The 144,179-nt window shown below is 39.0% G+C and overlaps 5 protein-coding genes and 1 pseudogene across 5 annotated transcripts in view; 4 read left to right on the top strand and 2 right to left on the bottom strand.

Moving 5' to 3' along the window:
- The window catches only part of abca2 (ATP-binding cassette, sub-family A (ABC1), member 2), an 85,275-nt gene extending 34,414 nt beyond the window's left edge, over positions 1–50,861 (bottom strand). Inside the window, exons 1-4 of the mRNA XM_052096870.1 lie at positions 50,690–50,861; positions 6,461–6,554; positions 5,147–5,149; positions 1,783–1,894 (exon numbers count right to left, since the gene is read on the bottom strand). Coding sequence (XP_051952830.1) covers positions 1,783–1,894; positions 5,147–5,149; positions 6,461–6,554; positions 50,690–50,755 — 275 coding nt within the window. The 5' untranslated portion in view covers positions 50,756–50,861. The remainder of the gene's footprint in view (positions 1–1,782; positions 1,895–5,146; positions 5,150–6,460; positions 6,555–50,689) is intronic.
- A 9,091-nt stretch (positions 50,862–59,952) lies between these two features.
- Positions 59,953–61,215, top strand: LOC127627073 (alpha-(1,3)-fucosyltransferase 7-like). The gene has a single exon (XM_052103298.1). The coding sequence runs from the start codon at positions 59,953–59,955 to the stop codon at positions 61,003–61,005; it is 1,053 nt and encodes a 350-aa protein (XP_051959258.1). The 3' UTR covers positions 61,006–61,215.
- A 3,343-nt stretch (positions 61,216–64,558) lies between these two features.
- Positions 64,559–71,154, top strand: LOC127627049 (carnosine N-methyltransferase-like). Its single transcript, XM_052103262.1, has 8 exons — positions 64,559–64,719; positions 65,010–65,205; positions 65,387–65,553; positions 66,446–66,586; positions 68,510–68,688; positions 68,871–68,984; positions 70,192–70,295; positions 70,447–71,154. The coding sequence occupies exons 1-8, from the start codon at positions 64,571–64,573 to the stop codon at positions 70,663–70,665; spliced, it is 1,269 nt and encodes a 422-aa protein (XP_051959222.1). The 5' UTR covers positions 64,559–64,570; the 3' UTR covers positions 70,666–71,154.
- A 129-nt stretch (positions 71,155–71,283) lies between these two features.
- On the top strand, positions 71,284–72,986 carry wu:fa19b12 (uncharacterized protein LOC560551 homolog). Its single transcript, XM_052103396.1, has 2 exons — positions 71,284–71,829; positions 72,152–72,986. The coding sequence occupies exons 1-2, from the start codon at positions 71,449–71,451 to the stop codon at positions 72,305–72,307; spliced, it is 537 nt and encodes a 178-aa protein (XP_051959356.1). The 5' UTR covers positions 71,284–71,448; the 3' UTR covers positions 72,308–72,986.
- A 1,281-nt stretch (positions 72,987–74,267) lies between these two features.
- LOC127624889 (transient receptor potential cation channel subfamily M member 6-like) lies at positions 74,268–99,703 on the top strand (annotated as a pseudogene).
- A 154-nt stretch (positions 99,704–99,857) lies between these two features.
- On the bottom strand, positions 99,858–137,342 carry LOC127627010 (nuclear receptor ROR-beta-like). The gene is made up of 10 exons (XM_052103204.1): positions 137,156–137,342; positions 116,551–116,636; positions 115,032–115,173; positions 109,231–109,650; positions 108,035–108,156; positions 106,990–107,122; positions 106,713–106,820; positions 104,988–105,098; positions 104,478–104,590; positions 99,858–104,069 (listed from the first exon to the last, which is right to left on the bottom strand). The coding sequence occupies exons 1-10, from the start codon at positions 137,160–137,162 to the stop codon at positions 103,911–103,913; spliced, it is 1,401 nt and encodes a 466-aa protein (XP_051959164.1). The 5' UTR covers positions 137,163–137,342; the 3' UTR covers positions 99,858–103,910.
- Between the last annotated feature and the right edge of the window lie 6,837 nt (positions 137,343–144,179).

Below are 144,179 nucleotides of genomic sequence, written 5' to 3'. Positions count from 1 at the left end.
CCCTTAATGCTGATAAATGTACTGGCTTTCCTGCTGGTCTAGCTGGTGGTACAGCTATGCTTTTCACCTGAAAAACTTGCTAATGAACAGCAAAGCTAACTGGTGAAGTGAATTAACCAAGCTTACTGGTTAAGGCAGAATTCAAAACACAATATAATGTATATTAGTGACCAGTTTTGTTGGTCTTTTCAGCAGGGCAGGTCATGGTTAGGTGGAAGTGAAGATCTGTTACAATTATCATAAGAGCATGTCACAGCTAAGCAGAGATATAAGATCTATTTCACAGACTAAGTCCATCTAGTCAGCAGTCCAAATCCAATTTTTTGTGTATCCGATTGGAATTTGATCTTTAGGATTAACTATCCACACTTTGTATCTCAACTGATCAGATCCGATCTTAATTTTTTTTGGGATATATGAATTGGTTGCTATAGCAATGACATTGCGTCAGTAGGCAACATTTTTTGTTTATAACAAGGCAATGTGTTGCTGCTACACTGGACTATGCCTTATGATGCTGCGGCAGAGATAGAGGAGACTGGCATGCGTCGCTTTTTTTCGTGCTGCCATTTCCGCGAGAAGGATATAGCAGGAAGAGCTCCAAAAAGGAGTGGGAGCAAACTGCCAGCAAAGATATAAGTAGCCCCTGACCTAATCCTTTCCCTAACCGTGTGAGGAAGTGACGCCCCCTTTTGGAGTTGGTGCAACCCCCTTTTGGAGTAGCCACACCCCCTTCTGAAGTAACCCCACCCTCTTTTGGAAATTCCACCCCCATTTTGAGATCTCTGGTCTGCAGCTATACCTATATGATCTCTGCCAGAGTGCAAAGCAGCGTGTGGTCCAGACAGACTTGCGGTAACTGGTGGACTTGTGTGGTAGCCACCTTTGAAGGAACTATGTCTATGTCTGTGGCAGCGGGGAGTGGTTGAGCGTCTGCCCGAAGAGAGAGAAAGTGGTAAGAGCGCTTCCACCTGAGATAGATTATGTTTAACACCTGTCTCTAGTTCCAGTGAGCATGGGGAGAGTGGCATATAAGCGGCCATGCCACCAGCAGAGAAAGAGTTATGATTGAGACTTTGTGATGATTAAGAGACTGTGACTAGGAGCCTGTGACGCTAAAGAGTTTTGTGAAGCTGAACAAGTTACTGTGTGACCCCAAAGTTTGTGATTAAAAGCTCACCGGAGACATGAAATATCCTGTCCCAGTGTCCTCCTTCCCTCATTCTGTGTGTCTTCCCTTACACTGTCGAACTTCAGAATGCAGGTGGGAAGATTCCATTAATAATATTCACAGCTAGACCTACACTCCGTCACCACACAGCTTATTTCCCCACCACTGCCAGAATGTTTCATGTAATGCGTGACGTATAACGTGCCTTTACTTAACGTGAAAAAGTGACATACAGCAAAAAGCCACATGTGATCTGACCAAAGCGGTCAGACTGAAATGGATTTCCAGAAATATGATTTGAATAGGATTACATAAATGTAGCTTGAAAATTGTATTTCATGCGATTTATTTGGCATTCAGACTTGCCAAATATGATCAGATTACAATCGGATATGCACAAAAATCTAATTTGGATCCATCTGAACATAGCCTAAAAGTTCAGATATGATCATCATTGCCAGTGATAATGGTGACTGCTGTTCGCACCATTGAAGCAAGCTGACTGGGTGAGAAAAGAAACCAATATTGTTTGTTTTAGAGAGAGAGTTAGTTTAAGAAAAAGAGATAAAATCAGAACCAGAATGAGAGTGTAGGTGTAAGTTGTGACTCACGTGGAATTTTTATACTGCAGGAAGCCAAACTCATCCCGCTGACCATCCGGACACAGAGACTGCATGATGGGAATGATGCCCGCTGAGGTGAGAGGGGCCGCACTGTAGAAGGCTGGACAGAGCCAGGGAAAAACAGACCACCAGGGCAAAGGGAGGGAGGAACGAGGATGGAGATGACAGAAGAATGAAATGCAGATGTAATGAGGTTTAAATGTAAAAGAGCACATCCGTTTTGAGAAGGGTGCAGTTGTTTTTTTAGGGTTGGAGAAAAATATTAAAACAGAGCATGTATGCATGGAGATAAATATTTATGGCCGGGGATATGAATGAACAGATGAGAAGGATTGTGGGATGTGGGATAGTAAAATAAACAATGGTGGTGACATTTTTCGAGGTCCACGGGTCAAGGAAACACATTTGGGGAAAGATTAGAAAAGGGAGAGAAAAGAGGTAGCCGTCACATATCAGAGCAAACAAAGGGTCACAGAGGGTTTCAGATGTCAGATGGATTCGATAAACTCTATGTGGCCTTTACATTATTCACTTCATCACACACACAGTTCAGTGGACAAGCTGTCACTGTGTTGTACAGCTATTCTACACCCACATACTGACAGATCTGTCTTTACGAACACAGGAGTAGACACAGTATTCAGATGAGTCACTGCACTGCAACCTGCTCCTGTTCACAGTCAACCTGGAGTCAAACCTCTTTTTTTAAAGTGCCTGCCAATAGAAGCTTATAAAACGGAACTGTATTTAAGGGGGATTTTTGCCATTTTTTAATTGAACAAATCATTAGAAAGAGGACAAGTATTATTTGAGACAAATACAGTGTGGGATCAAGAAATGACACATGCTGCTTGCAAGAAGTTTTTACTTACGAGGGCTGGGTTCCTAGGCGCACATAAGTAGTACTTATTGTTTCCCAAAAGCATAATCATCTATGTAGTACACATTGTTTATAAATTAACATGAGATTTGGACCACTCGTAAATCCATTGCAGGCTACTTAAATGGATCTTTTCTTGATCTTTCACAGTTTACCAAAACTGAGTCAAAGTGACATTTCATAAATTATATTAATTCATTTATCAAAATGTATTTTTGATGTTTAATGTTTATGGATTGGAAAGCCACTGAAGGGCCTACACCGTTTATAAAAATAAGTCAATTTAAAACAAAAGGGTATACTCTGCAGTCTGCATGCGGCACAAAAGTTAAAAAAGGCCTAAAATTACTCAATTGTAAAATAATTTAAAACATTCGTTAAGATGATCTTGAAAGCGTTACATTGTCTGGAAAATTAGTCGAGTTTGGAAATGTGCGATCAAGTGGTTTTGGTCAGAATAAAATGGGACGCATTGACAATTTAGTTTCTTTTTCTCTATTTCTCTTTCCGACAAATACTTTTTTAGCAATAGTGCAACAAAATGAAAGCAAAATTTTACCATTTTCCACTTAATTATGGGAAATTAATTTTGGGCAACCAGGACATGTGCTGGTTAACAAATTAAATATTGCTATTCTTCATCAACAGAACACAAAATGCATAGAAACTAAATAGTAGAGCTAACATTTATAATTAGAACGCATTTATGGAGCAATACCAGTTTGCTTTATCCAAACTCGGAAAGTCAGGGCTCAAAAAAAAAATCCTGATTTTCCCCATGGGTAATTGAGGTGGAATTCATGTAAACGTATCGCCTTATCAATATTTATATATGTATCTGATGTGGCTTGAAGACAGCAACAGGCAGATTTAAACTTACATCTCCAGCACGAGCACGGTGTCTCAATGTAACAGGAGCATGGAATATGCATCTCAAAACCAAATTGCCTACAAAATACTATATCAAAATCAAATTGCCTACAAAATACCACTCTCTTTTACATGTTGTTTCTCTGATAAAACAATCCCTTTTTGGACTCTGCCCTACATTGATCTGGTAATGACAAAATTAGAACTATAACTGCTCAGATGATTTAACGAACCCTTAATTAATGTTTGGCTTTGAGAAATGTGATTTCTCCATTAGAGCATCAGTCAATTCAGATTCAGTTCCCTTCACTTTGGCAACCCTGCCTGAAATGCAAACACGATGCAATTGGCAAGAAGGTTACTTAATGGTCACTGCGGCATCCTTTTCCAATGTCTAAAGAACAGACCCCATGCAGCCATGCTACTTTATCTCAGAAGAGGAGACGTTAGCTAAATGGTGCTCACTATTATTAGCATTTGACAACTCTGCAAAATAATCACAATTGACATTTAATCCAGTGACAGGTTGACTTCTCAGAAGAGGTAGAGCCGTTTATTGCCTCAATTGCCGGATATAACTTTTATATCCGACATCTGCTCCCCCTCTGCAAACACAGCTGAGGATTAAAAAGAGCAAAGTTCAATCAGGGGAAATAACCTGATGGCTCAGTAAGTGGATGAATTTAGTCAGGGAGGGTTTGTCTGTGTGAGAGAGTCAAAGCTCATTGGTTGTGGTGAGCACAGATGTGTCTGAATCAGAAAATGTTGTTTGAATGAAGTGCTGTTGTAAGACAGATACATTGTTCATGCTGATTGTGAGTTATGTTAATGTTCACACAGAGACATTTGGGGAACCAACACCTACACATCAACACCCCCTTTACACCTGGCCTTAACATGTATTTTTGGTGATCAGATCACATTCGGATAGCACTTGACCACATTAAAAGCCAGGTGTAAAAGCACCCAAGAAGCATTGGCCGTTTTAACGGTTAGGGGTATTTGGTCACTTTATGCTTTTTACTGATCAGATTGCCATCCAATTGGGTATCTATATTCCATTTACACTCAAGGAACAAAACGTGTATACATCTTATTTACTATTCCTGTGCTATATGCAAATATAATGATGTTCACTTCCATGCTGATGCTAATGGCAGGCAACAACATTTTGCTGCCCTTAATGTGGCTCATAAAAACAGGCAACAGTTGTTATGTGCCGCTTTTTCTTCATCATCTTTGGCCTCCCAGACTTCTGTATGCTGACGTAATTTGGTTTGGGAGGAGTAAAGTTTATGCATGAGGCCTGAACAACCAGATGCATGTAATGCAACCAGATGGCCAACTAATATCTTGTATGCGTTGGGATTGCCATCCTTATCGAATATGTCGAATTTACCCAGCGTTTTTCATGATCTGATAGCTCTTCGGATATTGAATAGTGACCAAGTATAAATACACAACAATAACACAGTAAATATGTTAAGAGTCCACAGCAAACACAGACACATAATAAAAGGACTCACAGTGGAGTAATACCATGAACCTAAGAGTTAAGCATTTAGCCACACAACAAAAAAAATGTTTTTTTTTTTTACTTACACACTGTTCCATCATGCAGTGTACATGCACAGAGAAAATCAGACAATGAGATAAAGATAGAGGTAGAGAGAGATGTAGAGACAGAAAGAGAGGTAGAGCAAGATGTAGAGACAGCAGGGGAGAGAGAAGAGAGAGAGAGAGAGAGCGAGCGAGTGATAGTGAGTTGAGCAAAAGGACAGGTGACAGGGAGAAGCAAAAAATAAAAGAAAATATGATGTGATTTCAGCATTGGAAATAACACAGACATGATGACATACAAATGAGGGTGTTCTGTAAAATTAGAATACTACATGACTAAAGCACTTGTCTAACAGCCAAAAAATCAGTGGCAGATTAGCAAAGTTGTATGATGTGACTACATAGAAAAGTGGCTAAACAATTATCATCATCATCATCATCATCATATAAAACTAACAACAATTAAAGAAATAGTTCACCCAGAAATGAAAATTCTGACATAATTTACTCACTCACTCTCATGTTGTTCCAAACGCATACCATTTTCTAGCTTCCATGGAACACAAATGGAGATGTTTGGCAGAATGTTCACGTTGCTCTTTTACATAAAACAAAAAGCATACAGTGACCATGGGCTTTCAATCTACAAATAAGCACCATAAAAGTAGCCTATATGGCTCATGTAGTAAATTCCAAGTCTTCTGAAGTCATACCGAAATCAATAGTAAATTAATCTCTTGAATCTCATTCACTCATGCGCATATTCTAACTTTGCCTGTCAAGACGGCAATTGTCAAGCCAGGTTTGACGTTAATGACACCAAAGCTAACCGACCGTGATTGGCCAAGTTTGAATATCAAGAAGTGCGAATGACTGCAGCACTGTCTACTTTCATTGTATAGGAAAGAGCCGTGTGAACCAGTGTTTCCGTTAGCCGGTAATTATCGTTTTTGAATGTTAAAACATCCCAATGTCCGACAAATTGAAAAATGATCGTCTTCCGTTGCCATCTTCTGGAAGAGAAGATTCTATACATTTCTACTTCTGTGCTCCACAGATGACATAGCGGGATTGAAATGACATGATGTTTAATAAATGATGACAATTGTAATTTTTGGGTGCACTATCTCTTTACTGATAAAGGCTTAAGGACTATTACAGCAGAACTGTGCTTTGGACTTCACAAAAAGAACCCTATATGAACTACAGTGCTGCTTTCAAATTTAACAGAATGTTGTCCGACCACTAGGGGTTCAATAGTGAGCTGGTTGGGGTAAGAGCCACCCTACACTTTCTTTCTCTTCAAGTCTTCTTCATCTTCTACTCCTCATCTCCCTGTGCTGTCCTGGACCTTACCTTCTTTCACAGGAATGGCCGGCTTCTTCTGCCGCAAGCCCAGAAGTATGAAGAAGAGCACCAGGGGGATAAAGATCTCAAATGCAAGTACCCACTGCAGAAATAAAAAAACAAACATACAAAGAGACAGGTTTTGACAACCACACAGACCTCAATAAGCTGTCTACCACATTGGCAGGTGGTTGCATTCACAGTCTTGCATGGTTGATTCTTCGCTGGTCTGTATATCCTATCAAGTATTAACAAGGGGCCAGGGTTTGCCTGGCCGTAACCACAATATCTGGGGGCAAAAATAATCTTTCTCCATTGATGGCCATTCAAATGTAGCTATGAATAATGGAATAAGCAACATATAAATTGCAAATATTTCATTATATTTTAGTAGTGGAACACTCTTAAAACCTGAAAAAGTATTTTTTTCCCTGTCTGCTGCCTTTCTTGTGGTGCCATCAGCCAATCAGAGTTGTCAATATGTCTTTTCAGGCTCCACAGTGATTAGATGCATGGCATTTATGGCTCAGGTCATTGGCTCAAAAACTACAGTGTTCAAAACTGTGCCCATTAGTATAGATTATAGCAACCAGTATGCATCAGGCAAGCAGCTGCCATTGAAATAAATGGATATTCTTCTTATAGACCTCCTTGAGTATCGCACTGTACAGCTAATTGAGTTTAGTGTTAAGGATTGATTCTATAAATAACAGGCTGATCTATTGAAGACACTCCCATTTGCTTAACATACAGTATTTGTTGGCTAACACACCTGTGAGCGCTTCCAAAGTGGCCATTCCATCAATTACGAGATGTGGAGGAGAAATCAAAGACATTGCATATACACACACAAACAGAGGTGTGCCCACATATACACACTCCACAAGTGGTTGGAGAAAGATGTCAAAGTTTAAAGTTAGGGCTGGGTATCACCAGCAACAACATGATACGCACATTGCATTGGTACACATTGCGATACTTGTTCATTTTGAACTGAATTTCTCCTGAGCATAATTTATTATAACCGTTTAAAAAAAAAAAAATTATAGTAGACTGTATAGCAGTTTCGGACATGTTGCACCATTCAAAACACAATAAGGTCCATAAAGAGAAGAAGAGCAAAATAATTGTGTTAACAAAAAGCAAAATTACTTTTATTGGTCATTTCTTTTTTCTGCTATCAATGTGTTTTGTGCAATCCTTACCATAGTTTAAAATATTCTGGCTCAAAAGCAACCCCTGCTTTTAAATTTTGCCACAATTAAAGATTAAAAACTTGAGTCTTCACACAAGTCAAACACAACTTACATCTACACACTGTTCAAAGTGTGAGGGATAAAGGTGGCCGGGACGACGGTTCGAGAGAGAGAGGGAGAATTACAGGCAGCTGCTCTGTGTGTTTGTGTGTTTTTCGTTCAGTTTATTATTAAAACTATTATTCATATTGTCATGCCGATTCACGCCTCCTCCTTTACCATAACCCCACATTACATTGGTGCCAAAACCAGGAGAGGAGGCGGCAAGAACTGGCTTGACAATATAAATTCTATGTATAAATTGAAAATATAAATATTATTGCAAACATGATATCAATATAATATTGAATCACCAGGTCCCTGGCCGCTGACTCTCACCCATTCTGACTAGAAAGTCTGATCTCAGATTAGTGTCAAAAAGCAATCTGTATCTCTCACCTCAATGTGTCTTTCACAGTACCACAGAGTCACCACAAAAACACTGACTTCACACCCATTCTATGTTTGTCCCTCAACTGTGTTTACAAGTGCAAACCGAATGTGTAGAAGGTTTTCTTTCACTGTGAGACAGTCCCTAACTCTGAAGCTTCTTTTATATGCATCTCTCACAATACACAAAGCACAGGTAGCAAAAGAGTGCTTGCCTATTTATACACACACACACGCACGCACGCACGCACGCACGCACTATACTTTTTCTTATAAAGCTAATTATGCTATGTACTGTACATAAACATTTCAATAATGACTACAGACTAACATATAGAAATTTTTTATATACTGTGTATATACACACACACACACACACACACACACACACTATATATATCATGTCCTCAAAAGGGAGATTTGGTCAGGTTTTGGCTCATTTTGAACCCCAAACAATACAAACACAATCATTAGTGCAATAATATTTCTTGCCAAAAATACACACCAAATTCTTCACCATTCTACACTAGAACAGTCAGTGTCTTTCAGATGTTCGCTCTGATTACTTTATCTGCTGAGACACAAACTCCATTCACCAACATTACATCTCTTTGCCTCAGTCCACAGAGCACAACATCCATCAACAACCAACAGGCAAATAGTGGCAGCTAAAACACTTATACTCAAATAATAATGCATGCTGTGCGATGAGGTTTTCTGCCGAGTAAATTTGAGATAATAAAATTGCTTTTACTGTGCGAACGGTGGAGAATGCCTCTTATAAACCTTCCTCTCTTCGCCTCTGTATATTTTATCTTCTCTTTTCTCTGACTGTCTCCCCCCGACAGCTCTTATGAGTTGACATAAACAGATAAAGCTCACATGCAAGCGTCATTTTGTATTCACAATTACATTTGTAACCACTGAATGCAAACAGGCCTCAGTCACCAGGGATTGGGACACGAGGCATTGTTTGTGTTTGTGCGAGTGGTGCTTTTTAAACCAATATATCTTTGTGTGTGATCAGTTCGTTAAGATCCCTGTTAATCTCAAAGAAATTACTGACAAAAATACCCGTTGACCAAAGTTTTTATTTATTTATTTTGACAGCAATAGCATAGACACGACTAAAAAGGAAGCATAATGACCATAACTCAAAATTACTTTTATAATCCAGTGATGTAATCCAATAATCCAGCGGGGCATCTCAGAGAGGGGCATCTCACATTCCCCTCCCAGTCCGATAAAGAGAAACCACTTACCCACCCTAATGATGAAAAGTAGCTAATGGTACAGTATATTCATTTTTTCAGGAGCTCAGGTTTTTAAACATACACATATACATACATACATACATACATACATACACATATATATATATATATATATATATATATATATATATATATATATATATTTGATTCATGTTTGGTCTGTTACAGTATTTTGTGTTTGTCATTTTGCACATTATCATAAAATAAAATATTTTTATAATTTTAATGTTAATTTTTAACTTCGTTTTACAATGACTAAAATGGCATAATTTTAGTCAATGAAAATAAATGACATATTTGTCAAAAGACTAAAAACAATTATTGTGTAAAAATGTTACTGGTTCATATGTGTTCTTACAGGGTTGTACTGGGTAACAGTTGATAATACATGATATCATTGTAACATTATACATTAAACTTATTGAATTGCTTGCTTAAAATACATCAGTTATGGTCAGATTATCATTCTTACAGTGACTTTGTTAATATCATATTATTTTTATGATGTTAGTATTTTATTATGCAAGTGTTTTTGACCCTATTAATTTTATGAGATGCTGGATATGTTTGGCTTGTGTGTGCAAAAATCTATATTTATAAATAATAAAAAAATGTACTTTATAAAATGCAACTGTATAACGCATACATTTAGATGGCAATCGATTAATGTCAAATATTAACATGTTGATTAGTTCAGTTGCTGTTTTATGTCCTTAAAAGTTCAATTCTATTTAATGCGGGACATAATAGCCAACAGTTAAGATTGAGATGCATTAGATTAGAATGTTGATGTGATTATTTAAAATATTTAATATATGATATATGTATACTGACCTTTAGATCTTCTCTCACGGATTATCATCGTGTTTTTTGGACACGTCTTTTAGGATTTCACAGCAAACATTTGATCGTGGCAATCACCTCCCCACTCGTGTTCTCCTTCGCCATCCCATTATTCATTTTCACTACATGCCAGTTGACGTAAGAATAAAGAGACGAGACACAAACACAGTTAAGTCAAGCTTCACCGCAAGCTTAAGTCAATAATAGGGAGAGTGAAATCAGAAAGCGCAAGTAACCTCCGCGCTGGAGGTCGAACATTACAGAGTGCTGCAAGATTTAAAATTAGTAATTTTTATCACACTCTTTCTGGTTATATCAGAAATTCCATCTTTCCTTCATGCCAGTAGTGTTTAACACTGCTTAACACATGGTGAATTATTGCATTAAGGTTCGCTAACAGGAGTTTTGCCCGTGATAGAGCATTAGTGGAGCGCTCTTGGAGCGAGAGAAAACAGTAACGCTCCGATTTTTTTAAAATCCTGCTCCTCGCTCCAGGCTAAATCATGCCACTCCACTCCTCACTCCGCTCCACTCCATACTCTGATTCATGCTGGATTGATTACCCAACTGCCCCTCAGCTCCAGGCTACAGATTCAAATATTTCTCCTGAGACGTACAGGGAAACTTCTGTATTACTATCCCAAGCAGGACTGTATAGAAATGGTTCGACCCATGCAGCAAATGAGGACAAGGGAGTCCAAGAAAATATGCAAGTTTTAAAAAACTGAATAATTACTGGTAGATTTGCTCAACCTCAATACAGCAGAACAAAAAAACTCTTGGATGTGTAACTTGTATTTTTAAATCAATAACAATGAGCTCTGTACATTCCACCAGCCCTTTTTCAAACCCATCTTTCAAAATTAGACCGCTCACAGCGCTGAGTGTCCTCTGGGGCTTTTTCAATTCGGACAGAAAACAGAGCATTAGTACAAAAACACATTTCTCTTATGCTCTCATTATTACATCCATTCCCCACTGAGATGTTGAGGCTAATGTGTGTTTCAAAATCTCAGACCTACTGTACATTACATACAACATAGGCACATACACCAGAGTTCCCAGACCTTTAGACTAGGGTTGTTACCCTCAATGGACAGACTGATGTTATCACACAGCCTAGCGATTAAATTTTAAAATGTACAGAAGCACTCACAAAAGAGCACTAAGACAATATTTAGGGCAGAGGACACCTACAAAATGTTTTATTTATTTGTTTTTAAAATTTAATTACAGGGTTACCACACTTTTAGAACAATCAATTTCTATGACTTTACCCTTTCCAGGTCTGGAAAAACATTTCCAGATATATCCATGTTGTCAAAGACTGTGGGAACCCCGTTATTCAAAAACAAATGTCAGGCCTGGAGAGCACAACTTTAAATTGCCACAATATTTGCAGGATTTCCTTGGAAGTAGGAACCCTGATTAAAAACGGGACTGATAAGTATTGACTCCTTTCTCTTTCAAGGTCGATTCTTCTGATTCGGTTATCCTGCTCATCTCTCAGATAGCAGTACTAAAGGTATCACTCTCAAAAGACTCTGTTCTTCTACCGTATTGTTTAGCACCATTCAGAGATCCCATTACTGTTATAGTAATGCACAGAGGCGGCGGCAGCCGATTTTGCAGGGGCTTTAGCCCCGTATGTTTTGAGTGTAGCCCCGAATGTATTTTGAAAAGTTGATGTCAAGAGGTGCACTACCGACTGTCAATACATGTTGTAGCCTCTAGCCTCCTTGTTAGCGCATCCGCCTCTCACGCCGGAAACGTCGGTTCGAGTCCCGTTCGGAGTGTACTTTTCTTGTTTATCAGGTGTTGTTTTCTCCAAGGATAACCCAAAAGCATTAGCTTAAAATGTATGTGCAATTTGTTTTGTGATATTAGTTTGTAGGAAATATACACTTTGATTTGATTAAATGGTTTTGTAGAGTGTAGCAAAGATGAGCTACAGACTGAGGAGCAGCAGCAGCAGCTGTGCCAGAATCAGGCATGGAAACTGCTAACAATTAATCAGTCACTTTAATTTAGAGAAAGTTAAAAGTGAAACATTGTTTATCCCAATGATCCTAATGAAAGGATTTTGACAGATGAACATTGAGAATTATATACAGTTCGATGCCATGGTGTGTCAATGAACTTGGAATAAAGTCATTCATGTATTGCTTTAACTTAGTATCTTATACATCATTTTGACTATTTATGTCAAAAAATATAAATTATTTATATAAAAAAATTTTTTACTTCACTTTACTCACTATAATATAACTCTTTTGTGATGACTTTATGTTAATGTACATGAAAATTCAAGAATCATGATAGATCTTAGGGCAATCCCACTGATCTGCTCTTCCCAATACATTTTCTTCAAAGGTATTGGTCTACAATTTGACATATGTAGCACTTGATGAATTAGTTGTTTGAAGCTGATTTGCAATAAGTTATGTGCTGTATCTGTTCTTTTGCATCACAGATGATTCAGGGAGGAGAGAAGATGTCGAGGATAGTACTAGAGTGGAAGATTTAGGAACTGTAGAAACAGGCCCAGCCAGACCAAAACTCAAAGAATACCCTCTCACCAGCTTTGGACTACAGAGAAGTGGTTGCTAGTGTGAAAATAAAATTGTTTGGGCTAAGCCCCGGATGTCCTTCAATGCTGGAAACGCCTCTGGGGATGCACAAAAAAAGGGTGGTGCTTCCTCTGTTCATATTGCGCTGATAAAGAGTTTATAATCAGACTCGCTATGAGCAAATTAATCTAACCAAAGTGTACCATAATGAAGGTGTGATAAAGTTGAAGACCCAAGTGCATTTTATTGAGGATGTGAAAATAGCAAAAACCATAAACAAAACAAAAGCTTGACCATGTAGACAAGACATTATTAACTCTAAACATGAACTTGACTATGAAAATGACATGCAAAAGGGAATTTAAGCATATCTTGAATACACAACTAAGACCAAATGCAAACATGAGGGCTATTTACTGTATACACAGGAGTAAGCAATATAACAAGGGTAATTAAATGTTAATGTGTGCCGGGTTTATGGGAGTATGTTAGCGCAAGATTGTTAGAGCAATGAGATCATATGAAGTGGAAAACATGTGTTTTATTATATATGAGTCAAACCTGTTTCTGCACTGTTACGGTCTCTTTTTAGAATATAGATATATTTTTTAAATAGGTTATATTTTTGTGGCATATTTTAAGAGTTTATCAATTAATTATTTTATAGATTCAACCATGAAAAACAATAAAAACTAACAAATTAGCCAACCAGAATTAAATGTTTTTTTTTTAAAAAAGCAAGCAAGATAGAAACACACATCAAAGTGACGTGTGAAAATGCACTTGTATTTTCACTGGCTCTGTCTTGGGGCAAGTTATACTGATGGCAGCATTACAGAAAATGGCTCACCTAATTTAAAAGGTTAATTAACCTTTGTGTTCTTTCTGTGGCTAATTCATCTCAGTGTAATGACTGAAGAGAGAGTCATTATACAGATGAGCCCATTAAATGTAAACGGCTTCAAAAACGGAGTCAAAAAGGGTAAGAACATGCATGTGATCGTTCCTCACAGAGATAACAAGAGAGAAAACAGCTGAACCCTGAACAGACAGGTATCATTCTGTGCATGTATGCTGGAGGCAATTGTATTAGTGTCACGCCTATTCATATTTGTTATACAACTTCTCCATTTTTCACATTTTCACTTTTTACTTGCTGGGTTCAGGTGGACAAAACAAAACCCACATAAACAAAGAATTAAAAGTGCAACTTAAACAAGGAGAAAGAGGGATTCTGTCAAAAATGTAGTTATTAAATGTAGAATATTGTGGGTTACATATTGACAATGACAATTTTTACATACATTTTCAGTTTGCAAAAACATGTGAACACAGTTCAGTAATGCTTTTACAATGAAAGTCTATGTGGAAATCTAGCACAGCACCACGAATAATAAAATAAAATAAAAATGTCACAATGTTCTGACAGTAACTATGACAAACAATTACTTGTGTAACTACTGCATGATATGCAAGCATGCAAGTATACAAGAAGGGGACTGATGTAACTATCCGTGAAGCAGAAGTTTCTTAAATTGAGCAAACTCCAACCACAGGAATTATATTCATAATTTTACTACAGAAGTGCTTCCACCAAAAAGTTCCTCTGCTAAAAAGACAATTTAGACAACTTTCCAGCAAAATGCTTTGACCCATAGACTCCCATTGTGCATTAAAAGGCTAATTTACCCAAAAATGAAAATTCTCTCTTCATTTATTCACCATCATGCCATCCCAGATTTGTATGACTTTCTTCTACTGAACACAAACTAAGAATAGCTCAGCTCTGTAGGTACATACAATGCAAGTGAATGGTTACCAGATCTCCAAAAATTAGATAAAGGCAGTATAAAAGTAATACATAAAATTCCAGTGGGTTAATAAATGTCTAAGCGATCCAGTTGGTTTTGGGTGAGAATAGACCAAAATAGAACCCCTTTTTCACTGTACATCTTGCCAGCAGTCTGATTTCAAGCTTGATTACACTTCCTATAGCGCCATCTAGCACGTAATCTAAGCTGTAATCGAGCTTCAAATCTACGATCGTGTCTAGAGATGGCAATGAAATATATAATATACTGGCCTGTGGATGTCACAGAGGATAAACTGATGCCTGCTCCAACCATACGACATGGGATACTTCACTGACCACTGCCTGAAACTTGGCTTAAAATGGACTTCACCAGAAATTAACTGCTACAATTTCACAGTCGAACTGCTGTAAACCTCACTGACCACTGGCTGCATCACATTAGTCAAAGGATGGACAATACTCTTATCACGGTAAACAGACTTCTAAGACTTTAGTCATTAATCTCACAGCTCATACATTATCTTTTTGGCTACAAAAGGCTGCTACACACCGGATGAAAAGTGCCACGCCACGTCACGGCTAGGACACGGCACAGGTATCAAACACCGGTCACATCGATGGGGTTCAGGTGGCAGACAGTACACAAGTCACCAATGTTTTTGCCTTCAAGAATGAACAAGGTTAGAGTAAATAATATATGTCCATTGATAATGATTTGGGTAAAATTTTATGAAAAATATGTGAGTTGCGCTCCGCGGCATGGCAAAACTTTGAGCAGTCTCATGTAAGTACATTCATGGAAACAACCATTTCTAATTTTACAACGCGCCATGTTGTGCACCAGATGCATCCAGTGTGCGACCCCCTTAAAACTTAGTTTACTAATTTTAAACAATGACTAAACAAATAACTAATATTGCCATTATATTCATGCTGTTTAGCCAAAGGAGAACTGGTTCTCACAGCAAGTTTGGTTTCTCACAAGGTTATTTTTCTCCATCAACCAATATCTTATGGAGTTTTGTGTTCATTGCCACAATACTGTGGTCTAAATACAAATATTATTTAATTATTTATTTTAAGGGCCAATTTACAATCATGTTTTTTATTAAACTGCACTATTCTGACTCAAAGATATTACAGCCTATTTTTCTGTAAAGCTGCTTTGAAATTGTGTGTTGTGAAAAGTGCTATAAAATTAAAATGACTTGACATGATGTATAGTGAAAAGGGAGTTATATTTTGATCTGTTCTCACCCAAAACCAAATGGACTGCTTTAGAAGACTAAATCACTGAAGTTTTCTAGATTAATTTTATGCTGACTTGCATTGTATGCTGCATTGACCTACAGAGCTGAGATATAGTTCTAAAAATCTGAATTTGTGTTCAGCAGAACAGAGAAAGTCATATACATCTGGGATGGCATGAGGGTGAGTAAATAATGAGAGAATTTGAATTTTTGGGTGAACTATTACTTTACATGATGATAATTAGAGCTAAAGTGGTATCTCTCCCAGAATTTTCCATTAAAATCACATCTTACACACATCTCTACACAGTGTGAGAGAAGGAATAAGACAGAGACTGAATGATATACTTAAGAATTAGATTCATGAGTCCAATAGGAATTCAGTCTTTTGTACTAGTCCAAGTTTAAGGTTGAAAAACCAGCTGTGCCACTTCCTTTAAGGGAGAGTGTGATAAGGGGTGAACGACTGCATGTCAATCCCACCATAAATTATGCATGGCCAGGAGAAGGTGAATACATGGCAATGCTTACCTGAGCTCACAGCCTGGAGCCGGAGAATGACACAGCATCTCTACAGCAACCCTTATCAACCTGAACGAGAATCAACCTCATGACCTAAATACAGTACAGTCATTTACTGGAAAAGACATACACTCACCACTCTGTTTGCTTTGTTTATTCAGTAGCAGTAACCAAGAAAGAGGATGAGAGCAAACAAGTAGTATATAACCAAATACTGATTGTAAAGGTATAACTGGCAGAAATAAGATCACATAAAAGACAAGGAAGGCAGAGTAGGAAAAGTATAACTGGCAGAAATAAGGTCATATAAAATACAAGCAAGAGAGAGAGAGAGAGAGAGAGAGAGAGAGAGAGAGAGAGAGAGAGAGAGAAAGAGAGAAAGCTAGGGTGTTCCATCTGGTTGCTAGGGCGTGGCTAGTTACTTGGTATGGTGCTACAAAAAGGCTGTCGGCCTGAGTAAATAGTACCTACTTCCATGTATTTACAACATTCTGCTGCTGATAAATGATTGTTGCTCTACAGTTGCTAGGGTGATCCCTCTGGTTGCTAGGGCATGGCTAGGCAGTTGGTTGGGTGTTAAGAAATGGCTTACAGCATGGGTCAAAAGAACCCTCATCCACGTTTCTATGATATTCTGCTGCTTAGATATAATGGTTGCTACATGGTTGCTAGGGTGTGGCTAGGCGCTTGGTAGAGTGTTATGGAAAGGCTGCCGGCCCAAGTCAATAGAACCCACTTCCATGTCTCCATGACAATGTGCTGCCAACATATGAGTGTTGGTATAAGGTTTCTAGGGTGGTCCACCTGGTTGCTAGGCAGATACCAGTGTGATATTTTGTTCTGTCCAATGAACAAAACCCAAAGTTTCTATGATGTTCTGATGCAGAGATATGTGTTGTGTTACTTGATTGCTAGGGTAACCCCATATGGTTGCTAGTTAGTTACTATGGTAATACTCAAAAGGCTCCATGCTACCCTGAGTCAAATGAAAGAAACCTGACATCTCTATGATGTTCTGGTGCAGAAATATGTGATTTGTTACTTGGTTGCTAGGGTAACCCCATCTGGTTGCTAGGCAGTTACCAAGGTGGAACTCAAAAGGCTCCTTGCTACCCTAAGTAACTGAATGAAACCGGAAGTGTCTACGATGTTCTGGTGCAGAGAAATACGTTTTGTTACTTGGTTGCTAGGGTGAGCTCACTTTGTTGCTAGGCAGTTTCCAAAGTGATACTAACAAGGCTGCTTACTGGCCTGAGTCATATGAGCCAACAATGAAGTCTCTATGACATTCTGATCCAGAGATATCCATCTAAGCTCATTTTAATGGAAGTCAATGTGTTTTGGTTGCTAGGGTGCACTATATGGTTACCAGGGTGTGGCGTATTGTCGAGCATGATATATAAAAGGCACCTTGTTTGTCCAAGTCAAATAAGCCAAAGTTGAAGTCTCTACGATGTTGTGGTGCAGAAATATGCGTTTTGCTATACGGTTGCTAGGGTAAGTCCATCTGGTTGCTAGGAATTTGCCGGGGTGATCCTAAAAAGGCTGCTTTCTGGACAGAGTTAAATGAGACAAACCTGAAGACTCTTTGACATCAGGAGATATCCATCCAAGCCATTTTTAATGGGGCTTTGGTTGCTAGGATGCACTAAATGTTTGCTAGGTTGTATGCAGTTGCTAGGGTATTAAAGTGATAGAATAAAAAGAGTGATGTAAAAGATAGAAAAAGAAAGTGACTGGAGTGATAGTGATTATTGGATGTAGCTTATATCCTCTAAAGGAGTTATTACAGGAAAAAGTTTTCAAACCTTGAATGGAAGTGACATGAGGCCTTTTCGGAAGTCCGATACTGGAATACCATAATTCTGATAAGTTAGAAAAGATATAGCACACTAGTCGAGATAAGTCTGAAGGTCTGTGCCGTGTTTGGTGCATGTAGGTAGCTTAAAAGCTCTAGGAGGAGTTAAGGTGCGTACACACTGCCAGCGACATCGCGCGCGACAGCGACTCCATACCATTAATTTTCAATGAGAGCACAACGACTTCCAGCGACACGAGCTGTCGCAACCGTTGGCGACTAGATGTGGGCGTGTCCAGCAACGCGACAAAGTTGAGACAAGTTCAACTTTATTCAAATGAAGAGCGACTAACGGAAGCGAAAGCCAATAGGAGAGAAGACGGGAGAGCTCACGTGATCTCTCTCCCTCCCTCCCTCTCTCTCTCTCCCTCTCTCCAGTAACAGAAAGATGGATGAAAGGCTAATTCTTGCTGTTAGAAATTTTCCAGTGCTCTATGATATGTCTCTTCCCACGTACAAGGACATTTTTAAGAAAAAATACTGCGTGGAAAGGTGTATCTGAGATTGCGGGGATTTTATGGACACTGACCGGCACTTGCATTTTCGCCGCAGATAAACAGCCGCTATGGCAAACAGCATGCGTTGTTTCTCATTCATCTTTGATATAAAGCATTTTATGTACTGATTCCATTTATATTTAGTCTTTTCCCTCCAAAATAGGGCTGGGATAAACGATTATTTTTTAAACTATTAATCTAGCGATTTATTTTTTCGATGCATCGATTAATCTAACGATTAATTTTTTCAGTCCGATTCGATTTCGATTCGATTAATCGACTTGTGACAACACCGGTAATACCGGTTTCATCGGGGGTGGGGGTGTATAAAATGTTAAAAAAAAAAACATTTGCCGGGAGTTTGATTGACAGGCGATCTGATCGATCAATCAATCATAATACGACATTATTGTCCGACAAAGTAGTCAGGAGAGAGAAGATTAACGTCGGTGGATTTGAATTTGAATAATGGATTGTAGGCTACTGTACTGACATCTTTCCGCGGTTAAAACAACAGTCCTTCTGATGTAGGCTACATTCATGTTTAGCCTATTTGATGCTATAAATTAACCAAGGAAAAGATGATCGGTTCACGAGCAGCTTTAACTGAGGCAATCTGTCACGACACATTAAAGAGCCACAAAATATTAGGCCTATTTATGGTTTAATTTTCTTTGAATGACCAAATTTGAAAGTTGAGACTTTATTAAATGTTACCTGCTTGGTCCTGTCTGTCAGCGCGTTGTCAGTGTCCTCTATGTATTTTTCACGACATTCATAGCTATAAGCGCATTATTAATAGCAATAAGCGAAAACTTTAGGTGTCGACAACGTATTATAGCCTACTCCAACATCGAGTGCAAAGTGGGGAGTTGAAAAAAACTTACGGTGCTCTGTCATCTGCAGCTGCAACCGGGTGGCGCCTCTTCAGATGCTGGTGCATTGCCGTGGTGCTAGAATGGAAGGCCATCTCCATTTTGCAAAGACGAAATATCACGGAATTGTTTCCTTTTAAATTAAAGAATTCCCATACTTTAGAGGAACGAGCGCACTTCTGATAGTCTGAGGAGCCACTCGTGTTGCTACTACTCGCCGGCGCGGCCATCTTTGTTTTGGGTCCGACGAATCGGCGCGCATATTTTGCGTCGACGTATTTCGTTGTCCCAGCCCTACTCCAAAATGTTTGTTTTTAGTGGCAAGAAAAGAGATTTGCTGTCAACAGCAATGGAATGACATCCGTGAATGTCATTTATAAACGTTACTAGGCAACTAGTAGTGGGAACACCCACTAGCGACTTCACCGCCAGCCACTAGCGACCTGCAGCGACAAAGTCGCTGGCAGTGTGTATGCACCTTTAAGGTTTATAAATGACATTCACGGATATCATTCCATTGCTGCTGACAGCGAATCTCTTTTTCAAGTTCCCAGCATGCTTTGGATGGGACTGGATTGGGAGAGAACATTTTAAAACTAGATGGGGACATTTCCTGAAGAAAATGTGAGTGGTGCTTGCCGTGGCAAAACTCGTCAAACAGCATGTTATAACTTGAAGAGCAAAAATCATGGTCGTAAATAAATCAACCCAGAAGTCTGTACGATTTTCTGGTGCAGAAATATGTGATTTGTTACTCGGTTGCTAGGGTAAGCCCATGTGGTTGCTATGCAGTTACCAAGGTAATACAATACATGGCTCCTTTCCGTCCTGAGTGAAATAAGTCAACCCGGAAGTCTGTAGTGTTTTCTGGTGCAGAGATATGTGATTTGTTGCTCGGTTGCTAGGCTAACCCCATCTGGTTGCTAGGCAGTTACCATAGTGATACTAATGAAGTGTCCTTGCCATCCTTTTTGAAATAAATCAACCCAGAAGTCTGTACGATTTTCTGGTTCAGAAATATGTGATTTGTTACTCGGTTGCTAGGGTACTCTGTTTAGTTGCTAGGGAGTGGCTTGGCAGCTGCCAATTGTGAAACTGCAAAGGCTGCTTGTCAGTATGAATGATATAAACCAACTCCCATGCCTCTGTGACATTCAGAATGGAAGATATCCCTGTATGGATTTTGGTTGCTATGGTGCTCGACAATGGTTGCTAGGGAGGGGCTAGGAAGCGTTGAGGTGATTCATGATTGGCTGTTTGCTGCCCAGAGTCAAACGAGACCACCCTTGTGTTTCTATGACACTTCTATCCGTAGATATCCCTTTGATCTCTTTCATTAGAAGTCTATGGGACTTGTTGCTAAGGTGCTCTAAATCGTTGCTAGGGCATGGCTTGATAGATTCAAAATGATCCTGAGAGACAGATTGGTCGTCTGAGTAAAATGAGCCCACCCCCTTGTCTCTATGACACTGTGATCCAGAGCTATGTTCAATACAAAATCCCTATGCCATTTCATTTCATGGGCCGTCCTACACCATTGTAAGTCAATGGGGGCAACTTTGGGAGGCTCCTGCCCCCCAGGGGTGCAACATTTACCCCATATTGAGGTATGCTCTTACAGAGCCTGCCAGCCTCTTCAAATGTGGCGAATCACACGTTTCTGCGAAATCCTCGCTCGGAGCTGTGACGCGTCAAAGTTTGACGCAATGTTAAGTCTATGGGATTTTTCGGCCGCTTTTTTGCCCCTGGGGCAAATACCGTACCCCCGATCGCTTATAAAAGTCATAGCACACGTGTTCTCATTAGGCCGTTCGATTTGACACCTCATTCGTGGGTCTACGCCAAACGGTGCGGGACGAGTTAGGTGCCGAAGTTTTGTACGGAGATATAAAAATAAGTATGTGAGATTACAATAGTGATGCTTTGCAAGCACCACTAATTAAGTGTTATTTTAATGTATTTCTACACTAAATGAAACAAGTATGAGTCTTGTTAGTGTTTAAAATAAAATATAGGCTCTACTCAAATACTTTGTGTAGCAAAAACCTAAATAAATTGTTACCAGCTCACAACAAATACATTAAGCACACACACACACACACACACACACACACACACACACGTTTTTGCTACACAAAGTATTTGAGTAGTGCCTACATTTTATTTTCACATCAAAGAAACTCATTTTGATTGTGTGGAATCAATGTACACAATTGAATTAAGTTGAACTAACAAACTTTATATTTATTTATTCAAAGCATTCCCCGACACAGCATAAACTCTACTGTGTTACTGACATAAGAGATAAAGAAGTCACATGTTGCTTGCAAAAAATTTATTTAAACTAAAATGCATCCCTTGGGCCCACCACCCATTGGAGGAACCGCAGGAGTCGGGTGCGCTGCCATATGGGCGGCAGTGAAGGCCGTGGGCCTCGACGGACCAGACCCGGGCAGCAAAGGCTTGCTCTGGGGACGTGGAATGTCACCTCACTGGGGGGGAAGGAGCCGGAACTAGTGAGGGAGGTGGAGCGTTACCAGTTGGATCTGGTGGGGCTTACATCGACGCACAGTTTTGGCTCTGGATCCGTACTCCTGGATAGGGGATGGACTCTATTCTTCTCTGGAGTTTCCCAGGGTGTGAGGCGACGGGCGGTGTGGGGATACTCACGAGTCCCCGGCTGAGCGCCACTACGTTGGAGTTTACCCCGGTGGATGAGAGGGTCGCCTCCCTACGCCTCACGGGTTGTGGGGGAAAACTCTGACTGTTGTCTGTGCATATGCACCGAACAGCAGTTCAGAGTATTCGGCCTTCTTGGAGACCCTGAATGGAGTCCTGAATAGGGCCCCAGTAGGGGACTCCATAGTGATGCTGGGTGACTTCAACGCACACGTGGGAAATGACAGGGACACCTGGAAAGGCGTGATTGGGAGGAACGGCCTCCCCGATCTGAACTCAAGTGGATGTTTGTTATTAGATTTCTGTGCTAGTCATGGATTATCTATAACAAACACCATGTTCGAACATAAGGATGCTCATAAGTGTACGTGGTACCAGAGCACCCTAGGCCGAAGGTCGATGATCGATTTTGTAATCGTGTCGTCGGATCTGAGGCCATATGTTTTGGACACTCGGGTAAAGAGAGGGGCAGAGCTGTCAACCGATCACCATCTGGTGGTGAGTTGGGTCAGGGGGTGGGGAAAGACTCTGGACAGACCTGGGAAGCCCAAGAGAGTAGTGCGGGTGAACTGGGAACGTTTGGAGGAGGTCCCTGTCCGTGAGATCTTCAACTCACACCTCCGGCGGAGCTTTTCAGGCATCCCTGCGGAGGTTGGGGACATTGAACCGGAGTGGGCAATGTTCAAAGCTTCCATTGCCGAAGCCGCGGTGGAGAGCTGCAGCCTCAAGGTTTTAGGTGCCGCAAGGGGTGATAACCCTCGAACACCGTGGTGGACACTGGTGGTCAGGGAAGCCGTCCGACTGAAGAAAGAGGCCTTCCGGGATTTGTTGTCCCGGAGGTCTCCGGAGGCAGTTGCAAGGTACCGAAGGGCCCGAAGTGCTGCGGCCTCGGCCGTGAGGGAGGCAAAGCAGTGGGTGTGGGAAAAGTTCGGAGAAGCCATGGAGAAGGACTTTCGGTCCGCACCAAAGTGCTTCTGGAAAACCGTCCGCCACCTTAGGAGGGGAAACGGGGAACCATTCAAGCTGTATACAGCAAAGATGGGACGCTGTTGACCTCAACCGAGGAGGTTATTGGGCGGTGGAAGGAACACTTTGAAGAACTCCTAAATCCCAACACGCCCTCTATGGTAGAGGCAGAGCCGGAGGATGATGGGGGATCAGATTCTATTTCCCTGGGGAGGTCACTGAGGTAGTCAAACAACTCCGCAGTGGCAAAGCCCCGGAATTGATGAGATCCGACCAGAAATGCTGAAAGCTCTGGATGTGGAGGGGGTGTCATGGATGACACGCCTCTTCAACATTGCGTGGAAATCTGGGACAGTACCTAAGGAGTGGCAGAACGGGGTGGTGGTTCCCCTCTTCAAAAAGGGGGATCAGAGAGTGTGTGCCAACTACAGGGGTATCACACTTCTGTAAGGTATGGCGGAGGATCAGTGCCTTAACAGATTCCCGAACAAACAAGAACTTACTGTTAAAAACCCCCCTAATTACTGAAATAGCGCCAACCAGCCTCCACAAGCACAATAAATGTATTGACAAAGAGACAATGAACTATTGACAGAGAACCGCATGTGACATCCGCATGCTCACCACGTGCTTATCATGTGGACAGGAAGGGGGAAACTTTGAACGTAAAAATGTGTGTGTGTGTGTGTTTTTCAGTTAAACACAGAACTGCATATTGCTAATGAAATACGTGTAATCCCTGTATGTTGTGTATTTCTGAGGTATATCAAACTCGTTAGAACTGTTTCGTGTGTGTTTTAAACTCTGAGGCCTCATATTTAATAGCCTCAGTGTATATTCCCTTTCTAAGTGTACTAAATATACTTTTCTTGGTATCAAATTAAACCTTACGATTTGGCCTAGCTAAATTCGAATATAAGATCTTCAGTAGAATGATATTACGTTATGTTTTGCCATCTTTTGAGTCATTCAGCCCAAAATCTCTTACCGTCATAAACCCAGCCAGAAACATGCAAATGAGCCGTGACGGAACAAAGGAATCATTCTCCTGCCCAGAGTAATGGAGGCCTTTACGACCTCCAAAGGAATGTTCAGAGAAGTGCTGACCCTCCCTTCATTCTCTTACTGAGAAAGAGAAATGAACCCTGTTAATCCTATATATATATTCTATATATCCATGTGATAAATATTGACATTATCTAGTGTGCCATCTCACATTTTCCCTTAAATGTGCTTGATCTATGTTTTCTTGCAAACTAATGGGTTAATGTTTCAGACTTTGCATACTATGGTTAACCAAAATCATATGTGTGGCATATTTGGTCTCTATAACTTGGTATTTTGAAGATCGAAATGACTGTGTACATGATATGTCGATAACAACAACATATTAGTATTAAAAGTATATTTCCTATTTTCTTTCTTGCACATGCAATGGGCAATTTTACAACAAAGAGCAATAAACCAAATTCCCGCCTGGAACCCAAACCCTTCTCATTGGTCGAGCCAATGAGAGGTGGGACCTGTTTCCCGAGGGTATAAAATTGCTGCGCCCACTCTCTCTTATCTCTCTCTTATCTCTTCGCTCTGTTATGCTCCTCCGGCTTCCTGCCTTTCTGGTTCTCTGAGCCTCGTGCTCTCTCACTCTCTCGCTGAATGATGCCAAACTAAAGGCCCCAAGGACTCCCAAGCCCGTGCCAGGCTACGGCCTCGACTTTCCATTCACCAAAGAGTCTCTGACTCCCACTGGTTCTCTCTCATCAAGACAACATCATCAAAGATCAACTGGAGCCTCAACAAATTGCATCAGGACAGTTTAATTCAAATGGGACATGCAAGTATCAAACTTAGTCTCATTATTTGATACATTAAGTATCCTTAACCCCTTTCTAAAAAGGGCGTGTCAGAACTAATATGATGGTTTGCTCAGGCTGTTGATCTGCTGAACTTCAAACAATGCTATAACTTCCTGTATTCTGCTTCAGCCCTCTTTCCCTTGGTAAACTGTATGAATGTATGTATATGTATGTTAGAGTAGTTTAAATGTTTAGTCTAGTTAATAAAGTCTTGTTCATGTCACATGTAAAGTTGTCTGTGTCTCAAGCTCATATCTAAAGTCACTAATCATAGATTTTGACTACTTGTTCTTAATACTTAGTAAGAAAGACATTTCCCTTGCCCCGGAAATGTACATTTCTATTAATTAATTAATTAATAACCAAAATTGAGTGTTCACGGGATGAACCGAGTATTTGGTTGTAATGTTAATGTAGCTACATCAAGTTAACCCGATTAACTGATCCAAATATTCATAATTGATTATAACAAGTTATGATTGATTATTAATATTTCATAGAGCTGATTCGCTACCTAATGGTGGAAGAATATAGAGCTGATTCGCTACATAATGGTGGAGAATGCGGGCATGATTAAACAAAGGTTATGAGCTTGAACCACTGTCAACCTAAAAGTGTGCATTGAATAATTCCGGTCAGAATAGGACATGACATGCGAAACGGCATTTGCTTCACTAGTTGCTGGCTTGTTTGGATGCGGATAAAGTGATGGCTTGAATTGACATCTCTACTGTAATTGAAAGAGTCTTAACACATTTAAGCATATTTTCAAAAGGTATCAGTGTACGAGTAATATGATTTTAGCGGAGAAACCCTAATTTCAGTATTAAAGTGTAAGTCTGTTTTGATGAAGGAATCTCAGCTCAGCGGCATGTAAACTGTACCAGAATTGATTGCTTAACCTGTTTCTGATGAAGAAATCTCAGTACAGTGTTATATAAATGTAGATTTGGGCGATGCTCCCCTTTTCACAGTATAAAGGCCTTACAAATTATAGTCAGATTGATGTCCTTCATCTAAACTTTATCTGTGCATCTAAAAGGCTTAGCTCCCTGGTGATCAAAACTGCGTTTCACTCACTGAAACTCTGAAGTGCATTGGTTCCCATGACAACGACTTGTCACAGGAAGTGCTCACTCCAGATAGCACATGTGTTTCCTTCCGACGCCATTTTGTAAACAAACCAGCCTAGGTGGCTAAGCTAACCCAACTTAGCAGCCCCTTAGCTTAGGCTAAGCTAACTAATAGCTTCAACAGTTAGCTGCTAGCATAATTTACATGAAGCCTTTATCTACAGCTTGTGTGCATGCAGAGTGAAGTGATCTAAACCATTTTCCTTTAACCCCATTTCTGGTTTCTGAATTCTCACTTTCTCTTTCCTTAACTTTAATTCTTCTCATCTAACTTCACCTGCACCTTTCAGGTGCATCCCTTACTGAACGCTGTTCAGCTAAATTTGCAGTTACTTTGTTAATTAAATCTAAAAACTTAATTACATGTAAACTGTTTAGATAGAGAATAATTTTTATAGTTATTGGGAACATTCAATGGCACGTTGACTAAACTTTATAGAGGGACAAACACATTGTGTGGTCTTGAACACGCAACAGCTGTGACCAACTATAGAATGATGTCCAAAGCAAATCTAATTGTTAATCATAAGTGCTATTGATTATTGCCAATACAAGGTTATTCTGCTATTTTAATCACTTCTTCAAGCCTTTTTATTATTTTTACTAATAATAGAAGTCAGCTATTCATTTTCCCATTTAACCCTCTTGGTCTAGTGTGGTTTTATTTCCCCATAAAACTGCAAAAGTAACTAGACATACTTTTCTTCTCGATTTTGTGTTTATTTGCAACAAGTTGCTTAAATATTATGAGCCAGCTACACTAGTAATCTAGACGATTTCTATGGCATAATTTTGAGCAACACTAATAGACACAATCTAATAGGAAAGCTCTTCCTCTTTCTTTCTCTTCTTCATGTGTTCAAAGATCAAGCCTGTTGTATGCTATCAGTAAGTGCTGATAAATAATTTGACCCAAAGAAACATCTTAAGTCATTTATTAAATCTAGGCTTACGCTCTTTTAGCAAAGCCACTCAGATCCACACAAATCTGAGCATCCTGCTATTTGCAGCTAAGATAGTAATAATCAGGAACACATTTCAATTGTTAACCACACCTAGCAAAACCTAGCTGTACATTATACACCTTGCTGTCTCACTTTGCCTTTAGCTCCAAATTCTGTTTGATCTTGCATTAGTCTCTTGCCCTTACTCTCACCAGAAGTGTGCCAAAAATGTTGCAGATGCTCAGCCTAACTGCCCAGATGGCAGGCCAAAAGGACTGGCTAGGTGTTTTGAGGAACACCCTTTTATCCATGGCTGCTGACGACCTTCAGCAACAGAACAAAAAGCAACTGGAAAACGAGGGAAAAGAACTAATGACAGACGACTCAAACCAGAGGTACGAGCACAAATATCTGACTGAGTTTATCGTCCTGGCCCACAACCTCACAGGTTTGAAACAGGAGGTAAACAACCTCAAACGCCAGATCACTGAGTCCCAAACGGAGCTGACACATGCTAAAAACCGCATAGACCAGCTAGAGATGGAGGCTCAGGACAGACACAAGGACCCTGGCAGAAGGGAGTCACAGGAGGTAATCCACAGACTTCAAACGGCTCTGACAGCTGCTAAACAACAAGAGCAGTTGGAAAAGACAGGCAGAGAGCACCTGGAAAAGGTACTTTTTCACAAAGATTCACTGTTAAAAACAGCAAATTCTGAACTCTTGGACAAAGATGCCAGAACCATGGCCTGTGAAGGTCAACTGAATGTGTCCAGAGCTGAAGTTAAAGTGCTGACTCAGCAGCTGGACAACACTAAAGATGAACTTGACATGGTCCAACGAGAACTGAGACACTCTTACCTGCTGCAAAAGAAACCACAGCAGGAGAGACATCTCACTCCCCCACTTGCAATCAGCAGAGAAACCTCCCCCAGCCAAGCACAGATTTACAAAGGGGGGAGACAAACCCCTCTGCTTAACACGTCATCGGACAGTTTCCTGAAAGCTTCCGCAGCCGCGGAAGGAAAAGGATTGATTCAGACGAATCTTGAAACGACACGTGTAGCGACACTCAAAGACCTCAACCGAATGGCCAGACATATCCCTGCATTTACACCAGAGCTTGCAGGAGACCACGACGTCCACGCTTACCTGCGAGACATTGACTTTCACCTGCAGTCTTTGATGAGTGTGAACCATCAAGATAGACTCCATCTGATCTGGATCACGTCCAGCCCAGAGTTGCGACGCTTTCTGGCTCGACAGCCAGAAAACATCCAGTCTAACTACCAGCAGCTGAAACAAGCCATCATAAGGGAATTCTCAGAGTCTAACAATGGACTGATCGCTGCCCTAGACACCAAACAGGGTCGGCATGAAACTCCCTATGTTTACTACCACAGACTCAGACGAGCTTACTTCGGAGCTCAGCAACAAACCTGGGATGGAGGAGGACACCAGCTTCAAGAGCCTTTTCCTCCGAAACCTCCATCCTATGGTAAGTCACCATTTAGGCATTATGGCCTGCCCCCACACAATGCCTATCCAACAACTGCGTGACCTGACACAGAAGGCCTTTAACAAACACAAGGCCTCACCCAGCAAACATCACAGGACGTCCCACAGCAGTCTACAACAACATCCTCCTGTACACCTTTCAAACAGGTGCCAAACAGAGGCTGCACAAAGACAGCTAGAAACGCCTGTTACTGAGTTACAAGAGCTGCTAGCACTAGCAAAAGAGCTCCTGGAACAGAACTCCCCTGAGGAGTACTGGGAAGAACAAACCTCTGACTCTTGCCCAACACCACTCAGGCAAGCTCAAGTCAGCACTGCTGCCAGAGCAGAGTAACACTGCAGACTTCAGACACCTGGTGACTGGGTGCCGAACCAAGGGTGAACGGCCACCTGCTGCCCTTTTGCTACCAGTACTAGGTCAGTCTGGAACTCTCTCCACACTACACGATGCCCATAACCACTCCCTGCAGCCACGAACAAGCACCTGCCTCAAACGAACTGACTTCATAATGACAGGTGACACACTGTCAAGGCACCTGCTGCCTCTGCACCTGCTGCAGAGACCTGGATGTGGCTACTGTCTACATCACCCACCGTGGAACAACCACCTGCTACAAAACCCTCATGATTCACCTGCCATCCGCCATCGTGATGATTGTCGTCCGATGATGTCTCCAACAGGGACATCACCTGACGAAAAAGGGGGACTGTAAGGTATGGCGGAGGATCAGTGCCTTAACAGATTCCCGAACAAACAAGAACTTACTGTTAAAAACCCCCCTAATTACTGAAATAGCGCCAACCAGCCTCCACAAGCACAATAAATGTATTGACAAAGAGACAATGAACTATTGACAGAGAACCGCATGTGACATCCGCATGCTCACCACGTGCTTATCATGTGGACAGGAAGGGGAAACTTTGAACGTAAAAATGTGTGTGTGTGTGTGTTTTTCAGTTAAACACAGAACTGCATATTGCTAATGAAATACGTGTAATCCCTGTATGTTGTGTATTTCTGAGGTATATCAAACTCGTTAGAACTGTTTCAGTGTGTGTTTTAAACTCTGAGGCCTCATATTTAATAGCCTCAGTGTATATTCCCTTTCTAAGTGTACTAAATATACTTTTCTTGGTATCAAATTAAACCTTACGATTTGGCCTAGCTAAATTCGAATATAAGATCTTCGTAGAATGATATTACGTTATGTTTTGCCATCTTTTGAGTCATTCAGCCCAAAATCTCTTACCGTCATAAACCCAGCCAGAAACATGCAAATGAGCCGTGACGGAACAAAGGAATCATTCTCCTGCCCAGAGTAATGGAGGCCTTTACGACCTCCAAAGGAATGTTCAGAGAAGTGCTGACCCTCCCTTCATTCTCTTACTGAGAAAGAGAAATGAACCCTGTTAATCCTATATATATATATTCTATATATCCATGTGATAAATATTGACATTATCTAGTGTGCCATCTCACATTTTCCCTTAAATGTGCTTGATCTATGTTTTCTTGCAAACTAATGGGTTAATGTTTCAGACTTTGCATACTATGGTTAACCAAAATCATATGTGTGGCATATTTGGTCTCTATAACTTGGTATTTTGAAGATCGAAATGACTGTGTACATGATATGTCGATAACAACAACATATTAGTATTAAAAGTATATTTCCTATTTTCTTTCTTGCACATGCAATGGGCAATTTTACAACAAAGAGCAATAAACCAAATTCCCGCCTGGAACCCAAACCCTTCTCATTGGTCGAGCCAATGAGAGGTGGGACCTGTTTCCCGAGGGTATAAAATTGCTGCGCCCACTCTCTCTTATCTCTCTCTTATCTCTTCAGCTCTGTTATGCTCCTCCGGCTTCCTGCCTTTCTGGTTCTCTGAGCCTTGTGCTCTCTCACTCTCTTGCTGAATGATGCCAAACTAAAGGCCCCAAGGACTCCCAAGCCCGTGCCAGGCTACGGCCTCGACTTTCCATTCACCAAAGAGTCTCTGACTCCCACTGGTTCTCTCTCATCAAGACAACATCATCAAAGATCAACTGGAGCCTCAACAAATTGCATCAGGACAGTTTAATTCAAATGGGACATGCAAGTATCAAACTTAGTCTCATTATTTGATACATTAAGTATCCTTAACCCCTTTCTAAAAGGGCGTGTCAGAACTAATATGATGGTTTGCTCAGGCTGTTGATCTGCTGAACTTCAAACAATGCTATAACTTCCTGTATTCTGCTTCAGCCCTCTTTCCCTTGGTAAACTGTATGAATGTATGTATATGTATGTTAGAGTAGTTTAAATGTTTAGTCTAGTTAATAAAGTCTTGTTCATGTCACATGTAAAGTTGTCTGTGTCTCAAGCTCATATCTAAAGTCACTAATCATAGATTTTGACTACTTGCTCTTAATACTTAGTAAGAAAGACATTTCCCTTGCCCCGAAATGTACATTTCTATTAATTAATTAATAACCAAAATTGAGTGTTCACGGGATGAACCGAGTATTTGGTTGTAATGTTAATGTAGCTACATCAAGTTAACCCGATTAACTGATCCAAATATTCATAATTGATTATAACAAGTTATGATTGATTATTAATATTTCATAGAGCTGATTCGCTACCTAATGGTGGAAGAATATAGAGCTGATTCGCTACACTTCTCAGCCTCCCTGGTAAAGTTTACTCCAAGGTGCTGGAGAGGAGGGTTCGGCCGATTGTCGAACCTCAGATTGAAGAGGAACAATGCGGTTTTCGTCCTGGTCGTGGAACGACGGACCAGATCTTTACTCTCGCAAGGATCCTGGAGGGGGCCTGGGAGTATGCCCATCCGGTCTACATGTGTTTTGTGGATCTGGAGAAGGCGTATGACCGGGTCCCCCGGGAGAGACTGTGGGAGGTGCTGCTGGAGTACGGGGTGGGGGGTCCCTTCTTAGGGCGATCCAATCCCTGTACGTCCAAAGCGAGGGCTGTGTCCGGGTCCTCGGCACAAAGTCGAGTTCATTCCATGTGGGGTTGGTCTCCGCCAAGGCTGCGCTTTGTCACCAATCCTGTTTGTGATATTCATGGACAGGATATCGAGGCATAGTCGGGTGGGGAAGGTGTGCGGTTCGGTGGGCTGGGGATCTCATCGCTGCTTTTTGCAGATGATGTTGTCTTCATGTCATCATCGGTCCGTGACCTTCAGCTCTCACTGGATCAGCTTGGCAGTCGAGTGTGAAGCAGCTGGGATGAGGATTAGCACCTCTAAATCTGAGGCCATGGTTCTCAGCAGGAAACCGATGGAGTGCGTACTCCAGGTAGGGAATGAGGTTTTGCCCCAAGTGAAGGAGTTCAAGTACCTCGGGTCTTGTTCACGAGTGAGGGACAATGGAGCGGGAGGTTGGCCGGAGAATCGGGGCAGCAGGGGCGGTATTGCACTCGCTCTATCGCACCGTTGTCACGAAAAGAGAGCTGAGCCGAAAGGCAAAGCTCTCGATCTACCGGTCAATTTTCGTTCCTACCCTCACCTATGGTCATGAAGGTTGGGTCATGACCGAAAGAACTAGGTCAGCGAGTACAAGCGGCCGAAATGGGCTTCCTCAGAAGGGTGGCGGGCTTCTCCCTTAGAGATAGGGTGAGGAGCTCAGTCATCCGTGAGGAGCTCGGAGTAGAGCCGCTGCTCCTTTGCGTTGAAAGGAGTCAGTTGAGGTGGTTTGGGCATCTGGTAAGGCTGCCCCTGGCCGCCTCCCTAGGGAGGTGTTTCAGGCACGTCCAGCTGGGAGGAGGCCTCGGGAAGACCCAGGACTAGGTGGAGAGATTACATCTCCACACTGGCCTGGGAACGCCTCGGGTCGCCCAGTCAGAGCTGGTTAATGTGGCTCGGGATAGGGAAGTTTGGGGCCCCCTGCTGGAGCAGCTGCCCCCGCGACCCGACTTCGGATAAGCGGTTGAAGATGGATGGATGGATAAAATGCATGGCAGAGTTTGAGCAAATGTCAATGAAGAAACATGTTTTATGCCCTCATAATGTTCTTGCTATGGCATCTACCAGCAGGAGCTAACTGCAAAATCTAACCAGCGAAACAATGACCCTCTTGTTTTAAAACCTCAGAAAAACAGGCCTTTTGGCTCTACATAACAAATAATCATGGCTAATTTCTGTAGCCCTGAATAACACTGTTGTGTTTCACAAGTAATCACCCCACTGTAAACACCTACAAATGTATTGGAGTTACCCACTATAAGTAGCTATATTTATATTTATAACTTAACAATTTTTCAGTTGCATGACAATAGTTCAGCTTTAAAATAGTGTAGTTTCTTCACGAACAAACACATTTTTTTTTCAACATGTAGCGTTATAGCATAATCAAGTTACATTTCTGCTATTATGTTACAGTCTATTGTGCATTAATCTTAGGCAATAATCAAGCACAATCTCCCAGAATGTTCTCACTCTTGCTGTAAAAGTGTTGGAAAGACCCAGTCATTTTTGCATTTCTGTTTCTTCTAACGGTTGACTTTAATGGAAAAAAAGAATAACCAATTAATTTGAGAAGTGCCCAAAAACCTCTCTGAAACCAACCAGCTAAAAAGGCGGAGAGACCAGCCAAGACCAGCAAACCAGCATATATATAGAGGGTTTTTTTCAGCAGTGTATTAGGAGCTCTCCATCTTTCATGTCCTCATTCTTTTCGGTTACCCTTTATCTGTATGATTCTGAGTTCCTCTCTTTTCTCCAATAAAGTCAAGTTTTCATTTCTGTTTAAGACATGCAGAAACATACAGGAACAAAAATCTGCCCAGTCTCTCCCACATGGCACTCACTGTCTCCAATCACATCCCTCTCTTTCTCTCTTCACTGCCACTGATTGACACAGATAATCCCGCTAACAAGCAGAACTGAAGACCATCTCAGTCAGAATTATATTCTCTTGAAGGACAGAGGAGATTCTCCTCAAACTCCCTTTATTCTACTCAATGAAGCAGAGGCCTTTTTATGCTAACGGCTCTATGCTCCATTAACCATAAGCCGAACTGTAATATTGAGTGCAATCATACATCTCTCCTCCCAGAATTCATTCACAATGAGAATATTATTTGGGGCATAAGAGCAATTGCCAATAATCGTATTTCCATGAAGCAGCAGCTAAAGGTCAAAAGCAAAGTGAAGAATATTAACAGTCCTTCCTTGAAAGCTCTTGTCAGATCACACATTTTAAAAGGGGTCATAGATATTGTGATTCCTAAACTCAACAAGAACTAGCAATAATATGTGGGATAGTTTGCAAACTGGCCAAAGAAAACGCTCCCCACTATGGCTGATTTCTAGGGGTGTAAAAATGCATTGATGCATTGTCAATTATATATTAGATTACATGTGCCTTCTTGTGAGTGAATTCTTAGTTAACTTAAAGTTCATGCTACCAAGTTTACTCCCTGAAACCCTATGGAATATGTAGATAAATGGATGCATGCTTCAGAGTTCAGCTTCCGGTGTCATCATTATTTACTGTTTGCGTCCATCTGACAGAAGTTACTTAATTGTGGTTGCTTTCTTCTCCAATTATGATATATTATGCTTACATTACTTTATGTCTTAATAAAATGTGTAATTTATCCATAAAATATTTGAACCACTAATAGAACACACCCTAAATAAATGTGAACAAACAGTAATCAATAACTGTATTTACATTATCCAACCCTGCCCACTTGTAAAAATAACTAAAAGAGGTGAGAAGCTCTATGCATGAGACATCAATTTTGATTCTTCAAGTATGTGAAGTAAAATAAAGTCTTTCTTTAGAGTGCAACATGTGCCCGCCCACTTTTTAAGGTTCCCCATTAATTTCTTCCATAGACTTTTTATAAAATCCTTCATAAAAGAGTTGTGGGAGATGAACCAAATCAACCAGCTCAAAGGTGAATCACATCACAAACTTAGTTTGAGGCAAAACAGTATTTGAAAATCGGAATAGACAAAATGTACAAGGCTGTGTACTTACTGTCTTTCAACAGGGCACAAACTACAATCCCATGAAGCACTGTGAATGATTTCATTGAATTAAAAAAACAATGAGAATATATAAAACTATTATTTTTAGATTGTTTATTATAAGAATATAAATGATATATTTTAAGTTTAGTGCAAAATATTCCAATATGTACACTGACGTCCAAAAGTTTGGAATAATGTAGAGATTTTGCTCTTATGGAAAGACATTGGTACTTTTATTCACCAAAGTGGCATTCAACTGATCACAATGTATAGTCAGGACATTTATAACATGAAAAAATGACTATTGCAACTTGTGCGGCAGAAAAAATGTGCAGAACTTCTTAAACTACTTCAACGTGAAGCAATGACAGCTTTGCAGATTCATGGCATTCTAGTTGTCAGTTTGTCCAGATACACAGGTGACATTTCACCCCACACTTCCTGTAGCACTTGCCATAGATGTGGCTGTCTTGTCGGACAATTCTCACTCACCTTACAATCTAGCTGATCCCACAAAAACTCAATGGGGTTAAGATCCATAGCACTCTTTTCCAATTATCTGTTTCTTTGCCCACTCTAACATTTTCTTTTTCTGTTTCAAAAGTGGCTTTTTTTTGCAATTCTTCCCATAAGGCCTGCACCCCAGAGTCTTCTCTTTACTGTTGTACGTGACACTGGTGTTGAGCGGGTAGAATTCAATGAAGCTGTGAGCGGAGAACATGTGAGGCATCTATTTCTCAAACTAGAGACTCTGATGTACTTATCCTCTTGTTTAGTTGTACATCTGGCTTTCCACATCTCTTTCTGTCCTTGTTAGAGACAGTTGTCCTTTGTCTTTGAAGAATGTAGTTTACACCTTTGTATGAAATCTTCAGTTTGTTTTGGCAATTTCAAGCAACGTATAGCTTTCATTCCTCAAAAAAATTTACTGACAAGTGTCTAGAGAAAGCGCTTTCTTTTTTGCCATTTTTGACCTAATATTGACCTTAAGACATGCCAGTCTATTGTGGCAACTCAAAAACACAAAGCTAATGTTAAGCTTCATTTAACAGATCAAACAGCTTTCAACTGTGTTTGATATAATGGCAAGTGATTTTCTAGTACCAAATAAGCAATTTAGCATGATTACTCAAGGATGAGTGTTGGAGTGCTGCTGGAAATGGGCCTGTCTATATTTGATCAAAAATTACTTTTTCCAAATAGTGATGGTGCTGTTTTTTACATGAGTAATGTCCTGACTACACTTTGTGAACAGTTTGATGAATTAAAGTACCAATTTCCTTTGGAAACAGCCAAATCTGTCCATTATTCCAGTCGTTTGCCAACCAGTGTATACAAATATATAAGAAGTTTATGGGTGAAGGGAGACTGACTCGGTTACATCATTCACAGTGATGGGAGTGGGCGATGGTCCGAAAGATTTTGTGGCTTTCGTTGGATGTACCAGTGGCTGTACCATGGGCAGTGAAGTGGTTTACCATGAATTAAGCCATTAAACATAATTTTTAAACAATGAAGTTGAAATAACACAGACGGATGGCTTCAACGGAAGAATATACCATTGATTAATAATCTCGCAGCTCATGGTATGTTTCTTTACATTTTCTTTTCATCCCCTTTTCTCCCCAATTTGGAATGCCCAATTCCCACTACTTAGTAGGTCCTCATGGTGGCGAGGTTACTCCCCTCAATCTGGGTGGCGGAGGACGAGACCCAGTTGCCTCCGCTTCTGAAACAGTCAATGGTTCATGCTACATTCCGTGATCCATGCACAACTTACCATGTGCCCCATTGAGAGCGAGAACCACTAATCCCAAATCGCGAGGTCCACATTACCCCATGTGACTTTACCCTCCCTAGCAACCAGTCCAATTTGGTTGCTTAGGAGACCTGGCTAGAGTCACTCAGCACACCCTGGATTCATAGTCGCGACTCCAGAGGTGGTAGTCAGCGTCAATCCTCGCTGAGCTATCCATACCCCCTTTCTTTAAAGGTTTACAAGTTATTGTTGAAAATCAATTCGTCAATGGGAATAAATGAATCTGGTTTCGGAAGTAAAAATCCCAGTGTTACGCTCTATTAATGTAATAACCTTATTACATCACAAATCCTTGCATGACAAATTACGGTGAACAAGAACATTTATAATAGATTAATATTTCTTGTTTATTAACGTGGTAAATATTTTATGAAATACTTTATACATAAGGACAAAATTAGGTCAGGCAGAGAGCAATCTTCATTTCAAAAACTTAATTTTAATAAGAACACACTCTATAATTTCTCTTGAGGAGGAAGATGATGAGAAAGACTGAATTCAAGAGCAGGATAAAAAGCGAGGAGGGTTGAAAGATAAGTTGAATCTGGAAAAGAGAAACTGGGAGAGTTCTGTTCTAGAGATTCACAGAGTTCACATTCCCCATGGTAGATAAACATCAAGGGGAACATCAAAAGGAATAATGTGAATGGAGTATTCTCTTTGATATAAATGCAAATAAAATAAAAATTTTTATAAAAAATACAAATTAATTCATAAAGAATGTTTGCTCAGTCCCTAAACTCTTAGGTAAATATGTTAAGGTTAAGGAACTGTTTTGTTGATTTTATACTCCACCAGTCAGAAGTTTGGACACACTTGACTGAATTTGATTCTCATGATCCTAGAAAGCTAAGGACCCTAAGGAAGACATATGTCTCACCTGTCAAAAAACCGCTGCGCTAAAACAAGTTTAAACTTTGCCGTTTACAAGCTGCTTTAAAAGGATATAATCATCCAATCTGAACATTTTAAAAAAGCTGATACATACACAAATCACAAGAGCTTCACAAATCTTCTTTAGTGTATTTGGTATCAATACAAGTACGAACATCTGAAGTTCCTTTAATACAATAATTATGTAAATAATGGATAATTCTGCTTTACATGTTGTGTCATCATGAAACAGAGACCCTCCTCTCCAAATCCGAACACAATTGGTCACAGGAGATGCATTTAAGTGACAAGATGTAAACAGCGATGAGTCTCATCTGACCACATGTGATCGGATCACCAGATGCATCTTAATACCAGCTGGAAATTGGGCCAGTGAGAAGACAAACAGGATATACATACACCTTGTATATTTAAGACATGTGGTGCTTATCCAGCATTCATATAAAGTAGGCTATATAATCAAGGATACACCATCCAATGAATGGTACATTTTGTTATACGTGTTTAAGATAAGTTCCATTATTTCAGTTTGCAAACCCTAGAAGGTGACCTTGAAAAAGCAATTCCACTTCCTTATTGTGCAACCATTACACAAGAAGAATGAGGAAATGTCACAGTGTGAAGGTTGAGGTGACATGCAAATATCAGTAATCAATAATGTTTATTACTTTTTATATGTCAAATTTCTAACCTTGTTGCATCACTCATCCCTCATCACTTGTGCTACTACAAACCTGAACGATACATCAAATTGTGCAGCTTGTTGAAGAGAGGTCTGCTATTACTATACAGCATTTACACATTCGGCAGGTGAAAAAAAAAAAAAAACATTTAAATGTGGGACCCGAGTCATATCTAGAAACCAGAACATTATAGACACTTGGGGTGGACTCTTTTGACTCGAGCAAGCCAGCATTTAACAAGCAACTACACAAAACACCATAATAACTGTAAAGCATGTGCTTACAATCACCCAGAAACTGCAGTGGCAAATTTTGTTCTCCGCATGCACCACTCAGACTTTCTTAAAAAAAATAAAATAGTTCATGCTTACAGTGTAATTAAACCTTTATTTCTAAAACAAAACAAATATTTTATGTATTATGCATCAACAATTCTATTCATATGAGCTAAAAATTCAAACGCTCATATTCAGTGATCGCCTTCACACTACAGAAATGGTCACCCAAAAATTCTGCAGGCAAAGATGGCATGGGCAAAAAAATACTTGTCAAGCAGCCTCTTTTTAATGCTGCACTTAACACTCTGTGAGACCCAAGTTAAACAGAAACTCACCGCTAAAATTATATACTTGTTCATTGTGAATATTCACTGTAGCAGTCTATGAAGCACCAGCCACACAGAAGTCATTGCCAAACCAAGCAACTTCCCATTGGTCAACGCAGCAAATTCACCTCCATGAGGGGAAATTCTTCGAATTTTGTACATTGCACAAAATACACGATTGCAAAGTTTCCTCATTTAGATCACTGCATTTTGCTGGCAGAATTTCATTGTGCAAAGGAATATGTAATCACGCCTTTAGGCCTATATAAACTCAACATTTGTATTTCAGTCAATAGGCCAAGTTCCTTGATGTGCCAAACTGAGAAAGTGATAGAAGAGTCAACTAAATGTCAAAATTAACCTGGTTCTCTCTATATCTCCTCTGCCCCAATTTATGGCTCCCCGGTGAACTTCACAAGTTGAGAGTTGCTGCAATAATTATTATTTTAGAGGGACCATCAATGACTCTGGACACACACTGCCATTTAATTAAGGTGGAAACACACCTTAGGGCTTAACGGATCAAGGGTTTATAGCTGATGTTGGGGCCGAATAAAGGGATAACTCTTTGGCTCTAGAGTTCTTTACTCCACAATCCCTCCTTTCTGTCTCAGTTCATTTCTGTCTTTTCCCTTGTTCCTTTCATGTATCTCTTTCATTATCTGCCTAACACACTTTCTAACGCCTCTATTGTCTCACTCAATTCTTTCCTCATTTAACACACTGCCCTACGTGCCCTCGTCACAGTGAGAGCTACTCTCCTTTCTCGATTCTGCACTCATGTCATTGGCTCACTTTTCAGCCTTGTAATTATTAAAAGACGTTTCTCTCTACCAACCCTCTTCTTTCTAAAATCTAAGCCCTGTTCCTTCTGAATGGTTAACCATTATAGTACTTTGCACTATAGACGCTCTCTCCCTCGTTCCTCTTCCCTTCCATCTCATGTTTATTTAATCCAATCTTCCTCAAGCACTGTTCTTCTCCCAGGAGTATGGAGAGCTCTCAATAATTCAGCAGGCTGTCTGAGGTACGCTGGGCTAGCAGGGCACCAATCACTGGACATAAGGAATCTTTCAGCAAGAGAACTTGCCCCACTTACTCCATAAGCAGACTGATAATCAGCAATTTCAACCCAAAGAACTACTTTCCATAAAGTGTCGCTCACTCCTGAGAATGCGATCATCTATATCATGGGTGTCAAACTCACTGCCCGCAGGCCGAATACAGCAAGTCCGGCCCATGAGAGGATTTGACAAGACAGTTAAATATTAGGCCCAAATTATACAAAAAAAGTATTATATGTCTGATATATGGAATAGGGTTGCATTTTATAATTTGAATCTTATTTCAGTAGACTCTTTCTTTTAATTACACACAATATGTGGGTGACAAATATCAAAGAGCTACATTCCCACTTTGGCGTTTATGCAAGTTGCTCACAGCAATAATTACAACATGGACAGGAAATATATCAGGGCTAAAGAGTAAATATCAACATTTTTCCAAAATCTTCACTGAAAAATGCAGTGTTTCCCCTATCTACATTCATCAACAGCGTACTGCCGCTGTTGAATTATAAGCTCCCCTGCTGAAATTACTCATGGATCATTAATATTCTTGATACAATGTAGCGCTTTCCAGCCCCAGTCAGCTGCACACTTTCTACACTGCGTGCAGTAGTGACGTTTCGTTCGTGAACAAATCAGTCTTTTTCAACACATCTTTTAAGTGCCACGTTCACCTCCATACACAGACTCATATTTCTCGTTCACTGACTTATTTCTTGTTCGAAGACAATGAGCTCTAGTTTAAAAGCACAAGACTGCTTTCATGGCTTTTTATGCACCTGCATTCGAGTGTGGGCTGTGAAGGAGCATTTCATTGGTTTGACCTACTAAACAAATAAGCCCCTTAACTGAATGAGCAAGGATCAGGATCTGTTGACCGACTGAAGGAGTGGATGATGTAATTAGTTTACTTTGGTATTCGCATTCAACAAGGAGCTTGATGAATTTCGTAAAAGTGAAGTAAAGGTGGCTGATGGCATTACAATGACCGCAAATTATTTTTAGGATAATATTTTTGTTTTATTGCATAGTCAATTTACAAAATGATAGATATGCTCTGTTGTCATTTGAGGGGAAAATCTTAAAATGTTTAAACATGTTCTCAAATACACACATTTTTGTATATTATAATTAGACTTATTTCAGTTGTAAATTACTCTGTGCTTTATTAATGGTTTAATGATTCTCTCAAAACACATTAAAGACTAAATAATGTGACTTGTATTGTGTAATAGGTTTTTGAGGTGTTTGATATAACTAAACTATACAAGTTGTGAAATGGTTGATTCATGGTCTATAATTTTTGTTAATAAATGGAGAACAAAAAGGAATTATTAGGACTGATGAAACGTACTTCCAATAAATAGACAGTTACAAAAAACATCCACACTAACAAACCATTTTTTTTAATCATACAGTATATTTATTCAACCAGTGGGTGTCACACTGCTCCACCATCATACAAATGTTAATAACATTCATGTCACACAATCATCCTGCTATAGTAGGCCTAAATGCTACAGAACATGTCAGTGCCAATGTATTGGTTTGCGTCACACTCCCACACACAACATTTACCATCTATACACAAGGTTTAATACTTCATATTTAATTTTTTTACAAGTATAATTAATTATTTGCTGCCATATTGCCACATAATTTCACATTTCAAAATGTCATTACAATCAATTGATCACAAATTCATATTGGTTCTCAATTAAATTCCTTTAAAATTAACTGAATCATTCTGTGCATAGTATATGAATAATGATTCATTTTCAACTGACGCAGTCTCACTATCAAAAAGGCCTCTGTAATGCAGCATAACTTTCTTTATTGCTTGCTGAATCAATGGTTTTTGGACATTTAATATTTCTCATGGATCTTCCAATTTAATTTTAATTACAAAAATGGAGCACTGCAGAGTGCCAATCTCAGTTTACATTTCTGCCAAACTATTGAAGGCAAATCATATACTGTTGTATTTCTCTTACCACTAACAGTCAGATAATGCAACTAATGCAAAAGTAACAGGGTTTTTATACGATGCTATTCTGTCAATGGCTTACACATTGTCTTACAAAACTGATGTTAATATTTTTGCTGTATAGGCTAAATGGTCATATTATTATAATATAAAATGCAAAATATGAGCCAACATATTAAGCAAACAGTATTTTTTTTTTTAGTAGAAAGAAATGTGCAATATAACATCACTGCATTTTTAATCGACATGGTAGAGTATCTGCATTTCTTTTAGTGAGATCACCACCAGCTCAATACACGCACTGTGATTCCAATACTATACAGCCTGCATGTATAATTCAGACAGCTGCCATTACACTCAAGTGCTCTTTCTTTTTTTTTTTCAATTTGTTATGCCCAATTCTCAATTCCCTGTCCTTGTGGTGGCGTAGTGACTCGCCTCAATCCGGGTGGCAGAGGATGAATCTCAGTTGCCTACGCATCTGAGAGAGTCAAACCACGAATCTTATCACGTGACTACTTGAGCGTGTTACCGCAGAGACATGGCACATGTGGAGGCTCATGCTATTCTCCGCAGCATCCACGCACAACTCACCATGTGCCCCACTGAGAGCGAGAACCACATTATAGGGACCACGATGAGGTTAACCCAACATGACTCTACCCACCCTAGCAACCGGGCCAATTGGTTGCTTAGGAAGCCTGACTGTAGTCACTTAGCACTCCTTGGATTCGAACTTGTGACTCCAGGTGTGGTAGTCAGCGTCTTTGCTTGCTGAGCTATCCAGGCCCCCCTCCACTTGCTCTTTCTTAATGACTGTCCAGTTATCCGACTGCTGTAAAGTTATCCTTGACTCTTTCTTGCTTTATGCATTTATCTTTCTCCCTCTCTCACCATCTCGGTCTCCATAGATACACAGACAGCTATGCCTGTCCCTGGTTCAGCCAAATGTTCAGGGATTGAAGCTTGCAGGAAGTAGGTCAGCCCATGTTGCACTTGGCATAAGGTAACAGCAGCCAGTGCATTACAACAGCAATTTTGGATGAATGTTTATCTAACATCCAAGCAGACACCAGAATACATACCACAATAAAGATTCTATGAATTGTGTGGGTTTTGTTTTAGGAGGATGGAGGTGAATGTAGCACTTTATTAACAAGGAAAAACAGTCACCCTGGCTGGTGTGTGAGAGGATTAGAATAAAGGTTAAAGAAGGGAGCCATGGCTTTGTTCACACTACACCCAAATACTTTAGGACTGACTGTCCGCACTTTCAAAATTAACTTTAAAATACGATCTGACCGTTCAAAATAAAATGCATTTCTAAAGATCTGGGCCCATATTCACAAAGAAATCTTATGGCTAAAAGTAACTCCTAATGTGGAAATTTAGGAAATTAAACTCTTAAAAATTAGGGGCATGTGACTCCAAATTTTTATTTTCATCTACTCCTCCAGGTTACTGTTATAAACATGAGCCTCATCTGAAGAGTTGAGGAGGTGGTGTTGCTACAATTTACAGGGATGTTTTTGGTGTCACTCAGAGGACAGGATATAATGGCACTTTTCCACTGCACGTTACGGTTCAACTCGACTACACTCGCATTGCTTTTCTGACCTTGCTTTCCCACTGCTGCTTAGTGCCACCTCAACGTGGGTGGGATTATAGGCTGATCGTCATAGTTGTGCCACCTCTACTGCTGTGAAATCATCTTAAACGCTACACAAAACAATAAAAAAAAAAAATAACATGACCGCTAGGTGTTAGCTATTAGCTCATTGTGCTGCATAAACCAGTTATTGCATGGTGATTTTACACACGTGTAACAGTTAATCTGGCCTGGTTGTTTTAGAAGCAAGCTTTCCAGAAGCTGGTCAACTAAATAAAGTGAAGCTTTCAAGTGGAGTATAGAATTAATGTACCATCCTCCATCATGGACTCCAGCCGTGAGTCCAGGGCACTCTCCCTCCCATTGCTCGCCGGTCTAGATACCATCCATTTGGTCAAACCACTTCCACTTTTCCTTGTTGGTTTTGTAGTCTCTTAAGTTTTATGTTTAACTTTTCCCTACACTGTTGGTAGGTCCGGTGGTAGCTGAGACACAGCCTGAAATAACTTTTCGTTTTGCATCGTTTCATTCATCACTAACGAGAGGAACGTCTGCACCTCGTTTATTGACCATGGCATGGTTTTGCACATAGCCATTTCTTTTTACAATTTGAAAGTCGCGTGAACAAATGATACTACTATTGCTGTAGATAACTTTAAAACTAGCAGGTTGATGTCCCGTGTTGCAAATCCAGTGATGCTGGTAGTGACTATTCTCTCTGACCAATCAGTGATCTGCAGGGTTTTGACGTTACATTTAGTATCGCTCGGCCAGCTTGGAACCGTGACCAAGGTGGTACTAAAAAAAGTACCAGGTACTATCCACAGTGAAAACCCCCAAAAAGCGAGCAGAGTTGAGTCGTACCGTGCAGTGGAAAAGACCCATAAGTTTAAGTCTTTTGAACTAATAATGATTAACTGTCAGATTTAAATAAAAAATCTGTCAACTTTTGCCCTTGCTACAGTATATAGATCACCCGGGCCATACTCTGGTTTCCTTGGTGAATTTGCAAATTTTCGATCAGATCTAGTAGTTAATGAAGATTTAATTGTTGGTGAATTCAACATTCACATAGATAATGAAAATTACACATTGGGATTAGCATTTATTGATATTCTCAACTCTCTTGGAGTCAGACAAAATTTGACAGGACCAATTAATTGCCATAATCATACACTAGATTTAATTCTGTCATATGGAGTTGATGTTGATACTATAGAAATTCTACTGCAGAGCGATGACATCTCAGATCATTACCTCGTCTCTTGTTGCAATAAGCTATTGTCACACAATCTACACCATGCTATCGTTCAGGTAGAACTATTCTTTCAACCACTAAAGATATCTTCACTAAGACAAAAAGACAAGAAGAACTTGATGTTAAAACAGAAAATATAAATACGGTCTTCTCTAGCACTCTTGATAGTGTTGCCGCCCTTCAATAATTTATTTATTTATTTTTTTTTTAAATCAAGAAAAAAGCCCCACACCATGGTACAATGATCACACTCATGCTCTCAATAAAGCAGCTTGGAAAATGGAACGCAAGTGGAAACATTTATAAAAAGGTATTTTGTGGTGCATGGAAGGATAGTTTCTGCAGCTTCAGACAGGCACTAAAAGTATTCTATACTGATAAAATTGAAATAATCCTAAATAAAATTGGAACTATGCAATCGTCTGTCATAGCACCTCAGAAAATGGTGTCTCATAATTTTCTTCATGAGCAACTTCAATCCCTTGCTGGTTATGTATGGAAGGTTCTGAAGAGTTAACAAAACTTATAAAAAAAGTCACAAAATGCATCTTAGCTCCAACACCAACTAAGATCTTAAGAGGTATTCAGTTATCTCAAACTCTTCTTAATATTAAGGCCTCGCTATCCTTGGGACATGTCCCAAGAAACTTTAAAATGGCAGTCATTAAACTGCTTATTAAGAAGCCACAGCTTGATCCTGGAGAATTGGCTAATTACAGACTGATTTCAAATCTACCATTTATGTTGAAAATACTAGAAAAGTTAGTGTCCTCCCAACTATGTTCATTTCTACAGAGAAATGGTATATATTGAAATAATCCTAAATAAAATTGGATTTAAAAGTCAGGATTTAAGCCCCATCACAGTACAGAGACTGGACTTAGTTACAAATTACTTGCTCTTATCATCTGATCATGGCTGTGCTTCTCTTCAAATGCTTTTAGATCTTAGTTCTGCCTTTGACATGATAGATCACAACATTCTCTTGAAAAGGCTGGAGAATTATGTTGGCATGCATTAGTGGACTTGAATTAGCATGGTTTAGGTCCTATTTATCAGGCTGCTACCACTTTGTATGGGTAAACGAGCAATTTTCAAATTAAACAAAATTATGGAACCAAACCCCAAACCTAATGTTAGAGGTAAAAATGCAACCTTTTGAATGCGAACACAATTAGTTCCTGGTTTCAATGCAGGTGACAGAGTATGCTTCTGGTTGTGCCACAAGTGAAGGTAAACAACAAAAATGTCTAAAGGAAGATGGTGCTTGTCAGTGAGTCAGCATAATGTGGCCAATCCTAGGGTAATCTGAAACATGCTGATTTCCAGTAAGAAATGTAAAAAAAAAAAAAAGATAGATAATTCTTGCATTTAAACAAAGACTTATTTCTAAAACATGATGGCTTCATCAAATTCATGGTTAATCAAATATTGTGATTGGATTAGAAAAAATGTCTGTGGGATTCTGTCAGAGGAAGCTGTTATTCAGCCATTTAATGCCAGTGCTTAGAACATTACGATAAATAACATCCTTACTGTCAAATAAACATACCATGAGTGGTACATTAAGGTAATTGCCCTACATAAAGCGGTTACCCACCAATTGCATCCCCATCTAATGTTCTGGCTTGTGTAATCCAAATAGATGGTACAGCAATTAATTACTTCAGACTTAAATCATAAAAACATATCCTCCCTACCATACACCTCTCAACGACACACTGTTTTTGACAAATATCTGACGATACCTGTACTCCACTACCATCAAACCACAAAGAGCTGACAGCATTCAGTGTGTACTAGCAGTGTGTAGCTAACCAATAAAGAATGGCAGTCAGGGGAAAGCTAAACTCACTGTAGCTCATTCTTTTAGCACTGGACAGAGCACACTGAACTGCTCGCATTTGCTGACTAGACAATTCCCACGACTTCCTCTCTCATCAACAAGACATTTCCGTCTCCAGAACTGCTGCTCACTGGATGTTTTTTGTTTTTGGCACCACTCGGAGTAAACTCTAAAATCCCAGAAGATCAGCAGTTACAGAAATACCAACCAGCCCGACTGGCACGAACAATCATTCAACAGTCGAAATCACAGAGATCACATTTTTCCTCATTCTGCTGGTTGGTGTGAATATTAACTGAAGCTCCTGAACTGTACATGCATGATTGTATGGATTGCACTGAATGTATATTATAGAATGGAGCAATGGAAAAAGGTCATGTGGTCTGATGACTCCAGATTTACCCTATTCCAAAGCGATGGGCACATCAGTGTAAGAGGGGAAGTGCATGAAGCGATGAACATGTGCATAGTGCCCACTGTACAAGCCTCTGGAGGCAGTGTTATGATCTGGGGTTGCTTCAATAGTCAGGTCTAGGCTCAGCAATGTTATCTGGCAATAAAATGATGTCAGCTGACTACTTGAATTACCAGGTTATCCCATAAATTTAGTTTTTATTCCCTGACGGCATGGGCATATTCCAAGATAACAATACCAAGATTCATTGGGCTCAAATCGTGAAAGAGTTGTTCAGGGAGCATGAGGAATTATTTTCACACATGAATTGGCCACCAAATAGTCCTGACCTTAACCCCATTGAAAGTCTTTGGGATGTGCTTGAGAAGACTTTATGGAGTGGTTCGGCTCTCCCGTCATCAATACAAGATCTTGGACAAAAATTAATGCAACTCTGGATGAATTAAATGTTGTGACGTTGCATGTGAAGAATGCACACTGTAATCAAATTTAAAGACGGTCGAATTAATTTTAAGATTATGCAACTTCTTATTGGCTAGGCAGTGTATATTATGCCAATCTTTCCTTGCCAAGATCTTAGAATTTGTTTACACCAAATAAATAGCAAAATGTGAATCCTCATTCCTAGCCCTGAGACTTCTAGTGTGAACTATTGAAATGAATTTCACCTTATCATAAGGTCCTGCTACCCTAAGGTTTTGCTTTCTTCTCCCTTCTATTCACACTCAGAACCAAATGGTGAACACTACAGTAGGGCTGGATGATAGGAAAATGTTATCGGATATCGACGATGTCTTGCAAAGATCCTGATGCAGATTGCGACACTCAATTGACAATATCGGGAAATGGCAAAACCATGGATCTGGGAAGTCGCCAAATATATTAAACAATGACCAGGGCGTGAAACTAGCACCCGCAAAATGTGACAAAGCTGAATTCAGTTCGTAAGCTCCTTGTCCAAATATATTTCATGCCAGGGTAATTTTGCTCATCTACCCGCAAAAGGTGGGAAACCTGTAAGACGAATCTAAGCGACACTAAAATGCTGTTAGTCACAAAGACACGTTCTTGAAGAAACACACTTTATTATATTTTTAAGAACAGTCAACTGAGGGTGGCCTGGGTAGATCAGCAAGTTAAGACGCTGACTACCACACCTGGAGTCACAAGTTCGAATCCAGGGCATGCTGAGTGACTCCAGTCAGGCTTCCTATGCAACCAATTGGCCCGGTTGCTAGGGTGGGTAGAGTCACGTTTGGTTAACAACCTTGTGGTCGCTATAATGTGGTTCTCTCTCTCGGTGGAGCACATGGCGAGTTGTGCGTGGATGCCGCAGAGAATAGCGTGAAGCCTCCACATATGCAACGTGTCCGCGCTAACGCGCTCAACAAGCCACATGATAAGATAAGATGCGAGTATTGCCTGTCTCAGACGCAGAGGCAACTGAGATTCATCCTCCACCATCCGAATTGAGGCAAGTCACTACACCGCCACCACCATGAGAACGTTGAGCGCATTGGGAATTGGGCATGCCAAATTGGGGAGACAATGCTCATGTCTGATTCGCTGATTGTTCAGAGGCATGAAGAATAATTAAGAATAATGTAATCTATGAGAATGTTGCAAATGATCTCTGATCATCTCAGGAGGCGCTGCGAGTTTAGTTCGCTTCATTTTCACGTGGTTAGCATGCATTGTGAATGCACCACTGCAGTTTCAGTAATATACACTATAATAAATTTCAGTAATTTTAAAATGCTACACTAATAAAATGTTAATTAATTAATGAATATTAACTAAAATATACAGTAATATTTTTATATATCAAAAGACAATACAGTAGATTTTACAATAAATTGTTGTAGATGTAAAAAGTAAGATTTTCCTGTATAATTAATGGTAAAAATGTACATTGTTTAACAAGAGAGAACATGTACTAACAGTTAATTATTGTTAATTACAGTAAAAAAATTACAAATTGTAAAAATGATCAGTTATGTACTTTAGGTTGTTCTGTTTTATAACTAAACGTATGTAGTTTAGTTAAATTTTACTGCATTATTTAAATTTCACTTGTGTTACCCTGATGGGGTTTAGTGTTTGTGTGAGCGACACGGAGGACAGTCTCTTCATGTTTATTGGGCATTGCTCCAGGAAGAACCACTATTGATGAACTTCATGTCATCATGTGCCCTTCTGTAGTTACTATGGTGATTAACAATACCTTATAAAGTAAAAAGGAGATTTTTACAGTTTCAGAAGGCTAATATGAAATTTATAAAAAAAATAAAAAATACAGCACATTTAACAGATTTCAACCATTTTAAACTGTAAAATTGACAGGTTGTTGTGTAAAGTTGTTTACTTATATTTACTGTATTTTTTACATAATTATTCTGGCAACCACAGCAGCCAGGATTTTTTTTTTTTTAACAGTGTATATCTTTGTATTGAAGAAACAAAGACGAAAGTGATTAAATCATAAAGTAATACAATTCACCATGAACCTAAAATTTTGTTCTATTTTATTTTCTTAAAGCAGCATTAATTGTATTACCAAATCGCAATACAAACACAAATTCGATATAAGAACATACATTTGTCAGTTTTATTTTTGGAACACAAGGACATTTATTATGCTTATTATTATTATATTTACATGTATAATTGTCATTACTTCTTAATTTTTAAGCTATTAGTAATTTTTCACCTGTTGTCGTTGACAGATCCTTGCATGATGGCAACTGGAGCCCTTGGAGATTGTAAATGTTTGGATTTGGAGAGGTGGTTATATAAGATTTTTTTGATCATTTTGTTATTTTATTGCTTTTTTCGTTTAATTTAAAGTGCAATTTTACGGAAGCGTATTGCATTCACTTGAGAAAAAAAATCTACTCTGTTTTTCTGAATTAACGACTTAATTATCTCAGAATTACGAGATAATTTTTCATGGAAAAAAAAGTTTTTGCTCTGTTTTTCTGAATTAACGACTTAATTACCTCAGAATTACGAGATAATTTTTCATTAAAAAAAATATTTGTTCTGTTTTTCTGAATTAATGAGATCCCTCAAAATCCTGCCAGGAGCTCTATTTTAGCTGGATTGCATGGAAGTAAACATGTCCCGCCTTTCAAGTTTAATTGTATTGTATTTTGTATTTTTTACATATCGCCCAGCCCTACTGTCCCTTACCCCCAAGCAAAAGTATCACATTTCTTGATGGTTTTACACCAGTGAATGTCATATACCAGAAGTTGAATAGGGCCTATGACATGTTTGTTATAGTGCATGTGTGCCTTAGGAGAAGCTAAACCTACGTTGATTCAAAGCACAGGCACTCTGGTGAACATCATATATCAAATGTTTCTCATCTCAAACAAGTTGTGGAAACAATCAATCACACTATTAACAGGCTGTTTAGACACACCCTTAACTTGCTTGCGATGTGTGGTCTCACACACGACCACAGTCGAAGAGTTTCCTAAACACCTGTTACTAGGTGATCGACTGTCACCACAACTTCCAGAGTAAATGTGCATAGAAAAATATGATAGAGAGGGCCTGATAGTGATGAATGTGTAACAATGAATGCACCGGAGCATAATTTCTTCGTAAATATGCTGCACATTTTTAATAGCTCAATCCGTGACTGACGCCTGTCTGCTCTCGTGTAGCCCATCTCTAATTTCCGCGAGACGCGTACAAAACAAAAAACAACTCAAGGCCTAAATCTAAATAACACGGCAATTTTAGTCCGAGACCTATCTAAACAAAGACATTCTTACCGGCCCCCTTCGCTTTAAAGTCACGTTCTTCCACAGGAGAAGGTGTAGCTGGTGAAGAAATCCCATTTTTTTGATTAGTTGGACAGTCGCTCCTGCTAAAATCACAATTAGGCTATAATCTATTCATCACAGTGTTGCTGTTTTGATATCCTGCTGTCAGCATTTTGTCCTCGCCGACATGTGGCAAAGCAAAACATCCTGTCATAAGAGGGTTGGTTTTATGAACAAAATGATCGTTTGGTAGCAGCAGATATTCGCATGTCATTGAGCAGTGGGCGGAGATAATTATATCAGCTTCAGCCAAACGTTGCGAAGAGTACACACGTTTTTTACAGCTATAGTAATTTGACCGTATTGAGCGCGCGACAGATGTCAAGTAGATCAGATCGTGATTTTTATGAAAATCTAGTGGGTGCTTCCACTGGATTACTGATGCTCTGCTGAATCCTCATCATTCTGCGACGCCTGGCTATTAATAGAAACTCCATCGATGTGAGAACATTTTTAATCGCAACAGGATCTTTACTTCTGGGATTGAAGTAATCCCTACTAGTTGATGTTCTAACAACACGCACTTCACCAATACCACAGTTGTGGCTGTTATGGAAAGAATGAAGGCAGCTGTCTAGATCAAAGTATGTTATTAGGCTATAACCGACGGACGGAGTAACCCTTGAACATTCTTGAGAATGAGACAAGAGAATAGCTCCCTCTGCAGCAAAGCACTGGGTGCAATTGTGTTTTATTATGTTATCTTACTAGTCAAATCCTTCAAGCAACGATTTATTTTTAAAAAACGATTGTGACAGTTTAATTACATTGTGAAAGTCTGTTTTTGAAAGATTACATTATTTTATTTCATATGCAGCTATAGTTTTTGTGTGGTGCTGGTTTTTGGTCACAGAAAGATTGATATGACAAAGAACACTAATTTCATTAGTATAATGATATATTTTAAACTACATTTTTAGATGGGAAAGGGTAAATGTTTTTGGACTTTGGTGTCTTTTGAATTTTAGATTCGTGTTAACATGTGGTCTTGGCATGGGTGAATTACGGACTGGGCCAAAGGGGCCAGTGTAGAGGGGACCCTTGACTACCAGGGGGGCTATGGGCTGCAAGGTCTCACGGCCCATCAACATTGAAAACACATTTTTAGATATGCTTAAATATGTGGGCCCCACAGCTTATGCAAAGCCTCCTCAACAGAGCCTGGTGAGGCTCCCCAGTGCTCTTATAGGACCCCTTTGCCTTCCTGTTTTTAATGACATTTTTTGAGCAAATCCTTTAACCTTATAACACCATGTTTTTCATATTTGATACAAGACTTTCTAAAGCTTCTACATCATCATTACAATGTGTATGAGAAGTCCTGGTGAAACTTTTCGTACTCTGCTGGATGTAGAAGACCTTGTTATTTATCATCCATCCATCCATCCATCTTCAACCACTTATCCGAAGTCGGGTCGCGGGGGCAGCTGCTCCAGCAGGGGGCCCCAAACTTCCCTATCCCGAGCAACATTAACCAGCTCTGACTGGGGGACCCCGAGGCGTTCCCAGGCCAGTGTGGAGATGTAATCTCTCCACCTAATCCTGGGACTTCCCCGAGGCCTCCTCCCAGCTGGACGTGCCTGAAACACCTCCCTAGGGAGGCGGCCAGGGGGCATCCTTACCAGATGCCCAAACCACCTCAACTGACTCCTTTCGACGCAAAGGAGCAGCGGCTCTACTCCGAGCTCCTCACGGATGACTGAGCTCCTCACCCTATCTCTAAGGGAGAAACCCTCCACCCTTCTGAGGAAGCCCATTTCGGCCGTTTGTACTAGCGACCTAGTTCTCTCAGTCATGACCCAGCCTTCATGACCATAGGTGAGGGTTGGAACAAAAATTGACCGGTAGATCGAGAGCTTTGCCTTCCGACTCAGCTCTCTTTTCGTGACAACGGTGCGATAGAGCGAGTGCAATACCGCGAGTGCAATACCGCCCCCGCTGCCCCGATTCTCCGGCCAACCTCCCGCTCCATTGTCCCCTCACTCGTGAACAAGACCCTGAGGTACTTGAACTCCTTCACTTGGGGCAATACCTCCTTCCCTACCTGGAGTTTCCTGCTGAGAACCATGGCCTCAGATTTAGAGGTGCTAATCCTCATCCCAGCCGCTTCACACTTGACTGCCAAGCGATCCAGTGAGAGCTGAAGGTCACGGACCGATGATGACTTGAAGACAACATCATCTGCAAAAAGCAGCGATGAGATCCCCAGCCCACCGAACCGCACACCTTCCCCACCCCGACTACGCCTCGATATCCTGTACATGTTATTAGGGCCCAAGCCTTGAAAAGGCAAGGCCCTATTGTTTTCGTTAGAATATTATTTTTCTTACGACTATTGGGGCACTTTTGGGGCTCTTAACGTGCTCGAAAACTCTTGAAACTTTGCACACGGGTCAGAACCCGCGGCCATTAGGGTCGGGCTGAATCTGGTACCGGGGTGTGGCAGGGAGGCTCGACGGCGCCCCCTGGAACGGGGTCCGAAAACTTGGTCCATAAATCAAACACGCTTGCATGTAATAATATGAAACTCGGTACACATATAGATCTCATCCTTTCATATATCCTTCATACTTTTACTTTTTACCCCAGCCCAACAGGAAATCGTCTATTTAGGGTTGTTTGGAAAACGCATGCAATGGAATTTGAAATACTCCCCCTAGATAATTCCACCAATCACCACGAAACTCGGTCAGCATGAAGTCAAGACATTGAGGATGAAAAATTGCCGGCGGATTTTTGATATCTCGAACGGTTTGGCCGTGGCGAGGAAACGAAATTATGGCGCGAAAAGTGAAACAGGAAGTGTGTTATAACTTCTGCATACATTAATTGATCTCCATGAAACTTCAGCAGTGGGTTCGCTGTAAGAGGCCGATCGCATGGATGTGACTATTGTGAGTCAAAGTTATAGCGCCACCAACTGGCAGAAGGAAGTGTGTCACTTTCAAAATGCTTTGAAATCACCCTCTTATTTTTACCCGATTTACTTAAAACTTTAGGTGTATAATGTAAACACACGGCAGATGTAGACATGTTAAAGGATTATTGATATCTTAGATACTGTTGCCGCGGCAACTCTTCAAACTTGAATATTCTTTTTTGATGCTTTTGAGACTCTTAGCATACTTCAAATTGCATGAAACTCGACAGACACATCACATTTATTAGCCAGTAGACATGTGCAAAGTTTCAGAAATGGGCGTAGTGCAGGGGCTCAGTAGCGCCACATTTTGACAAAAGTGGGGGGGTTGCTTTACACTTTGACCCACAGTCACAAAACTCAGTATTAGCCGGACAACTTTCTAATTTACAGTCATTAGCTCAGACCAACAAAAAGTCAGATATTTTGGTTTGAATGTGGATGTTTTGGAATTTTGCTCTCTCTGTCTCTCTCTGACAGACAGAGTTTCCCCTGCCATTCTTTGTGTGTGTGTGTGGAGGGGAGGGGGAGGGAGACGGACAACTTTCCAATTTACAGTCATTAGCTCAGACCAACAGAAAGTCAGATATTTTGGTTTGAATGTGGAACACATTGCAAATGAATCTTTGAAGCTCCAAAAAGCACATAAAGGGTGCATAAAAGCAAGGAAGTGTGTTATAACTTTTGCGTACATTAACTGATCTCGATGAAACTTCAGCAGTGCGTAAATTATAATTACATTAATAAACCTGTACAGAGACCTCCGGATAAATACTGGCCTTCTGGATTAACACGTTTAAGTGCTGCAAAAAATATTGACCTATGACATCCTATGACATTAAAAATTATTCTACATTTGAATTACCTCATAGATGTGACTATTGTGGTTCACGGTCATAGGCCCTGTCCCAAATGGCACACTTCATATGAATTTTCAGTCTTGTGTACTTATTTCATTAACTCCATGTCTCCATTAACTCCATGTGAACGTAGGGTGTCATTTTTCATTTTAGGTATCAGAAGGGTGCTCGCGCATACTTTGTGGTTGATATGTGCCCTCGATGTGCACTTTTGCAGAGCCCACACTGATGCAAGCTCTACAGCACACATCTTCTCGATGGTCAAAGCGAGGTTACATTATTGCCCATCGTGCACAGCGACCCTAAATGCACGGGGGTGGCGGTGCCACCAGCAACCCTAAAGGCACGGGGGTGGCGGTGCCACCGGCTTGGGCCCGCCATCGCTGCTTGCAGCTATATTTGTTATTTAATTTTCCAAAATAGCAACCATCATGTTTTGATGCACTCATATTTTTTTATGTTAAATCTTTGCTGATTTTTAAGTAAAATTAAATGTCATTATTTAGTAGAAAAATGGGGGCAGCCAATAATCCTCTCAGCAGTCCGAAATGTCTTCTGATGTCTGATTTTGTAGCTGCACCATACCAGACAGTTATTGAAGTGAAGAGGACAGACTCAATGACTGCTGTGTAGAACTGTATCAGCAGTGCCTGTGGCTGGTTGAACTTCCTCAGCTGGTGAAGGAAGTATAACCTCTGCTGGGCCTTTTTTCACAATGGTGTCAAAGTGTGTCTCCCACTTCAGGTCCTGTGATATTCCTAGTGCCCAGGAACCTGAATGACTCCACTGCTGCCACAGTGCTGTTTAGAATGGTGAGGGGGGACAATGTTGGCGTGTTCCTCCTAAAGTTCACAATCATCTCCACCGTTTTGAATGTTCAGCTCCAGGTTGTTTTGACTGCACCAGACAGCCAGCCGTTCAACCTCCTTTCTATATGCAGACTCATCGTTATCTCGGATGAGGCTTACGACTGGTGGTGCAGTCATTGGTGTAGAGGGAGAAGAGTAGTGGGGAGAGCACACATCCCTGGGGGGCACCAGTGCTGATGGTACAGGTAGTGGAAGTGAATTTTCCATGCCTCACAAGCTGCTGCCTGTCCGTCAGAAAGCTGGTAATCCACTGACAGATAGACATGGGAACAGGGAGTTGCTTTAACTTAGTCCAGAGAATAGGTGGGATGATTGTGTTGAAAGCCGAACTGAAGTCCGCAAAAAGGATCCTTGGGTATGTCCCCGGTCTGTCCAGATGTTGCAGGACATGATGTAATCCCATGTTGATCCACAGACCTGTTCGCTCGATAAGCAAATCGAAGGGGATATAGAAAGGGTCCAGTGATGTCCCTCAGGTGGGCCAACACCAGTCTCTCAAATGACTTCATGACCACAGATGTCAGAGCGACAGGTCTGTAGTCATTAAGTCCTCTGATTTTTGGTTTCTTAGGGACAGGGATAATAACTGAGCGTTTGAAGCAGCATGGGACTTCACACTGCTCCAGTGATCTATTGAAGATCTGTGTGAAGATGGGGGCCAGTTAGTTAGCACAGGAACGAAGGCACGCTGGTGAGACGCCATCTGGGCCTGAAGCCTTCCTTGACTTTTGCTTCTGAAAAACATGGCACACATTGTCTTCACAGATCTTGAGTGCAGGTTGTGTAGCAGGAGGGGGGTGGAGGGAGGTAGCAGGAGGTGTTAATGTTTGTGTGAAGTGAAGGTCAGAGTGCGTGTGGGGTGTGAAATTGGGCCTTTCGAATATGCAGTAGAGCACATTCAAGTCGTCAGCCAGTCGTTGGTCCACCACAGGGTTGGGGGTAGGAGTCCTGTTATTAGTAAATTGTTTCAGGCCACTCCACACTGATGCAGGGTCATTAGCTGAAAACTTGTTTTTCAGCTTCTCAGAGTAGCTACTTTTAGCCACTCTGATTTCCTTATTCAGTGTGTTCCAGGCCTGATTATACAAGACTTTATCCCCACCCCTGTAAGCATCATCTTTGGCATGACAAAATATATTCTTTGCTATAACTGCATAACTACACCTATAATAAAAATATTGATAATTTAATTTGTGTTGTTCAAAAGTACTGATTAAACTAGATATGTGAAGTTTGTCAAGACAAACTATAATGTTGGTCTGACAGAACCTTGTCTGAAAGTTTAAAATGCTTGATGTTAGACAGTTTTACAGAAAGAATGACCAAATGTCCACTATTTTCGAGCCCCACACCTTTCCGCCATTCGAAGCTCTCACAATGGAGGGTAAAGTCTTTGAAGGTAACAGTGTGTAGGGATGATTACTTCTGAATGGAACACACCCCATTATTCAGATGAGTTGAAAAGATAGCTGTTTCTTACCCACACACCTATTATTGCTTATATGGCTTCTGAAGATATTAATTTAAAGTTCTGGTCACCATTCACTAGCGTGGTATAGACCTACAGAGCTGAAATATTTTTCTAAAAATCTTTGTTTGTGTTCTGCTGAAGAAAGAAAGTTATTCACATCTTGAATGGCAAGATTGTGTGTAAATAATAATTTTGGGTGAATTATCTCTTTAAAGTATTTGATGAAGTTAAAATATTTCAGAATTTATTATGACCCATGTAAAAATTTTAGATAATTTTTTCACATGTTTCTATGGTATACTGGAAAACAATTATAAGCATTTCATTAGTTTTAAAGGCTTTTATTGGCAAAAACATTCAATATATGCAAAGCGTCAATATTTACAGTGACCCCTCTGCAATTTGCTCTGGCATGCTGGATATCAGTTTCTGGGCCAAATCCGGACTGATGGCGATCCATTCTTGCCAAATTAGTGCTCTGAGTTTAATTTGACCCACAATTTGTGGGCTTCTGCTTGTTCACTCGTCTATTGAGGATTGACCACAGGTTCTCTATGGGATTAAGATCCGGGGAGTTGCCTGGCCACGGATCCAAAATTTCAATGTAATGATCTGGAAAATGGACAGATCATCACAAAATTGCTCCTGGATCGTTGGGAGAAGTTGCTCTTGCTGAACGTTTTGATACCATTCTTTATTCATGGCATTGTTTTTGGGAAGAATTGTGAGAGTGCCCACTCCCTTGGATGAAAAGCAACCCCACACATGGATGGTCTCAGAATGCTTCACAGGACTCATGTTAGCGTTCACCTTTTATTCTCGGGACTATCGATTTTCCAGATGTCCCAAACAGTCGGAAATGGGCTTCAGAGAAAATAAGTTTGCACCAGTCTTGCAAAATTTCAGTCTGTCCTTGATGTTTTTCTTGGAGAGAAGTGGCTTCTTTGCTGCCCATCTTGACACCGGGCCATTGTTTGCGCCTCACTGTGCATGCAGATGTACTTACACCAACCTGCTGCCAATATTGAGCAAGCTCTGCACTGGTGGTGACACGATTCCATAGCTGACTCCTCCGTGAGACGGTCCTGGCACCTGCTGGACATTCTGGGATGTCCTGAAGCATTCTTCACTGCAGTTGAACCTCTCTCCTTGAAGTTCTTGATGATCCGGTAAATGGTTCTTTCAGGTTCAATATTCTATGCAGCAATTTCCTTGCATGTGAGGCCATTTTGATGCAAAGTGATGATGGCTGCATGTCTTTCTTTAGAGGTAACCATTGCTAACAAGAACACGATGATTGGAAGCACTTCTTCCCTCCTTTAATAGGAACCAGTCTGCTCTTATTATAAAATCAGAATGATAGAGTGATTTCACCTGACTAGTACTCTTCACACTTTCCCAGGTGCTGCTGATATGATTACTGAAATTATGTTAGCTGGTCATTTTGTGCCAAAATTTTTTTTTTGTGATAAAGTAAATTTTTTGGCCAATGAAGCTTTTTGCAATTATTTAAAATGCATCTGATCACTTTGCGCAATAATCTAGAAACAATGTGAATCAACACCACAACAACTAAAGCAGAAAACTTTGTGAAACACAACATTTATGTCACTGCCAATACTTTTGTCCACGGCTGTAGTCATAATCCATCCCTTGGTCTTGGTGTGCTCGCTTACCAGACAAAAACAGGAAATAGATTAAGGTTCCTTTTCAAAATCTTTTCATTCGCTTACCCAACTTTAACTATGAGACTAACATTTGAATGTGAAAAAGGTCAATTACAAAAGTCTAAAAATCGAACTGACTTTTCTTTTGCTAAATGAGCATCCATTCTTTAAATGTGTCCAAATTGTAGTCATTGTATTTATTTATAATTTTGATAAACATACACATTGTTAAATTCTAATCATGTATGGTTCTTCACATGAAATGAGTATTGTTCACATTCTTTTCCAACCAGGACAGTACTGCTATTTTATTTTTTAAATTGTATTTATCGTCCAATTTTGCACAAGCCAAATTAACAAAATTTGTTGCACACACTGTACTTATGCTGCAATGTGCAGACCAAAACATTTCACATACAATCCACACTGCATAATTAGATATACACACTGTACTTTCAAACTTTGCCTCTAAAGAATTCACCAATAAATCTTTGTTTTTAAGTCTTCATTAGGTTTCCAGATTCAAATCCTCCCAGTATTTCCTTAAAATATTATCTGTGAAATAACAGTTAGTGTATCGATTACCATTTTTGTTTTGTGTTAGCCTAATGATTAGTGTTCAAAAGGAACCCTGTGAAAAGTGTGTGTGGTTAGAGAATGTGTGGTTACAACATTTTGTGAGTGGCATTAAGGTGGGGCAAGACCGGATACACTCTCGGATTATGTCTCAATCCCCCACTAAGCAATGGCACTCAACATTCATACATGCACAACTTCCTTTTCATGTCATTCATGGGCACCTTTCTCAACCCTAGGCAAGTATATCGCTTGAGAAAATAGAAAATATGACCTGTTTAATTATTTAAATAATGTTTTGACGTACATGTAACTATGGACAGATGTGAATAATTTGCCTTCGTTGTGAATTAAAAAATATATTTGGCTATTTAAGTGGTATATATATATTTCATCCTATTTTCTTTGTGAAGTATTTTTTTTTTTTTAAACAAAGTGTTGCTAAATGTTGCCGCCTTCAGTTTCCTTGTTTCTCGCTCATATGACTGATGTTGTCTTGTAGGCTAATCAAAAAAGTACTAAACTGAAAATTACTAACGACTTCTCCAAAAAATGTAATGCAGATTACTTTAGTGATTACATAAAGAAAAATGACTTGCTAATAACTTTAATTTTACATTTCTTTCTAAAACTCTGGTAACATTTTACAATGAGTAATCTTATTACGTGAATTTAAAATCTAATGTTACACTGCTTGGTACAGATACAGTATAGTGATGAAAACAATTACAGCTTGCCGTTTTAGTCACTACTTTCAACAAAGTAAAATCCAAATAGTTTTGATGCGTTTTGAGATCTGTGACTAAATCACATCTTTGTCTTCACCACAGTTTCTGTACTATGGAATTAATGAAATGTCATGGTCGTGCCCTCTATTGTCTGTTTGCCTTCGTATTGCTTTATAATTTCTTATCCTGGAGTAAAAACTTGCTACTCTTAAATCAAATTGGAACCAGCCAACCCCAATGTCTCCAGGAGAACATCACCATCCTCCTGTGGCACTGGCCTTTTGGAGTCCACCACAGACTGGATAGAAATGTGTGTTTGGACAAATATGGTATCTCTGGATGCTTTCTGGAGGATAACAGATCCATCTTTGCTCAAGCAGATGTTGTGGTCTTCCATCACCATGAACTCTGGACCGGGCACTCCAAACTTCCTCTTCACCTCCACCGTCCACCAATGCAGAAGTGGCTTTGGTTATCACTGGAACCCCCCATGAACAATCACAACCTAAGCAACTACAATGGCTTGTTCAACTGGACAATGAGCTATCGACGTGATGCTGATATTTTCATGCCATATGGACAGCTTGTTTCAAAAAATGTGTCTAATGACAGATACATAATTCCAAAGAAAGGAGACTGCCTAATTTGCTGGGTAGTTAGCAAATACAAAGCCAATCAGAATCGCTCTCTAATTTTCCAGCAGCTTAAGAAACACATTCCATCTAAACTGATAGAAATATATGGTCATTGGTCTAAGCGCCCACTCTCAAACAACAAGCTGCTTTCCTCTATATCTCAATGTTACTTCTACCTTGCCTTTGAAAACTCAATATCCACAGACTACATTACTGAAAAACTGTGGAGAAACTCCCTTCAGGCAGGGAGTGTACCGGTGGTGCTCGGCCCACCCAGGAAAATTTACGAGTTATCAATTCCACCAGAGTCATTCATCCACGTAAATGACTTCAGTAACACAAAGGAATTGGCTAATTTCTTAAAACAAGTGGCCGCCAATAGAAAGAATTATGAACCTTATTTTAGGTGGCGCAATTACTATAGTGTTAGAACTTACACAGACTGGAGAGAGAGACTCTGTACAATCTGCATCCATTATCATCAGTTATCTAGGCATATAAAAGTGTACAATGACCTTTATAGCTGGGTCAACAGGTAACACTGCATCTGTAAATGATGTGATGTGCCATTTTTGAGAGGAGTGTTTACAGTTTTCACGCTGATTGAGATTGTAAAATTATATTTTTGTTTGAAAATCCTAGAATGAAATATGTGTTTGCAGCAATATACTGTGTATTTTTCATTTATAAACTCTGTCATGAAAGAGATAGCGATAGGTAATGTGTTGGAGGACTAAATAAACAGTAAAATCAAGACTTTAAAGTGTGCAACATTTCATGGTCAGCATCTTTACTCACTGGGCTATCCAGGCCCTACAAAATTATTCGCTATTAAGATATCATAGAGGCTGACTATATACTGCAAACTAAAGCTTAACACATGTTGCCATGATAAGCAGTTTTAAGACTGCCACGCCTGAAAACATTCAGATTTAAACTTCCCACAGAAAGCTAAAATGAGTCAGAATGAACCATGCCAGCTCACTCTTACACCCATAGGATGTTGGCAACGTGTTTGCCAGGCAAAAATATCAGTTAAAACAAGAACAACAAAATAGTTGAAACAAGCTTCTTTGTGGCCTATTGTATTAACTATTATGCTATTTTGTATTTAAAGCTCAATTTTTTTTTAGATTCTCGTAATATCCTGTGTGAAACCCACCTTAAAGGGATAGTTCACCCAAAAATGAAAGTTCTCTCATCATTTACTCCCAGATGTATATGACTTTCTTCTATTGAACAAAAGCGAACATTTTGACGAGAATATTTCTGCTATGTAGGTCCATACAGTGCAGGTCAACAGAGTCTAAATCTTTGAAGCTACAAAAGCACATAAAGGCAGCATAAAAGTAATCCATACAACATACAGGTTAAATCCAGGTCTTCAGAAGCGAAAGTGTGGGTAAGAAACAGATCAATATCAGGGTTTTTCCAGGCTCAAAATGAGGCAGAGGTGATACCATTCTGATCATGTGCACGCATACACTTGTACCATGCCTTCCACTGGCTGAAGCAAACACTTACAAGCAACATATTTTAGGTGTTCTAATAATTAGATGATTGAAGAAAATGACAATATCAACTTATAGCATATTTAATTAAAAAAGCTAACCAAAGCTAACTGTTCAATATTAAATTAATTAAATACAACTTAACAGCTTATGTGTTCATTTAACAAACAGCAAACTTGATTAAACTCTTAAACCGATAATAAGTTAATCTCTGATCTCAGGTATGGGTGGCCACTGTTTTACAGCTTGGGTTGGACTGATCGCATAGCTTGACAGGTCTTGATTTACCATGCGCACAACTAAAACAGTGTTGGATCTTATTACTTATTCTATGTAATTATGTTTCTGGTTTATTGTGGCATTTACAAATGTTAAGTAGTTCTTAGGTTCAGTAAAACCCTCTGATCACTTTTTTGGACTTGATAAAAAAGGCTACCTTGGTTCCAAATGCCATAACTTGCTTTGAGATTACAAAAGAACATTTTCCCAGATACAGTTGACATGATAGTCATCATGTCAAGCATGAATAATTAACTAAATGAATAAATAAACGGCATCACTTTCTCAGCAGTGTTGTAACATAAGAGCCTCCAAAATGAGATGTACATGTTTGCATTTTTTAGAAAATCTAAATTATGCAGGTGGGTAGGTTTTTAAGTCACTGAAATAAGGCCATGAAACACATAATATATTTTGTAGACTCAAGTTTTCCCTCACAAAATTAACTTTTTGTCCGAAAGTCCGTATCGTAAGGTGACTATACGTCCTTTTATCCCGGACATGTCAGCGCGCATATTTGCATCGCTGTAACGCCTCTTAGTAAGTCCCGCCTTCTCGCACACCAATTGGTCGATTATAAGAGGCTTGCAGTAACTATTGGCCAAATTCCTGCCTGTCAATCACTCCGTTTACGCGTGAAGCGCTGTTGTGTTCGGCATCAAACAAACACTTTCTTGATCTTAGCAGCAACTGACAGCTGATTGGAAACAATGCCCAAACGAAAGTGCAAATTTACAGAAGATTTGCTCAAAAAATTCCCATGCTTTAGTCGAGATCTGTGGGAAGCAGAATGTATGACAAAGCTGGCACTTATGTGTCTGTTACTAATAAAGGTGAAAACGCTACAATAGAAACGCTATGCTATTGTTCCGATATGAAATGTGCCACAGTGTGTCCTATAATCAGTGATTGATAAAGACCCCATGAATGATTGGAATGATACCATACTGATTTGGTACACCACAGCTGTAGGTGGCATGGTAGTAAATGTTATTAGTGATAATGTAATTGTTTATTTGTTTATTACAAGTAACAAAGTGCAGTTTTTATGTACCTAACCAGTCAGTTAAAAAGGTGTTACATTTCTTAATACCTGATCTTCTCCTATAAGTTGAGGAAACTGATAAGAGTCTTAATCAGGTAAGGAGACAGCTTTCTCTGCTTTTTTAAAGCATGACTCAAGGAAAGTCATCCACGTCTATTGACATTGATTGTATCTGTGTTGATTTGTAGATGTGTGATATAATTCAATACATTATAACACTCTATCAGCACTCTGAATATAGTCTCTCACTGAAATACGTTGATTTGTTGATCACATCCTCTTTAACAGTAAGGCATCTTGAACAGGCTGTTTCAGTGGTTTCCTATTTTGCACATTGTAGAGTCATTTACATAGATTTGTTTTATACTGAGCAGATTTGATTAGCTTTTCTTATGAAAATGCATTGTACCCAAAATAGTTTTTTTTAAATGGAATATGCAATGATTAATTAACATAGTGAAGGACTATAAAGGGTTCTAACAGCTGGTAGTCCATCTTATCAACCAGCTTGGACTAGCTAATGACCATAGCTGAATATTGCTGCAAGGTATTTTTTTGGCATTTAACTTCACAGTTAGTGGAGTTTGTGACAACTAGCCTATGTGCTCTCTTATCGTATTGTTAATCTTGTCACTTGCCAAAAGGATGCACCCACACTTTGCCTGCCCTGACACTTCATCCTCCTGAACTTGGCACTCGACCATGTTGCCTCAATTTTTAGCAAAGTCTTTCATCAAAACAGAAGCACAAGAGTATGACGTTTGCCTCAAGCTCCATCACCCTTCACCAAAATGAAATGAACTGGTGTATCGACCATCCGCCTCACATTTCCATTTCCTGCTGTGCTGATTGTGGTTTGATCTAGCTTCATCCTTATCTTTACCTGGTTTTGGATTGTGGTTTTGATTTGTTTGCTCATTGTTGGCACTACTACTTTATTTTGACCCTTGCTTGCCTCATTCTATGAATTGGGGAGGGTCAAGACAAAATAAATGTTTGTGTTAATCAATGTAACCCTGAATCATAAAATTGTATTAGAGACGAGAATCAATATCCCATGTTCAGTGAGGCAAGCGTGAACATATATACATTTAAAAAAACAAATAATGAGCAGATGCACAAATATCTAACAATGTAAACATGTAACAATCCTCAAAGTATTGTCCCAAGAAAGATCCTTACACCGAATCGAGTATGCAAGTTCCATTATCTTCCCTGTATTCAGTTATTTTGTCGACTGTCGATTACTTACGCCTACGGTGTTCAGCAATGGCTGAAAGCACGGATGAAACAATAGCAGCATCCAAACAAGAGGAGGTTTACAACTATCGGGATAAAATTAAATGTTCCCCCGAGGAAGAGGCGAAATTAGAGAGAAAGCATTTCTGGAATGTCATTAACGCGTTTAAATATTACAGGTAAAAACTGATGGGTGGAGCACCAAAGTCCCAGGCAGCTACTCCACACCACCTAAAACTGAGTCCATGCTATTCGTATGCTATGAAGATTATCTTTAATGGCATGCCTGTGTTGAACATTTAATTAACTCCAATGTTTGTAAAGTCGTAGATAAATAAAATATAGCAGATTATTTTTTTGTTGTTCCTTCGATAGAAGTCCATATATTTGAAAAAAATCATTCCCTCACTATTTAATTATCTCACTGTTTATTTACTTTTTAACTTCATTTTCCCCCATTATGTTCAAGGATTCACGTCCATGAACGAGTGAATCGAGCAGAGAGGCAGTTCCGATGCATTCCACATCACCACCAGCAACTTTTGACAAGCTTCCTTCCCAACCTGACTAAGATCCGTAACTGTGTTGATCACAACCAGGAGGTGCTGCAGGCCATAGTGCACAACTGTATCCATATGTTTGAGAACATGGAATATGGAGAGGATGTAGGTGGAATGCCGTGGCAGTAGGTCTTACAACTGACAATGCTGTGTTTTTCATTTGGTTGTTGTGATTACAGAAGTGTATGTGGCTTTTGTGTACTACTTAATGATAGTTGTTTAAATTTTTTTTAATTAGTTCTTTTTTAAATCAATCCTTGATGTTTTTCCTGCTTTTCACCCTCAGGGTGACCCAAGGAAAGTACGGCCGTCCTCGACTTTTGACATGGACAAGCTGAAATCTACCATAAAGCAGTTTGTCCGTGATTGGAGCGAAGCAGGAAAGGCAGAAAGGGACAGCTGCTATAAACCTATTATAGATGAGATTCAGAGACTATATCCTCCTGACCAGTGGTAAATATACTTTGACGAACATGTCTTTGTTTTTCATTAAAGTGGTACACCGCTTCAACAATCAGTGGATATGTGAAATACATGAACCTTTATATAACGTCTAGAACATCAGAATATAATGGGTGAAATATAAAATATACAAAGAATCTGTCTTATTCTCGGTGCTGACACAGTACAAACAAACACGTTAACAAATATCTGATACAATTTTTCAGTTTTTAAAACCTTTCATTTTTAGATTAAGAGCCTCGCCGCCTAATTTTGAGATAGCAAAATGTAACATTTCAGATGACCAACAATGTACACTAAAAAACCCTCTTTATTTTCACATGCGGTCAAATATTTTAAATAAGGAAGCATCTGTTCCATTAAAGATTCAACTGTTAAAGGGATAGTTCACCCAAAAAGTTTAATTCTCTCATCATCTAATCACCCTCATGCCATCCCAGATGTGTATGACTTTCTTTTTTCTGCTGAACACAAATTTTTAAAAGAATATCTTAGCTCTGTAGGTCTATAAAATGCAAGTGAATGGTGACCAGAATTCCAAAAGTTCCAAACAGGAGATTAAGGCATCATAAAATTAATCCATAAGATTCTAGTAGTTTAATCAATGTCTTTTAAGCAATCCAGTTGATTTTGGGTGAGAACAGACCATATATACATGTATATGATAATTTAATAGACTCTGTTCTAGCCTGTACTTTTCTGAGCAATTTTGAAATCTTGCTGCACTTCTCATGTTGCAGTCTCAATAGGTTGAATAGTTTATTTTGTTGTATTCCTTGATGTAAATTATTCCTTTTTGTTTTGTATCAAATGGGTTAGATTTATAATGATTTATGAATTTGAATGAAATAAGTTATGTGTCTTTTAATATTTCTCTCTGCAGTGACCTATCCAAAGTCAGAGTGTTAGTGCCGGGGGCAGGTCTGGGTCGGCTGGCATGGGAAATTGCTTATCTGGGGTATTCATGCCAAGGGAACGAATGGAGCTTCTTCATGCTTTTCTCTTCTAATTTTGTTCTGAATAGGTACAGCAGTCTCATTTTCACAGTTTATGTAGAATAACAAATCACATAAAAAGTTACATTGACCAGATGCGTAAAAAGTACTCCGAAATTATACTTAAGTGAAAGTATGGATACTGAGTGAAAATTGAACACAATTAAAAGTCTAATATAGAGCATTGCGCATGTGATACAAAAGACTGTGGTACAAGGCCTGAAGAGCATGTGAGTCAACACGTGAGCGAAAGTGTCATTGAAGCATCACAAAATGATGTGGTTGCTTCAGAAATTGTGTTTTTCATCTCACTTTTGCTTTTTCTGACACTATCGGTTAGGTTTAGGTTTAAGGTTTTCTCAGTAAAACATTAACATTAAAATCCTCATAGTGGACATTTCACTTTGGAACTGACCTGAGACGTGTAATGAACCACATAATTTTATTTTGCAAAAATATTGCCACAGTGACTCAATATTTTTGCATGGGAGAAGGCACTCACGAAGTGCAAGGCCAGAGCACCCAGCCCCTACCAAGCCTTGCTGTTGAGCAGATGGATGAATTCAATAAAATTCATATTTACTTAGATTCTATTTTTTTATTATTATCATTACCATTGCTGGTTTTATAGTTAATATTATAATAAATTTTTGCCTAACAACATCAACAACAATAATAATTCAGTAAATGGGGAGTAGAAATTCAGAGATATGATTTCAGTACGAAGGCAAGTGTAGAAATAAATTACATGTACACATTTAATTACAAAAGCCTTTTGTTTTTATATTATGCAACGTGAATGATCATTTTTGACTTTATAAAAGTCCAATCTGTAGAAGTAGCAGGCCTTAAGAATACAGTTTAGGACAAAAAAACATCAGTGTTTCTCCGTGTTTCACTTTGTGCTTATAGTTTTGAATGAATACATCACATTCAGTCAGGCAGTCACATACAGTCTAGTCGCACAAATATTTCAACATATCTGAAGCTCAAATCAGATCCAAAATTCTGCTTCTGCAGATGGTCGGAACTCCACACAGCCACTGTGCGACACTCCATTTGAAATGACTGACCTCTGCTCTGTCATTTATCTGATGGAGTGAAAAGGCAGCTTCAGTCATGTAGAAAATTATCTGCAAAAATGTAATGAGTACTTTTCAAATTGTAAGGAGTAAAAAGTAATTTTTTTAATGTAATTAAATAAAATTACAAGTATTCCTTTAAATGACACAAGTACATATCCCAAAAAATGAATACTGAAGTATTCCTACTCGGTTACTTTACACCCCTGACATTGATGATTGCTACATTTAGTTTATTTATATATGTATATGTATGTCTACTGTACTGTGCAAAAGTCTTAGACACATAAGATGTTTCACAAAAACAATTTAATTGGTTCAGCTTTAGTGTGTCAATAGAAAATATAATATTCCTTTTGCAAATAGAATAGTATAAAAGAACAGGGACCCCACTGAATATCGAGTCAGTCTGTGATTACAATTAGAGACAAGCAATTGAGACAGCCTAAATAGATAGAAGAGCTGTGGCTAATTCTCCAAGAAACATGTAACATTCTATCTGCCAACAACAAAGAAAAACTGTCCAGGTGCACCTAGGAGAATTGGTGGTCTTTTGAGGGCAAAGGCGGTCACACCAAATATTGATTTAGCTTTGTTTTATGTTTACTGGACTTTGTATGATGTTTATTGATTAATTAAAATTATATATAGCTTTTTTGTCTTTTAAATACAATGCAACATTTTTCACTAGTGCCTAAAACTCTTTTCTTCAGTACTGTATTTCTATATCTCAAAAAGAACAGTTGTAGTAATAGTTTCCAAAAAATATTTTTTGTCATTTCAAGTCAATTTCATGTCAAGTTGTGTAATTGTAAGTAGTTGAACTGAGGACAATGCAAGTTGGAAGCTAACTAAAATTTTGTCTTTCAGGTGTTATAGGGAGAATTCTTTGACTGTGTATCCCTGGATTCACCAGTTCAGTAATAACAAAATGTCCTCAGATCAGACAAGACCTGTGACTTTTCCAGATGTCAACCCCCAGAGTCTCCCAGAAGACTCAGACTTCTCTATGGTTGCTGGAGACTTCCAGGAAGTATACACTGATCCAAGTAAGTCCTTTTTTTATTAACACAAAAAAACAGTATTTGTATATTGCACTCAACAGGAGACAATATTCAAGTGGAATTTTGAATATTTTAGTGAAATCTGTTTTGCACTTTTTGAAAAAGACATTTAACCTTTCAAACTTTAACTTTTCAAAAACAAAATTTTGTCTTGGTCTCCCATACAGATATTTGGGATTGTGTTGCTACTTGTTTCTTCATTGACACCGCCCACAATGTTCTTGATTACATTGAAACCATCTGGAATATTCTAAAACCTGGTGGCGTCTGGATAAATTTGGGTAAGTTCCCAAATCTTAATAATATATTTAAGGAAACATGATCTAATATATCTTAACATAAAGGTTATATGTACAGTTGAAGTCAGAAGTTTACATACACTACAAAACTCATTTTTTAACCACTCCATAGATTTCATATGGGAAAACTATAGTTTTAGCAAGTCATTTAGGACATCTACTTTGTGCATGACATTTTTCCTACAATTGTTTACTGACAGATTGTTTCACTTTTAATTGACTATATCTATTTTAAGGTATACATTTAGACTCTATCAGTGCTTCTTTGCTTGACTTTATGGGAAAATCAAAAGAAATCGCTCAAGGCCTTCATTGGACCTCCACAAGTTTGGTTCATCCTTGGGAGCAATTTCCAAATGCCTGAAGGAACCACATTCATCTGTTAAAACAATAGTACACAAGTATAAAAACCATGGGACCATGCACCCTCAGGAAGGAGACACATTCTGTCTCCTAGAGATGAATTTGGTGTGAAAAGTGTGAATCAATCCCAGAACAACAGCAAAGGACCTTCTGAAGTTGCTGGAGGAAGGTAGACAAGTATCTATATCCACAGTAAAACAAGTCCTGTATCAACATAACCTGAAAGGCTGCTCAGAATTGAAGAAGCCACTGCTCCAAAACCAGTGACTTTAAAAATACTTTATTTTGCATGTGCACATGGGAACAAAGATATAACTTTTTGGAGAAATGTCCTCTGGCCTGATGAAACAAAAAATGACCTTTTGTTATCACAATTCCAGTGATGTCAAGCAAAGAAGCACAGAGTTTGAAGGTAGGCCTTAAAACACATCAGCAGGTACACTGCCAATTCAGTACAACTCCTATCAGGAGCTAATTGCCTAAAGGCTTGACAACATTTTCTGGAATTTTCCAAGCTGCTTAAAGGCACAGTTAACTTGGTGTTTGTAAACTTCTGACACACTGGAATTGTGATATAGTCAATTAAAAGTGAAACAGTCAGTCTGTAAACAATTGTTGGAAAATGACTTGTCATGCACAAAGTAGATGTCCTAAATTACTTACCAAAACTATCGTTTGCTAATATGAAATCTGTGGAGTGGTTAAAAAGTTTTAATGACTTCAACTTAAGTGTATGTAAACTTCTGATTTTAACTGTATATCATAAGAGCAGCTCAAAACACAGTTGTGATTACAGCTTTTTCATCATATGCCCTTGTTCTCAAAGGTCCGCTTCTGTACCACTATGAGAATATGGCCAATGAATTGTCCATTGAGCTGAGCTATGAAGACATAAAGGCTGTCATTTTAAAATATGGATTCATCCTGGAGGTAGGCCGTTAAAACCAACTTGCACTATTATGCATTCATTAATCATTGTTCTTCCCAAGTCTTTACTAATCCATTTAATTTAATACATTGTTAGAAGAAAAAAAATAATTAATGAATATCTTTTTTTTTGTGTCTGTTTTTAATTCCACAGTCAGAGAAAGATTCTGTTCCAAGCACATACACAGAAAATGATTGCTCCATGCTCAAGTATCTTTATGACAGTGTCTTTTTCATTGTACGGAAGCCTGCAGATCAGTTGATCAATGGAGACCAGAAACCTAAAGATGACACGATTAAGAATTTTTACAGTCAGGAAACAAAGAGAAAAATGCATCATGACGCTGAGAAGACTGGAGATTTATCTGGATAAATTGCAGTCAAATGGCTGCAAAAATAAAAACCATTACATTTAAATCATGAATGCCAGCATTATAGCAAATACCTGGTAATTGGAGAGCAAGACTGGAGCTTTATTATATGCTGATTTATTTCAGACATTTACCAAAATATGTGTATGTCATGTTTTGCTGCCTCACTTTACATTCACATACTCAGGTTTTGGGTGCTGCTTCACATCTTACAAATTACACTTCTCACACAGTGTATAAACGCATACACTTCAGTGATTTTCTTTCACTTGTTTACATTGTTGCTGTTCCTAGACAAGATAATTATTATTACTCTTCAGATCCTGCTGCCAACTACTTGTCAAAATGACTCCAACCTCTCAAAGGGACTTTGCTTGCCATCAGAATTGTAACAATTGGCAGCACTGAAATAAAAGTTGTTTTAAACTTTACACATTTTAATTACATTATATTATGTACATATTTTGTAATAAAATTGTTTAACCACCACAGGGAAAACTAAACATTATTTTATTGTCTTTTTTTTTTTAAGAAGTCTTTGTTCTTTTACTAACCTTGGTCCGCATCAACTCTTCGTATCCAGGCTTTTTTTTATTATCATTAGTATAGTATTGTTATTTATAATCACTGTTTACCGATATGCGCAAACAGGACGTTTGTTGTATTTGTTCTTCGACCATTTTGGCCACAGAGGGCGCTATATTTTAAACAAGCGTTTCAACCCCCAATGACGACGCACAACTGTCGCACCAGTTGCAGAGATAAGATAAATCTTGATCGCACAAATGACTAAACGAAGAGCAGAGAACATTTTGCCTCCTGAAATTCCTCATAAAGTATGTTTTCATTCCCTTTCCATCATCGACAATGCGGTCGGAGGAGTGGATATGGTTCGAAACGCTAATGCATCATTTGTATCATTCGTTGGACAGCGGAGCAGAAAAAGGCCAAACTTTACCGAGGACCAAGACTCACCGGATACAGACAACTTGCCGAGAAAAGTGCCTGCAAACATAGTTAATGCAGTGATGGCAGATAAGAACACGTCCAAGTCTAGAAATTTCGAGCATCCTGGCAGAGCTGTCGCGCGGCAATCATCACGCACGCTGGAGTTCGAGGCTAATAAAAAGCCAGAGGAAAATAATAAACACACGGCAGTGGACAAGGTAAAGTTTTACCTCGAAAAACACCTGAAATCAAGCGAATGCTACAAACACGTGTCGTGTATGACTGTGGGGTTACTTACATAAGGGTTGTAGATGAACACATGGGGGCGTTACAGGATAATATTACCAGTGCCTACACATTTAAACGGGATTTAGTGAGCAAATGAGATGTTGGTTTTGGTGGTAGCTTCTGTTTCCTCGTGGTTTTATTGCATGTTATTGCTTAACATCATTGCCTGTTGAACTGTACCCTTATTTACCCAAGTTCTTTGCTGCCGTGAACACTTTGGATCCATGTCGTAATTTCTTTGTATCCCACTAGGTGATGCGCACAGATGAGGACCATTCTGCTTTCAATTCCTTCCAGTTCTGGCGGGTTCCACTACCTGAGCTGGATCTTTCTCTCCTCGAGACTGAATCCTCAGATGGGCCAAATGCAACCTTTTCTGCCAAAGCCTTGGAAGCGATGGAAACCTGAGAAGGTTGCCAATGCACAATAACTGGTTTATTCATGATCAGATGTTGTGTAGGTGTTATGACCTGACCTTGCTTGACTACACAATCATTGGTTTATGATTAGGTGGTTAAACCCAAGTCTGCACTGGATGGGTGTCTTTGCACAAAGCCTTCTGCTGTGTACTGTGTGGAGACCTCCAGCAGAGGGATTAATTTTAAAACATGGGAACACATAAAGGCCACATATTTCAAGTGTTAAGAAGAGTGAAGGCATGTAGTAATTGTGCATTTTTATGACACAAAGCCTTTCTTTAGTAGCTTGGACTAGGCCAGCTTTCTGTGGTTAAGCATGGTCTTGTTTATGGTGTTCAGTAGGTATAAGCCACTTTTCTTCACTGTTAAAAATATTTTTTGGTTTTAAACTTTAGAGCTTTGGTCCTTTTCTCTGAGGAACCATATTATTTTGAAGCAGCTACAATTTGTAAGATGGACACTTGTGGGTTTTTGTGTCTGGGCTTCAGAACTTTGGGGGAACCAGTGTTCTAGTTTTGATATTTTGGAAATTGCTGAAGAGCAATACAACTTTTTTTTTTTTTTATGTGATATTTGCTTGCATTGTCTTCATGACTTTACTACACAGGTCATAACCTTATTTTGACTTTTTTTCTTCAAATAAAGCTTTAAAAAAGCATGTTTCTTAACCAACAGCATGTGAGTATTTTTGAATGCTGCACCATTTTATTCCATAATTTCTGATTACATCATTTATGTTTGAGCTATGTTCCATTGAGTTGTCTGTGGTTTTTGCAATTCCACAATGAATACTTCAAAAGGAATTGGAACATACATGTTTTCACACTATTGTCAGGTGCTCTAGACCTTTGATCTAGATTTAAAACTGAGGGCAAACTGCCTTTATCAGAGAATTGCATTGCTGGTGACACGCTTCAGAAATAGATTTATTATTTTATCAAATTAATAGTTCAAGTAAAATGGTAAGTCATATTTTGATACTTATCCAATACTAAATAGAGTGCACAAGGTTATCTGGACATATCAAGATAATCACTTACTAATGTAATCTGTGTAAATGATGCAGCTATCTAGAGTTTTATTTTTATTAAGAGTCTTCTGGTGGAAAGTAATGAAGATTATGACTGGATGTTAGTGATTAAAAAAGACCATCCATGCAATAGACATCGGAGAAGTGCTTTAACCTCAAGTACAATACAGAAGAAAAAAACTATGGAAAAATGATCAACCGGGATACAATTTTAAGCCCATTGTTAGAAGTCATCACCCAGACACACTGGAACTGCCATCGGTCTGCTCGTGTACCTAGTATTTTTACTAAGCGTTATTTGACTGCCTTGAACAGCCTGCGCGTTTTTAGTTAGCCATTGACGACCACGTTATTTTCCTTTTTCTCTCTGTTGCCAATGAAACAAATGCGCTAAACAACCATAAAACATGTTAAGTATAAGAAAGAAAGATCTTATCTCAAAACATTTCGAAAGCAATACAGGAAGAAAAACTTAAATGTATTTGTTATGCAACTTCTATTTGTTTCTCTTGAGTAGGCACGACCTTCCCAGAACAAAACAAAACTCTGCAGTTAAAGTTCCAGTGGCGTGTCCACACTCGACACTTGGCATCATATACTAAAGGCCACCCACTTCCTAGCCGATCGCATCTCCTCAATGAGTGAAGCTCTTGCACGAATTATAAATACGCTAATTTTATGGAAAGCATGACTGAGAAAAAGAGGCTGTTTTCATTGCACAGGTAAATAGAGAACATAGCAGAATAATAGCGTATGCTGTTTCACTTAATTTTTGCCTTCATGTATGAAACGAAATGTTATATCCACAGGGTTTTCTCTAAGGCATGTTAAAACTTGCGTTTCAGTCCGAGTAATATCAACACAATTCCACATAGTCTTCTTCGCCAAATGCATTATATTGCCGGAGCGATATGTTCATATAGTAGGTCTATTCAGATGGTTGCAGGATGTCAACCTATGATTCAGCCACTGTTTTTAAGGACACCCTCCACCCTTCTTCTATTAATTCTTGTTTTCGGCTAGATGGCGGTATTTGAAGTTGGGAATTTGTGTTTCTCATTAGAGTACCATAATTTTACCCAACAAAAGGAATGTATACTTAGTTTCCCAACCCACGCGAATTCATTGTTTTTAGGTTTGGCAAAGGTCTGCAATGGAATGACTGAAAATATTTAGGACTGACTCACTCAACTGATGGCGTGACAGTGATTCTAAGAAAAGAAAATGGTATGCTGTTGGATTATCTACCTCTTTCTCTTCTAGTTTATAGTAAACTTCCAATGTAGTTATACGAATTATTAGTATTGTGGTTTTTTGTTTATACAACGGATCTCCCACCAGTCTAGAAAGACTTGGATCCAAGCCACCTTTTACAAGAGAGAGTGTGTCAAATTTCTGCCAGCCTCACGTGATCATCACAGGTGTGCTTTAAAAAGCTTCATTATATTTCTACACTGCTATAGTAATGTGTCATTATTCATGATACATGTTATAAAATACATATGCATGGATGAACATGGCAGTTTTTACTATTTTGCAGGTGTTACCCAGTGTGCCAAGTATGCCAAAGCTTAAGTTAGGTATTGTTTATGTTTTCCATCAGTACACACTGTGCATCCTCTTCTTATTTCCGCAAATATGCATTTCAATTTTTTTTAATTTGTTCTAATACATAGAAGCTCTGTTTTGACTATAAATATCTTTAAAATAGTCTCATAATCCCCATTCTTGGCTCATTTGGCTTGGCTCTTCTTACCTCTCCTTACTCAGATGTTGTTGTGGGAGGCTGGTCGGGGAGCATGTGGGTCCCTACTCAGGCCTCCTGGGTCATGGCCCTGGTGCCTCTGGTGAGGAAGAGTGGTCAGTGGCGTGACACACCAGTGTCAGCCCAACTGATACTTTCGGATCGCTGGACTTCCAGGGAAACACAAAGCGTACGTGCCGTGCACAGGTTGGTGTACACAAAGTCTAAGAATGCTTGTAGATGTGTTTCAGATGTTTCAGACATATTTTACATGGGATATTTAGTTATAACAAAACACAGTACCAAAAAGTTTAAAAGTAAACAAAAGTGGCTGCAGTCAGGCTTCCTAAGCAACAAATTGGCCAGGTTGCTAAGGTGGGTAGAGTCACGTTGGGTTAACTTCCTCGTTGTTGCCATACCATGGTTCTTGCTCTCACTGGAATAGCGTGAAGCCTCCACACACACTACACTCATGCCACTTGATAACATGCGCGGATTGACGTTCTTCATCCTCTGCCACCCAGGCTGAGGCGAGTTACTATGCCACCATGAGGACTTAGAGCGCATTGGGAATTGGGCATTCCAAATTGGGGAGAAAAGGTGAGAGAGAGAAAGAAAAAAAGTAAACTAAATTGTCCTGAAGATAAAACATAGAAATGTTGTAATATTACTAATATTAACATAATATTAAATAAAATTATCACTGCAAGTGAACCCAAAATTAAATATGGGTAATTTTCTTTGACCTTGCATACTCTTAGCTTTGTTTATGGTTTTTGGCTTGCTTCTAACAAGAGTTTAATTGGACGTGCAGCCTTTGACATCAACAGTAAAAGAATGGGAAGCTTTTTTTGCCTCCTTTTTAAAAGTTTATTAGCTTATTAAGCATATTAAGTTTGCTATCCTAACTATGGATTATTATATAGTTACAATGAATGATATGCATTTAGCATTGTTTTTTCCCTGCTGTCTGCGACCCTATCAGAGCAGACCTACAACCCTCCAATTGAGAACCTCCATAATGTAGAATGTATAGCACCATGGGTAAACCCATTGTGTTTTACTTCATATGAGATAATCATTAGCCAGCTCTGCAGTTTGTTGTAAAATGCTCTTCTCTCTGTAGTATGTGCGCCTTTCCTGTGACACACCACCAGAGCACCTTCTCCAGCTGATGCTGAGAGAATGGCTCATGGAAATGCCAAAGCTGGTGATCTCAGTGCACGGAGGGACAGATAACTTCACCCTGTCTCCACGGGTTTGCCAGGCCTTCAGCATTGGGCTCATCAAAGCTGCAGAGAGCACTGGAGCATGGATACTCACTGACGGGATAAATACAGGTTTGTAGTTCTGGGTGTACATGGGTGTCTGTGGAATGCAGTTAAAGGGATGTTACACCCAAAATGTAAAATTTTTTAATAATTTACTCTACTTACCCTCATACAGGTCCAAACCCATATGATTTTTCTTCCATGGAACACAAAAGGAGATGTTAGGCCCAATATTAGCCTCAGTCACCATGCACTTTTATTGTATGGAAAAAAAGATGAAAGTAATTTTGTACTTACCTTAAACTATATGGACGTATGGAGTTCCAGGATACATATATCAGGCATATAGGAAATCATTTGAACTTTTCAAATGTACAGCTCACAGTGCATGTCAGAGCAAATGAGAATCATGAGGTCAAAGGAACTGCCTGAAGAGCTCAGAGACAGAATTGTGGCAAGGCACAGATCTGGCCAAGGTTACAAAAACATTTCTGCTGCCCTTAATGTTCATAAGAGCACAGTGGCCTCCATAATCCTTAAATGGAAGACGTTTGGGACGACCAGAACCCTTCCTAGAGCTGGCCGTCCGGCCAAACTGAGCTATCGGGGGAGAAGAGCCTTGGTGAGAGAGGTAAAGTAGAAACCAAAGATCACTGTGGCTGAGCTCCAGAGATGCAGTCGGGAGATGGGAGAAAGTTGTAGTAAGTCAACCATCACTGCAGCCATCCACCAGTCGGGGCTTTATGGCAGAGTGGCCCAACGGAAGCCTCTCCTCAGTGCAAGACACATGAAAGTTTGCTAAAAAACACCTGAAGGACTCCAAGATGGTGATAAATAAGATTCTCTGGTCTGATGAGACCAAGATAGAACTTTTTGGCCTTAATTCTAAGCGGTATGTGTTGAGAAAACCAGGCACTGCTCATCACCTGTCCAATACAGTCTCAACAGTGAAGCATGGTGGTGGCAGCACCATGCTGTGGGGGTGTTTTTCAGCTGCAGGGACAGGACGACTGGTTGCAATCGAGGGAAAGATGAATGCGGCCAAGTACAGGGATATCCTGGATGAAAACCTTCTCCAGAGTGCTCTGGACCTCAGACTGGGCCGAAGGTTCACCTTCCAACAAGACAATGACCCTAAGCACACCACTAAAATAACGAAGGAGTGGCTTCACAACAACTCTGTGACTGTTCTTGAATGGCCCAGCCAGAGCCCTGACTTAAACCCAATTGAGTATCTCTGGAGAGACCTGAAAATGGCTGTCCACCAACGTTTACCATCCAACCTGACAGAACTGGAGAGGATCTGCAAGGAGGATACCCAAATCCAGATGTGAAAAACTTGTTGCATCTTTCACAAAAAGACTCATGGCTGTATTAGATCAAAAGGGTGCTTCTACTAAATACTGATCAAAGGGTCTGAATACTTGGGACCATGTGATATTTCAGTTTTTCTTTTTTAATAAATGTGCAAAAATGTCAACAATTCTGTGTTTTTCTGTCAATATGGGGTGCTAATGAGGAAAACTTAATGAACTTAAATGATTTTAGCAAATGGCTGCAATATAACAAAGAGTGAAAAATTTAAGGGGGTCTGAATACTTTCCGTACCCACTGTATGTACTGAATTGGAGTGAGTGAACTAGGCATTCATCATTATACTTAAGGGCATTAAAGATTCCTTGTGAGCAACATAATGATGGTTTATTATCCTATATCAGGTTCTGAGACACTACCAGGCTCTTGGTAATCCTCTAAGTAAATGTGCCAGTCTCAATGGCATGCATTCACACTTCCTCTTAGTTGATGATGGCACTACTGGTAAATCAGGCTGTCAGATAGACCTGAGGAAGAGACTGGAGAGGTACATACATCTGCAGAAGTTCCACCCTAGTAAGTGTCTATAGTATGTGTGTATATAGTAGGCCTGTGTAAACTGTGTGCATTTAAATCTGTCTCTTAGAGGAACTTTCCTAGATTTGTAATCATTTTATTTCAAGTGAAAGGTATATGTTGAATTCAGTCTTTGTTTAAGTAACTTATTTGCATGTGTTTATTTTAGGGTTGCCTCAGCATGTGCCTTTGGTGTGTGTTGTAGTAGAGGGAGGTCCTTCGGTCCTCTCTGTAGTCCTGGAGTATGCGCGTAGAGCTTCTCCTGTGCCTGTGCTGGTATTTGAAGGAACAGGCAGAGCAGCTGACCTCCTTGCCTTAGTACACAAACAGACAGCTGCTGACAGGTGTGTCTCACCTCCTCTCACCTTGGTGTAGGACATTTATGAATTTGTTTAATTTGGCAATGTTTGAGTGATGTAATGGTCTAATCTGGTGTTCAGGTGAGATTCATGATGCTTCTCATTGTTTTATGGTCATAAATATGGCTGGGGCGATATAACGATATATATCGTGGTAAGGATATAAAGACTCATTCGATAGAGATTTTGCCATATCGTGCATATCGTAATATGTAAATTTCCATGTGGGCTTATCGGTGGGCAGGACTTCACTTGAGACTGAGAGAATTGAAAAAACATGGGTTTTTCTGTCATTTCAATTATTTCTGCAGCTGCCCAAGAAAATTCAATGACATACAGAAGGACTAAATATGCTTCTCATCTGAAGCACACATCATTATTTCACGTGAATGTGGCACATACTATCTCTGGAGCTTGCAAGTATGCACAAATCTAGCAGGCTTCCTGTATTTGTGCTCCACAGACAGGAGAACACAGAGCCGGATCACTCGTGCTACTCAATTATTTTTGACCCAGTTAAAACCCTAATGGAGAAAGACAACTCCACAGAACGGGACGACTACCAAACAAGTCATGAAAACGAAGAGGATCGGGTTATTAAAACAGGTGTGACATCTGTGGTGTGGGTTTACAAAATCCGATACAGAGCAGAAAGTGTGTTGCATGATGTCGATAATGACTCGTAATACAAGCAATATGTTTTGGCACCTCGAAATGAAACACCCAAAAGAACATTATGAAAGCAAAAAGATGCACTCTGCATTAATTCGGTTTTTAAAAGAAAATACAAAATTTAGCATAACATTTTTATATCCAGTGATATAAAAATTCTTATAATATAATAATGGTTAACAACTTATATGTGGCCAGGGGCGAAAATTTCATCAAAATGTTGGGGGGGGGACAATAAACATAACAATTCTCAAGTGAAATTTTTGAAGGGGACACCAAGGGTTTTTTTGTTGTTACCCCGTCTGCATTTGTATTATTTTATTTCTTAAACAATTATTTTAAGAATATATCATTATATTATTTACAATACACATTTTTTAATGATATGAAATAATTTGGGTTATTATTACATAACATTTTTATTTATTTATTACAGATTACTTGACACACACGTGTCCGAGTTGCACTTTAATTACTGTCACTTTATAACTGTCTGCTACCTAAATAAATGCTATGTGCATAGAACACTATCTCATAGTATGTTATGTTTATGTTTTCTCTCACTGTGCCTATTGTCCTGTTCATTGTTAGAAATTTCTTGTACTGTCCCGTACTTTTTGCACATGTTTCCACGTGCACTTTATATAGGTATTTTATATCGGTATTTTATTTAGTTGTGTAGTCTAAAGTGGATATCTTGTCGCGGATTCAAGAGATGTTTTGTGTAGGGAGACCAGAAGCCATTGAGCTCCTCGACATACTCATGGAATGCATGGAATACAGAGAGGCTGTAAGTTAAATTACCTTAACTAGAGAAACTTAACCATTTAACTTGATATGACTGATATACTAATGCAAATGACTGCCTTAATTATATGTTCTTCACAGTCCATGAGCTCTGACCCATTTAAGAAACATTTTAAGGTGTTGAAAGTAGTATTTATTGGATGTTACTCAGTAATTTACCACATGTTCAACATTGCAACATCCCCTTCCTTGGTTTAACCACTCTCAAGTGATAGCGATAGTTCAAGAAGTTTACTTACAGATTCTATTCACCAGTTAAGGAAATATCATCCTAATTTAATCTTGAACTCCTCACTTGTTAGCAAAATTTGTTGTCCTCAAAGTTCTAAACCCTGTACAATATATTCAAATCCCTTTTTGTGTTTGTACATGTGTTTGTGGTTTATTTTTCTCTTCCTGTCTCTCTCTAGCTATCTCTCTCTAGTCTTTTCCTCTCTCCTCCTACTTGGCAGTAAACAGTGGTTGTTTTTGTGATCAGATGCCTGCTGTGTAACTGTCTCTGTCACTACGCCGAATGCTCTGATGCTAAGCCTCCATCAAACGGAATGTTGTAGTTCACCACACCCATCCCACATCTCCAAGCTTCTAAATTGAGAGAGAACAGAATAATTGGAATGATGGCCCATGAAGCATATTTCCATATTAATCAAGTACAAGGGATTAATTTGGTCCCCAGGCACTCAGAATCTTTGAGTATGAATCACTCATGTGAAGATGAAATGCTAAAGGCATGTTAAGAGAAGGAATTTCCTCTGGGTGTCTTTTAGAGTTACATGCATTTATATATTGGCATGGTATACTGATAGTTTTATACTAATACCAAACAAAATAAATAACTGCTGGCTATATTGAAAATGACAACCGCAGTACCACTAGTTTTAATGCTGGCCATCTATGTTGGGTAAAATGAATTTTTATGTGCTGTCTTTTAAAGCCTTTTACATTTGGCTTAAAATTTTATTGAGGTTCTATCTCTGAAAATAACTTTTTATATATTAGATCAGCATTTTTGACTCTGAATCTGAGGACCTTCAGGAGGCAGATGTTGCTATTCTGACTACATCACTGAGAGGTACTGTATAGAATGTTGCTATGAAATTATTTAAATGTTAAAAGAACCAAATTCTTCTCTTGTATTAGGTATTTCAGTTGTAATGTTTGTCAAGATTTTTTGCACCCATAATGTAGTTATTTAGGTTTATGTGACCATTATCTATATCTTTGTGCTGCACCCTTATGACCTCTATATTTAAATTACCTCTATTATGATTGACTAACTATGTAGTGGCATTGTTTACACTCATTCATCACTGCAGAACAAGTTGCTGAAAACTGAATAGGTATATATGTGTACATGTAGGCATGTGTTTATGTAAATATGTTACTCATGGTTAGAATGTTACAAGATCCACAAAGATTTCTGAATGAGCTATTATTTACACCTTAGTTTCAGCAAATGGTCTGGGTGAAATGGGGGAGGGAACTATACATTTGTAAATGTTAAAGTGTGTCTGAAAGTACAAAAGAGCCAGGAAATCATGTTTTTACAATGTGTTCCCTTTTTGTTTAATCAATGATCTGTTCCCTGAACGTTGATGCATGCAGGCACCAGATCTTCTCCTGAAGAGCAGCTTAATATCACATTGGCCTGGGACAGAGCTGATATCGCAAAGGACCACATTCTAGTGTATGGACGGCAATGGCAGGTACAAAAACCCATTGATGATAAAACAGCCAGTAATGATGCATTTTACCTATTAAAGGGATAGCTCACCCAAAAATGAAGATTCTCTCATCATTTACTCACCCTCATGCATTCACAGATGTGTATGACTTTCTCTCTTATGCTGAACACAAACAAAGGTATTTAGAATAATTCTTAGCTCTGTAGGCTTATACAATGCAAGTAAATGGTGGCCAGAACATTGAAGGTCCAAAAGGTTTATAAAGGCAGCATACATTTTATCCATATGAGCAATATGATAGGTGTGGTTGAGAAACAAATCAATATTTTAGTAAATTTTTACTATAAATCTCCACTTTCAAATTATTTTTTGGCGATTCCCTTTCTTTGTGCATAACGGCACATACTGGGCAGGGAGGAGAATTAATAGTAAAAAAAAAAAAAAAACGAAAATTTAAGAGTGGTCTTGTATAATACCTGTATATCACTGGATATTGTAGGTGGGCTCTCTTGAGCAGACCATGCTGGATGCACTGCTGATGGATCGTGTCAGTTTTGTGAAGCTGCTGATTGAGAATGGCATGACCATGAGCTGCTTCCTGACTATGTCTCGTCTGGAACAACTCTACAACATAGTAATGACCGTTCACCACTTACATGAAGCTTTTGTCTCTGATACAAGCTAATATCTCTTGTCCTGTTTATAATCAATGTGTTTATTCCAGCAAAAAGGCTCCCCGGATAATTTCCTACGACACATCATTGAGGATGCCAAACAGGTTTGTTGAGGGTAATACACTAAGTTGAAACAAAGGAAAAACTGTTCTGCCTTGTGAATTCATTAGTTTCCTCAAACATTTCTGACTGTTTGCATAGACTCGCCTTCCTGTGAGTTATAAGATCTCTTTGATTGACGTTGGAATGGTTATTGAATACCTGATTGGTGGAGCTTACCGAAGCACATATACACGGAAGAGATTCAGAGCCATGTACAGTCACATCCATACCCCAGTGAAGGTCTGTCTTCTTTCTATAAACCAGATGCATTGTCTACATCATAATGAGAATAATGTATGTTGTTCATTTAAGATAGCTTTGACTATGGTCGGAACAGCATGCTAACATACTACTTACTATTTTTCTGTAAATAGTATGTATACTACAGAACTGCCACTCACTGAAAGTGAGCACCATTTTTGGCACCATTCTGAGTTACATCTAAATCCCAGGATATCAAACCTAGGGTCTCCGTTAGCCGGTAATTACTGTTTTTTTGTCCATTAAAATATCCTAATGTCCAACAAATTCAAATATTGTCAGACACAATGTCTGGTTAAAATATTAACATGATGTGTCAGTAGCCCCTTTAATTGATGCCACAAGTGTACAGTGTGACACCATGCATTGATAACAGTGCTTCACTGCCATGGAGGTTTAAACTTTCCTGAAGCTTGCGGAGTCTTAATCCGTGACTATCCCGCACACTAACATAAGCAGACTGTGTTATTCCCATCTTGTCCGCAGTGAAGCTTCTCACTTCAGAATCACATTAAAACCTTGCGTTGCTGTCTTCTGGAGAGAAGGATACCAGGGTTATGTGCATCTCAAGTTGTAGAGAAACACTGGACACATTTGACTTCACTTTGGTAGCAAAGATCTTTTGTGCTAAGAAAAATCGGACGCAAATAGTTTTAAAAATAAAGAGCCAAGGAAATTATCCAAGAGAAATTATATGACATAACCAAATTATTTGTTATTTTAATTTTTATTTATAAAAAAAAAATATATGTGGCAAATTGCTGTTTAGTTTAGTTTTGCCCTATTGTTGAATGTTTTTTTTAAAATTAGACGCTAAATTACATGACAGCGTTTTTTATTCATTGATTTATTTTTATGAAAAAGCAGTTATAATGAACAAAAGTTCATCTAATTGAATGTGGCATAAATTAGCCTGTATCGCATTATTATGCATAGTCCATTATGTTTACACTGCAAAATAAACAACGAAATGAGATGACAGGATTTTTTTCCAATTTGTCCGGCAAACTTTTTCATTCCTAGAAACGTTTGCCAGTATCAAAATATTTTAGAGGCAACTCTGCTCAAACCAGCCCAACAATCATGCCACAGTAAAATGACTGAGATAAAAAAATTGTGATGTATGTTTGTGAATATTATCTGAAGCTTCTAGCCTGTATCTACATCATTTTTATTCATTGCACTCAGGCCTAGTTCTAACTCTAAGATTTAAGGTGGGCCATAGGACCCGCTGGGTGGGCCGAACTGTTGGAGGGGTGGTTGTAGGTGTAATTCTCAAGGTCGGCCAAGTTCTGTGGAGCTGGGCCTGATTGTACTGATGTGGAGAGGAATTACAGTCAAAAACAGACACATTTTGAACATACAGTATTGTGCAAATGTTTTAGGCACTTGTGACATATGTTACGTTGTGAGGATTTTTTTCAAAAGTAATGCCATAAATAGTTTTCATTTATCACTTAAAATCATCAAAAGTCCAGTAAACATAATGAAATAACAAAAGACAGTTGTTCAAACAGTCTGGTGAAGATATTTAATTATTTTCAAAAGTTATTATATTTAGACTACAATTACAAAATTATATTTTGTTTTAAATAAAATTTAATGTCTTCATTAACAAAAAGAAATTACATTTTCATTTATTTAAAACAATACATTCAACAATAATAATACTTTACATATTCATTATGCATATTACATTAAACGTTCTCTGATGACAGTGGGTTCCATGTGTTTTTCTAGGTGTGGGTTTTGGAGCCCAGAAAGTTCAGTAAGAAACTGAAGGTGTGGTTCAGTGAGTACTGGAATATCAATGACTTCATGGGCATCCTCCTGTTCCTGGTTGGGGTCACCCTCCGGTGTTTCCAAGAAACACGCCTAGCTGGGCACATTGTCTACTCTTTGGATTTTATCTTCTGGTCTGTCAGGCTCCTGGACCTGTTTGCTGTCAATCAGCATGCAGGACCCTACCTGACCATGATCACCAAAATGGTGTGTAATTGCAACGTATGTGTAAATAATGACATGCTTACATGCGTGCAACATGAGAAATGCAATAAACGTGTACTCTTCTTGTGTTAAGAATACTAATCACAATTACAATTTTTTTAGGTCATTTCCTTTGTCTATTTCTTTCTCCCACAGATGAGCAACATGTTCTATATCATGGTCATAATGGCAATTGTGCTGGTCAGTTTTGGTACGTCCAGGAAGTCTATCTTGTCACCTAAAGAGGATTCATCCTGGAGACTGCTCAGAGATGTGGTCTTCGAACCCTACTGGATGATTTTTGGAGAAGTGTACGCCCCTAAGATTGATGGTGAGTTTGATTAAAAAACAGAATTTCCCACACCAGTGAGTTAATCTTATTACACAGATTATGAATGGTCAAATAAATAACCACAAATTACCATGCCTCATCAGCCTTATTATTATTTATTACTATTATTGAGTGATCATAAACACCACCACAATGTTTTTTCATTTAGTTTTGTTTAGTTTTTTCTTTTTTCACCACAATTTTATTATCATCAGTACTACTTTTATGGATCTTTTTAAGCCATTTTTATTCCATTGTGAGTGTCTCTTGTGTTTTTGACAGCCTGTAATGAACCTGAAACCTGTGTCCCTGGAGCCTTCCTTACCCCCTTCCTGCAGGCTGTCTACCTTTTTGTTCAGTACATTATCATGGTCAATTTGCTCATTGCTTTCTTCAAGTACGCACCTTTAAATCTTAAATCTTCATCTTTAAACAAGGCTTACACTAAGTGTCAGTCTCTTCCATTATTCTGTCTCCTGATGTTTAATTAGATGTGTAGAGTTGTTGGATGTGTGCTAATATTATGGATGGGAATCGTAAGGAATTTAACAATTCCAGTTCTGATTCCACTTAATGATTCTTTCAGTACTTTTGAGGAAGAATTATTTGGAAATAAGAAATGCCCTCAGTAGTATGTTGCCAAATGAGACCATTTCAGATTTCTACAGAGCAGATATAACAAATCAAAAATAAATGTAATATAATTCTTGTAAAAGGCATGTTTGCATATTTTTGAGGCATGAATGTAATCCAAATAATTGATCCTACCCATATATTAAATACGAATTCTGAGCAAACAAGAAAAGTGATAACATTATTATTATTATACTGTTCCACTGGTTACATCAAAACTCATGTGTATCTTTCACTGCACATTGTCATATGGACAACCTGTTAGTAACTGCACTTCCTTATTGACGTCTCACAGTTCCAACATTAAACAAAACAAAACAAAACACAGCACCACACAATAACCGTTGCAGAGTTTAGACTGCGTTATGTAGCCTAATGTTGTACTTGTGAAACTTCAACAGTTCTTATTTAATTTAGCATTTTGGATATTCATAACTTGTGCTTCAGTAGGCTATTAGATTAATTCAGTGACCTCTCTGACTGATGTATGAGTTTTCGATTCACTAAAAACACATACTATACTAAAACACACAAATTATTTTGGGAATGGGTCAATGCTAGGCACGGTGAGTGCTTTGCGCTGTAGCTTCGACAGTGCCGGCTCATTCATTTGTTCAGGAATCTGAACACTGGACATGCTGTTTCACACTGAATATTCAGTAGAGGGCAGTGCTGTTGAAGAAATGTGCTGCTGCTGAATTGTGCTGCAGGAAACACTATCAGAGTATTTTAGTACGGTGTTCGATACGCATGGGCGAAAATTGCACGTGCGAGAACAGTTAACAGAACAGAAAGTCATGAAAATCAAACTGTTCCAGTATTTTGAAAAAAGAAAAAGAAAAACAAGCCTGTTCTCAGTTCTTAACCCCAGCTAATAAACCGCATGACATCTAGATTGGAAGAGCCTTTCTGAAGTGGATGTTGATGTACTCTAGATTATTGTTTGCTTTGCCATTTGTTTAACCTACTTTGTCTTATTCACGTCACAGCAATGTTTATTTTGACATGAGCTCCATCTCTCGTAAACTGTGGAAATACAACCACTATCGTTACATCATGACCTATCGGGAGAAACCGTGGCTGCCACCCCCTCTCATCCTGCTCAGTCACATGACCATGTGTCTCAGCTCAATGTGGCATAGGCACAGAAAAGCTTCTAAACATGGGAGAACTGGTCTTAGTAAGTTTGTGTGCATATGTGTGAGATATTTCTATTACTGTAACTTTGATGGTCTGCCCAAAAATGTAATTCTGTCATCTTGTTGTTATAAACCCATATGACATTCTTTCTTCCGTGGAATACAAAAGGAGATGTAAGGCAGAATCAACCCTCAGTCCACATTAACTTTCACTGAATCAGTCAACATACTTTAAAATCTTTCCTCTTGTGTTCCACTGCAGAAAGAAAGTCATATTGATTTGGAACGACATGAGGATAATAAAATCATGGCAGAATTTTCACTTTTGGATGAAATAACCCTTTAAGACTCTTTTAAATGGAATCTTATATACAGGATGTTACCACTTGGGTAAATGTGTTGTTTGTGTGTTTACAGAATTACTGTTGGCCCCTGATGATCTGAAGAAGTTGCATGAGTTTGAAGAGAAGCGTGTCGCTGGATTTTTCAGAGACAAAAAGGAGAGTCAAAACAGTAGCGAAATCAACAGGATACGCTGTGTAGCTGACAAGTGAGTGCATCTCACAGACCTCATATGTGATTTTTTTGCAAAATTGAGTTATTCTCTGCTTTTGACGTCAAACTGTGAAGAGGCATGCGCACAACACTTGCGTACATTGGATAATCCAGGTAAAGGTGTTTACTGTACTTGCAACATGAAATCGGGGTAAATGGCAAAAGTCTTAATGTGTCTGTTGGTTTATTCTTATGTGGTTTATGACCTTACACCGATAAAGGAAATCTGTTAATTGCATTTATAGCTCCACAAACGTTGTTGGCTTATTAAGTATAATCGGTGTATGTGCATGTAAACATGCTCAAAGTCAGTCATTTGAAATGATATATATACCTGTACATAAATTAATATATTAGTGAAATACAATTAATTATAGATAAATAATGCGATACATTTTTTTTGCAGTTTTGCACGAGACATAATGCAACGGCCAAAAATGTCCATCTGACGCATGTTAGATCAACAACTAAAAAAGCTACCTCAGTCAAATTGACCAACTCGTAGGTATTCCAGGACTACTGATTTTCAATAGTCGACTACTCAATCCCATTAGTCGAGTGGAATTCAACTTGTCATGACATCATGGGGGATGCATTCCATAATGTCATCGTACTCCAACTTTTCTAATTGTCGCAGAATCACACACTTGAAGGAGTGAACAGCAGCCAGGTCAGATGTCCAAACACACAAAGTTGAGCTGATTATGTTGAAAATCACTAACTAGCACAAACAGGTGCCTTTTTAAATGATTATGCATAGCACTGGTCTGTTATATTTAAAGGATACTTTGCATATATTGGAGGTTACTGTAGCATCTGTCATCTTTATCAAAATATATTTGAGCCACTTCAGCCTTCACACCTGCTGGCAAGTTTTTGAAACTGAGAATGGCATGGGAGGAGTCATTTATATTCATAATTAAAGTGGTAACTAATTCGACGATTCAGTAATATTTGTCAGGAAAACCTAACCCTCACAAGTCAGGTAGAACTTTCCTCATTAATATGAATGAGTCTTCCCTTGCCATCCTACCTTTCGGAAATCCGCTGCCTGCTGTATTTCACACAGACGTGTTTTTTTAAATCATGTAGAAAGCGACTAGTTGACTTCAGGCTGACAGCGTCTACATTAGTTATAGTCGATTAGTCTATGCAAACCCATCAGCTTGATTGCAAAATAGCTTATGTTCAATGATATGAAAATAAAGTAAAATATTGTGACTGATATGGCCACCTTTTGTAATGTCTATTCAACGCCTTTCTCTTCTACCACAATAATAATGTCTTTGAATTATCTTCATTTTAGGATATTTTTTTTTTTTTAGCAAATATTGATAAATGTGATTATTTGTGATTAGTCGCTATGAAAATTTGAGTCATTTTTCAACATATCATGTAACTGATTTGATAAAATGTTCTATATTTTATTATACATTTTATATTTTACAATATCAAATAAAAGTGATAAACTGCCCTAAAAATATACATGTGATTTTTCAATTTGAATTGTTCATTTGGTTTATCTATTATCTCTCAAATATATGGAATAAACTGTAATTGTTTGTTCGATGTTTGTTTCTAGGGCTGAGGAGATGGCTGGAATATTAGCTGACATTGCAGAGAAGGTTAATATTATCCAGGACAAGATGCGCACTTTGGACAATGACTTGGGTCAATTGCAGGACTTGTCCGCTCTGGCAGTGGACACTCTTAACTTCCTCTCCGCCTCAGACAATCAACAGCAAGAGGTGGCCCGCCTTGGTCAGAGCCAGCCAATTACATGCTGCCATGAGCAATTGTCCCATAGCTGCTGGCTACGCTTTGGTGGAAGTGTCGCGCCCAGCCAGGCCCTTCCTTCCCCAAAACACTACCGCAGCACTCCCCCTTCCCTGCTCCGAGGCTTGGGCCATTGGAGGCAGCGACCTTCTCAGGAGGTGCCACCAGGTGCCAGTGCTGGACTCTTTGAGTTCAGTGGCAAGTCCATGATGGGAAACCCAAAGGAAGAAGATGATGGTTTTAGGTGGCCTCTTCAACGCGGTGATTCAAGAGAAGGTGTATCAATGGACTGTCGCATCTCACGTGGATCTTTACCTTACCTATATGCTGGGTGGAGGGACAAGGCAATGTATGGATCAGGGGAACCATCACGCACCAGTTCTCCTACCATGCCTTTGATGAGGGACCTCCAACTTCCCCCCAGACATGAAGAGTCCATGGAGGATGTTGAGGATGATTTTCACACGATATCCAGAGCCTCTAGTCACACCTTCCTGCTCTCTGACACCCAGAGAGATGGAGATCGAGCAGTGGGCATTAGAAACCCAGCATTCCTTAGACTCGATGTTGGTGGTCGTTTTGCTCGAGCGCAAGAAGTTTTCGGCAGGAAATGTACCTTTGATTTTGAGCAGAGCCACTCGCTGTCTGCCAGTGTGGAGAATATGGCCACGCCTGACACAGAAACATCAGAACATACAGCTAGATGGACACTTTCGCCTCCCCTCCATGGCCATGAGCAGAGAAGTGGTATGGATACATGTTATAAACCACATTCTAAATGAGTGCCAACTTTATATTCTGTCTAATAAACAGTTTGTGTATGTGTTTGTAGGGTTATCTAAGATCTTTAAGAGACAAAGGTTGTTTGGAAGAAAGTCCATAAAGTCCAGATCAGGAACCTCTGAGAATGTGACTAAACCTGCTATTTATTTATTTCTAAATGGTCTTTTGGAAATTTCACAACCCTACTGGTCGTCTTCCGTTAAGGTCATGGTTATGTGGTCAAATGTTCTCTCATTATAGGTAAAACTAGATGAAATGCGAGGATCCATGCATTACTTTGACCCACGCAGGAAAGTGAAGAGAAAAGTAAAGGGCTCCCTTGATCGCCGATTCAGAACCTCTGTCAGTCTCACCCAACTGAGTATGTAATTCTTCATCCGTATTACACATTTACAACAACTATATTGCAAATGGCATACGTCATACAAAGAGTTGGGGCATTTTTTCTCAATACAGGTAAACAAGGAGTGCATTTCTTTTGTATGCAGATAGATAGATATTCTGCTTACCAGTTCTGTACTTTAGCCCACTATGCCACCACCACTCCAGTTGCCAGATAGATAGGCAGATATTTACATTTATGCATTTGGCAGATGCTTTTATCCAAAGTTATTACAGTGCACTTATTACAGGGACAATCCCCCCGGAGGAATCTGGAGTGAAGTGCTTTGCTCAAGGACACAATGGTGGTGGCTGTAGGAACCAACCAGCAACATTATTTTTACCAGTTCTCAGCTTTAGCCCTTTATGCCACCACCACTCCAGTTGCCAGATAGATAGATAGATAGACAGACAGACAGACAGACAGACAGATAGATAGACAGACAGACAGAATTTTGTGTTCGTCATTTTTTGGTCTTCTGTGGAAAAATTTAATTGTTGTTTTTTAGACGTTGACCAAGTAGATTTAACAAAATTGGCACCATCATGGCTGGTAAGTTTACCTGTAATGCCCATGTCATGAATGTGATTTCATTAATTCTTTCCTGTTTTGTCAGACATTTAATGGCTGAATGTCATGGTCTCTCCTCAGAACACGGTGAGTCCCGGTCAGTCAGTGCTCAGCAGCTGGACCAGGTCTATCAGTCAAAGACCCTCGTAAGTGTTTTGATTTGAGACATTTTAATTGACCACAGGAAAAGTTTTAGACAGCATTTGCCTTGCTAACTTTAAATCTTTTCCACCTTTCATAGGGTATGCAGTTTGATGCCAGAGGGTGAGTGACTTATACTATTTACCATTACTTAACTATTCTGTTATGAAATTGGATATGTTTGATTAGGAAAGGAAATATCTGTGCTAATGTTTTTTATATGTTTGATGTAAGTAAGGAGCTCTACATTCAAACAGACAGAAGATTTAGGCCAGTACTACTCAGGTGAGTCATAACTGGACTTTTCTAATCTGAAACATTTTGTAACAACTTTGTATTAATGTGGCTTTTGTTCTCTTTTGGATATGTTTGTTTTATAATTCTAGCAATGGAAAGGAACAACCTAATGAGACTGTGTATTTATAGAGGCGAGTGCAGGTGTATACGATGATGTGGTGATTGAGACGAGTGCAGGTGTATTCAATACTCTGGCGATTGGGAGCGGGCATTTGAGCCCGAGGGGAGAGATTTATGAACGAGCATGTGAGCTCGAGGGAGCAGAACGAGCGTGTGAGCTCGAGGGAGCGGGGCGAACCGAAGGAGCGGGGTTCGTTACAAGATAGCATATTTTATTACACAGCTCTCTAGAATACATGATTCTTATTGGTCAAATGCTGCTTCATGCGGTCAGATGTTTTTGTATAATTACAGCTAAACTGTATAATTGACTGTTGTCCCTGGCAACTAATTTCATACCTACACTGCTAATTTTATGTCTCTCTGCTGAACATGGCACTCTGTGGGTTTGTTTGTTTCCTCTCACATAATACAATAATTTCAACTTAATATTTAACTTCCGAGCCCTGTGATGGACTGGCCACCTGCACAGGGTGTTTCCTTGCCTTCCCCGAGATATGCTCCAGCACTGCCTGTGACATTGAAGAAACGGCTATAGAAAATGGATGGATGGATTTAACTTCATTTATTTACCTATTTAGAGGATAGCCATGTAATTTGTGGGATAATGTATAGTCAGCTGGTCAGTTTTGCAAAATAAAATGCTTTAGAAAGATAAAAGACCCCTCCGCTTTGCATCCTGACGAACCCTGTCAGGCTTTATTTTGTGAAAATGACCAGCTGAGTGTATATGATCCCTTACATAATAAATGCAATTTTTTGTATTGATCTACATTTTATATAATATCATAGATCTAGTCTTATTAATCTAGTATGTAAGATGTCGATGTCCTCTGCTATTCATTCAGGTGGTGTTGAGGTCTGTATTTATACACTGGAGGAGACAGAAGAAGGGTCCTCACATGGAGACCAGTCCTCCAGCATCTCCACCTGGCTTCAGCACGGGCGTACAGCTGTTCTTCAGCCATTAGCTCACCAGGAGGTGCTGGATGGGGGTCTGCGGAGGGCCACCAAGGTGGTGTGTACCTGGGCTGAGGGCGATGTATTGAAACTGGGCTCAGTGTATGTGATGAAGGCCTTCAGGCCAGAGGTGGTCCGCATCTGGCAGAAAGTGTTCCCGAGCAGCACTTCCCTTCATCTCTGTCTACGGGTAAATTCTTTTCACTTTGATTTTAATTCTGAATAGCAGGGGTGTAAATATTTGCTCTGACAATTAGTTCTGATTACTATTCTTTAAAATATTATGCAATTAATCATGGAATTTGCAATTTTGGCATGATTTGGTTCAATATGATTCAATTTGATTGTTTGGTAAAAATTTTTTTTTTAAATAATGAAAAGACAAATGTTACAAATATAACTGGAGGAAGTAGATTCGGGATCTGAATTATACAACTGAAAATTAGTAAATTTTTATTTTGTATAATAAGTGATGTACTGTAATACTTTGGATAATATTAAAGTAATTACTGTATATTGTAATCTGTTATTAAATTCTATATTTAATGCATTGAATTTTCATTGTCAGATTGATTCATCATGATACGTCAATGCATTAGGTGTAGAAGTTACATGACATTACAAACATTTAAGGTGCTGTAAGTGATGGATGATGTGTGTGGTTGAAGTTAGATCAATGGCAGTAGTTAGTAAAAAGGCTGAAATAGCTTACAGAATGTTTAATAACTTTTTCCTTTCTGTTATCATGTACTTTATTGACTAATTTCCCTCAAACCTGTAGGAGAGCCAACAACAGAGAGCAGCACAGAAACTCATGCAGAGATTTAACCAAGTTAAACCCAGCAGTGTGCCATACAGTCCTAGGTCAGCATTGATTTTAGAATAAGGTGACCAGATTTCTTAAATGAAAAATGGGGGCATTTCTAGTTAAATGGTAAATAAATATATCTTTGAAATTTCGCTTTACTTATCTGATCATTCTTTTCTGCACTGTATACAGTAAATTACACTGTGGCCTAAAAGTGAACTGAAACATATAAACAATGGTTGTATATAGGAACAATTGCAGCTGACTCCACAGCACAGGGTCCCTTGCCCCTTGGTCATACTCTTTGCATCACTCCACCTGGCTTCCTTCCAAAAATTCCTTCTCCTCTTTTCCTTCACCTTTGCCTGGCACTTTCCTAAAAGTAAGAAGGTAGGCTGCAAACCTGCTTGCTGGCAAATGGAATTTCAAAAGAAATGAGCTCTCTTGACTTCCATTTCCCTCAGCACCTGAAATTAATTTCTGAATGCCTTAGATGCCTCATTGTTGGGGATTTTTTTCACTTTGTAGTCATGACATATATTAATATATATATATATATATATATATATATATATATATATATATATATATATATATATATATATATATATATATATATATATATATTAAATATTGCATAATAATAATAGTCATTATTATTATTACACTATTTCACCTAACTGTTTATATCAGTTATCTCATATAGTATATCCTATGGACTTATTTTTCTTAATTATACCTTTTATTTTAATCAATTCTTATGCATTATGATGCTTCTTTTCAGTTACTTGTTTCCCAGTAAGGCGCAATGTAATCTATGCTGTAATGTGCTGACTTACATTTATTGTTGTTCTTTGCCGATACTTCATTATACATTTCATTTATTTTTCCATGTTATTAATGTTGTATTCTTATTTTAAATGCATTAATTTGATATAATACATAACAATGTAACTTCTTTATAACATAGCTAGTATGTGCCTCACCTCGAAGCTGTTAATGTTGATGATGAATCTTTTCATTTGCGCTTGTTCCCTGGTCCAGTTCTTAATGGCAAATCTGCCGAACAAGTAATCAATAAAGGAAGACGAATGACTTAAAGCTGCTATAGCGAGCAGCCCCCTCTGTTGGACAAAATAAACAGCAAATGACTAACCTTATTGCCGGTGGTCTTCAACATGGGCTTTCTTGCAATGTATTTTCACTTTGCGGACTGTTTTGGATGCACAGTAAAAACAGGGATATTCCGGGGACAGCTCCAGTCAGGGACAGACCGCCAAAAACCGGGGCTGTCCCCGTAAAACAGGGACGTCTGGTCACCCTATTTACACTGACTATTTGTACATGAGTGTATCTCTAAACGTGTACGTGCAGGTTTCTAGATGTCTCCTTGCTGCACTGGCGCTCAGATGGCCAGTGGTTGAATTTAGAGAAGAACATGAATGGCCATTAAGTCAAATGCGCTGATATGTTTTTATCTTCCGCTAAAGGTGTGGGAGTGGACCTCACTGACCCCTCATTGATCAGGGTTGATGATCATGGGTATGCATGACCCCTCTTTTTCAAGTACATTAGCACACAAGTGACCCTATTCACATCTGGTATTAAAGAAATAGTTCACCCAAATTCTTTACCCTCTTGTTGTTTCAACCCTGTATGACTTTCTTTTTTCATGCACAACACAAAAGGAGGTGTTTTAAGAAAAATCAGGGCCCGTCTTCTCAATACAATGGCAGTGGACATTGTCTCACTTTAAAAAAGAAACAAACGTAATAAAAGTATTATATGCGGCTTTTGCATCGTGTTCAAAATATTTGAAACTTTGGGTTGAAAACGAATCGATTAAATTCATGATTTATATGTTTTTTTCATTTGAATGAAAAGCGTTTTTTTGCAAATTCAGAGTGATTTAATTTGATGCTATATATAATGAAGTGCGATTAATGATTTGATTAAGTTTTGTCAGTGCATTTATAGTATTATTTAAATACTTTTAGCTGTTTATGCCAATGTTAAGTCATTTGGCGCTAAACACGCCCGGGCCGTGCTGTCCAGTCCCGAGGGTTGCCATCATTGCTCATCTTTCTCGACCAAGACCCAGAAGAGAAGGGTTTTTTTTCCCACCGAGTGCCTGTCAAAGGTTTCTATAGGCTTGATGTACAATATATCGGGGAATTGGGGATGTTCCCCCTTAATGGGAGATGTCTCACTCAGTAGGAATATCTCCTCAAGTCTCCCTCAGGATGTGTCGTCAGCTGCTGGGTTTATTGGCCTTGACAGTAGCAGTCATTCCCTTGGGATTGCTGCGATTGAGGGAATTGTAGCACTGTACAGCGACACCTAGAGTGTCGGACGCCGGCTCAGTCGCAGAGTGAATGCCTCGCCGAGGTGTATGAGCAGTCTCCCGACATTGGAAAATCTGTCTTTTCTCCGGAGGGGGAGCCCGCTGGGCCCTATATTGTTGTGCAAGGTGGTGACGACAAACACATCAGTCACAGGCGGGGGAGCTGTGTTCAAGGGCAGAGCAGTGAGGGGAGTTTAGTCTCCTACACTGGTGGAACATACATTTTCCAGAGATTTTGACACTGTTCATAGTTCCGAGACATTTTGTACATGTCCTCCGGAATCATCACATGATTGTTTGGACGGACAATACAACAGTGATTGCTTATATAAATTGTCTGGCAGAGAAGCTGATTGTATGGCGCAGTAGTAAGCTCTTGTCTTTATGCATGATGCTTGTCCTAGAGGTGTTGAACACTGGGATGGATTTGCTATCCAGAGGGAATCCACTGTATGAGGAATGGAGTCTCCGTCCTCAAGTGCTGAATCTAATTTGGCAGAGATTTATATGGGTTGCCATAGATCTCTTTGTATTGCGCAAAAAAAGTACAATGTTCTTCCTGGTGGGGGACAATGCCCCATTTGGTGTGGATGCATTAGCACACCCATGGCCAAACTAACTGCTATACATGTTCCCCCCACTGAGCCTCATCGGGCCGATGTTGCAGAGAGTGAGGAAGTTCGGTCATTTATTGATTCGGATCACCCCATATTTACCAGGGAAATTGTGGGTAAAGGAAACAGTCCAGCTGCTTTGCGACCAGCAATGGCCGCTGCGCAGATATCTCCTCTCCCAAGCATGGGGGAGATATTTCACCACTCCCTCTAAGATTAGCTCTCCAGAGAGACACTGAACTTTGGCATTTCTAGCCTTCCCCCTAGAGTGATTGAAACGATTCAGAGCGTGAGGGCAGCCTCTGTACGTTCAAGTGTACAACCACAAATTGAGAGTATTTGAACCCTGGTGTGCGGACAGACAGATTGTCATGTTCTTGTGTTTGGTGTCAGATGTGCTGTGGTTTCTTCAAGTCCTCCTGGATAAAAGCAGAGCTTTTTCTATGGTAATGTCTATTTATCCACCATTTTGCCATCCCATGTGGGGTTAGACTCCGGCACTGTGGCCCAAGAACCAGAAATGGTACTGGTTCTTGGGCCAGAGTAGCTGGCCAAAAATCCCCTTACTGAACAAAAACAATGCACAAAATGTGGGTAAGGAAAGCTTACAAATTTAGTTCATGTAATAACTTGCCAAAATCAGCTGTAGAGGACACGCAAACCATGACTGTCACTGAGTTCAATGCCCCGGTTAGCTGGCTGGTTGGAGCTCTCTAATTTATCTTAGATCATAGAAGATCCTATCGCAAGTAAAGTGCTGGTTTCCTCCATGGACCACTGCTTAATGCTTTTGATGTCTGAAGTTTTTTATTTTATTTTTATTGTTGTTGTTGTTGTTGTTAAAAAGTGAATAAGTGCTCCTTGCTGCAGATGGTGCAAAACGTTGTTTTTTGAAAAATGTAGCTTCTGCAGTCGGTCACACCTGAGGCATTCCCTAAGTGTGAGATACCTCACTTCATTTTTCACTTCAGACCTATCAGGTCTATCTCTGCTGGTCCCTTGTGATCAGATCACACGAGGGATTAATACCAGGTGTAAAGAGGACAATTTGCTAAAAATGTTTTTAAAGTTTGTTTCTTGAAAAGCACACATTTTATTTGTCATCACTATTGTTTACTCTGCAACTTAGTAAATTTAGCTCCTGTTGTAGCTCCTGTGGAGAGAAGGCGTTTGGACCTGCCAATTTGGGTGATGATGCAATCCAGAGCTTTGTTCTTAAGCACACCTGCAACTCCTGCTGTAAGAAGCTTGGTCTCTCAGGTGAGGTAACACTCATATCACAGGTTGATAGTTTTGTGAATATCAGTTTAAATATACATTTATTTCCTGCTATGGCAGGTCTCCATGCAAATACGTACACATGGCTTACCTCCATGTTTCTAACTTTAAAATCTGATAGTTAATGTTATTGTCAAAAAACTTAAAATAAACTGGAAAAGCAGTCTAATTAAGCCAGAAAAAAAATTCTAATGAGGCAGAAATTATTGCATTTCCATGACAGCAAAGGCATGCAAAAGAGGGGCGTGGTTTCCTTTGTGGCATGTGGAGTGTTCTCTTTGATTACATATTTAATAGTTCTTTGTGCGTTGGAGAGTGTTGACTTTGATTAGATATTAATTACTGTCTCATGGAAGACATATGAGAGGCCTGTTGTTTGTATCAAGAGGGAGGCTTTGCTTCAGAAGTAGGGGGATAAAAAATAAACAAACAAATGAAAACCACTCCACCACATTTGTTTGATATTTCAAAGGTGCTTTGTTTTTTTTTCCATCTTGCATCCTCTCCAAGAACCATAACAAATCAAAACAAATTATTAATGTTAAATCCACAGATTTCATTTAGGATCTTAAGAAAAGTATCTCTCTGTGATCAATTATGAATATACATTGTAATTGTGTATATTGTGTTTGGCTCTTTAGATTGGAGAAAAAGCAGCAGCCAGAGGAAGTCAGTTCCTGCCTTTGAGGCGAGCAGCACAGTTTAACTTCTGACATGACTTCTTAACTTCATCATGTCCACAGAGAGTCTGCAAAGACTGTCTAATCCACATGTCATTCTCCAGGAGAACTCGTCATGTTCACATCTTACAGTATTTCATTCTCTTGTCCCTACTTGCAGTTTTTAGACTGTATATACACCGATCAGCCACAACATTAAAACCACCTACCTAATATTGTGTAGTTCCCCCTTGTGCCGCCAAAACAGCATTAACATGCATCTCAGAATATCATTGAGATGATTTTCTTCTTGCCATAAATTGTACAGAGCGGTTATCTGAGTTTCCGTAGACTTTGTCAGTTCGAACCATTCAGAGTAAATTCTAGAGACTGTTGTGTGAGAAAATCCCAGGAGATCAGCAGTTACAGAAATACTCAAACCAGTCCATCTGGCACCAACAATCATGCCACGGTCCAAATCACTGAGATCACATTTTTTGGTTGTAAATATTAACTGAAGCTGACCCGTATATGATTTTATGTACTGCACTGCTGCCACATGATTGGCTGATTAGATAATCACATGGATGATTGTTTAGGCCAGACAGGCTTGTTTGAGTATTTCTGTAACTGCTGATCCCCTGGGAATTTACTCCAAATGGTGCCAAAAACAAAAAAACATCAAGTGAGCGGCAATTCTGTGGACAGAAATGCCTTCTTGATGATGATATATATATATATAAAATAAAAAATATTCAGATAATTAAAATGCATTACATTCTTGTGGCAGAAAAGTTAATCGTTGATAAGACAATACAAAAAGCGACTTTAGAATACAATGGATTGTTTACTACCATATTATTGATCCTAAGACTATCATTGGCATACAGTTCTCAGCAATCCATATCACAAGTGAATTTGTCAGTCAGTTCGAGATTTATTACGAGGTCTTGTTTAAGGACCCGTCAATGTACATCTGCGCCAGACATGCTTGTGCAGCGTCTCGGGTGCGTTGTGTCATAAACATACATTTTTAGGTCACTGTGTCAAGTTAAATATAGTTTAATACTTAGAACACAGCTTGAGATCCCTTAGTTCGAATTTGCGCTCCATCAAGTGTTTTGAACGCAAGAACGTAACGCATGTTTGTGTTGTTGCTGCTGGAGGTTGTTTTCTTCACTGTATAAAATGCAAGTTGCCACACAGCTGAAGTTTCACTTACTGCCCTCTGGAGTAAACAGGTTGTACCACAAGCTTGCATTTCTCAGAAATCTTCATTATTACGGTCCAGGGACATTGCGATTAATTGCGTATATTTTTTATAAAATTAATCGCACTGAATTAGCATGATAAATCGACAGCCCTAATATATATAGATATATTTTAAACATTCCCTCTATTTTTATGTTGAGTGATAAGGGACATAACTTCATAATTATGAAATCAGCCATACATTTTTTTAATTTAAACTTTTTTTATTGTTCTTTTCTTAATTTGTTATGTCTGGACCAATATAAATGTTTAGGGCAGAGTGTAACAAATGTGTAAAATGTATTTTGTCTAAGTTTCAAAGAGAAATAAAAAAGTTGAATAATATGCAAGGCCTTGAACTGCCCTCTGGGAAATTGACTGAACATGAAACAAAATGAAGAAGCGATTGCATCCATAAAATTTACTTTATTTTTTTATCCCTCAAAGAAATGTCTACAAAAGCCATAAAATATAGAATTTAACAAAAATCACTTAAGTCCATCGCTTAGTATTTACAACTTGGAGGAGACACCTTATGGTCTCAATTAATCAGTACTTTAACATGTCCATTCCACAATGCTCGCACTTCAACTCAAACCCCTGCTCACTCATACACATACAAACCACATATATTCACTTCATTACACAAAGTGCTAGTCACCCTTCACTTATATTCTGTTTTACAATCCAGCTCGCACACATGTACATACACACTCACACTCTTGGCAAGTTAACAGACCCCCCCCAACCCCCCATGCATTAAAATTCCACTTTTTGATTGCTTCTCAAGTAAACAACTTATACAGTAAAGCATCTACCCTGCATGCCATTCAGCGTCACAGTACACTAGCAATGCCACTTGAAAACAAAATGTTGTTCTTTTACTTAATTAGTACATTAAAAGGTTTCTGTACACTAAGTACAGTCTTAAGGGTTTTGGTAACAGATGCTACCTTTGTTTTTTTTTTCTCCATCCAGGGAGGCAGACACATTCTGATTTGAAAATGAACAAAATTAATGATGTGTGGTATGCATCAGTAAGTAGTGTTGGATGAACTTCAGTAGAACATAGCTGTCTGTGGTCATACATGGGAAAACAGTACAAACACACAGACACACACTTGTTTCCTTCATGTCAAGTGTAGGGCAAGTGCATGCATTAAAGGAATAGTTTACCCAAATATTTGAATTCTAACATCATTTACTCACCCTCATGTTGTTACAAACCCATAAGACTTTCTTTCTTCAGTCATCATTCACTTTCATTGCATTGTTTAGCCATATAAAGAAAGTGTATGGTGACTGATGATCTACATTTGTGTTCCACGGAAGAAAAAGAGTAATACGGGTTTGGATCAAGATGAGGGTCAATAAATGATGACAGAATTAAATTTGTTTGGTGAACTATCCCTTTAAACCAGTATTCTGTAAGCGTGAGTAAGTGCCCTTTTATTCTACTCCTACACAGTAATAAATACTTTATTGTGCATGTATGTGTGTTAACAGAATGAGCAGGGTGTGTTTCATTGAGTCTTAAAAATTGAAAACCTCCCCGGTAACATTCAGAATAAATTGACCCCAATCAACCTACCCTGCTGCCCTCCCCATGTCAGCAACATATAAGAAAACACAAAAGCCCAAAGGGTTCATTATTTTAAACCAGCATGCAAAGATAACTGAACAACATTAGGCTAATAGTAATATCATTATAATAAAATAAAAATAATCTTAGAATGCAAACATGACTGTAGTAAATGCTTCCAGTTATTGCTACAGTACCTAACAGTTTTGAAACTCTTATATAGTCACAAATGCCTCTTGACATCAATTCACAGTCTAATACAAAAAAATAAAATAAAATAAAAAAAGCCTTCATAAGTTTAAAATGTGATTTCTGACAGAATACATTTTCTGTAATGAGCACAGAAATAGATAGAGAGCACCTTATTCATGCTCTGTATAAATAATCTAACTTACATAAAATCCATTTCATTTCAGGAGATGATTACTAATTACAATGTCTTAATTTGGAGCACAGGCACCACTGTTGGTGCTTGCACATTGATATTTACAGAGAGAGAAAGAACTCTTTGCTGGGAATGCAGTGTGGCAAGGCCAGCCAGTGAATTCAGCCTATTTCGTCTCTCAACGATGGGTACACATATACACACACATACACACACCAAAGCCTTGTCTGAGTAGGTTCCATATTTGAAGAAACCATTGCGATTGTATTTGTATTCCCTAAAAATGTCCATATTTTTAAAATAGTACTCTCTTTCTATTGAAAATATTCAAAGAGAAGTCCCTGAGAGGGATGCTGAAATATTTGCACCCAGAAATGATTGTCTTGAACAGGAAACTGACATAAAGGGAAATGGAAACATTCCCTAAATTTGGACTGAGAGTGTTTTGTTAAGTAGGAGGACTTGAAAAAGATAAAATGATTGCTTATCAGCAGAATTTATTTGTGCATTTATTTAATACCATGTATCTGTGGTTATTAATTAATGTTAGTTAAGTGCTTTCAAGTGCATTTTGAAAAGCTCCAAATATTAAAAATTCTCTGTTCGGTGAAACCGAATATGTCAGCTCCTACCTTGTGTTACAGTAATGTAAAGTTTTTTTTTTCCATATGGCTTTAGATCCTGTAAGTACAGGTCAAGGGAAGGGGAGAAGCGCACTCAGTATCTCCATCTGGTGGTGTGAGATGGTACTTTATTGGACCCAGAAGGTCCCAACCTATACTGTCCTAACAAGATAATGATTTAAAGTATCTTATAATGTATGAGTGACACACTCTTCCTACAGTAGCTGCACTTAGTGGTTCTTTACTGCAATGTGAGCACTGAATGTTCAATGACATCTTTCAATGACTCAAAGATGATTGTCAATTACACTGCCATTTAAGCTTTTATAGTCTTACAACAGTATATCCCAGGAGTTACAGGGAACATCTCTCTGCTTGCTTAAAAAATGACTGAATTTAAATGCTCAAATAGTTTCTTAGCCAACTAAATTCCAAGACAATCACCTAAACCCAAATCAGATTCCTTGTTTTATTCCTAATGTCCCAATGATGATTGAGTAGAACATTTATGAAAGAATAAAGAAACTGATAGAGGAATTTCAGTTTATCCAGAAAGATCTTATACATTTCTTAAAGGATTCTTATTATTAATTGTTCAAAATCCAATAGGAATCCTGTACACATTCCTTAAAGATTATTAAGACTAGGTTTATGCCCCAATCTAACTTGATGGCTTATGACACATTACTTCTATCTCAAGTGATTTCAATGGAATAGAATGGAACTATTAGATGTTTTCATTGGTGTTTAAACTAGAGAGTGAGTGCTTTGAGTGTTACTCTTGCTATGCAATTAAGAATATCACAGACCCTCCTTAACCTGGGCATTTATAACCTTATTGCTAATAAATGAGAATTTTCAAACGAGGCAGCAGAAACAAGTTAAGTGGACTTGAAAAATCAGTGGCGTTAACTGATAAGAGCTGATTGCATGCTAGCTACTTATGTTTCTACAGAAAGAGGGCTATAATGTTGCTGCATTACTCTATTGTTCTTGTTTTGGCAGTGTGGCATTAAGAACTGTATTTTGAGGCATTGGAGCAAACATGATTATAGATTAGAAGCAGTTCTGAGGGCTTCCCATAAAGTCACTTTTGACTGGATTGTTTTTCAGCAGTTAATGCATTACAGTATCTGTTATTGCAGCTATGACTAACAAGATTTTTAAAATATATATCTATACTTTCGTATGGAAAAGGATCCATTACACCTCAAAAATCCTTTGTTGTAGGATTAATGTTGTAGTGCTGTTTTTACATATCTACATAGCCCAGACAAGGCTTTTAAACATGGCCAAACAAAGTTAGTCCCCTGTTAACCTTATACAGGTTCAACTTCACAAATTCTGTACAGGTAAAACTACAAAACAAATACAAAAAATTACATAGACAAGGTATGGGCCTTTCAGGCCACTTTTGTTTTTAAATTATGACTAAAATATTAACAGGGCGAGATTTAATACTGGAATACCGCCTTGTACTAGAGAAATGACTACATCTTTATCATTTTTGAATACAATCCCCCACCCTCATTTCAATATAACAATATTTTATATAGAAAAAGAGAATTCAAACAAACAAATAAACTTACCCAATTTTAAAGACAGCATAAATTGTCCTAAAGTCTGTACATTTCTGGTCAAATTGAAGGCGCCTTTTGCTGCTGGCGCATATATACATTCTTATGACTGTACCGGTGAAATTGAGATGGATTTTTTAAGTGCAGGACAATCCTAGAGTTTATTTTTTGTGGCGGCAAAATGCCTTGAATGCTGCGACACAATGCTCATCAAGAACATCAATGACACCTTCCATGGGCAGCCCATTTATCGTGAATGAAAGACCTGTTCTTTATGCAAAATGTGGGTGTGAACTTGTGTGGTCATTTGGGCATGATGCTAGCAGCGTCAGGATTGAAGAGCTCCTTATAGAGGGGGGGAAAGAGCATATTGACCGTCTCTGGATGGAGCTGCTGGAAGGCCTGGAGCTCCTCTGTGTGGAGAGTGCAAAGGGCTGACAGTGTGGGGACCCGACTGATCACCTGCGGAAAAAAGAACAAGGTGTAAAGTGGAAAAAGTGTCACGTGACTTAAAGGGATAGTTCATCCAAAAACTTTTTTCCCTTCCATGGAATACAAAAGTAGATGTTAGGCTCAGCCACCATTCACTTTCATAGTACAGAAAAAAATATGCTGCCTAACATTTTCTTATGACTTCCACAGAGAAAAGAAAGTCATATGGGTTTGGAACCCTTATTTACTCAATAAGGGTGAGTAAATGATGACATAATTTCATTTTTGGGTGAAATATCGCTTTAACACTATATATATATATATATATATATATATATATATATATATATATATATATATATATATATATATAATCTATTTGGGTTATGTCAGGATGGTTTCAGATCAATTCCTGTTTGAAGGTCACTTGAGACATACCTTGGCCAGCGCATCCTCGTCCATATGGTTCTTTTGCATGATGTGCTGCAGGGCAAAGTAGATTTTCTCCTGTAGCTTCTGCACTTTCCTAGGCTCCAGTAACCACGGCCGGTCTGGAACCACAGGAGAATAATCTATTAATATCTCTTTTGTGGAAATACAGCAGTATCATGTAAAAATCTGCAATTAAATGTACAGTAGCTTTAAGATCAATAAATTATATTGAAATTTAGCAGACACTTTTTATCCTATGCGACTTGTGATATACAATAAGCTATACATTTTATCAGTGTGCGTGTTTCCTGGGAATTGTACCCATGATCTTGGTCTTGCTAAAACAATGTTCTACCAGTTGAGGTTCATGAACACTTGAAAATTGACACAGGACTATTAGTGATTGTCACTTATATGCTCAATGAAGACTTTCTTTTATTTACCAACGGAGATGCTTTAGTTGAGGAGCTAAAAGGCTAATATTGATGGGTTAAAAGATTTGCAATTAGGCCTGACCTGTAGAAATGAGCACTGCAGCAGAAAACAGGGCTATCTCCTCCTCTGTTAACTGCAGCGAAGACAGACTTTTGGCAAAGTCAAACACTGCACTGACCAGATCGTCACAGCCTGCAGAAAAAAGAGGGAGTAAATCAGCACGTCATTTTAACATTTAACTTACATTTTGAAGTTAATGTGGTTGCTTTCATTAATTAAAGGTGAAATATGTAATTTTTTCTATGTTAAATACTCCAAAAAGTGTACACACTGTGGCTATGTGGCGCTTTCAAAACACTGCTCTTTGTTTGAGCATCTCGACAAAGCAACATTGTCTCAACCAGTAGCATACTCTCACTGAGGACTTTATTAGGAACACCTGTACACCTACTTATTCATGCAGCTATCTAATCAGCCAATCGTGTGGCTGCAGTGCAATGCTTACAATCATGCTGATACAGGTCAGGAGCTGATACATTCAGTTAATGTTCACATCAACCATCAGAATGTGCTCTCAGTGATTTTGACCATGGTATGATTGTTGGTGCCACACAGGCTGGTTTGAGTATTTCTGTAACTGCTGATCTTCTGGGATTTTCACGCACAATAATTTCTAGAGTTTACTGAGAATGGTGCCAAAAACAAAAAACATCCAGTGAGCAGCAGTTCTCCGATGGAAACACCTTGTTGATGAGAGAGGTCAGTGGAAAATGGCCAGACTGGTTCAAGCTGACAGAAAGGCTATGATAAACACTCTGTACACTTGAATAGCATCACAGAATGCAAAACACGTCGAACCTTGAAGCAGATGGGCTACAACAGCAGAAGACCACATCGGGCACTTGATTAGAACCATAGTGTTCCTAACTAAGTGTTCAGTGAGTGTAAGTTTGGGACAGGGACTAGGTTTGTTCGACCAGTGGAAGACAGGTGTAGTACTTGGGGGAAAGCCGTTTGAAACCCTGCTCACCATTCTAAACAGCACTGTGGCAGCAGTGGAGTCATTCAGGTTCCTGGGCACTACCATCTCCCAGGACCTGAAGTGGGAGACTCACATTGACTCACAAGTACATTGAAGTTGTACTTACTTCACCAGCCGAGGAAGTTCAACCTGCCACAGGCACTGCTGATACAGTTCTACTCAGCAGTCATTGAGTCTGTCCTCTGCACTTCAGTAACTGTCTGGTTTGGTTCAGCTATGAAATTGGACATCAGAAGACAACAAAGGACAGTTTGGACTGTTGAGTGGGTTATTGGTTGCCACCAGCCCTACCTTCAAGAACTGTACACTTCCAGACTGAGGGAAAGGGCTGGAAAAATCACTCTGGACCCCACTCATCCAGCCCACAACCTTTTTGAACTGTTTCCTTCTGGCCGGTGCTACAGAGCACTGATCACCAGAACTGTCAGGCACAGGGACAGTTTTTTCCCTCAGGATATTTCCTTATTTATTTATGTCTTATTGTGTGTTTCTATATATACACTTTTATTTTCAATTCACTTTTTATTTTTATTATTTTTTTTTTTATTATCTCTGTCTTGTTGTTGTATTGTTTGTGCACTGGAAGCTTCTGTCACCAAGACAAATTCCTTGTATGTGTAAGATACTTGGCAATAAAGCTCATTCTCATTCTGAAAACAATCAGTATTTACACAGAAATTACACATTTCACCTTTAAAATCTACATAGAGCTTTTGTAAATAATGCAAAATTCTTTTAGGGGAAATTAAGATATTGTTTTGTACCCAGAGCTTTAAATATCTGCATGCCTCCATATTTCCCCTCAAACAGAACTGTGTTGTTGAGAGGGTTGAATGCCCGACACATTCTGACCAGCACAACTTCTAAACAGCCTAAAAAGGAAAGAGAAGTGTTAAGCAGGCTGTTTTGTATCACAAAAATGCTAAATATTCACAGGACTACATTCTTAAGAGTATGCATTAGCAATAGAGTATTTAGAGTATATTTATTGGTAATTCAGATGCAGTGTCCAATCAAGTGGAGACCCAGGCTGTTCCTCACCTGATTTCAGTAGTAAGATCTGGTCGTTCTGACAAAGCTCCATGAAGCCAGCGATGCGCTTAGCAAACTCAACCACATACTGAATGGCATGAGTTATCTGTATAGCACACTGCTGCCACAACACATCCCGTGTCTAAAACAAACACATATAGGCCTCATGGGTAAACTTGTCAATTAAATATTTTTAATTGTCTTTATTACTAATTTGGTTGATGCACTGAAAACCTTGTTTTAAATATATATGTTTTTGTATTGTATTATCTTTATCATTATAAAAATCCTTAAAATTATACAAAAAGAAATAACCACAAAGATATTTAAATGTAAAAATAATTAATATTAATACCATGCTAAAAATGTGTTTTGGTTAGAGGAATAAGTAAAACCAAATAGTAAACATCTCTACAAATGAACAGATAATTCTGCCCGCTTCTGCACAAAGAATTAGCCTTGCAGACTGAGTGTACTTTGATATCTCCTTTTAATTTAGTATTAAAAAAATAATACTTGAAATTTTCACTGGAAAATTGTAAAAAAAAGAAGAGTAAGTGTAGTTTTCCATTTATGATACGTCCTCACAGAGCACACAGAAATCTGAAAATGTGATATCAGCAAATTGCTTTTGTGTGCTCTGCAGTTCTCTCCCTGTAAAGATAATCTTCATAGACACTATTTCAAAGGGCTTCTTAGTAATTACTTGTAATCCGTTTGACACAGGGAAATGAAGAGAGCTTGTAGTACATCTGGCAGCCTACTCTATTGTGCTTTGAGTGTTTGTTAGCTAAATCCGTTAGTGCACTTTCTCTCTCTCTCTCTCTCTTTCTCTTTTTCTCTGTATCAGTGCAAAGTCTGGATAGGATCTGCTCGGGTGCGGTGGGGGTTCTTAGTCAGTGCAATCTGACTAAGAAGAGGAAACTAAGCACGACCAAAGAGGAGTGAGGAATAAGAGTAAGCACCAGGTGCAAATGCATCAAAATGAATGTACGACATGGAGGGACAGAGGAAGTGTTCTGTATGTCAACTGATTAAGGGAGTGACCTCACACCTTGTTTTGGTACATCCTGACCTCTTCGTAGGAGTGCGTCTGCCAGGCTAGTTGCTGTAGCTCTTCTGCTGTGTACTGACACGTCTCCAGGTGTGATTTTATGATGTTCTGAGCAATTCGGTCTGTTAATGAGAAATGTTGTAATGGCAGGACTGTCAATGTATATTAAATACAGTAAAAATAAAGTAAAAACCATGAATTAATTTGTGATAGCAGATATGTCTGTCATTATTTCTTATAACTAATTTAGATTTAGTTATAAGAAAGAACTGTAGAACTGTTTTGGACTTTGACCAGTAAGTGAAGGAATAGCAGTCAACAAGTGCATGTGGGAAATCCTTCAGTACTGTTTAAAAAGCATCCCAGGTGGATAGGTTGTTTGAGAGAATGCAACGTGTGTGCAAAGCTTTAATCTAGTTAAAGGGTGGCTACTTTGAAGTACCTAAAATGCACTCAATGAACCCTTTATAAGGAACACCTGTACACCTACTTATTCATGCGAATATCTATTCAGTCAATAGTGCGGCAGCAGTGTAATATATAAAATCATGCAGGTATGGGACAGGAGCTTCAGTTAATGTTCACATCAATCATCAGAATGGGGAAAAATATTTGATCTCAGTGATTTTGTCTGTGGCATGATTGTTGGTGCCAGACAGACTGGTTTGAGTATTTGTGTAACTGCTGATCTCCTGGGCTTTTCATGCAAATTAGTCCATAAAGTTTACTCAGAATGGTGCCAAAACCAAAAAACATTCAATGAGTGGCAGTTCTCCGGATGGAAAAGCCTTGTTTATGAAAGAGGTCAACAGAGAATGGCCAGGCTGGTTCGAGCTGACAGAAAGGCTATGGTAACTCAGATAACCACTCTGTACAATTGTAGTGAGCAGAATAACATCTCAGAATGCACAACACGTCAAACCTTGAGGAGGATGGGCTACAACCGCAGAAGACCATGTCGGGCACTTTATTTGGACCATAGTGTTCCTCATAAAGTGCTCAGTAAGTGTATAAGACAGTTTTGATTAACATTTTTGGCAACTACATCATTCCTACACTTTTTAACCATTTGTGTTATTTCACAGTTTTGATGACTTTGCTATTCTTAAATGTGGAAAATTAATAATAGAGGATGAGTATGTGTCCAAACTTTTGACTGATGGTGTGGATGAATCGTGCAACTCTAGGAATCATACCTAATTCCCCCATGGAAACTCCAGGCACTAGCTGGCTGTCTGGATAGGAGCCATAGGTAAAGAGGTTGGGAACAGGGGTTAAATCATAAATGGGTTCCTGTTTGATCTGCTTCATTCCAGTCATATCCAGTCCAGACTGATCTGGGCTGGGCTGGGTGGAGTCCATGCCGTAGTAGCCTCCGGGAGCACCATTGGTCTGACCCTTAGGCATATCTATGACGTGACCATTGGCGTACGTGCCTCCAATCTCGTGGTTGAGGGTGCTGAGGCCGTTGGTGAGGCTGGAGGAATACACCCGGGCAAGGGCCTCCGCATCACCTGTCTGCTGCTGCCGCTGCTCCTGCAGTCTCTGCTGGTGCTTCTGAACCTCTGCGTACAGAGAATCCCTCTGCTTCTTAGACATGCGGCCGAACTTAACAGCTGATGGGGAGAGCACAGAAGAAAACAAATAAGTGTTATTATCGTTAATGAAAACTTAAAAGCTACATTAAAAATTCTGTTAACTGAAAGAAAAAGAAAAACTAGCACAGATGGAAAAGCCGAAACAAAAATTAAATACATTTTCATTACTCCAGAACTAACTATAATAAAATTAAAATGACAACAAATTCATTTTAGTTTATAATACATATAATATTTTACAATTTGAAACCTTTACAATGAGCCTTCATTAAACATGAATATCCCACTAGTGGGTGAAAAAATTAAACTGCCCATATTTAATGCAAATGTATTTAAATTATATCAGTTCCCTATCGAGAGGTCTCTCCTATTGTGTAAGTAGCTTACGCTATGGGAAAACTCCGTTTCTAGAGAAATATTGAAGTCTTTATGTAAAACGCATTGCATCTGCACAGCAGACAGTAATGAGCGAGGCAGCTCGGTCATTGGCTGTGCTGCGGCAACTGCTCGAACCAATGACGGGGCGACTCTGAACGAGCGACCAATGGGCGCGCGCCTTGCGTTCGCGCGCTCAGAGCCCGCCAAAATTAGCATAGCCAGGCTATATAATGGGCACCCCGTCATACGAGTTCCTTTAGATTTAATCTCCTTCAGCGAAGACCTCCTCTTCGCTGGATCCTCCGGATTGTTGGAGTCTTTCGCCCGCCGTTGACAAGCCTACAGCAGGACTGCTAAGAGGACGCCGGCGCCTTCAGCCGCCTTCGAAGCCTTCTGCTACGGCATCCGGCGCGCATCACTATATCCTTTTTACTAAGCTACTTTGCAAGTGTTCGCCTTTGCGACACTTTTTGTATTTAGTAAAAGAGCAAATTCGAGGCGTTGTTCCAAATGCCTTCGACCTGCGCCTCGTGCAGAGGCCTTCTTCCTGACAGGGACCGTCACATTATCTGCACTCGCTGCCTGGGACCTGACCACGCAGAAGCTGCTTTCACTCAAGGCGGATGCCCCGAATGTGACTCCCTGGGCCTCCGCTTTCGCCGCGAACGAGCCTGCTACCACCGTGCTGCCGTCCCCTCTGTTCGAGCCGCGCAAGAAAAAGCGCCGCTCACGGAGGCCGCCAGAGCACGCGGACTTCAGTGACGTCACGCCGGGCCAGTCCCCGTGTGCTTCACCACCACCCGAGATCTCCCCGCCGCCAGTCCAATTCACGCAGAGGGACCAGCACCCCTCCAACAGAGCGGTGGGTCTCATCTCGTTCGGCACGCCAGGGGACGACGGTGAAAAGGATGACAGCCTTTCCAATTGGCGCTGCATCCGACGACTGGCCGGGCTCGGCCTTCGACCCCGCGCCGTCGACATTAGCGGACACGAGCACGGGCACCAGCACGGTAAGAGAGTTCGCTGAACGCTTCACTGCAGCGAGCAAAACGTGTAAAACATTACCCAGTCCCCTTACAGGCGGCTGGAAATGTCTGTACAGCAGTCAATGGGCCAGTCACAGAACTCGCTCACCTGCAATCAAACGCCGTTTTAACGGCAACACACAGAAATCACAAGAGTCATTTTCTGCCTGTGTCACTAAGGGGTCACGTGTCCACACTAAAGTGCGCACTCCCACATATCAATACTGTCCAAACAGTGCCGAATACTTTCCCAGCTCGAGCTGGACGCCCCATAAATGTAGATCGATTGCCTATTGTCATGTATGCACCACTACACACAAGCACTGTTCCCACAGTTATAAACACTTCCCCAGTAAAAGCGGAGATAGCGCGCGTGCCTGTAATCTCACACGCACCCCTGCACTCAACAAAGCTGCTCAGCGCGCGCCCGCGCCTCTGAGAGCTGTAAGCTCAGTGTTAGCACATTTTCTGCCTGTGTCATTAAGGGGTCACGTGTCCACACTAAAGTGCGCACTCCCACAGTTACAAACACTGTATCCATGACCAAAAACACCCCGCCGCGAGCGGGAGGCTTTATGTAAGTGGCGCTCGTGCCTACTACAGTATATGCACCCCCACCCATAAGCGCTGCCCATACAGTTTCAAACAATTCTCTGGCTCATGTCGCGAGCATCACAGAAGTGACGCGCGAGCCAAGAAACTCCCCGCTAAGAGCGGGAAGCTTTATGAAAGTGGCGCACGTGCCTATTACAATGTATGCACCCCCACCTGTAAACACTGTCTATACAGTTTCAAACATTTCTCCGGCTGCGAGCATTACGGAGATAGCGCGCGTGCCTGTAATCTCACACGCACCCCTGCACTCGGCACTCAACACAGCTGCTCAGCTCGCGCCTCTGAGAGCTGTAAGCTCAGTGTTAGCACATTTTCTGCCTGTGTTACTAAGGGGTCACGTGTCCACACTAAAGTGCGCATTCTCACAGTTACAAACACTGTATGCATGGCCAAAAACTCCCCGCTAAGAGCGGGAAGCTTTATGAAAGTGGCGCGCATGCCTATTACAATGTATGCACACCCACCTGTAAACACTGTCTATACAGTTTCAAACATTTCTCCAGCTCACGATGCGAGCATTACTGAGATAGCATGCGTGCCTGTAAGCTCACACGCACCCCTGCACTCGGCACTCAACACGGCTGCTCAGCGCGCACCTGCGCCTCTGGGAGCTGTAAACTCAGTGTTAGCACAAGGCAATTTGCCGGTGGGGCCCATACGTCACTGCGACACGCCCCCAGCCAACATTCAGCCCATATCTGTGCGAGCAAAAGCCTGGGAAAAAATCCCCGACATGCCAAAATGGGTTTTGAACATAATAAAACACGGTTACTCACTTCAATTCGCTCGCAGACCACCCCGCTTTTCAGCGGTGGTCGAGACGAAAGTGAGGAAAGATGTGTCACATGTTCTACGCACCGAGGTGCTCGAACTGATAGAGAAGGGCGCTATAGAAACTGTTCCTCCCTCTATGAGCGAGGCGGGTTTTTACAGCCGCTATTTTCTCGTCCCGAAAAAGGACAGTGGCCTCCGCCCCATCCTAGATCTCAGACATCTGAGCAAAGCTTTTATGATTGACTCACTCACTCACTGTATAAATGTTAACAACCAAACATATCCTCGCGCAAGTTCCCCCGGGGGTTGGTTTCTATCAGTGGATTTGACAGACGCTTACTTTCACATTCCGATAGCGCCTCATCACAGGCCTTTTCTGAGATTCGCTTTCGAGGGACAGTCATACCAGTACACAGTACTACCATTCGGCCTATCATTGGCCCCCCGTACATTCACGAAATGTATGGACGCGGCACTTTCCCCCCTGAGACAGCGGGGAGTGCGAATACTGAATTACCTCGACGATTGGCTAATCATAGCACAATCAGAGGGTCAGTTAATGACACACAGATCTTGGACTATCAGCCATCTAGAATGCCTGGGTCTGAGAATCAATTTTGCAAAGAGCGTGCTATCCCCCAGCCAGAATATCTCTTCTGGGAATAGTGCTAGACTCAGTGCAGATGACAGCGCGCCTCTCATCAGAGCACGCGCTCTCTATTCGACGCCTTGCAACATCATTCAGAAAGGGCGCACGCGCCCCCGTCAAACGATTTCAAAGAATGCTCGGTCTCATGGCCTCGGCATCAGCTGTACTCCAGCTAGGATTGTTGCACATGCGTCCTCTCCAGCGCTGGCTCAAGAGCCATGTCCCCACTCACGCGTGGCGCTCGGGCCACTTTTTGATCAGAGCAAATCACGGCTGTATAAAAGCCCTGACGCCCTGGAAAGCCATCAACTGGTATCAAACCAGCGTGAGTCTGGGCGTGAACACGCGGAGAAAAATGATCACGACAGATGCCTCCAAAATAGGATGGGGGGCCCTTTACGAGGGCAGGCCTGTCTCCGGCTTTTGGTCAAACCCGGAAAAGCGCCTACATATAAACTGTCTGGAAATGAAGGCGGTAGACTTGGCTCTCAGAACCCTGCTTCCGTACCTGAAAAACGAACACGTCCTGGTCCGAACGGACAACATGACGGTAGTTTCGTATATAAATCGCCAGGGTGGACTTAGGTTGAGCTCCCTGCACTCTATGGAGGGCCCTCCATGCATGGCCCCTCAACGGGTTCCCGAGAACCTCCCCAGTGGAGTTTTGAGAACCATCACTGAGGCGCGAGCACCCTCTACGAGGCGCTTATATGCCCAAAAGTGGAAAGTGTTCAGTGACTGGTGTGATACCAAGAGCTTGAACCCCAAATCGTGTGAGATACCAAGTGTACTCGCCTTTTTGCAAGAGCTGCTGGAGGCGGGCCGCACACCCTCCACGCTCAAAGTCTATGTGGCTGCCATAGCGGTGTCGCACAATCCTGATAAAGGACATTCATTAGGGAAAAACAATCTAATCATTCGTTTCCTAAGAGGCCATGATGAGCCTCCTCGCCCCCCCTCGGTGCCGATCTGGGACCTGGCCACGGTCTTGGACGCACTCAAGAGTGCCCCGTTAGAACCTCTCCGAACCGTGCACCTTAAACAGCAAAACTGCGCTCTTGCTGGCGCTCGCTTCAGTTAAGCTACTTACGCAATACTCGTTCCCTCCTCTCAGGGAACCGAGGTTACGTTAGTAACCGAGTCGTTATCACACCTACTTTGACAGCCCTAAAATACTATAGATAAAATAAAAACGAAATATACTGAAAAGCTAAAACTAGAAGTGGTTATAAAGTGAAACCGTGAGAAATATTTACTAAATTGAACATAAAGTATTTAGTAAATTATAAACTATATGACACTTGGCAAGACAAATGAAAAAGCTACCTACCTAATGAGATTAGGATGGGTTTTAAAGGGGTTTACAGGATGATAAATCCATCTAGTCGTCAAGCAGTTGATGAGAATATTGCTGCCTTCACATGCTATCAGAATTATCATAAATACGAGTTTCCCACTCGGAAATTGCACATAGCGACCCCTCAAGTCGTAATTACGACTGAAAAACTCGAAACCGGAGTTTCCAAGTTGAGACATTATAACATGGTGGTGGAGAGTGCGGTTTCTGTAGTGAATGACAGGTTTTATTTATTTTACTAAATACATCTAATTGTTAGTGCTTGCCATTTCGGTAATATTCATTTATGTATATCAGCAACCATTTGATGCATTTTCAAAATTTTTACACCTTGAATATAGCTTGTATTTGACCAAAATTCCATTATCGTCAGCAGGCGTAACAGAGTAATGTATTATACTGTCAAAATAATAATAATAGTTCCTCAAAAAATATGTATGAATGAACCTGGCGTCGTCCATGTTTCCTGTTCTTTCCGACAACAAAGCACTTGAATGCGACATACTCGTAATTACCACTTCAGAATTGGAAGTAGGAGAATTCCTATAGCACATGAATGCAGCAAAAGTTTGTTTGTAAGGAAGAATAGTATTTCTCTTACCATCCCGGGACATGCCCAGAGCCAGGCACTTCTGCAGCCGACAGTGCTGGCAGCGGTTGCGATTTGTTCTGTCAATCAGGCAGTTGCGCTGACGTGGACACGAGTAGGAGGCGTTGTTCTGTTGACTGCGTCTGAAGAAACCCTACAGTGGACACAACAATAGACTATTTAGATAGGCTTAATGCATTGTACGGCAAATTGTCTGCATAAACTAGTTCAAAAACTAGGTCACAACAATGGACAAACAGTCTGCTTAAACAACAAAAACTGTTTATTCCTTCCAAAGGAGGGTCAATTAATTGTTTACATCCAAGTGTTCACATAGTTTATCCGCACTGCACTGTGAATGTTTACATGGTGTGTTCAATAAAGACATGAAAAGGAATCGTTTGTGTGTTATTTGTTATAAGCAGACAGTGTTTGTCTATTGCTGTGACCTAGTTTTTAAACTAGTTTATGCAGAAATCAAGTTATACAATGTTATACAATGCAAGTGAATGGGTACCAAAATTTTGAATTTCCAGAAGTACATGAAGGCAGTATTATAGAAATCTATGAGACTCCATTGGTTAAATCTATCTTTAGAAGCGATATATGTGTAGGTGAGTAACAGATTAATAGATCAGTCCCGTTTTCATAAAAATCTCCACTTTCACATTCTTCTTCTTTTGTTTATGGCGATTCCCATTCTTCATGCATATCGCCATCTACTGGGCAGGAAGTAGAATTTATAGTAAAAGGACTTAAATATTGATCTGCTTCTCACCCACACCTATCTTATCACTTCTAAAGATATATATTTAACCACTGGATTCTTATGGATTACTTTTATACTGCCTTAATGGGCTTTTTAAAGCTTCAAAGTTCTGGTAACCATTACATTTTATTGTGAGGACTAAAGATCTGAAATATTCTTCTAAAAATCTATGTTTGTGTTCAGCAGAAGAAAGTTAATGATTACAGTATTTACATTTTTGGGAGAAATATCCCTTTAAGCTCACACAGGTGCCCTAGCAGAGTAACCACATGTGTAGTTTAACTTTGGAGATGTTCCACTAAGTCTGATAACCAGAATGTTTTAATGGAATATATATAATATATAATATATATATATATATATATATATATATATATATATATATATATATATATATATATATATATATATATATATATATATATTATTTGATGCTTTAAATCTTTTATATAAATATATATATATTATTTGATGCTTTTTGTGAGATCTTTTGTTTGAAAAGTGTGCTAGTGCTTTGTTTATTTGAAATAAATGCCACTTGGTTTGATAGTTTGTTATTTAATGCAATAAAATTTATAAAAAAGTATGACTTACAGTAAGTGTCTAAATACTTTTTGTGGCCACTCTGTTCTGTCTAAAATAACACAAAAGTCAGTTATAAGTAAAATCTTGATACTAAGAGTTACATAAATGATTGTGACTTTTTCGCAAAAGGTCATGGTTGGCTAGACAAATACAAAAACGAAAAGGTTTTCAACTAACCTTACAGCCTTCACATGTGATGACTCCATAGTGGATCCCTGATGACTTGTCTCCACAGATTTTGCATGGTATGACTTCAATTTGGGCTGAAAAGAGACAAAAAATACAATTACGTAACCTTTCATCATCATTTGCTTGTAAAAGTCTCTGGGCTACACAGCAAAGCCTCTCCCAGCTGACACAGTGACCACCTTGATTCAAAAGGTGATGTTGTCTTCAGAGCAGGCCAGAATAAACCTTTCTAATTTGTGTCAAGACATTCTGACATTTTATAATCTGTGATTCTTGGAAGACAGAAAGAGGATCGTTAGATCTGCTGAAAGAGGGGAGTCAAGCTAAGGCCAAACTCAATGTTAAGGTCGTATCTGCTTTCAGGTTCACAAGCAAAGTAGAACTTGATTAGATGTGCTTTTGTAAAAATCTCTTCTTGCATTAACCATTTGAACGGAATTTTTTCTCTCTCAGTTTAATGTTAAGAGACAACGTAAGTAAGCCATTCCTGTTGATTTCCCTGAGAAGTGTAAACACTGTGGCTGGGGAGGGACATTTTAATTCTAGAGAGCATTTTTTGGGGGCAAAAACTAAAATAAAAAATGATATCCCTGAGTGCAAAATGAGTCATTAACCTTTCTGTTAATAGTAACATTTCACAACCTTTGGGAGTACACTAGTATATACATGACCTCAAAGCTACAATAATAGGCAAAAACGAAATGCCACAAAACTACAATTTTGATTTCAAGGGACATTAATCATAATGTTTGCTTCAAACAGACAAGAGCAAGTGTTCCTTGTTGAAAACAGCCATGCACAGTTACAAGGCCATGTCAGGAGCAAGCAACTCTGAATTACATAACCAGAATATGGCAAATAGTGTAATGAAGGACTAAATACAAAATACACATGCAAGGCTCATCTTCAACCTTTCCTTCTCTGGCATGTTTAACTAGGAAATAAAACCAGATAAAGGGCAAAGAGAAAGAAGGAAAAGAGATGAGAAATCTCAGAGAGGAGCAGAGAAAGAGAGAGAGGAAGACAGAGGGAGAAACCCATCTCCCTGAAGAGACTGCATACTCACAATAAAGAGATTAGCCACCCAAACTAATCCTAAATTATTTCTCCACATGCTTGTTCCCCTACTCGCAACTGGCTTATCTGATGCAGCAATTCTCAATTAAGCTTTCCTCACTCAAACACAAATTCACTTCTGACTGTAATGACAGTAGAATGTACGAAAAAAGCACAAATTCCTTCCCTTAGGGTACTTCCGAAAGCTTGTGCAGTTATGGCAAATTTTTTTCATGTAAATTTATATTTTGAAATCTGGGCAACAATTTTGGAACAAAGGGACTTCCACTTAGTACAAATAGCATGATAATGAATCGAATACAAACCAACGGCAGTCTTGGATGCCGTTCGATACAGAGATAGAGCCCAATATTCAGTTCTCTGAAAACTTTCGAAACCAAGACTATGAAACTCTTAAAAAAAGAAAACAAACCCCCTTAACATTTTCCATAATATTATATTCAAAGTTTATTTGTCAAATGTGCAACAGTACAGCTGCAGCAGTCCTTGTTGGCAATGGAATGTATTGCTATATGAGCCCACGGTTAAAAAAGAAATTGTAGGCCTCATACACACTACGTTTAAAATTCATATTCCTAATATCATTGTTTTACAAAGTATTCGGTTTTGGCGAGTGTTTTTGAAAGTCTCCATTCTTGGTGGAGGAAAACGGCGTTCTAGTGCGTATGTAAATGTAGCAAAATTTATGAGTTAGATAGAAATAAACAATACAAGAATAGAAGTAGATTATAAAAAAGAGCAAATTAACCAGAAGTACAACATTTGAAATAAATATATTTTGGTATGAACAATTTTTTGAAAAAGATTTAATAAAAAGTCTAATAGTCTATAGAAAAAAGTATGTGTACAGTTTAGCTGTTTTATATAAAAATATTCAAGGCTAAATACAAGATTGAGGAGGGCAATTTTAAAGGAATGATTGATTCCACTGAAATGAACTTTTTATTTCAAATAATAAATAACCTTAAACACATTGATAGAAATCCACTTGCAATTGAAGTCTACTGGGAGATAATTGTACGTATACGTCTAATGGACTTCTATGCGAGTACCTGTCAATGCATTTTTATTGTTTGTTTTATAAACTGAGTGAAGTCAAAATTATTTTTGTGGTAATTGACAGCATGCCACAGTTGGTGTCAATAGATCTAAACTTATTGAATCTGGAACATTCCCTAAATATGGTTTTGAGCAGATTTGATCACAATATTAGTTTACCCTTAAACATCAATTTAGAACAACAATACCATCTCTAGGTAAAGAATCACAATCAAATTGGCCAACTTCTGAAATTCTTTGAGAATAGATTTACATGTCTGATTTATTTTCTCCTTAGTATGTACTAAATGAATATATAAAATTGTATATTGTACATCTAAAAAAAAAACGATTTCCTCTGAAAAATGAAACAATGGGCTTAAAACCCTTAAATGCTCTTACCTACAACATCTGTCTTCATTTTCAGAAAGAAGCACTGCGGTCACAAACACACCTGACTCGAGACCGCAGTGCAAAGCTAAGGGGTTTGTAAGTGTGAGCGCATCTCTGTTTGGTTTTGTGTGTGTGTGTGCGTGCGCACTGTTAATCTGACTGTGAGAATATAGCCTGACTAGGGTGGATATGACAGAATGAATACTGTATGTTGAAGAGTTTAATGAGTGTAATGTATTCATACTGTGTGCTGCGATGTGTGTACATAATTTATGTAACTTTAAAAAAAAAAATGTATTATATGTGCAGCTATGTTTGTGCAATAACTATAATGTGAGAAAAGGTTATGTGTATAGGAAATGTGCACACATTCTAGTCAATGTAATGAGATTAACACACACATACACATACATGCATACACTGACTAATGTTGCCTGGTTAAGCTGTGGCTAGTCTGTGCTGTAGCTCTTCATGTCTCATTCTAGCCCACTAGACTTAAGCCACTGTGTCTGTGGTTTTGGCAGTTATGGGAGTGGGTATACGGCCCCCATGACCCTATGGCTACATATAACCCAATCAAGGTCATTACCATAGCAATGATGAGTCAATTGAATGTCCTCTTTCTGGTCTATGAAAATGGAAGCACTATGAGTAATTGTAACCATGTTTGTTGCTAAAATTGTGAGTGCAAACATTGCTGTAACATACTGGGAGGATCATTTCAGAGTTCCACAATAGTGCAAAAGATTCTTTGAACTAGTATCTGTCGAGAGAGAGAGAGAGAGAGAGAGAGAGAGAGAGAGAGAGAGAGAGAGAGAGAGAGAGAATACATAAGACTATGTCCACCACAATAATTTTTAGTTTAGCAACTGCACCTGTTTATCAATTTGTTTTAAATTTGTCTCATCCAATAGATGTCATCAAAGTTCATCAAAGTGTTCCCACACAAACTGGACATCAATATGGTTTGCAAGCCAGTTTTACTTTACACAAGAGTATTATCTAGCTGGTGATATTTAGAGCAGAGGAAAATTTGAAAAATATATATTAACTAAATGTCCATGACTTGGGATTTTATATATTTCCATGACTTTTGCATGCCTGATAATAACAAAAAATAGTTTCCCTGATATATATAGGTTTTCCATGTCTGTGGGAACCCTTCTTTGAACTTCTTCACCCAGGTGCCTCCCTAAAAGTGTTCATTTGGATGAAACTGCAGGGTTAAAATGAAACGTATTATCAGAACTTATAATGGGATTTTTGTGCTTATAATGTTTGTTTGAGAAACAGATCAGGGTGAACTATCCCTTTAAGATATTGATAAGAATCCTCCTTACATTCACATAATTATTGAATTTCATTAGGGCAGACTTAGTTGAATTGATCTTGAGGCAATGATATTACATATGCAGTTTACATAAAAATAGATCTTTAAACAGAAAAAAGCACACACTGTCCTTACTTTCAAAGTCAAATAGTGGAGCATGGCGTTTTCAGCATTCAGTCATGGTAGTTCTGTAGAATGTGCTGGTACTTCAAATCAGGGTAAAACATCTAAAGGTTTTTTGTGTGGTAACAGGGACTGTGAGTTCTGAGCAATTGGCCCAAGTTTCAGAACACCGGTTCCTCTCATGACCCACTTTGCCAGTGCCAGAGCCAAACTGGGTCAAATGAGCATAGAGGCCTAAACCTGCAGTGAAAACATTCAAACACCAAAAAGCATTGTAAAATACTGCTTTAATTTAAGCTATATACAACTAGCATAATTGTATTTACAGCACTTTAAAAGCAGGGCACTAGATAGGCCACAGATGTACTGACTGATTATAGAGTAAGCCATGTTTTGTGTGCTTGGCAAATAAATCTAGCAAACGTTAGTGCAGGTTTATGTTTAAAACAAGAAAAAATAAATAAAAATAATAATTTTATATATATATATATATATATATATATATATATATATATATATATATACACTCACCTAAAGGATTATTAGGAACACCTGTTCAATTTCTCATTAATGCAATTATCTAATCAACCAATCACATGGCAGTTGTTTCAATGCATTTAGGGGTGTGGTCCTGGTCAAGACAATCTCCTGAACTCCAAACTGAATGTCAGAATGGGAAAGAAAGGTGATTTAAGCCATTTTGAGCGTGGCATGGTTGTTGGTGCCAGACGGGCCGGTCTGAGTATTTCACAATCTGCTCAGTTACTGGGATTTTCACGCACAACCATTTCTAGGGTTTACAAAGAATGGTGTGAAAAGGGAAAAACATCCAGTATGCGGCAGTCCTGTGGGCGAAAATGCCTTGTTGATGCTAGAGGTCAGAGGAGAATGGGCCGACGGATTCAAGCTGATAGAAAAGCAACTTTGCCTGAAATAACCACTCGTTACAACCGAGGTATGCAGCAAAGCATTTGTGAAGCCACAACACGCACAACCTTGAGGCGGATGGGCTACAACAGCAGAAGACCCCACCGGGTACCACTCATCTCCACTACAAATAGGAAAAAGAGGCTACAATTTGCAAGAGCTCACCAAAATTGGACAGTTGAAGACTGGAAAAATGTTGCCTGGTCTGATGAGTCTCGATTTCTGTTGAAACATTCAGATGGTAGAGTCAGAATTTGGCGTAAACAGAATGAGAACATGGATCCATCATGCCTTGTTACCACTGTGCAGGCTGGTGGTGGTGGTGTAATGGTGTGGGGGATGTTATCTTGGCACACTTTAGGCCCCTTAGTGCCAATTGGGCATCGTTTAAATGCCATGGCCTACCTGAGCATTGTTTCTGACCATGTCCATCCCTTTATGGCCACCATGTACCATCCTCTGATGGCTACTTCCAGCAGGATAATGCACCCTGTCACAAAGCTCAAATCATTTCAAATTGGTTTCTTGAACATGACAATGAGTTCACTGTACTAAAATGGCCCCCACAGTCACCAGATCTCAACCCAATAGAGCATCTTTGGGATGTGGTGGAACGGGAGCTTCGTGCCCTGGATGTGCATCCCACAAATCTCCATCAACTGCAAGATGCTATCCTATCAATATGGGCCAACATTTCTAAAGAATGCTTTCAGCACCTTGTTGAATCAATGCCACGTAGAATTAAGGCAGTTCTGAAGGCGAAAGGGGGTCAAACACAGTATTAGTATGGTGTTCCTAATAATCCTTTAGGTGAGTGTATATGCCAGTGAGGTATAAAAACCAAACTTATTTCAAGGTGAAGTATATTCTCTGAAAACGTGTCTTATTAAATTGTTAAGTAAATGTATCTTGTTTTAAGGATGTTTCGATTTTTCGTCCTAAGGCAGAATTTAAACTTGCTAGCGAAGGAATATACACTCACTGAGCACTTTATTAGGAACACCTGTACAACTACTTATTCATGCGATTATCTAATCAGCCAATCATGTGGCAGCAGTGAAATGCATAAATTCATGCAGATAAAGGTCAGGAGCTTTAGTTTATTTTCACATCAACCATCAGAATGGCGAAATATTACACTGCCTGGCCAAAAATAAGTTGCTGTTTGGATTTAAATAAGCAGATAAGAGCCTATGACTGGATCATTATTACAGTGATTAATATGTTTCAGCTGGCAATAATTATTTTAACCCTAACTGATGTAGTGTGTAGCTTGTTAAGAACTGTCCAACACATTATTAAAACCTGGAATGATAGAGGTGAACCGCTAGCTTCACGGAAGAAATGTGGTCGGAAAAAATCTTGAATTATCCTGATCGGAGATCACTAAAACATTTGGTGAATTCACATAAACAAATGACAGAAGAACTCGCGGCTATGTTTAATAGTGAAAGTAAGAGCATTTCCACACACAATGTGACAAAATAAAGATTGTACTGTGGAGCAATGGAAAATGTCATGTGGTCTCTATGAGTCCAGATTTACCATATTTCAAAGCGATGGGCGAGTCAGGGTAAGAAGGGAAGCCCATGAAGCATTGCACCTGTCATGCATAGTGCCCACTTACAAGCCTCTGGAGGCAGTTTTATCCTGTTTTTATCTGGGGTTGCTTCAATTGGTCAGGTCTAGGCTCAGCATGTGGTAATAAAAGTGGTAATAAAAAGTCAGTTGATTACCCGAATGCACTGAATGACCAGGTTATCCCATCAATGGATTTTTTTCTTCCCTGACTGCCCGGACATATTTCAGGACAACAATGCCAACATTCATCAGCATTAAATTGTAAAAGAGTGGTTCAGGGAGTATGAGGACTGATTTTCACACATGCAACTTTTGTATGATCTCCTGGACTTGAGGTTGCTTCAGGAAGGGCATCCAGCGTAAAACCTCAAAACCAAGTGATTCTCAAATATGCGGATCACAGATGGTCCACTGTGGCGACCCCTAATGGGAGCTGCTGAAAGAAGAACAAGAAGTGAATGATCTCCTTGGATTTTCACGCACAACAGTCTCTAGAGTTTACTCAGAATGGCACCAAAAACAAAAACAAATCCAGTGAGCTGCAGTTCTGCCGATGGAAACGCCTTGTTTATGAGAGAGGTCAACAGAAAATGGCCAGACTGGTTCAAGCTGACAGAAAGGCTACGGTAACTCAGATAATCACTCTGTACAATTGTGGTGAGTAGAATAACATCTCAGAATGCACAACACATTGAACCTTGATGTGGATGGGCTACAACCGCAGAAGACCATACAAGTGTTCCTAATAAAGTGCTCAGTGAGTGTAACTGGATAAATTGCAGGTAAAATTAAAAACATATTCAACTTGATGATTGTAATATGTGTGTTTGTGAGTTCAAATGTTTTATGGGTTGTGTATGAATTTTTGGTCAAAATGAATATATTGAATGTGTCTGTTTGTGTGTTAGAATGGCCACAGGGCCTGTGTGTGTAGACCTGTCATATGAAATAAGGAGACATCCGCGTCTATGTCACTGTTGCCAGGACAACCACAGCCTCCCTGGGTTTGTGGGTAGGAGGCCTGTATAGTCTGCCTGTCAGAGCAATCATCCACACCACCATGACATCCCAACAGCACATGATGTCATCGCTACCCCTACCAATACAAATAAACAGCACATTTGTCATTGTCTTACCTATGCTAATTTTACTTCCACAAAGGGTTATAAACCTAAAAGAATGAGATGAATCCACTCAAATATGGACATAGGACAAACCTAGAGGGATGTTAGTGCTGGAATCAACTACCTCTTTAAATGCTAACATCTTAATGTTGCTAAAACCATTACAGATTTGCAAATTAGTTTCCTATTTAACGACAACAAGAAGCGTGCATTTTGTATGTGTCAAAAACCATCAATGCGGAATCGAAGAATCAGAATTGGCATATACATATTATACATGCATAAATTACACTATTATTGAGCTAAAACAAGCATGTGCTTGTTTTTGCATGCTGCAAGGCTCCTTGCCCCTGTCCATGGTTACACATAAGGGTTAGGCCATTCAGAAGGTTATGTAAGAAAGGGAGTGCAGTGCTGGCAATTCCATCGTTAAGAGGAGCTCAGCCCTGCAGGCTTAGCCGAGAATGGACAGGAGCTGCGGAATATCGCACATGCTCGTCTCACAGTTAGCAACAGCAGCTAAGAACACTCAAGTCCCTAACTAAGTGTAAAAAAGACTTAAAGTGAGAAAATGCCACACATACTGTAAAGAAGGTCATTTGCATTGCAAGTGGCATCTGCACACAAATGATGTTATACCTTTTTTCATAACAAACAGCACTTTTCTTAACCATTTTTGCAATTACTTTTAACCAGCTGGTCTCAATGTAATTATTATTGCATGACAGTTCCCCTCAAGTTCACAAGGTTGTTCAAACAGAGTAAAGTGTCAAAATGCTTTTTGTCTATGTTCTTTTTGTGAAATGCTTTCTTTTACAAATTCACTATATTTCTTTAAAAGAAAATGGCAGTTGGTTTGATACTTTAGCATATAATTCAAAGCCATTCAAACATTTTTAAATGTGGATTTAGTGTCCAAATATTTTGGGGGCCACTGTATCGTGTTGATACAACCATTGTGGAAGTTTTAGAGATTAATTTCCATGTGGAAAAGAGGGACACACACGTATGTTGTGTTTCCATGTTTTATGGGGACTTTCCATAGACATTTTATACTGTACAAACTATATATTCTATCCCCTAATCCTACCCCTAAACCTAACCCTCACAGAAAACTTTCAAAAAACATCATTTAGTATGATTTCTAAGCTGTTTTCCACATGGGGACTGACAAAATGTCCCCAAAAGGTCAATAACTTCGGGTTTTACTATCCTTATGAGGTCATTTGGTCCCCACAAAGTGATAAATACACGCTCACACTCACTCACTCACTCACTCACGCTCACACGCACTCACGCTCACACACACACACACACACGCACACACGAGGGGCACGTGGATTGTATAATTGATTCCTAATGATATAAATGTATTTTCTGTCCCAGGAGAAGTTCCCTGTCTTTCTAAATAGTTCTTTAATTAGCTTCATTAAAGTGGATATGAGAACTTCTGTAACTTAATTTATTAATACACATGCACACCCATACACGCTGGAGAACACTGATAAATAGCCTATTTGGTGTCAATGCCAGTTATCATGTCTGTGGTCTGGGTGACAGATGTGTAACAGTTCACAATGCAATCATTTTGTTATTCATAATTCAGATGATTATTATCATTTGCTGTTACGTGGCATCAATGCATCTTGAAAATTTTGTAAGTGTACAGTGAAGAACAGTAAGTGGTGTTACTGATGGTACTGATATGTTAAACATGCAGGTTGCACACAGATTGGCATACACATTTTGTAACAACGTTTAAATTTAAATATTTTTTTTATGTTTTGTGTTTTCTCATTTATGTTTTCAAATTCAATATAGTTTTGAAAAAATTTAATTCTGTTATTTGCTCAGCCTCATGTTGTTCCAACCCCATATTACTTTCTTTATTCTGTGGGACACAAGATATTAAACAGAATGCTAGTCACCATTCACTTATTTTTTTCTCTCCAAACAATGAAAGTGAATGGTGACTGAGGCTAACATTCTGCCAATCACCTTTTTGTGTTCCATGGAAGAGAGAAAAAATTACATGGGTTTTGAACAACTGTGAATGTGAGTAAATGATGACAGGTGGTGCATAAGTGGTACTTGGAAGGTCTGATATAATCAGATGTACTTGGTCTGAAAGGTTTGAAAATCACTGATCTAGTGAATTTTCTTGTCTGGGCCTGTTACTATTTTTGTTAGTATTAATTTGATTGAAATGCTGTGATATTTGGCAGTTACTTCAGTGATACCCTGCAACCTTGTTTGCAGCATTACTTGAGGTGACTGGATTGATAATTTTAGCCTCCAGATGGAGGGCCATTTAAAGTGTTTGTTGTAAAGCTTGCCTGTATGCACATGATAAGATGTTGTTTTGTCATCTGGCAGCCGGCCCAATCATATTCTAAAACCTTGTTGGGATATGCTAAACAGTGATACTAATACATTGTGTAGGTGGGAGATTATCTGCAACACGCACACTTGTGAGCATGTCAACAATTCCTGTCTCTTTAGTACAGACAAGAACAGACACACTCATACACAAAACTGCATTAGACTGGGCAGTGTACTGTCTGAGGAATTGTCCATCCATTGCAGACAAATTGACATGTATGTTTGAAGAGGCAGGGTTGAGATGGGGTGAGAGGGTAGTTGTAATTATAGGTTGTCACCATTAGGTGGCACATTGTCCAGATTGGGAACTAGTGGGTGATGAATGTATACTGCAGACCAAGAGAAGCAGCCTGTGACAGCATGTGGTGTTCATACATGTTTTACTTAATTTCCTTCAGGGAAGGACTTTGAGATAAAGGCCACAGGCACAAACTAACCGGCCTTCACTGCCAGCAACATTAGCATTCTAATTCTAGCAGTGCTCACACAATGTATTGCTTAGAAAATAATTAGAACAATTCCAAAGAAAATGGAACAGATTTTCCCATTTTTTTCACCTCTCAGTCCTTTAAAATATTTAATAAGATGCATCTGACCACCTGCGATTCCATTAGTTAAATATGCAAGCTTCAAAAACGACAGCTTCTTCACCCACTACATATGTCTAATATGCCTGCAGCAACCAAAAATCCCCTGGACATCCTCTTGGCTCATTGATATAATCCTTGACATGAAATTCACATTGTTATGTGTTTCTGGTAAGTAATTTTAATATAAGATAATAATTTTCAGTGTGTATATTGTTTTGAACTCCAGGATCTATTCATGTTCCATCTAAATGCAATTGCTCGGTGTCTATGTGTCCTTGCATAGCAAAGTGCACTGTTGTTCTGTTGCTTTTTTCTGTCCCAGCACATCTATTTAGCACATGTTTTAACAATTCATGTCTGAGACATGGCTAAGAACGAGAATTGGGTAAGGTTTGGGTGCATTTAGGTCATTTTGTAGACCTCATGGGTAATTTTGATACACCAGTAGCATGTAGCAAGTCTTTTTAGACAATTAATGAAAAAGTGAAAACATTTAATTCCCATTTAATTATTGTGATTTGATCTGTTAGTTTTTGCCTATTTTTGATGAAATAGGCCAACTTTATCACTGACCTCTCAGCTTTAAAAGCTTCAAATACCCTTTCCCAGAACACCGGCCATCTGTGCATCTGTATGTATGTGTGAACAAGAGTGTGAGAAACAGAAAAACAGTCACAAACCATCTCCCCTTCTACCGTATGTGCGTGCGCATGTGTGCGTGTATATGAGTGAGCTCTTATATGTTAAAAGGCACATGGTTGCTGGGAGTATTTCTCTGGTGCAGAGTATTTGTTGATGAGGCTGCAGGCATTTCCCTATTGGCTTGTCATCGGCTGTGCCAGACTCAGGCATCTTTGATCTGAGACATGATTGGCCACCTCACTGAGGCTACAGAAGGGGACATACTGGCATGCATCCAGCATTTGAAGAATATAAAGCAACATATATCTGAAACTACAGAATGCTAATATATGTGCTCAGCCACTGCAATATTGTAATTAGAACATATAGATTCTACAAAAAGTATTAGGAAAAGATATGCAAGGACACATGTAAACACATGCAGTGTATATACAGTAAGTGTGAGTGTGGATCTTACTGGATTTTATTATGTTGTGTTGCTTCCTTGATGATCAATGACTGTTTTGCAACTTTTGTGATAGTTGTGCATGAGTCTCTGGTTTGTCCTGAGCTGTGAAGCGGCCCACTGTTCTTAAGTAAAATCCTCCAGGTACTGAACATTCTTTGGTTTCCATGCATCAGTGCTAGGGAAGTTATTCTAAATACGTAATCTACTACAAATTACATATTACTTATCTAAAAATGTAATCAGATTACTTAACTGATTAATTAATCTAAAAGGTAATCACATTACAATTTTTTTTACTTTTAAGATACTTTTCCTAGAAAAGTTTTTGGTTTCCCAGTCAAATTAAAAATATTTCCTCCTAATTCATTGTCGTGACACTTCAGTTGTCACAGAAACTCTAACAGACATACATATGTATTCATATTTGAATACAGAACTCATTACTTTAGAGCAAATAATGTATTTAAAAGTAATTACTTTTATTGAAAGTCTGTTACTGTAAAATGATTACAAAAATTGTATAACAAAAATGTATTACATTACTTTTTTGACAAAAAGTAATTAGATTACAATAACTAATTACTTTGTAATTGAATACACCCAACACTGTTCAGCATCTTCTGTACATCTGAGTTACAAAAGGTGCAAACATTCATTGACTCTCAAGAAGGCAACACATTATATTAAAGGAATATACCGGGTTTAGTACAAGTTAAGCTCAATCGACAGCATTTGTGGCATAATGTTGATTTGCACAAAAATTTGTTTCAACTAGTCCCTCCTTTTCTTTAAAAAAGAAGCAAAAATCTGGGTTCCAGTGATGCACTTACAATGGTAAATGGGACCAATATGTAATCAGTAAATTGAATGGGGCCAAACTAAATATTAAAATACTCACTTTCAAAAGTATAGCCACAAGATATAAACAATGTTTGTTAACATGATTTTTGTGTGAAAATAAATCACCTACTAACCTTTTGTTTGTAAAGGTATAGCCGATTTTACAACTTCATTGCTATGACAATGAAATGTCAACAAACCCTAAAATTACTAAAAATTAAGATTGAAACAACTTTAAACTCAAATAATACATGGGTTTTTAACAGAATAAACGTCAGAGCTATTATAAAATTAGAAGCTTCACATTTCTGCCTTTTAAACCCACCAAATTGGCCCCATTCACCTCTAACTGTAACATCGATTTTTGCTCACTTTTTGTTAAAAGTTGAAAAGAAAAAGTTGAAATTATTTATACATTTGTATAAATTCTGAAAGGGGAGTATAAACTTGTGAGACAAAAGGTGGATGCAAACTTATGGACTCAACTTTAAAGGTCTATGTATAAATGTATAAAAGATCAAGGAATTGTGTAGACGCCAGTCTTGGTATTGTGGGTGAAACTGTTTACAAGGGACAAAAGTACTTGCATACCTTACTGAGAGAATCACTTCATTACTATGACCTTCATGACCTGCCTGTCCTCCACCAACACAACCTCATTGACCTCGTCAAACTTTGAGCTGTCCTTTAAGAAAGTGAGTGTATGTGTGTGTGTGTGTGTGTGTACTGGAATGGACTAGACAGGAAAAACATCACATCTTATTTAATGGTTTCCTTATTACAATCTCAAACAAGATGCAGTTCAAAACAGATTACATTCAAAAACATTAAAACATTCAAATCGCTCAACCAATTGGTTATCAGTCATGTATGTATACTTTGACCTTATAGGTTGCTTTGGGATGAGCACTTGTACTGTAGGTTGTTTCTAGCTGAGAGAGAATGCACATATTTACTGTGACATGCCGCGGCTTCATGGAGTGGTCTGTCATTGTGGCCCAATGGGTTATGTGTGTTTATGTGTGTTGAGTAAACTGTTAAAGTGGGTTAGTAAGTCACTCAGCCTAAGGCAAGAATCGCTGTGTCATATCTGAGTGTTTGGACATTGTACTCTCTCACTTTTTTCTCTTCAGAATTACATAAGCCCACATGATCGGTGGAAGGATTTACAGTATTATTTTAAATATAAATATAGTTGCTCTGCAACTAAGAAGACAGTTTTTTAAAGAGACTAATCTATTCTAAAGGCCGAATCATACTCTATGCAAGTACTGTCCACTTTTATGGTGAGTTTACTCTTTAAAGTCAAATACTGTCATGGTGGAGCAACAGTTTGAAGAGAATATTACTGAGCAAACCAATTAAAGTCAATAAATGTATAGCCACTTCAGTCCAGTTTAATGGCACAGACTTTTGATGGCATCTCTTTCACCCCCATGAGTAACACTAGGCTTTGCTAAAACATGCCAAATTTTTTGGACAATGCTATGGACCAGGATATGATGTCACAAGGATTTTAGTAAATACAATTTCTTTCCAATTAACAATTAATATCATATTCAAAATGTAAAAAAATACAGTTTTTTCACTTCTCAGCAACAATAAAAAAACAAACACAGCTTTGAAATATGCATCCTTTGAAATGAGCCAAGAGGTCAGTGTGTGATGTTTTGAAACTCCATTGGTCACGCGTCCTCTCGTCATCCAGATTCGCAGTTCAGGGTTCACCAAGCTTGAACTTTGGTACGCAGTGGCATATGAAATTTCTTCGCATGGGATTGCGTTTCCTGTCTCCCGTGTTTGGATGCGTTTGAATGGGAGTGAATGGAGTGTGAAGTGTAGTGTGACCGTCCCTTAATGCAAGAGTGCATGCTATGTATGTTAAACCAGACAGTGCATTAGCCAAGTGCTCATATCTGCTCATGAGTACTCGCATAATGTTTATTTAGGGCCTAATGTAACAATATACGGCATGGTTTAAAAACTGCAGAAATATATTTAACATCATATACAAGGACAGGACAACTATTATTATTTAAGTATACCCAGAAAAGCTTCTTAATTTATTTTAGTTAAAGAGTAGAATTCCTTGAGCAGAGTATCAGCAGTGTCTGATACTGATCACTGCTGATATGAGCAGTTTTACATACAGTATATATACATTTAGAGATACAAGTCTTTTTTTCCTAACATAGTACATTGCATGAGAACATGTGGGGCTGTCTAAATGTTAAAACTGTCCTGATATTCATTAAAATGCCTCTGTTCTCTAAATATTGGTATCTACTATTGTGTGTGTGCGCTGTGTGCCTCTTTACGGCTTCCCTCTCAGGACGGGATGTATTAGCTCGCCTTAGGCCACAATTTAATTCCACGTAACGAGGTCCTTCCCCAAAGTGGCCCCAGGAGCCCCTCTCTGAAAGAAGCAAATTGATCACAAAGACAGACTAAGGGCCTCTCTTCACCTGAGAGCGCAGTTTATCTCTCTCTCTCTCTCTCTCTCTCTCCCTCCCATGATTATTCCATCTCAGTATACTTATCTGTATTAAGCTTTCTTTAAGATCTCTCATGCTCTTCATCTAAATCTCTTCGAGGGCCTCTATTTCAAAAGCTCACACAAATAGTTCTTCTGTTAAACACTGTTTTGTTGGCCATTTTGCCGTCACACTCAACACACCGCTCTTAATGTAATTTTCATATAGGCTTCCTAAAACAGATGTTATCACATTAGCATGCATGCTTTTAAAATCTGGTTCGAAGTGTTCGCCGTGTAAGAGCGTGCATGCAGTCAAAGCACTTATGATGTCAGCACTTTGATGGTGCAATGGATCTGTGGTAATGAGATTTCTATGTATATACACTATGTGGGTTTTCTGCGTTCCACTTTATGGACATGTTCGTTCTGACATGTTTGGCCAAACAAGTCTTTGCAAACAGATGCACAGAATGCAACTGAGATTGAAGTGGAAAATATCTTTGAGCAAATCACACAGTACAAACTCATATACCACAAAGTGAGAGAGAGCTCCAATCTAGTTCCAATTTCTGTGTTACATAACTATGTGTTTTAATTCTCTCTTAAGTGTAAGATTATGTTTCTCTTTCTCCTGTGTGCCTAAGGTTGAACAGTGCACCTTTCAGCAGAAAGTTCCTTTTTGGACACAATATATCATACTGCCAGATGTTTAAAACTTACAAACAAAAAATACATGAAATTCATACTATATGTTTAGGTATTGCATCCAGTATGCAGCATTATTGTGATGTTGTTAGAGTAATTTCACCAATGTTCATGTTCTTTAAAGACAAGGATGCATAAAGCTCCCCAGACCCCACCTGCATCATATCAAAAGCCCCAGGTGCCACTATCCAAAGCACACATTACTGAATGAATGAACACCTAGCGAAGGCGAGACCAGTCGGAGAGAACTAATAAAACCAACAAGCTGCAAAGCAGAGAAAACATGCAGAGATGCCACTGCTGCAATACCGCAGGGAGGGTAAAAAACAAACGCACATGTTTAGCCTTACAGTTCAGTCTGTTTTAAAGCTGCTCTCTCATGCACACTGAACCATCTCAAACAAGGGCTCAGAAAAACAGATGACACACTCTAGTCTACACATTCCAAGTCAAAACTTTCACAAAAACACTACAGTGGATCAAAGCCAACACTGTCACACTCTAAAATAGATGTCAAGACAGAGGATGCAGGCACACTCTCTGCTTGACATTCACCTAGAATAAAAATGTTACCTCTGATCTCAGTATGTATTATTTAGTATGTAGAATAACAGTAAGTTGCACCCTCAAAGTTTAAAAGCACCAAAATAAAAAATGAATAAAGAACAGAGCTCACTGAATGGATTAGGTTTATGCCTCACTTTAGGGGATTACATCTGCTTTTCAGGTTGTGTAAGTACAGTCAGCTAAATAAAAAGGAAAAGAAAATCAACTACAATTGATCATATGATATCAGTATCGATACTAACCTGGGCTTCAAATTGAAAGACAGGACAAAAATTTTATTTACGACAACATCAATGTGGGGAAACTTCTAGTAGTTTTCCAGTCAGAAATACTGTCTGCTGCTAAAAAGACCCCCCAACATGTTCTGGGTGCTGGAAAACTCTTTATGAAATTCAAAATATCAGCAAACAATTTAGCCCTTTACCTATTTTAAGTGAATAAAATAAAGATTTTATAGGCATATGTGATGCTTTTGTTGTCTTTTTAACTTGTACTTTTTAACCTCAAAATGTTATTGTATGTATTTATTTATTTCTTCAATTTTTTAACACACAATACATAGAAACTTTGCTTATTTATTGGTAGTTTTATTTTGATATTTTTGGCCTACGGCCTGGTTAGAGATTTAGAGCAGTTTGCAATGTACACTACGTAATTCATGTCTGTGATGTGGTTATGTGGACAGTGGCAGACAAACAAACAATGCTGTGTTTATTGATCTTACTCCTAACTGCTAACTCCTAACTCCCTTACACACACACAATCTGGGAAAAAAAACGCTTCGTAAAGACACATAATCAGCTAAGAGACATATTAACATACATACAGTACTTGGGATAAACAGTATCCTGAGTGGATCCTACTGTACACAGTTATAGTGTATACCCACAGTTTACTGTATGTTAGTCTAATGTAGAAATAAAGCTCATTGTTGAGCGGGCCATGTATATTGATCCAGCTCTTCAGCAAACTAAGCGTAACATCAGGCTGGTCGATGGATGGATGGCCTCTCACTCTAGATGCCAATGTGATGCTAAAAGCTATTGGCATTGGGAGTTCATGCGTAACTCTGTCTCTTTTTGTGTCTATGGCTCAGAGTTTCAGGGGTGCAGCTGGGACTGAGATGCGCCTGGACAAAGAAACAAGGTGATCCAGCAGGGAATTCACACATAGATATGTCAAAAAACAGACCAGTTATGTCTGCTTGCTGTAGACTGTGCCTTAAAATAAAGAAATAAATATAAATACAATCCTTGAATGTGCTGTGTGTGCCAACACAGTTTAAATGTGATCTGCGTGTGATAGAGTTGTGGGAAAACTAACACCAGCCCTGAAGCAGCACTGCTAACTGAAATGGAGAAGATGAAGTTTGGAACGGATGTGGATCTACAGTTACTGGGTACCACAGTCCATCAGATATATTGGAACACATGCAAGTCCATCTCTGATCAATTAAGCAATCAAATAAATGTTTTGACCAATAGAACACATCTCTGTGTACACAACTAGCACCGTCAAGCACACAACAAACAAGCCAGTGCATTAATAACATGATGGTCACTTTAAAGGAATTGTATGCTTTCAGTATTTTATCATCATATTCTACCTCTAAAAAATTCTCCTGAAAAGTGGAATCATAGTAAAAAACTGTTCATTAGCAAACATGAAGCCTATGGTAATTAAGACCATTATAAACTATAACAAATAATTTGCCTGATTTTCACTTTTACAATCTGAAAATCAGAGATCAGTGAAAGAATTAGAAAATTTTTGGGTGTAAATTGACTAAAATGTCAGGCTACTCTCACAAGCTACTGAGCTAAACAGAATTGTTGCAATTTAATGAAGAGAGAGAGCGAGAGAGAGAGAGAGAGAGAGAGAGAGAGAGAGAGAGAGAGAGAGAGAGAGAGAGAGAGAGACTGTGACACAGGGGAGGTCGAGACAGAGACACACTTTCTCCTTCACTGTGAGAAATTTACAGAGATGAGAGAAAGATACCTTCACAAACTCTCAAACCTCATGCCACAGTTTTCCAGTTTGACAGAAACCGATCAGATGCTAGTGTTTCTTATGTTCATAATGTCCTGTATAGTGTATATTGTTATTATAGTTTTATATTTTATTTGATTCATTACCTGGCACCTTATTTTAATTCTATCTTATCATTATTTTTTGTGTTGTCATTATCTGTTTTGTGTATTAATGCTTTGGCAATATTGTATGTAAACACAATCATGCCAATAAAGTACTTTTAAATTGAAAAATTGAGAGATTGAGAGATTGAGAGAGAGAGAGAGAGAGAGAGAGAGAGAGAGAGAGAGAGAGAGAGAGAGAGAGAGAGAGAGAGACTCAATTAAAAAAGTAAAAACTTCCTTCCAATCACTAATTAAATATAAAAAGATAACTTTTTCCGTTCTGGCAGTCACTGGAAGGCAAAACATTGACAGGAAATTTAAAAAAAAAAAATTCGTAGGCCTACGTATTTTATACAGCCTAATAATCAAAGATTAACCGGCAAACTACAAAAAGGATATATGCTTCTAGAAGATTCGAAGTGGTTTAATTGGAAGCCTATTGAAAAAGTTGATGAGGTCCGCGCGGCAGGCCGACGTCAGACGGGGAACTCAAGCCGGGTTCGGTAAGGGGCCTCCGATACTAATGTAATTCTTTCTGACACGGTCCTTTGGGGCATGGAAAAAGAGAAGCAGAGAGGTGCTCTGGGTCGTGTATAGGTTATGACACAGAGATGCAGAAATATAGATCGTTTCACATGGGAAACGCACTGATCAGACACTTAAAGAGCGGAAAGTTTGTCCGTGCAAGAGTGAAAAAGAGGGTTTCCCAATAGAATTAATTTCCATTAATAGAAAACAGAGACGTAAACATTAGTCAGTGGATAATAAGCAGGTTTTACTTTAGAACACACACACACACACACACACACACACAAAATTTGCATCGAAAAGTTCAGTATGGATAACTCCTGTAGGTCTAATTATCAAAATGTAATAATTCGAGTGGATTATGGGATTTATTCGTTTAGGCGATAGTTAATGCTTTGTAACGAAAACAACCGCATAACGAAAACAGTACAACTTTGAATGAGCTTGGAGCAAAACCTCTCAATTTAGATCACAGCACAACATGTGTAGCTATTTTTATTTTTCAATGACCTGATTCTTATTGATGTAGGCTACTATTTATTAAGACATGTCCATGGATATTAAATCTTATAATTTTTTATTTATTTATGTTATTAGCTCATTAAAAATATCAGCCTTTATCTAAAGTATAAAACAAAATATTTAGCACACTGTAAACACTAAATGTGTATTTTAATACGAACCGATGTGCTCTAACAGTGGCGGTAAACGAAACAAACTATACAAGTAAAATTAAAAGCCACGCTACATATGTAGGCCTATATATATATATATATATGTAAAAAATTAATGTCTACAAATAATTTCCATGCTTATTAAAATTGTGTCCATACCATAATTTGCAGGTGTAACTGCAACAAGCCTGAAGACTAGAAGGGGGAAAGCGCGCGCTTCTCCATGCGCGTGTGAACTCTGGTTGCTCGGACATCGGTGCTGCACTTCGACGCTTTCAGCGCGCAGCGGCGCCTGACTGACGGAAATGGGTCAGTGGAACGCATGACACAAACCCCTCTTTACCCACACCGTGGAGGCTTGCCTTAAAATACTATTCACTTTTAAACATAAGCCTACACTTCCAATAATAATACAGTTCAAATTTGATGGAACTCTTTCCCCCCATCTTGTTAACCATTCTCCACACACGCCTACTGGTCTAAAAAGATCCCGTTACAGTATCTCAATTTAAACCAGAGCACAAGCTTCAAAGTACGTAATTGTACAATTTCAGTGTTCATTTTTTAGGCTGATAAATAAAATCCTACTTTTTAGGAAAGTTGGAGAGGAGTCCATATGACGTCTGGCAGAGAAAGTCGCGTGGACTTCATAAACATGAGAATGTTGTGAAGCTTCTGCTCGTGTACTGGTCAAACCCCTGAATATGAAATGCATCTGATTTAAAGCAGACGTGTCAATTTATCCATATGTTCATTCATTTGAGTCTGACTGATTTATATATATATATATATATATATATATATATATATATATATATATATATATATATATATATATATATATATATAGACACATGGACCCCTCAAGGCGCCATGGACATAGATAGTATGCCTAGAATGAAAGAAACTGCACCAGTATGGACAAACTGTGCGGACAGAAAACTGAGATGGGAATAAGAATATACCCTTACTTCATAATTCTAACGAGCTGTCAAAAACAGCTGTATTCCTACCTCGCATGGTGGTGGCGACTCGCTCCCGAACGCGCCAGTCATGTAGGAACAAACATAAACCAGAGTAAAAAAAACACAAGATCCTCGGTGATGATGAAGTTTCGTCTCGTCAACGTCAAAGTGGGAGACTATTGTGCTAAACCATTCCAGAGGTGCGCGTGGAGCGGGCGAGAGCGAGCGGCGCGGTGGTTGGACTCTTCAGTTGTGCGGTAAGGCCAGCATGCGGGTTTTCACATGACATCTGCGAGCGCAAATACCCAGCGGAGGTTTTCACTGCCCCCACGAGCGAAGGCGAGAGCGCACGGCAGGTTTACGGGAGCGCGGATTGGACGGACACTTTTCGCTCCGCCCACTTTCTAGCGTCTTCAGTCATTAAGTTGTACTAAGCAAACAGACACTTTGCGGACTACGAGACGTGGTGCTGATTATAGCTAGAGTTAGCACACAACCCAGCGCATATCGAAGTGCCTTCGTTTTACATTTATCCATGTTTTGTTTGACTCTCAAATTGCTTTTATTACGATTATTAGGCTATTAGTAGTAGTTGTAGAAGCAGCAGCAGTATAGTAGACTTGGTGTAGGATTGTTATTATTGTCTTTTGAAGAGATTGATAGTGCTGTACAGCATGATTGCACAAAACAGAGGAAAATGTGTGGCTGTGATGTCATGTTAGTTTGTAACAAGCAAACTTTTGAGATAGAAATATGTCATGTTGGTGAAAGACATGCTTATTACATCTAATACATTGTGGAATAATAACAGTTTAAAAAAATACTTGCCATAATAAATCCATTTAATAACATTAATTTTGATATTTACATTTTGACATGTGATTTAGCAATGATGAGAAGACACCAGCTAGAGAGAGAGCAAACGGCATTTAAAAGCAAACAAAATCACTGTATTTCCCTTGAACAGAATTCACAAATATAAAGGCTACCCTGTCATTTAAAGGTGAAGAAGACATTTTGAGAAAAATATGTCTATTATATTTCTGGCATCTCTATGATATACAGCATACAACAAAATAAAGCTGGGAACTTAGAATGGCAAACTGTGTTGTCCCTGAAATACATAGTGTCTATTTAAATAATTGAAGTCATACAAACCAGAACAAGAACCAAAAAAGTTGAATATATACAGTATGATGATAAATATGATGATCTGGTCAGTAAATTTGGATCTGTCAGGCATTTGATTTAGGTGCAGTACCTAAGAGAGGCTTGATATTACGTCATCAAATCAGGTGCCAAATCACACAATAGCAGCACTGGGCACAAAAAATAAATAAAAAAAATAAATCTGAAAACTTGTATTGGTTAAAGGTTTCATTACAGTAAAAAAGAAAAAATTAAAGAAAGCATAATATGACCTGAAATCTTTATAATCCAAATGATTTATTTTTTTAAACAAACCACTAAGTGTATAATGCTGGGCACAATAAATATTTTAGATAATTAGCCACAAATCAGTTATTCATTATGGAGTCATCTACTCTATCCATTTAAACAGCAAATAGCTTAAGAGAGTGTGACAATTGCCCACTGCCTGTGTGTGCAGGGGGAGGTGGAGGCAGAGACAGTGCCATAGACCCCTACAGGGTAAGGCAGAGACTAACTGCCCAGAGCACATCACCACTGACCTACATTTCTTTTTCTCTTTTGTATGTTCTATTTCTCCTGTATGGACAAACTCATAATTGTGATGTAATGACAAAAAGCAAACATGACAATAAAGCCAAACTAGTCCATTGAGGATTGTATGGCACTGTCCTGGAGTGACAGCATTGTTGAACAAAAAGCGTTTTTTTGGTGGCTATTCAGAAAAGCACTGAGTGTTGTAAAAAGAAATACATGTAACATGTGAAGTGGAATAGATTGTAGGGCATGGTACCTTTTTGAAATCAACATGTAATATTTGGATTTGACAAGGTTTTTCATATATGCCATGCTGTCTGAAATGTGAGAATGTAAAGTCATTCTTCTACACACTGTCCGATTATGAATAGTAAAGTTATGTGCTATATGTTTTGCAGGGTTTTAGCTACTGGAAAAATGTATGATGCAAAGATGGATGCAGCCATATGGTGTCTAAAAATTGTAAAGTTAAAAACATATTTTGCACAGTACTGAGGCTTAAGAAAGAATAATGCTTGTTTTACATGTATGTTAAGCTTGTATAATAAAGCATTCCCCTCTTCTCTCTTCATTGTATTTGTCTGCTTCTGTAACATACTGCTGTCAAATTGAATCTGTCAAGAATGTCTAAATTGTGATGTTATTTCTCATAAGTACATATTGCTCTTCGCAAATGACTAAATGTTAGTCATTATTTTTGAGAGAGGGATGGACTGAAGTCTAAAGATAGAATCGTTAAAAGAGTAGATAGATATTACTGATTTTAAAGTTAAAGCATATTTATGCAATTCCTTTGTCCTTGAATCGACCATCAAGAAGTTAACTTAAATATAATTGGATAACTTTCCATTGAAAATAAAAATTAGGGCATTATTTCTCCAAGGGATTCCCCTTAACTCTCAAATGACACATGCCTTTATATTGTACTCTGGAAACAAGCAGGTGTTTTTGTAAAAGAGAACATTTTACTGGGAAATTGATTTACTGTCATATAGGACCTGCAGATATTTTTATTTTTTTACACGCGTACAAAAGTGTTGGTAAATATAGGTGATGTTTCTGATGCATGTTTGAATCTCTTTTACTTCACTGTTTAATGTGATATTTGGGTATGTGGATCAGAGTTCAGCAGATAATTGTCTCCCCTTGAAAATCAGCATGTCAAATGTCAACATGCTGAATCTCAGGCACAATCCTTTCTGTGGTAATGAGTGGAGAGAGAGAATGACATTGGCTTTCAGGAGAGAGAGAGAGAGAGAGAGAGAGAGAGAGAGAGAGAGAGAGAGAGAGAGAGAGAGAGACAAAGGGGAAAATACACTTGAGAAATTTAGAGAAAGATACCACAAGTGACAGAGGCAATTTTCTGGGAAAAAATTACTTCATCACAATTTCAATCCCAAAAAGAATTGGAAAGAAAGCCCTGAAGGAGCCTAGCCATGTCACCTTGAAAAATGGCAGTGGAAAAGATCACTAAACTTCACACACACACACACACACACACACACACACACACACACACACACACACACACACACACACACACACACACACACACACACACACACACACACACAAAAGAATGCGCACGCTTCACCATGCTCTTACACTCATATTATATTCACAAGCAAAAACAATAATAATAACAAATTAAATATATACTATTTTTTTTCATATATTTTTGTTTGATGTTATTGCAATTTTCTCTTAGTAAATAGAGTAAATACTATTTATCCAATAAATCATAACATTATAAACCTTGATAAGTGTCTAATCAAAACCATAGTATTAGATAGAAAAGATCTGCACTCTAATAAATGATCAGATCCAGTATAAGAACTCATTTCAACTGAATGTCAAAATGGCCCAAATAAAGCCAAAGGGATTGTATTATAATATTATTGCGAAACTGATAAAGTTAGGGCCCATCTCATCTGTATCATCAAGTAATAAGCAGATTTCTCATCAAATCTCTTAATAAGACCAATCACGCAAAAATATAACATCCTTCCCATCAACACAATATAGAAGTCTGCCAATCAGCTGATTTTAATTGGATATCATTTCTTCACCCATTATTTTTTTCTCTTTCACTCTCTTCTAACAAAGCTATTACAGTTTTTTTTTTTTTTTATCAGCTTTACAAATTTCTCCAAACTAAGGTCACTGCTCTCAAATCAATTAACAAAGTCATCTGAACACTTTGTAATTGCTCTAAACTGATTGCACAGTTTTCTTGAAACACTTTACACAAATTTTTCTGATCCAAGACTCATGCTTTCAAAACAGTTAACACAGACAACTAAAATAAAGTCATATTCTCTAAATAAACATGTCAGGTTGTCAAATCCCATCATATTGATATCTGCTGTGATAGTAAAGCACACAGCTAAGAAAATGCAATTTACTACATTTTCCACACAACTATCATGACTTGGCTTTGCTATCTATAAAAAGGGACAAAAGTTAAAGCAAACAAACAAGGAGGAAGATGATACAAAAAGAAGAAGAGGAAGAGTAGGTAAAGGAATAGGAAATAGGAGGAACAAGTGAAGAGATATGGGGGAAGGTTTTCTCAACGCTTTCAGGTGTGAGCATTGAAAGAGTTGAGAAAAGACCAAATGAAGATTGTGTAATGATGGTGAGCAGAGAGAAAGTGGACAGGAGGGTGGAAGAGTAGAGTAATGAAGAGGCTCGTATGTTCTGAGTCCTTCTAAATGATCATGTTATGAATCACAGTCTCTCTGAGTCACACAAAGTGTTCGGCCTAATGTGAGCAGATCTATAGTGTCCTCAATCTCAACAAAAAAGAGAGCGGAATGGCATTGGTATGCATGCCACAATCACAGTGTGCGTACAGTTCTTAGGTCCATAAAATATAGCGAGACTGATATTTTTTATTTATTTATTTTTTTACAAACTTCCTCATTCTCTATCTGGAGGAAGAGCAACTGTAAATTTAAAGACATTTGAAAAAAAAAAAACAAATTTTTTTCGGATTTTTATGATAAATGTGTTATTTCAATAGTAGAGTTATTAGGCTATAGCTGAAAATGTTATGAATGCTGTAGAGAACCCATCTATCTATAGTTTTGATTTATTTTGTTTTTATAAATGCATTATTAGAAACAAATACATTGCTTCCTTATGCTGTGAAATTGTATTGTTGTTCAAATTTGAGTGTCTGTTTCGTCGGCTGTGTGAATTGTTTTAAGAGCATTGACTATAGTTTGGAGAAATGTATAAAATTGATTGAGAAAAACTGTACGAAATTAAATCAAATGTTACAGTGATTGTGAAGGGTTTTTGTATGACACATTACAATATCCTCATTTGCCCCGAGGCACACTCTTTCCTGCTGATTTAGTTTTCAGAGCTTAATAAATGTTGATGTTGGATATGTTGAGAGAGGCACTGTACATTTTTACGAGACTTGTCTTTGAAAACACTGATCAAGAATCAGCTGTTAATAATCAGGTTTACTAAAATGGCACAACTGGTCTAATCAGTAACACGAAGCAGTTGATGCACAAAATCTGGACAAGGCAGTTTCTTGGGTGTTGCTCTAAAATCTATTTACCTCATGTATCAAGCATTTAAAATTCTCTCATCATTTATTTAACCTCATGCCATCCCAGATATGTATGACTTGATTTTTCTGCAGAACACAAAGATTTTTAGAGCAGTATCTCAGCTCTGTAGGTCCATACAATGCAAGTGAATGGTGACCAGAACTTTGAAGATCCAAAAAGTAGATAAAGTCAGCATAAGCATAATCCATCAGACTCAAGTGATTTAATCAATCTCTTCTGAATCAATCCAGTTTGTTTCGGGTGAGAACAGACCAAAAAGTAACTCCCTTTTCACTGTATGTCTTGAAAGCAGTCATGCTCGATTACACTTCCTACAGCACCATCTAGAGCTCTGCACATGTGCAAAGCACTAGGAAGTGTAATCGACCATGAAATCATGATTGTGCCTAGAGACTTTAATGGCAAGATGTAGTTATATTTTGGTCTGTTCTCATCTAAAACCAACTGGATTGCGTCAGAAGACATTGATTAAACCACTGGAGTCTTATGGATTAATTTTATGCTGACTTTATTTCCTTTTTAGAGCTTCAAAGGCCTGCTCACCATTCACTTACATTGTATGGGCATACAGAGTTGAGATTTTCCTCTAAAAATGTGTGTTCAGCAGAAGAAAGAAAGTCATACACATCTGGGATGGCATGAGGGCAAGTAAATGATGAGAGCATTTTTGGATAATCTATTCCTTTAAGCCATAAAACAAAAGTCTGTGGCAAGACAGATAAGTCAGCGAGCTGTGATTTTGTTTTGCTTGCTGTTAAGTGAAACTGTATACATTCTGTCATTATTTACTCACCATTACTAACTTGTTTGATAAGGTTACTGACATGACTGGTGTCTTCATCTCATGTGAGATGTCATGATTATGTCATGTTTCAAAAATGCAATTAATTTCTGTAAGTGTAAAACCTTTTTAATGAGGAAAAAAATTACTGAATACACCTTTAACCTTATTCACTATTCACATTCACTGTATAGAAAAAAGATGCAATGAAACTGAATTGTGACTGAGGCTAACATTTTACCCAACATCTACTTTTGTTTTTCACAGATGAAAGAAAATCATATGGGGTTGGAACAACATGAGGGTGATTAAATGATGACAGGATTTAACTATCCCTTCAAGGAGATATTTTTTTTACCTGATCTGACCTTCAAAAATGACATTCATTGGTATAACCTAATGTATTCAGGTGAATTCCATCATATTAAACAATATTTTTGACTTGAATAAACAGTTTATTCTGAGCAAACCACATGAAGGGCATTTTAGGTTACCTGACAAAACATTTGCTACAGTGTATTTAAAATTTCCAGTAAAATTTTAATCCTCATTTGATGCAGTTAGACTCATCTGAAATGAGCCGATTCTGTGTCAGAGTGTGACCTCTATGTCCTACATAGAGTCCAAGTTCAAACAAATCGACACTTCTCAGAACTTCTCTACCATAGATACACACCATTGACTTAACATTCCTTTTTCATCCACAGACATAACTCACAGTTAATAATTCACACCTACATATTTGAATAGTGCAATAATTTTTTTGAGACCATTATACCAAATTGGCCTTACACCTCTCCACACCCCCAAAGGATGGAAGAAGTATCTGATGTGTAGAAGCTAATAGCTTCAGTGTAGTCACCTGAAGATTGAAGTCAGAAGGGTTGAGGTAATGGAACATATGCCTGCAGTAGCTGAATTATTCACTCAATCCTTACGAGAGCCACTGATGCAATATACACTAACGCACAAAAGCACACTCACACCCGCATACTGGCTGTCTGGAGTAAGACTA

This window comes from Xyrauchen texanus, chromosome 3 (assembly GCF_025860055.1).
Source record: "Xyrauchen texanus isolate HMW12.3.18 chromosome 3, RBS_HiC_50CHRs, whole genome shotgun sequence".
In the NCBI taxonomy this organism is placed as follows: domain Eukaryota; kingdom Metazoa; phylum Chordata; class Actinopteri; order Cypriniformes; family Catostomidae; genus Xyrauchen; species Xyrauchen texanus.
Note: the sequence above shows the minus strand (reverse complement) of the source record. Positions and strands in the feature narration are given on the sequence as shown.

Coding starts and splice junctions, on each gene's coding strand:
- LOC127627073 (XM_052103298.1), top strand. CDS start 59,953: ATGAAATGTCATGGTCGTGCCCTCTATTGTCTGTTTGCCTTCGTATTG.
- LOC127627049 (XM_052103262.1), top strand. CDS start 64,571: ATGGCTGAAAGCACGGATGAAACAATAGCAGCATCCAAACAAGAGGAG. Junction 65,554..66,445: donor CTATATCCTCCTGACCAGTG/GTAAATATACTT, acceptor TTCTCTCTGCAG/TGACCTATCCAAAGTCAGAG. Junction 68,985..70,191: donor TGGCGTCTGGATAAATTTGG/GTAAGTTCCCAA, acceptor TTGTTCTCAAAG/GTCCGCTTCTGTACCACTAT.
- wu:fa19b12 (XM_052103396.1), top strand. CDS start 71,449: ATGACTAAACGAAGAGCAGAGAACATTTTGCCTCCTGAAATTCCTCAT. Junction 71,830..72,151: donor AACACACGGCAGTGGACAAG/GTAAAGTTTTAC, acceptor GTATCCCACTAG/GTGATGCGCACAGATGAGGA.
- LOC127627010 (XM_052103204.1), bottom strand. Junction 105,099..106,712: donor GCAGATATTTAAAGCTCTGG/GTACAAAACAAT, acceptor TTTTTTCTGCAG/GCTGTGACGATCTGGTCAGT. Junction 104,070..104,477: donor ACGAGGATGCGCTGGCCAAG/GTATGTCTCAAG, acceptor TTTTTTCCGCAG/GTGATCAGTCGGGTCCCCAC.